This window comes from Schistocerca gregaria, chromosome 2 (genome assembly GCF_023897955.1).
Source record: "Schistocerca gregaria isolate iqSchGreg1 chromosome 2, iqSchGreg1.2, whole genome shotgun sequence".
NCBI classification, from domain to species: Eukaryota; Metazoa; Arthropoda; class Insecta; order Orthoptera; family Acrididae; genus Schistocerca; species Schistocerca gregaria.
Window position 1 is genome coordinate 1,040,156,103 of NC_064921.1, and position 144,179 is coordinate 1,040,300,281.

Below are 144,179 nucleotides of genomic sequence, written 5' to 3' on the forward strand. Positions count from 1 at the left end.
GTTGCACTTTCTGAGTGTTTTGCCAACAAACCGCAGTCTTTCCTTTACTCACAATATTACCTATGTCATCGTTCCAATTTAAGTTGTTCATAATCGCAATGCATAAGTATTTAGCTGAATTTACAGCCCTTAGAGTTGTGTGATCTGTCGTGCAACCGAAATTTAGTGGAATTCTTTTAGTGCTAATGCGAATGGCTTCATACTTTTATTACTTAGAGTCAACTGCCACTTATTGTACCGTACAGATGTCTACATCATTTTGAATTTGATTTTGATCATCTTATAACTTCACAAGACCGTAAATGACAGCACCATCTGCATAGAATCTACGAGGGCTGCGCAGATTATCTCCTATGTCGTTTATGTAGATCAGGAACACCAAAGGGCCTACAACACTTCCTTAGGTAATGCCAGATATTACTGTTGTTTCACTTGATGGCTTTCCGTCGGTTACCTTTCTGACAGGAAATCACGAATGCAGTCACACAATGTGGCGATCCACAGTCATACAATTTGATTAGAAATCGCTTGAGAGATTCCAAAAGACTTCTAGAAATCTTTCTATAGCACTCATTACCTCGTGATAACAAAGAGCTAGTTGTTTCTCGCAAGAACGATATTTTCTGTATCCGTATTGGCTATTTCTCAGTAGATCGTTTTCTTCGAGGTGTTCCAAAACCGTATTTCTTCTTCAGAGGATGAAGACGAAAATGCTCCTGCAATGGCGGCAAAATGTTGCATTATTGTTGAAGGTGAAGGTCCTCTAAAAGATTTAAATGTCAAATATTAATTCTGGCATTCTGAAAAAAAGTGTGAATTTTTTGCTACCTTCTGCCATTTGAAATAGTTAAAATTCCTTCACAACATAAAATACATAGGTCTATATCTTCTGTTGACTTCCCGGACCAGTAAACACATATCCGCTTAGTGTAGCTATTACTAATTAGAAAAAAAATATTTTGAGGGCGAGTTAAGGACACAAGTCATTAAATATGATTTCATCATCAAGTGGAGACGTTACATTTTACGTTATTCTTGTCAATTTTATCGGTTAATACAGTAACTTTTGCTACACGTCGCTTACCGAACGATTATTGAATTATGTTTTGGATTACTAATACAATGAAGCACTGAAACAGCGTCATCGTATTTCATTAGCGTGGTAACAATCCGCGTAATAAGAAATTTGTGTTATCGACTTTACGGTTTACACAAAATTCCATGCGGCAATTGTAGTTACTTCCAGTAAATTCGTTATCACTGTCGGAATTGTAAATCCGATACAAAAGTGTTCCTTTCGCTTACTTTTAAGGTCAACAGATATTTCACGTCCACTGCTAGGTTACACATCTCTCACACTGCTGCAAGACTTTGGTGTCCATGAGCAATACACATACATTTTATTTCTGCTTGTTTCGGAAAGTCATCTATTCAAATCCAATAGGGTAGAGTTCCCAGTCTTTTCCTACATCTGGAATTCTGAAAAGAGCTTACTTGATGCATCGACCATTGATGGAACTGATATTTGATGTACTTGACATCATTTTAGTCTTTCTGAAACTGATTATCGGTCCTACTTGGAAACGAGGTGTACTAACTTTTTTTCAGTGCTTGCTAGACCTCTGCGCAAAAAGGAAACAGTACAGCATCAGGAAAAAATTAAGGAGGTTGATAAAGGGTCCTTTAACACGTTTTTATGCTTCGTTTTCTCAATTTAAGATCCTAAAATCTTCCCCTGGGACCATTAAACATAGTTTATCAACGCCTAGCCTCTCTGTTTTTGATATTTGCGTGATTGATCCCGGTTTATTTCTATCATTTCATTTGCATGTGTTATGGTGTTCTCTTCAACAAAATGTGGAACGACATTATTTTTTTTTTATTTTTAACCATTCAAGCGTAGTACGTCATTCATTGCGATTTCTCCATGCATAGCCAGTAAAAAATTACAAACGACAGTGTTCACCTTTAAAGGTTTCTCTGAGTTTCATAGAAAACGGCGACCCTGTAAGGACTGCCACAATGTTTTCCGAGCAGAGGGGAGGAACAAATCGCGCGGCACCTGTATCTGGGATTGCTGGGAGGTCCGGACTGCAGGCGCTGCAGAAAGACGCAGGGGGGAGCAGATGTTCCGGCGCGGTTCCAATCTCGCTCTGATGGATGCCCAAAATTACCTGCAGCGCTTGTTACCGCCGCTGATCTCAGAGGCTGTTTGTAAGGATTCGCAGGCGCTGTCCGCCCTCACGCTGCTGTAAATCTTGTGTCTGGCAGGAAGCAGGGCTTGCATTGGCCCAAAGGCCACCGTAGCATACACACTCGCTAGAGCGTAGTCCGAGTATACAGTAGATACTACTTGTCTCACAGGCAAACCAGAAACTTCTACGACGCAAGGGCAATCAACGCAAATTCTATAGTCTCTTTCTACACGTCAATTAAGGTCAAAATGTAAAGTGGGATTAAAACTGTCAACTGAAAAGAACACAAGTCAGACTGAAATTGATTTTTCGGCACTCGAATGCAAATATCTCTTTCCCACATGCTATACAGAGTGGTCAGAAATAGTCTGCAGAGCTTGTAACTGTGTTTCAGGGCATGTTTTGCTGAGAAATAATTATTAAGAAAAAAATCGATACGTTGCACCGTTTCGGAATTCATTAGCATTGAGTTTAGCCAATCAGACCGTTGCGTGTGCAGATTCAAGCAGCCCGTCGGATATAGCTGGAGTCAGTTGTTCTCATAGTGTATATGATAGCGCACGATACTGCTCAACCTTTGGCTCGGGTGCGACCCCTCATGAAATCTTTGTGTCCCTGTCTTTTTCTGTTTTAGGAACCCAAACGAAGAACAGGTTTGACGACACCGTCGCTGGGGGTCGTTTGAATTTGCACTCGCAACGGCCTGATTGGCTGACTTCAATACTAATTATCACAGAAACGGCGCAACGTATCAAACTGTTTTCTTAAGAGTTATTTCACAGCACAATCTCCCTGCAACTCCTTTACAAGTTTTCCAAATTGTTTCTGACCACGCTGTATATAAAATGTAGCTTCGAACAGCTTTTTTACATAATTTTATGAAGTTCCAATAATGCAAAAGCAATAGCCTGATTCACACATTCAGATTTTGTTAAATAACTGAAGGTATCGGCTATCTCTCACACAGAAAAGAGTAAGAGTATTATGAAAAGGATGGTTGCTACTCACCGTACAGCGGAGATGCTGTGTCGCATATAGGCATAATAAAAAGACTGTCAGAAAGTGAGCTGTGGGTGGTTCGTCATACAATTACCGCCTGGGTTTTGGAGGAGTTGCTTTTGGGAAGTCTTACACCAACAGGTATACTGACTGAAGTGAATTTTGAAGGATCGTTGTGATTTCTGGAGTGTAGACTAGAGGACGAGGAAAGCGCTGTCATAAGCATAGTGAAGGAGGAAGGCTGGTGGGGGTGGTTTAAGCATATCAGCAGTGTAGAGGAGATGAAGACAACAAGGCGGCAAACGCGACGCTACGTACTCCACCACGGCGCTACTTGGCACGCGGATCACAGATGAAGATCGGCGGCGAAGAGGTACACTTACACGCGGGCCACTAATGGTGAAAGCGTTCAGATATTCGATTCGCTTATATATGTATATTCGGCGGCGGTAACGCTTTGACGACTTCTCTGCAATTTAATTACACCAAGAGCCAGATTCCATGCATCATTACAAATTAAAATCGTTACCTTTATTTATTAAGTTGTCGGTTAATCTATCTTCTATGGCTTCCTTGAAAATAGAATGCCAAAAGGATTAGGTGGATCTTAAAATTAAAACATGACTGTAGTTCACCGAAGGACCGATATTCATACAACGTTCTCCCACAGCTGACTTGTCTGGATGTAGTAAACGTGTGTATCTTCGGTGTTCCACACATCTCTCACGAACGATGCTAATTTTCTGACCTGTATATCATTTATCACAATTTCCGCGAGGAATCTGAAACAACCCACCTCACGTTGCAACAAATCATCCTTCACAAAATCGAGTTAGGTTTCAATCTTCGCAGGAGGCCGGTTGACCGCCGTAACACGGCGTCGTTCGAGAATGAAGTTTATCTTCGAGAAAAGAACAAACACATTGCCTTTCATCTCAAGATATTACATTCTTCTTCCAGATCACATATTTGCATTCTAGGATCCACAGTTCTAGGATTCTGCCGGTTTGTTGCTGGGAAAATGTATTCGTCTTAAAAATGGTCTTGAATTGTACGTGCTCTTCTTGCAAATTATCATTATCGGATATACACTCTCCTCTGCGCACTAACGTCTTACGGACATCGACAATTTGTGAAGATTGGCGGCAGCTACTGGGATGCATGTAAACATAAGTTAGAGTTCATTGATTTATGAATCACAGCATGTTCTATTACGACGATCGAAACGTCGAAAAAAGAGAGGGACAGCTATCTTTTCCTATTTCCGGAGAAAATTTATTACTAGCGTGGACAGAATTCAGATTCTCAGGAAACTGATGTAATTTATCCTCCCTTTGAGGCCAAAATATAGGTGAGTCGGTCACGTACCTCCATAAGATTGTCTGCTTGAAATTTGCCAATAGCAAGGCCTTGTTCTCGAAATCTTCCATAAATAAATTAGCTATTAGAGGGGAGAAGGAGCTTGCCACAAGAACTTAATCAGTATGCTCATACGTTGCACCATCAAAATGAAAATAATATGACAGGAGTACAAATAAGGTTGTGATGTTTTTGTTGGGTTGGGTTGTTTTGGGGGAAGAGACCAAACTGCGAGGTCATCGTTCTCATCGTATTTGGGAAGGACGTTGAAGGACGGGCTAGGAACTCGGCCGTGCCCTTTCAAAGGAACCATCCCGGCATTTGCCAGGAGCGATTTGGGGAAATCGCGGAAAACCTAAATCAGGTTGAACCGACGTCCTCCCGAATGGGCTTCCAGTGTGCTAACCACTGCGCCGCCTCACTCAGTGATGTTTTTGTCTTAGAGAAGTCGTCAAGGTGTTACCGCTGCGAATTATACATCGATAAGACAGTCGAATGTCTGAACGCTTTCACCGAAGATGGTGTGTGTGTGTAAGTGTGTACCTTCGCCGTCACCCAGCATCAGTGACCCGCGTGGAGAGTACCGTTGCAGTGGAGTATATGAGGCCGCGCTTGTCACCTTGTCGTCAGTCTTGCGACTCACTGAGGATGGCCGTACGAAACGCTGCCGAAACATCTGTTGAAAAAGAAGCATATGCGCGGCTGCGAGCTCGAAATTTAGTTGATTAAATAAGCCCAATTTGGATGACATTTTGCTCACCGCACACTCGTTCGAAATTGCGTAGCTGGCTAATGAACGACAGGTTTCGAGTTGCGACAGTCAACGCACCTCCGCGGGCAACACTCTGGTGCCACAGGCGCGGTACAGCTGCCAGGCAGCATGGTCGTGATCGTCGGTTCAAAATGGTTCAAATGGCTCTGAGCACTGTGGGACTTCAGGTCAACAGTCCCCTAGAACTTAGAACTACTTAAACCTGACTAACCTAAGAGCATCACACACATCCATGCCCGAGGCAGGATTCTAGCCTGCGACCGTAGCGGAAGCGTGGTTCCAGTCTGAAGATCCTGGAACCGCTCGGCCACACCGGGCGGCGATTCGTCCATCTGTGACGACTCTATAGCATCTGAGCCCTCAGTCAGGGCTCGTCGCAGATCACGAGGGCCGCTTTCTTCGTGCCCACGGTGCTTTTCCACTCACTAACGAGTGGACTGGCCAAATCGGTGGGGGTCCTGCGCTCTTTGTAGCAAAGATCTTCGGTCGGTGCGTCGCTCTCGTCCTGCCCTAAAGAACATCAGGACACTGTACATGCCCTGGCATCTTTAGTTCTGTGGACGACACTTTCATGCGGAAGTTGCTTCTCATACTCAGCATTTACGACAAGGATGTCCGTGGGATCCGCACCAGATTGGGTTGATACGAGAGATAGAGAAGATGCAACGGAGAGCAGCGCGCTTCGTTACAGGATCATTTAGTAATCGCGAAAGCGTTACGGAGATGATAAATAAACTCCAGTGGAAGACTCTGCAAGAGAGACACTCAGTAGCTCAGTACATACCTTCACCGAAGAGTCAAGCAGTATATTGCTCCCTCGTAAGTATATCTCGTGAAGAGACCATGAGGATAAAATTGAGATTGGAGCCCACACAGAAGCATCCCGACAATCCTTCTTTCCACGAACAATAAGAGACTGGAATAGAAGGGAGAACCGATAGAGATACTCAGGGTACCCTCCTCCACACACCGTCAGGTGGCTTGCGGAGTATGGATGTAGATATCGAGGCCACCGTCTCTCCGAAGATTCTGCGAATGTATGTAAGACTGGGCTCGCCTAAGTTGTGTCCTCCCTATTCTCCTCTAAAACGGCATTTGGTAGCGTACAGGGGTAGTTCTGTCCCCTCTCGCGGCCAGGTTTTGTTTACAGCGGCCTACAAACATATCCACGGCCCTTTACGCTATTCGTCGTCTACCATCCATCGGCTACTAACACTTTTGGCCTCGACACCTTTACACTGGATGTCCCATCTCCGACGAAGTCAGGGTTGTTCCCGCTGCAGTCTCTTTCCAGAAACTGGGTAGTCTCTTTCCAGGAACTGGGAGATCTTTGCTCGACCTTTACATTGCTATTTAAGCCGCATCTGGGGTGCACCTTGGGTTTTCAGGCACACAGCACTTGTAAGTCTGTTTATGTTGGTAACGCCACGGAGCGCTTTGTATGAAAATCACTGATTGTGCTGTGTCCAGTCTGTGGCTGGTTGGCATTGTTGGAATATTCAGTATTGCAGTGTTGGGCAGTTGGATGTGATCAGCGCGTAGCGTTGCAGAGTTTGAGGTGAGCCGCCAGCAGTGGTGGATGTGGGGAGAGAGATGGCGGAGTTTTGAGAGGTTCATAGAAGCGAACGACCTGGACGTGTGTCCACCAGGAAAAGGAAATTTGTAAAGATGGATGTCATGAATTGATACATATATATGTATGATGACTTTTGAACAGTATTAAGGTAAATAGTTTGTTCTCTATAAAAATATTTCATTTACTAACTATGCCTATCAGTAGTTAGTGACTTCAGTAGTTTGAATCATTTATTTAGCTGGCAGTATTGGCGCTCGCTGTATTGCAGTAGTTCGTGTAACGAAGATTTTTGTGAGGTAAGTGATTTGTGAAAGGTATAGGTTAATGTTAGTCAGGGCCATCCTTTTGCAGGGATGATTGAAAGTCAGATTGCGTTGCGCTAAAATATTCTGTGTTAGTTTAGTGATGATCAGAATAAGCAAAGAGATAAATGTCTGAGTACGTTCAGTTTTGCTTAGCTCTTTGAAAATCAAAGAACGTAGAAGTTAACCAGCACATTCATTCATAATTTTCCAAAGGGGACGTTTCAGACGCTACGACCGGACGTCACGCTCCGTTTTTACTGTGACAGGCCCATTCCAGTGGCTTTATAAAATGCTGTGAAGCAGAAGCTGGATCGTCTCCAGACTGCTGCTTTTTTCTTACCTATGAAATCTAGCGCATGCCCCCCCCCCCTTTCTCCCTTTCCCCTTCTTCCCTTCATATTCATGAAGTCCAATGGTTCTCTTCGATTGTTTTGGATTTTAAACGTTATCATCAAAATTTAGTCACTAGTTGAAACTTATCTTATATCCCTTACAGGAGACCCCCTTACCAAACGTACTGGTGGGTAATACTACTCAAAAATCGACCTTACTGATGCTTACCTTCAGTAGCCTTTGAAGGTGAAGAATCTCAGAACACGCCCTTTGGACTATATAACGACAAGAAACTGCCATTTGGTGTTGCCTCGGCGTTTTACAGAGGTATTTGGCACAGCTGATGCAGCGCATTCCAGCTGGTGCGTGTAATCTGGTTGATCTCATTGACACGGGGCCCTTCCGTTAGGAGCATTTGCAAAATCTCCGCACCACCTTTACCACTCTGCAGGATGCCGGTCTGCGTTGTTCTTCGGAAAAGTGTCCAATGTTTTCAGCTGGAAGTAATTTGGGGCGTTCGCATATAGAAGACGGAATCGGGCCTGCTGGCCTAAACGTCGCCGCCATCGATTCTCCTCCCCTCTCGAAGAACCTATTGAAACGCAGATTTAACTATTACTCGGAGTTCCACACGCAGGCAGCCCACGTTTTGCAACCCCTAAGTCATTTGCATAAGAAAGAAGACCCTTCCCTGATGTCGGGCTTCTAACCAATTAAAACCATGCTGAAATCCACCTCTTGTATCACACCTTTTTCTCCCGGACGTCCACTGATTGTGGCAGCCAATGCACTTGCGTATGGCATCAGAGCAGTTCTGGAGCACAGGAATGAGGATGGCTCCAAACAGCCAACAGCAGATGCGTCCAGGACGTTGTCTACTGCACAGCACAACTACACACAGATCTAAAACGAATCATTGGCGACAGTATTTGCCTTTAAAAGATTTCGTTTCTCCGGTTTGGGGGCCAGATTATTTCTTGTTACAGATCACAAGCAATTGGCTACCTTATTCGGGACTGAGTGCTTACAATCATACCGTGTGGTTTAAGCCCACTGCACAACATTCTAATGCTGATGCCTCGTCGACCGAATGCTGATTTAGACCAACAGGATGTCTTCTGCTTCCACATTCATGTCCGCGGGTGAAGACTACATATTGTTCTTACTGCTCGCTTTTGTGCAATCAGTACTTTTTTTGTAGGTGAGAAGTTTCCCCAAAAAATTATTGCGTACATTACTGAGTAGAAGCATGCTAAATATGTCAAGATTCTAATAGGTTTGTTTCCAAGATTTGCAATCGTGCGAAGATCAAAAGTAGCTTAACTGTTTGAGAAGCTCAGTAATATGCTTATTCCAGTTCGAGTTTTCATCAGTATATACACCCAAAAATTTGAGGCATTCTACCCTGTTTACTGAATCCAGCTCATTTACTGCATCAGTTGATGGTATGACTTAACTACTGCGTCAGACGAAATAATACTCGTCGGCACGATGGAGGAGACCGACTGGATACTACAGCAGACACAAAATATTAGATCACTTTCTCCTAACTTGAAAAAGTTGTACTACTTAAGTCTGAAACTATCTGTGGCCACAGGAATGTCATGCCTGTTTTTTACCGTCACTGATAACTTGATACAGCACAAGATAATAAATAGTCTCTTCTCTCAATGTACAATTGCTACGTGTTTCTGTCTAATACTACTCCCGCACTGCTGGCTATAGTGAGACGATGCTGTTGTATTCGGTGATGACTGCAGATTAGGGCTGAGCAGCCTCCGTTCTGACGCAAATCTTCAGCAGTGGTGGCATTAGGAACCCTTGAGGTCGTGCTTACGCCGAAGTGTCTCATTCGTCGTTGCGTCTGGCAGCAACTGTGTCCGGCAGTAACTGAGCTTAATTTGTGACGCGCTACCAACTTTACCATGGGACCTCGTTCTTCGGACGACACCATATTTACCACTTCTGACCTCTTGACTGAAACACTAATGTACAGGGTGGTGCATTCAAAAGTAGTCCGCCTCCCCTTAGAACGCTAATGTAACATGTCAGCTTCTGAATTAAACAGTTACAACAATGGGCGCTTTCATGCAATGATTGATTGTCAGTATTTCAGTGTAATTTATCAGTGGAGTTACACGTTTCTCTTTGCGGTCTGCCGAATGACTCCCTCGACAGAAAAAGATTTCAAATTGTGGAAGCGTATGGGAAAGCAGGTGTGATAAGGAAACTCGCGAAATTTTCGGGGTCAGGTATCCGGACAGTGGACTACCAGCAATATAGACTGTATAAAAAGTGGCGCTCCTACGGTTAGGAGCAAAATATAAAACGACATAGAATTCCTTCAGTTCGCACGACAGAAGTTATTGCCGACATTCGCTGAAGAGTTCTTCAGAGCCCAAAGAAGTCTACACGTGTATTGGCACAACAGACGCACGTAAATAGGAGGAGCTCTCAGCGGATATTGAGAAGACATAATTTCAAGCCATATCGTGTGAATTGTGCAGCAGATACAATAGGATAACAGAAACGTGTAGATTACTGCACGTGGCTTTTGAATAACATCAATGATGCTTTGTTAGACCTTTTCCGTTACGTCATGAGTGATGAAGCATGGTTTCACCTTTCCGGTCATGTGAATTCACAGAACACAAGGTTCTTGGCAACAGAGAACCTAAGACTGGGTGACAGCAACCACTCCACGATGAAAAAATCCGCGTTTGGTGCGGTGTAACAGGAACGCGCATCATTGGACCGATATTTTTTGACACTACCCTCAGCATTTTGCATATATCGAAACTCTGATACATTTCGTTCTCAGATCAATGAATATGAAAGACTACTCCTTGTTCCAGCAAGATGGGGCAACATACCACACATCTGAGGTAACCCTGGAACGAGTCCATGATGCCTTACTGAGGAACGAACAGACAGCAAATATTTACGATCTCCACATTAGAAGGATCTTACAACTTGTGATTTTTCTCCTGTGAGGATACTTGAAGAATAATGTTTATGAAATAAATTCATACACAATACAGGAACTGGAAGACCTAAAAGGCAACATCAGCTGTGAAGTTTCCTTGATCGATACCAGAACTTTATGGCTGATGTATTTGAATATTATTCTCGGCTACAATGGCTCTGTTTGTAAACCGTGACTGTGTTGGATAATTATTTGTTTCTAATTTCTGCTACCAGTCACTTTCTTATTTTTTGTATAATCTAACATAATACAACGCATTTCGAACATGTTTTGTTCATCTTCAGGCGTTTATACATAAAATACATACAGATTAATGTTACCTTAAAATAAACAGTCTTAAACTAGATTAATCTAGAACTCTTTGTCCATTGTTTGATACTGTAGTGGCTGGTGTGGCATTTCGGGGGGGGGGGGGGAGGAGGGGGCCAGTGTACGGCTAGAAAGCGAAATCACTGGTGTCTTCTGCTGGTTTTCTTCCTCCTGGTTGACTATGTATGATATCACAGCCTGCATAGGATGCAGATAATGCAGATAGATTTGCATCAGTTATGTGTTACGAAAATAGTGTGAAAGGCTTTTATATGACAGTTGATCACTTACGATTTCATCATCTTGCTGCTTCACTTGCATCACTGGTGTAATGGCGTATCTGTTAATTCAAATTACACTATTGCACATTGTATTTTGTCACTGATCCCAACGTAATTCACTACACAACTTGCTTCGGCATACATGTAAAGATTATGCACAAGATGGTGGACTGTATCATCTGAGTCTGTATCGATTATCGAGGTTTTGCATCGATTTTCTTGGTATTGACAGATTTGTAATCAGTTATTTACATTGACACATCATGAAACTATTGAGTTAGAACTGGCTTAAGGCTCTTGAAGAATTTTGGGTTTTTGAATCCGGTTATCTCCGTGCAAGGACGAAAACCACCAGAAGACATCACTGATTTCGATTTCTAGCCATCGACGGTTGCCCTCCTCCCCCCAAATGCCACACCAGCCGCTACAGTAACAAAGAATGGACAAAGAGTTCCAGATTAATCTAGTTTAATACTGTTTACTTTTAAGTAACATTTCTCTGTATGTATGTATGTAGAAATGCCTGAAGGTCAACAGAACATGTTCGAAAAGCGTTGTATTATGTTAGATTATACAAAAAATAAAAAAAGGCTGGTAGCAGAAATTAGAAATAAATAAGTATTTGAATATGCTTAGACATGCACAGCTGTGTATTGATGTTGCAGGGGGTCATATTCAGCATCTTCTAGAAAAGTATTTTCCACTGTATTTTTAGTTGTAAGTAAATAGTTAGTCCATTTCTGTTCTTCGTTTCTGTAATTTCAGTGAATTTCCTTTAATATTCGCGACCTATTTTTATCTGCGTTACCCTGTATCATTTTGCTTTTACTTCTTAACGTTGTTGTTCGACAGAAAACTGTGGAGGCAAAAGACTGGGTCGTAATCAGTACATTATTTGTTCAACACGTACGGCACAAAAATGCACTACATTTTGTGCATCTAAGCAATGCCAGGGTCTCGATGATACACAAAAGCTTTTCATTCGGACTTCATAGTTGCTCCAGTTTCTACGATTTATTCCTCTAACAAAACCAAATATTCCACCATATTATTCTTTAAAATATTGCTTTACAAGTGTTTTATCACATTTTAAATATTAGTTATTGTAGCTAGTTTGTAACTAAGCACTTTTGTGCTTTTCATTGCACTCTGAGAGCCTCAATAACCTGTATGCCCTCCGTGAGCGTTTATCGCTGCCTGACAGTCACGTGTCATCCTGTGGTATCCGCTCTCATTGTTCAGTGAGAGCACATGAGAGTTGTTTGAGAATCTGTAGTGGAACCAGATGAACACGAGCACGTCTGTCCATCTGTCCCACATATTGGACGATGGGATTTAGGTCGGGACTCGCTGCCAGTCATCCATTACATCAATATTCAGGCTCCACACGACATCCCTTGTGACGCCAGCCACATAAGCCCATTATTAGAAGGAATTCAGAGCCACCACAGTATGCTGGATCCACCACACGGTCCAACAGAATCTGTTCGATGGACTGCATGGCGGTAATGTGACCATGGACAACGACAAGATCCGTATGGCTGCCGGCACTGAAGCCCGCACACATCCCAGAACCTTGGAAATCTGTAGATTTCCGGGACTGCTTTCAGGAGATACCGTTCACCACGGTTCGCTACATGCGAATACGGTCATCACTTTGCGTCAGGGGATATCTGTCTGCGAATAACACATTTCGCCAGTAATTAATTTGCCAGATGACATGGGAGCGGCTGAACTGAAACCGAACTGCAAGATGATGTATCAAGCTAGGTACTCGAACAGGACGTCTACGTCGTACGGTCCTTTCTCTCAATCTGTTCATTACAGACTGATCGCACACAGCGGTTCCACTGACCCCTCTGGGATAGCGTTTATAACGGTACTTTGCAGGCAGGCGTATCAATTAGCATCATATTAATTAAAATCGGGGAAGAATGAAAAAGGGGAAAGTAATACGAAACTTTAATAACTTGACAGTATTACTAAGAAGCAATATAATGAAAAGTAATGAAAAGTAATAAAAAGCAAAGTAGCAACGACCAAGCGGGACAGAAAGATATAGGGGCGCGTTTGTTTTTTAATACATATAAAAGAACATGTAACACGTTATAGAGTTCTCTACCTTCAGTTATCACGATCGGACTAGTCGATGAAAAAGTGGTACGCGACTGCGAAATTCGTTAAGCAGATTAATTAAAGACTCTTCAAGCACGTTTGCGTGTGATGAAGTGATCAGAGACGTTTATTGTCGGGTGAAATGAAAATGAATCCGACAACATAATTCGAACTTTGTGTTAGCTGGGAAAAATACTCTATTATGTTTGTGGAACCCACGAAAGTTGTGCGCAACGGAAAGCTATAGTTCACGTAATTCTGCATTTTATAAAATGGTGAAACGCGTGTGCGCGGAACAGTAATAGAATCTTATCCTTGGACGGTTGTGGGGTAACTGATACAAACAACACGCCAGCATAAAAATTAGTTCGCTTATTAACTACCAGATATTAATTAACGGGGACCTAAAATACTAAAAAAGGATAGGATCATCACCTCCACTCCCGGTTCATATTTCATATTTAATTAGTGAAAAGAGAAATTTTTAAACAAACTACATTTCAATTTTATCCACGATTTTGGCTTCATTACGTAGTCTTGACTATATGATAAATAATATCTGTGGAAGTTGTATGCAACGTATCGTCGTAATATTTAGCCAACCAATATTGTGCGACACAAGAAATGGAAATGCATCAAATTGTTCTTACAGCGGATGTATAATGTATGAGTGCGACGAACTATATTGAGAAACTGAGCATCCATTACGTACTTACATGTTTATCTACGAAAATGGTCCTTGTCGGTACATCAGCATAGAGTTCGAATAGAACCCCTGGAACATTTCAAACCATTCAGATTAATCGATCATCTAAATACGCATAATGCTGGTACCACCAGGATGTGTTCTTTCTCCTCACCCCCGTGGCAGTAATTTAATTAAGAGTAGGCCGAGAATTACATTTAAATCAATTGACGACCATTCAGCTAGCGTCACGAATGTTCAAACGTCCACTGCCATGTATAAAGGCGAGTGACACCACGAGTGTTAACGTCGATCGAGGGGTGTCGTCGTGATCGTATTGAATGACATTGAGCGGTTACACGTTGCAGTGCTCTGGCGGTATCCGTGCGACGCCGCTAAGCAGAGATGGCCGGATATCGGTCTCCACGTGGGCTGGCAATGCGTCAACGACCTTGTGCAACTCGCCTTGTGTACTGATCTGTCTCCCTGCTGCGGCTTCACAACCTGTGGATAACAAATGGAGAGAGATTTGCATCTGCAGCTACACGACTGTAAGTCCATCCTCTTCGGATCAAACAGACCGTCTTTGCAACTTGCCTTCCACCAAGATATCTCATTGCATGTGCTTGGTTGAATACAAAGTTAAAAATGACAACTGTACATCACTGAAAAAATCCTAGGACACAGGTACTCATTTCTTTCTGAGGGGTCACCGGACCCTGGAGGGTTGTGGTTGGGTTGGGTTGGTTGGGGAAGGAAACCAGACAGCGAGCTCATCGGTCTCATCGGATTAGGGAAGGATGGGGAAGGAAGTCAGCCGTGCCCTTTCAAAGGAACTATCCCGGCATTTGCCTGGAGCGATTTAGGGAAAACACGGAAAACCTAAATCAGGATGGCCGGACGCGGATTGAACCGTCTTCCTGCCGAATGCGAGTCCAGTGTCTAACCACTGCTCCAACTCGCTCGGTCTGGACCCTGGAACGCACGGTACAGCGAATAGATGGCAAATGACTTTAGTTGTTCCATACAATGAAAGCAAAGATCTCAGACCCTGTAATAACACGACAGTTATCACCTGTATCAAAACAGATTCAACATACCGAACATTGGTTCACGTATTCCCCTAATTCTTTTCGACAGGGTATTATTAAACCAGAAGTTTTTACAAGTAATTGAAGTTTTTAACGTTCTAAACAACGACTTTTGAGGTCATCAGTTTCCTAGAACTTAGAACTAATTAAACCTAACTAACCTAAGGACATCACACACATCCATGCCCGAGGCAGGATTCGAGGACAGTTTCCATGTTATTTGGCACACATTGTAAACACACATAATTTCATATGTATGTGCGTGCGTGTGTGTGCGCGCATTGTGTGTATGTGTGTGTGTGTGTGTGTGTGTGTGTGTGTGTGTGTGTGTGTGTGTGTGTGTGTGTGTGTGTGTGGGTTCACGCATGAGCTTGTATATAATACAACACCGGAATAATTGTAATTAATTTTTTACACCGACAGGACAGATCAGTGGAACATACACTGACGTAATCACGGTACACTTCCGTATATTCTATTGTAAGCTTGCAACTTTAAAACACGTGTAATGAATAAGGTCTATTTACATTGTGAAAAGAAGTTGGAGGTCTTGTGCTTTACGTTGTTCTGTAATGGGACTGGATGACAAAGACATTCTGATTTTTCTTTGTGAATATCACTGAAGTCGCCTACATCGACAGATGGAGTCACTTTTATTTCTATTTTTCTTTGCCAACTTTATGTCCCCAGGACTTAATCACACAATGATCGATGTTTCCTGAAAAAGTTCGTCGGACGCTTATAAAATAGAAGGCTGTCCATACTTTTTTACACAGGGACGTTATCAATAAGACCTAGATATTGATTTAAATCTCGGCAGTTGATTTTGTTCGATCTTGGCCTTCTATAAATATTGTACTTAGCACTTAGCAAGCATTCTTTTGATGTCAAAACCCAAACGTCTGCAACAGTCGTATTGTCGGTCTGTTACCATCTTTTGCAAGATGATATCGTAAATTGTTGACTCTACTTATATTGACAGTAAAATAAAGCTTTCACTAGCTTTATGTGAAATGCGTAAAATTGCTTTCTGTCGTAGCTGCCACGCGGGGTAGCCACGCGGTCTAGGGGTTTTGTCACAGTCCGCGCGGCTCTCCTCTGGAGGTTCGAGTCCCCCCTCGGGCATGGGTGTGTGTGTTGTCCTTAGCGTCAGTTAGTTTAAGTTGGGTTAAGTAGTGCGTAAACTTAGGGACGTATGTGTTTGGGGGTGTCCGGTACTTTTGATCACACAGTGTAATATGTGTTGAATAAATAACTGTCTAATTCAGAAATTGCTCCCAGGCTGCCTTTTCCATCACCATATTGCACCGGAAGTTTACATTCAGTCGTACTGAATTCCAAGGAAGGATCTAGCACAAACTGACGATGAGGTGGTGTCAATTTGCCCAAATGTCTATTTTTAAGTGTGTAAGATTTTTATGTGTAGAATACTGTGCAGTACATATGGTACCCCAAGTGTATGTCATGAGAAATGTGATGATGATTGCATGTGAATTCATTATCATGCGAATCAAGGCTATTGTTGTAGATTTGTTTTCCAGCTCAGAGACGTTGATAAGTTATTTTGGATGTTTATAGGGGATGTAAATATACGAAGCAAGCGCTTAGTATTTGTGATTTATACCAAACTATTATTTCACCTGCCAGTGAGGGCGCTTCGATCGCCCCGTGTGTTTAGCAGTGCGCTTGAAACCCATCAGAATGTGTTCAGATATTCTAACTACAAGACAACTTGCTCTTGAAGTTATTCGCATTACCAGAATGTGTACGAAGGTCGAAAAAATGTTTACTGGCTTTGTTTACCTTAACAGCGTGTTTCCAATAATGTTTGTTCCCCAATGGTGGAGCTGTTTTCCAAGACGGCAGGGTCTCTGTGCTCACTGCTCCTGCGCCTAAGACTGCTTTTGTGAGCATGAAGTCGAATTTTCCCGTTTTTCCTGCTCCCACAGTGATTAGATTTCAATATTATTGAGTCTTTGAAGAGAATGGGGGGGGGGGGGGGGACACAGAAGGTCAAGTGATGTAACATCGTGTTTGGTTAGTATTATTTGACCACGATATTACTGTACTTAGCCTCACCGTGGCCATTACCGAAAGCACATAGTGACGTTACAGTAAACAAGTGCAGTGGTAACTAACGAAAACAGATCGCAAAGTGAATGATATGAAGCCAGTTGTGCATACACTATGCAGTGTTTCAGTGTATCCTCGTGAAATATCACAAAAAAGACGAAAAGCTGACCGAAGCCAGCTCACTCGCAGGTGCGACAATACTGTAGTCGTATAACACTATTGTTCAAAGTGTGCGTACAATATTCGCTGCGGAGTGTCGATATTTCCGCAGAGCACTATTTGTTACGCGGGATCGTCTACACGGCAGGCGGCAGATGAGAGGCCGGGAGGATCGCGCGGCTTATTTCAAACCGGTCTGCGGTCTGCGGTTGCGAGGCTCCTGCCACCGAGATATCAGGCCCCGGGGGCTGCGCACATGCGCATGCAAATGGCTGCAGTATCGCAGTCAGCGGTCTACATGTGGTGACCAGTGACTGCAGCCAGCAGAAGCACGAGATTGTTTATCCTGCATATGGCAGACCAACGAGACTCGTAATTTAATTTCTATTGTTATTAACGACGCATCGTTTGCCCACTGACGTATGTCAGCTTCCGCCCCGGTAACTGTGGGGTCAGCGTAGCAGGTAGCTTACTGGGTTAGATTCTCGGCCGGGTCGGAGATTTTCTCCGCTCTTGTACAGATGTTGCGTTAGGCATATTTTCTCATCACCGTAACTGACATGGAAATCGCCTGCGTGGCACAAGTATTATCTTATATACCTTCGTCTCAGGATACTGTTTGGCCGTCAACAGTATTCTGAATTGTCGAACGACATTGTCGTATCGTCTTTCCACTGTTGAGATGGGAGTATGCTCATGTACCGACAGCTATAAAAAATTACATCTGTTAATTCCCCGATGCTGTGGTCACCTTATTTAACATTATTAGGGTGGCAGAGGCTTCTGCAAATATTAAATTGTTGAGTAGGAATCAAAAATAGATTTGTTCCAAATATTGATAAAAACATTATTAATGAATCTTGAAAACGTAAATCAATTACAAAGGAAATGATGCAATTTCAGAGGCTTTTCTAGTCTCATACAGATACAGTTTTATGTATATAGGCCGGTCGGAGTGGCCGAGCGGTTCTAGGCACTACGGTCTGCAACCACGCGACCGCTACAGTCGCAGGTTCGAATCCTGCCTCGGGCATGGATGTGTGTGATGCCCTTAGGTTACTTAGGTTTAATTAGTTCTAATGCCAACTAGCTCTGCAGATCATGAAGAAATTGATGAAATGTATGATGAGATAAAAGAAATTATTCAGGTAGTGAAGGGAGACGAAAATTTAATAGTCATGGGTGACTGGAATTCGTCAGTAGGACAAGGGAGAGAAGGAAACATACTAGGTGATTATGGATTGGGGCTAAGAAATGAAAGAGGAAGCCGTCTGGTAGAATTTTGCACAGAGCATAACTTAATCATAGCTAACACTTGGTTCAAGAATCATCAAAGAAGGTTGTATACATAGAAGAATCCTGGAGATACTAAAAGGTATCAGATAGATTATATAATGGTAAGACAGAGATTTAGGAATCAGGTTTTAAATTGTAGGACATTTCCAGGGGCAGATGTGGACTCTGACCACAATCTATTGGTTATGACCTGTAGGTTGAAACTGAAGAAACTGCAAAAAGGTGGGAATTTAAGGACATGGGATCTGGATAAGGTGAAAGAACCAGAGGTTGTACAGAGTTTCAAGGAGAGCATAAGGGAACAATTGGCAGCAATGGGGGAAAGAAACACAGTTGAAGAAGAATGGATAGTTCTGAGGGATGAAGTAGTGAAGGCAGCAGAGGATAAAGTAGGTAAAAAGACGAGGGCTGCTAGAAATCCTTGGGTAACAGAAGAAATATTGAATTTAATTGATGAAAGGAGAAAATATAAAAATGCAGTAAATGAAGCAGGCAAAAAGGAATACAGACGTCTCAAAAATGAGATAGACAGGAAGTTCTAAAATGGCTAAGCAGGGATGGCTAGAGGACAAATGTAAGGATGTAGAAGCTTATCTCACTAGGGGTAAGATAGATACTGCATACAGGAAAATTAAAGAGACCTTTGGAGAGAAGAGAACCACGTGTATGAATATCAAGAGCACAGATGGCAACCCAGTTCTAAGGAAAGAAGGAAAGGCAGAAAGGTGGAAGGAGTATATAGAAGGTTTATACAAGGGCGATGTACTTGAGGACAATATTATGGAAATGGAAGAGGATGTAGATGAAGACGAAATGGGAGGTAAGATACTGCGTGAAGAGTTTGACAGAGCACTGAAAGACCTGAGTCGAAACAAGGCCCTCGGAGTACACAACATTTCATTAGAACTACTGACGGCCTTGAGAGCCAGTCATGACAAAACTCTACCAGCTGGTGAGCAAGATGTATGAGACAGGTGAAATACCCTCAGACCCAAAGAAGAATATAATAATTCCAATCCCAAAGAAAGTAGGTGCTGACAGATGTGAAAATTACCGAACTATCAGTTTAATAAGTCACAGCTGCAAAATACTAACGCGAATTCTTTACAGACGAATGGAAAAACTGGTAGATGCGGACCTCGGGGAGGATCAGTTTGGATTCCGTAGAAATGTTGGAACACGTGAGGCAATACTGACCCTACGACGTATCTTAGAAGAAAGATTAAGAAAAGGCAAACCTACGTTTCTAGCATTTGGAGACTTAGAGAAAGTTTTGACAATGTTGACTGGAATACTCTCTTTCAAATTCTGAAGGTGGCAGGGGTAAAATACAGGGAGCGAAAAGCTATTTACAATTTGTACAGAAACCAGATGGCAGTCATAAGAGTCGAGGGACATGAAAGGGAAGCAGTGGTTGGGAAAGGAGTGAGACAGGGTTGTAGCCTCTCCCAGATGTTATTCAATCTCTATATTGAGCAAGCAGTAAAGGGAACAAAAGAAAAATTTGGAGTAGGTATTAAAATTCATGGAGAAGAAATAAAAACTTTGAGGTTCGCCGATGACATTGTAATTCTGTCAGAGACGGCAAAGGACTTGGAAGAGCAGTTGAACGGAATGGACAGTGTCTTGAAAAGAGGATATAAGATGAACATCAACAAAAACAAAACGAGGATAATGGAATGTAATCAAATTAAATCGGGTGATGCTGAGGGAATTAGATTAGGAAATGAGACACTTAAAGTAGTAAAGGAGTTTTGCTATTTAGGAAGTAAAATAACTGATGATGGTTGAAGTAGAGAGGATATAAAATGTAGACTGGCAATGGCAAGGAAAGCGTTTCTGAAGAAGAGAAATTTGTTAACATCGAATATAGATTTATGTATCAGGAAGTCGTTTATGAAAGTATTTGTTTGGAGTGTAGCCATGTATGGAAATGAAACATGGACGATAACTAGTTTGAACAAGAAGAGAATAGAAGCTTTCGAAATGTGGTGCTAGAGAAGAATGCTGAAGATTAGATGGGTAGATCACGTAACTAATGAGGAGGTATTGAATAGGATTGGGGAGAAGAGAAGTTTGTGGCACAACTTGACTAGAAGAAGGGATCGGTTGGTAGGACATGTTTTGAGGCATCAAGGGATCACAAATTTAGCATTGGAGGGCAGCGTGGAGGGTAAAAATCGTAGAGGGAGACCAAGAGATTAATACACTAAGCAGATTCAGAAGGATGTAGGTTGCAGTAGGTACTGGGAGATGAAGCAGCTTGCACAGGATAGAGTAGCATGGAGAGCTGCATCAGACCAGTCTCAGGTCTGAAGACAACAACGACAACAAGTTCTAGGGGACTGATGACCTTAGATTTTAAGTCCCATAGTGCTCAGAGCCATTTGAACCATTTTTATAGTTGCTGGTTGTGGGCGTGAACGGAGCAGAACTCCGCTTGAAATTGTCACAATGGTAGACGAAGCTGACGCCGACGAATACGATTTTGGTGGGCGATGGATGGGTAGCAGAGGGAAGATGTGGAAAAAGTTCAGCAATTTATCAGTTAGAGACTTTGTAACCTTAGATTTTTGTCTAATTGTGGGTACTTATAAATATGCGCTTTGCATGTGAAACCAGTTGTTGACTAACGTAAGGTTAACTGCGAAAGTGGGTCTGTATATTACGTTGGTACGAGCCAGTATTCGTCATTAACACGATTTCTGAACCCCACTGGTGGTATCTTCATCCAGAAATCTTCAGATGACTCGGCGTTGTTCAAACCGCATTATGTATAATGATGTATATTAAGAGACTTCAACGTGCTTCTTTTTGGAAAAGCACATTGATGGGTGAAATTCGTCAGGCCCTCATTGGCACCACATCCTTACTGTTTCTTCGGCAGCCTGTTGTACTGTACTAGTAAGGTCATCCGAAGACCAGTATCAGTTGCAAAGCGATTTAGAAAAGATTGCTGTGTGGTGTGTCAGGTGGCAGTTGACGCTAAATAACGAAAAGTGTGAGATGATCCACATGAGTTCCAAAAGAAATCCGTTGGAATTCGATTACTCGATAAATAGTACAATTCTCAAGGCTGTCAATTCAACTAAGTACCTGGGTGCTAAAATTACGAACAACTTCAGTTGGAAGGACCACATAGAGAATATTGTCGGGAAGGGAGCCAAAGGTTGCGTTTCATTGGCAGGACACTTAGAAGATGCAACAAGTCCACTAAAGAGACAGCTTACACTACACTCGTTCGTCCTCTGTTAGAATATTGCTGCGCGGTGTGGGATCCTTACCAGGTGGGATTGACGGAGGACATCGAAAGGGTGCAAAAAAGGGCAGCTCGTTTTGTATTATCACGTTACAGGGGAGAGAGTGTGGCAGATATGATACACGAGTTGGGATGGAAGTCATTACAGCATTGACGTTTTTCGTCGCGGCGAGACCTTTTTACGAAATTTCAGTCACCAACTTTCTCTTCCGAATGCGAAAATATATTGTTGAGCCCAACCTACATAGGTAGGAATGATCATCAAAATAAAATAAGAGAAATCAGAGCTCGAACAGAAAGGTTTAGGTGTTCGTTTTTCCCGCTCGCTGTTCGGGAGTGGAATAGTAGAGAGATAGTATGATTGTGGTTCGATGAACCCTCTGCCAAGCACTTAAATGTGAATTGCAGAGTAGTCATGTAGATGTAGATGTAGATGTAGAAATGGAACTCTTTCCATAGAACTGGAAGCCAAGTATTGCAGTTTTCCTCCTTCGAGTTGTACTCATAGCTACGACAGAAGTTTTGTAAATTGTAAATTTTTGGTATCGTCTTATAGGACCAAACTGCTGAGGTCATCGGTCCCTAAGCTTACGCACTACTTAATCTACCTTAAACTAACTTACGCTAAGTTTCATATTGGGTGCATTGTGGTGCCTCCTACTGCCAGGTACTCCATATCAGCGACCTCAGTAGATATCGTGAGAGAGCAGAATGGGGCACTCCGCGGATCTCACACACTTCGAACATGGTCAGGTGATTGGGTGTCACACGTGTCACACGTCTATACGCGAGATTTCCACAATCCTAAACATCCATAGGTCCACTGTTTCCGATGTGATAGTGAAGTGGAATCGTGAAGGGAAACGTATAGCACAAAAGCGTACAGGCCGACCTCGTCTCTTGACTGACAGAGACCGCAGACAGTTGAAGAGGGTCGTAAAGTGTAATAGGCAGACATTTATCCAGATCATCACACAGGAATTCCGAACTGCATCAGGATCCACTGCAAGTACTATAACAGTTAGGTGGGAAGTGAGAAAATTTGGATTTCATGGTCGAGCGGCTGCTCATAATCCACACACCACGCCGCTAAATGCCAAACGACGCCTCACTTCCTGTAAGAAGCGTTAATATTGGACGATTGAACACTGGAAAAACGTTGTGTGGAGTGACGAATCACTGTAAACAATGTGGCGATCCGATGGCAGGGTGTGGGTATGGCGAATGCCCGCTGAACATCATCTGCCAGCGCGTGTAGTGATGACAGTAAAATTCGGAGGCGGTAGTGTTATGGTATGGTCGTGTGGTGGGTTTTTGCACACCTTGTTGTTTTGGGTGGCACTATCACAGCACAGGCCTAGATTCATGTTTTAAGCACCTTCTTGCTTACACTGTTGAAGAGCAATTTGGGATGGCGATTGCATCGTTCAACACGATCGAGCACCTGTTCATAATGCACGGCCCGTGGCGAAGTGGTTACACGACAATAACATCCCTGTAATGGACTGGCCTGCAGAGAGTCCTGATCTGAATCCTATAGAGCATCTTTGGGATGCTTTGGACTCCGACTTCGTGCCAGGCCTCACCGGCCGACATCGATACCTCTCCTCAGTGCTGCACTCGGTGAAGAATGTGCTGCCATTCCTCAAGAAACCTCCCAGCACCTGACTGAACGTATGCCTGCGAGCTTGCGAGTGGAAGCTGTCATCAAGGCTAATGGTGGGCCAAACCATATCGAGTTCCAGCATTAGCGATGGTGGGTGCCACGAACTTGTAATTAATTTTCAGCCAAATGTCCGGATACTTTTGATCATATAGTGTATTTTTAAACTCATGAGCCGTATGCAGACGGAGATATTTTTTGTTTTCTTTTAAATATTCAGCCTTTCATCATTTCCTGTATTGTGTTCATATTTTCACGTCTGAGTAACTGCTGTTTTAAACATACTCTGCAATCTGTTTCCACATTTTCGTCATTATCTGGACCTACTATACAGGGAGGTGGACACCACAAAGGGACAACACATTGCAGTGGCCAATACAGTATAGGAAACGCGTTGGCATTCGAAGCAGCTTCAAGTCGTCTCAGAATAGATAAACATTAATACGGTTTTCAAGGGCATCCTACACTATTCTCCCTGCAAGGTAATGGAAAGTTGAGGTAACGTTGATTGAGATGAATAGCGAACACGTACCCTTCTATCTAAAGGCTCAATAATATGGAGCTCTGATGACTGATGGCCAGGCGACACGGGACAATTCAACTTTGTGCTCACAAAAGCAGTTCTGGACGGAGCAGTGTGAACAGAGGACCTGCTTCACCATTTAGGAACAAATAGTCTACCTAGGAATCGTCCTGACAGCCATAATCCTTGGCCGTAACGTGACCCTGAGAAGTAACCAAGCGGCCCTGGAGTACCATGATATGGCTGCCCACGTCGCCAACGAATATCATCAGCGAATCACCCCCATGTTTAACTCTTGGAACGCAGACTCGATCAGAACGTGGAAAAAGTGTGAAACAAGACTCATCCCACCTAGTGACTTTATTCCATTCCTACATACTACAGGTTTTCCTTTTAGAGGCATCTGTAACATTTACGAGTGGTTTTGGAATTTCTTGTTTTGGTACTGACAGGATCCGTGAGAGCGACATTCAGTTCTGTAGTGATTTTTGCAGCTCTCTTCCTCTTACTTTTCGTCACAACGCTCTTCAGTAAACATGTGCCGCCATCACTCAACATACCACTTCCGTCCGCGTTGTGACTTAGCTCGTAGTGTTTTTGCTTTCCCCTATATGCTGTATAAATCTTCGGTGGCTCTTGAAATACCACAATGGCTTCCTTTGTCACGGAAGTACTCACCATACAAGCACCAACAATTTGCCGACTTTCGAATTTGTTTATCTCCGAGATAATGCACCTACAACTACACAGAGCACAGAGCACGACTGAGACATTTTAACATATTGAGGACGTTTCACAACTGGCGTTCGTGGTTGGGACAAAAGTGCGAAGTGCTGCCTTGGCTAGCCTCTATATTTATGTTCAGATACGCATTTTTCGTGGCATTGTCATACTTCTGTCCAGCCCCTGCGTTTTACCGTTCCTTGAGTCTATAGCATATATCCTACTAACATACCTCTTTTAACGGTATTCAGTATAGGTCTTTCATCGCCTGTTCTTTTACTTATTCATTTGGAATACTCTTCGATAGCAGCACTTCCAAAATTCTTTTGTTTATTCTTTTTCGAATTTCTATTCACTTCCATACAATGACGTTCTACGCCTTAACACTTTCAAGACCTACTTTCTCGTTTAAGTATAAATAATTAATGTTCGTAATGCTCTTTCTTCAAATTTGTTCATCTGTTTCAATCTATTTTCGGTCATTGTTTGTAATTATGCTTTCTTCGACTAGCGTTGCTTTCCCAGTTTTGATGTTAACTAAATCGTTATTACACTTTCTACTAGTCTTCCTCACGTTTACATTTGTTCATTCTTAATAAGTTACTACGCCAAATATGCTGCCCTTTCTTTTCAACGTGTGGTATAGATCTTTCTCCTTCTTAGTTTTGGGTCATCAGCCTTGTAACTGGTTTAACCCCCCAGGTTAGCTGAGAGCGCTAACGCGCTGCTTTCGGCCTTGGACCGAATCCGCCTGCTGCACTAACGACGAGGGCCCGTATGCCAGCCAGCCTGGATGTGGTTTTTAGGCGGTTTTCCACATCCCAATAGGTGAATACTGGGCTGGTCCCCACGTTCCGCCTACGTTACACGACTCACAGACATTTGAAACATTTTCGCACTCTTCCATGGATTACAATAGTCACCGACAGTTGGGGTACACACATTCCGTCGCGAGGGCGGGGGGAGGGTGGAGGGGGGGGGGATTATGGTGTGGCGACAGGAAGGACATCTGGCCACCCCTCAAAATTAACACGGCAAATCCGGTTAACTATTAAAGCACACCCCGCCAGTCGTGATAAATGCTTGGAAAAAGAGACAGTCTTGTAACTGGTTTGATGCAGTCCTGGCATGACTTCCTCTTCTGCGCCAACCCCTTCATCTCAGAATAGCTCTTGCATCTAACAGGGGGCATCTCAGTCCCTACAGCTCCATTTGGTACCATGGAAGTTATTCCTCGATGTAACACGTGCCCGCCAGCTTATCCTTTTTTCTTGTCAATATCTTCCACAAGTTCTTTTCTTAGACGATTCTGCGGAGAAATACTTCGTTTCCTGTCTTATCGGTCCAGTTAATGTCCAACATCCTCCTATAGTACAATAATTCAAACATTTCACTTTTCTACTCCTCCGCTTTTCCCATAGGCCGATTCACTTACATACAATTCTCTGCCCTTAAGCACATTCTCAGAAATTTCACCCTTAAATCAAGTCCAACGTTTGATAGTAGTAGCTGTCCGCTGTCCAAGAATTCCCTCTTCTCTTATCCTAATCTGCTTTTTATTGCCTCTTTACTTCGTCCGTCATGCGTTATTTTGCTTCCCGGGTAGCAGAATTGCTGAACTTCGTTTACTGCGTGGTCATCAAGTCTGATGTTGGTTTATCATTAATATGATTTCTATTACTTCCCAGTACTGTTGCCTTCCTACGGTTTAGTCTTAGTTCAGATTCATTAGATTATACATTTTACCCAATAATTCTTACGATTCTTCTTCATTTTCACTAAGGACACAATTTCATTAGCGAATTTTAGTATTGACATCCGGTCACCTTGAATTTGAATCACACTTCTAAATCTCTCTTTTATTTCTGTCATTATTTTTTCGAAGAAAAAAAATGGCCAAAGAATGCTTCCCTGCCTTACTTCCCTTGTAATCCTAGCGTTTCATTCGTGGTCTTCCGTTCTTATTGTTTCCCCTTGGTTCTTGTGCATATTGTATATTAGACTTCTTTCTCTGTAGATTGTATCTATTTTTACAAGAATGTACATCTAGCACCATTTTAAATTGTCAAAAAATCCTATAAAAAGTGTCTCGATTTTTCTTAAATTTTGCTTCCATTGTCAAGTGCAATGTCAGAAGAGCGTTTGAGGTGCTTTTACCTTCCCTACAGCCAAACTGATCTTTATCTAAAAGATCCTCAGCATTCCGTTTGTTGTTCTCATTAAAACTTTAAATGTATATAGTAATAAGTTGACTGTACGATGATTTCCTCTCTTATGTGCCCCTGAAGCCTTCGAGATGGTGTGGTTGATATTTTCCCGTAGGTCTGATAGTTTTCCTGCAGTCTCATAGGTTTAGCACACCAGCTTGAGACGTCGTTTGGGTGCCAGTCTCCCAAATGTTATAAGAAATTCGGAAGGAAATTTATCAATGCTTTTCACCTTATTTGCTCTGAAGTCTTCCAAAGTTCTGTTAATCTCTGATACCAGATTACCCACGTCTTCCATGTTACATCTCCCCCCCCCCCCCCACCTCCCCTCCACCCCACCGCAAATTTCTTCTTCTGTCGATCCGTAAGGTTGTTTCGCCCCTTCATAGAGGACTTCAGCATATTCTCTCCACCTATTCACTTTTTCGTCTGTGACCTCTTAAAACTATCACCTTTGCTTATAATTTCTTCCGAAATAATTTGGACTCTTCTACATGCTAAATATGTCCATCCAACGATCTTTCTTTTTGAATTTCGTCACATTTATTCTGTAGCCATATCGCTTTAGCTTCTCCACACGTCTTCACTTATACTGTTATATTTGTATGTCTTTAGCTGAGTATCTTTTGTACTTCTTTCGTTCGTCAATCAATCAAAGTATTTCCGTTACGCAAGGTTTCTTTGCGGTTACCGTCATTGTACCTGTATTTGTATGTCCAACTTCAGTGATTGCCCTTTTCGTAGAGATGTCCATTGCTCTTCAATTGAAATGACCACTGCGTTATTCATTATCGCTCTACTTTCAGCCTTAGATTAATTCAAACGCACGTCATTTCTCAGCCGTTCAGTATCCCACATCTCGCCATGCTGGTTCTTCCGGACTATTCTATTAAAATTCAGCCATTCCTTCATCATTAATAAATTGTGGTCTGAATGTACAACTGCTCCTGGGTAAGCTTTACAATCCACTCTCTGATTTCGGCTTTTCTGTCTCGCATGACGTAAACCAAGAGCGAGCTGTTACAATGTGATCCGTTTGCCTTACCAGATATAAGCAACATCTAGTTCTCAGTTACACCGACCATTCGATTTGTTAAGCTCTCGAGACACACTTAATAAATCAATCGCGATATTTTTGGGCGTACAGTGAAAGAGGTATCTATATCTTATTCATATTAAATTCCCTTTTATTACCTCACTTTGAGGGTATGGATCATCGAGGTTCGGGGAGAAAAATGTGACTATTTTTTATTGACTATAGAATGATACTTTTATTTATAAAGTTTAAATTTTTGTAAAATGTAAAACATAATGTTCTTTTATTTATACCGTCACGTGTATTTATTTTACTGTATGAATACCATTTTTTATTGAATTATGGTAGTCACAATTTGTTGAGAGGAAAACGAACATGTGTTAAAACAAAGAAAGACACACAAAGAAAGTGTGTTATTCGTCAGAACGACTGTTAGCGTGCGTTCTACAGAAAGCATGGTGCCAATTGATAGAAACTGCGGGAGCATCATATAGTTTCAGCAGGTGCTGGTTGCTGAGTATTGCAAGCACGTATGAAAAGGTGAGCGACTACGTGTAATGTAACCACCTGCACGACAGGTGGAATATATACCTGGAATATACACCTGTCTGACATGATTAAGTTTGGCAAGGTGTTCGTGGAACGGCTGAGTCAAACGATTCTCGTCTAACCGGATGGAACATATACGATAGCGGCTTCTATGGACAGTATAAGTTTGAATTTATGACGTGGATATTAGACCGCGATATTAGAAAATACTGTAAAACCAACGTTTAGATCGTCTTTGCAGAGGTTCTGTTCAGAATTGCTGAACCATGAAGACGGCAGCTACAAGATGTTTCGAACTGAAACAGCCGGGTACCAAATAGGATTTTTTTACTTGTATGAAAGGAAACAAAAGTTAAGTTATTTTAAATGTATGTAGAACTGGTTCACAGGATTTTAAACAGCAGCTACGGGAAGTTGTGTATGTTTTCAGTTCTTGAAATCGTATCAAGGTGAACCATCCGTGATGCCTTTTGTAGCTACCTGTATTCATAAAGCTATCTTGTCACTGAGGTGATGGTGGTTCGTTTTTAATGTAGCGTATGACGTGATACTTTAGAAGACATAATAATCGAAATAAGTGCGTGAGAGAATGCGTATCATGCAAAGAGACAAATGACTTAACATTGAGGCGGCCGAGGTGGCCGAGCGGTTCTAGGCGCTACAGTCTGGAGCCTCGCGGCCGCTACGGTCGCAGCTTCGAATCCTGCCTCGGGCGCCGGCCGGGGTGGCCGAGCGGTTCTAGGCACTACAGTCTGGAACCGCGCGGCCGCTATGGTCACAGGTTCGAATCCTGCCTCGGGCATGGATGTGTGATGTCCTTAGGTTAGTTAGGTTTAAGCAGTTCTAAGTTCTAGGAAACTGATGACCTCAGAAGTTAAGTCCCATAGTGCTCAGAGCCATCTGAACCTGCCTCGGGCATGGCTGTGTGTGAGGTCCTTAGGTTAGTTATGTTTAAGTAGTTTTAAGTTCAAGGGGACTGATGACCTCAGAAGTTAAGTCCCATAGCGCTCAGGGCCATCTGAACTATTTGAACCCTAACATTGATACGCCAACCATAGCAAAGTGTGCGAATTCAATTTCCGGAAAAATCATTTTCTTCCAGATAGACCTAAAATTATACACTTGTTGGAAAAGCAATTAATTTTGATATATTTCCGCTTTTGTTTGTTATGGATGCGGTGCACCCTCATTAATGTTAAAGCGAATTAAATATTTTATGTGTGTAATGCTTCAACTCATTAATGCATGTAGTGGAGTTACACTCCTGGAAATTGAAATAAGAACACCGTGAATTCATTGTCCCAGGAAGGGGAAACTGTATTGACACATTCCTGGGGTCAGATACATCACATGATCACACTGACAGAACCACAGGCACATAGACACAGGCAACTGAGCAAGCACAATGCCGGCACTAGTACAGTGTATATCCATCTTTCGCAGCAATACAGGCTGCTATTCTCCCATGGAGACGATCGTAGAGATGCTGGATGTAGTCCTGTGGAACGGCTTGCCATGCCATTTCCACCGGGCGCCTCAGTTGGACCAGCGTTCGTGCTGGACGTGCAGACCGCGTGAGACGACGCTTCATCCAGTCCCAAACATGCTCAATGGGGGACAGATCCGGAGATCTTGCTGGCCAGGGTAGTTGACTTACACCTTCTAGAGCACGTTGGGTGGCACGGGATACATGCGGACGTGCATTGTCCTGTTGGAACAGCAAGTTCCCTTGCCGGTCTAGGAATGGTAGAACGATGGGTTCGATGACGGTTTGGATGTACCGTGCACTATTCAGTGTCCCCTCGACGATCACCAGAGGTGTACGGCCAGTGTAGGAGATCGCTCCCCACACCATGATGCCGGGTGTTGGCCCTGTGTGCCTCGGTCGTATGCAGTCCTGATTGTGGCGCTCACCTGCACGGCGCCAAACACGCATACGACCATCATTGGCACCAAGGCAGAAGCGACTCTCATCGCTGAAGACGACACGTCTCAATTCGTCCCTACATTCACGCCTGTCGCGACACCACTGGAGGCGGGCTGCACGATGTTGGGGCGTGAGCGGAAGACGGCCTAACGGTGTGCGGGACCGTAGCCCAGCTTCATGGGGACGGTTGCGAATGGTCCTCGCCGATACCCCAGGAGCAACAGTTTCCCTAATTTGCTGGGAAGTGGCGGTGCGGTCCCCTACGGCACTGCGTAGGATCCTACGGTCTTGGCGTGCATCCGTGCGTCGCTGCGGTCCGGTCCCAGGTCGACGGGCACGTGCACCTTCCGCCGACCACTGGCGACAACATCGATGTACTGTGGAGACCTCACGCCCCACGTGTTGAGCAATTCGGCGGTACTTCCAACCGGCCTCCCGCATGCCCACTATACGCCCTCGCTCAAAGTACGTCAACTGCACATACGGTTCACGTCCACACTGTCGCGGCATGCTACCAGTGTTAAAGACTGCGATGGAGCTCTGTATGCCACGGCAAACTGGCTGACACTGACGGCGGCGGTGCACAAATGCTGCGCAGCTAGCGCCATTCGACGGCCAACACCGCGGTTCCTGGTGTGTCCGCTGTGCCGTGCGTGTGATCATTGCTTGTACAGCCCTCTCGCAGTGTCCGGAGCAAGTATGGTGGGTCTGACGCACCGGTGTCAATGTGTTCTTTTTTCCATTTCCAGGAGTGTATATTTATCTTCTTCATTATTGGTTTTGTGTCATCACTCTTATGACAGGTTTGATATGGTTTGGGCCAACTTGCTCTGCTGTGCGAAGTTCTTCATTTACAGCCTGAATCCTCAAAGAGTTGTCAGTTGCACATAACGGTACGAAATCGTTACATATAATGTACCTTCGAGAGTATTCCAAGAGACTTTATCTGAGCGCTTTCGTTCACAACATGTTTAACTGAACCGAGGAAAAAAACCAGATTGTCTATGAAGCTGTTAGCAGAAGCTCCTGTTGTATGTAGGAAATCTGCAACACCGGAAGGCTGAAGCCAAATACAGGAAAACTTACAGAGTATCGATGCGTCATGCATCACGCTGAATGTAAATCAGTATAAAATATTACACATAGTAAGTTGAGAGTCTCGCTTCAGTTCTGTTGCGCTATTGGCGACATATCAGCTGGAAACAGGTAGAACCATACAATAAGTGGTCGTAACCATCTCGAACGACTAAAAGTATAACTAAATAAAACTAGTGTAACACTTTTGACACTAAATGTAACTGGGTTTTCTCTTTTGATGCTAGTTAATTGTCAGGATGAACGTTACTACAAAGGGATTTTAATTCTAAAGCATTATGTCAGGATGAAAAACACTAAATAAATTGCTTTTTCTTTCTTAACAACATGTGGGCAGGGTGGGTTCTTCCTTGGCTCGGGTATGAGGTAGAATGAAACATCATTTTTACATAAGATAACATTTATTGAAAGTTTTGTACAATTGTTTCCTTACTCAGTTGTTCCTGCTGAGAGAGCGGCAGTTGTGTCGTTTGCGAAGCCTTCTGCTGCGGCAGCGGCGGCGTTTGTGTATCTCGTGTCGCCGTCTCGCCCAGTTAACTGGAGACTCGCCTCGTGAGGTGGCCCGTTTAATTATTGAGAACGAAGTCGTGAATCGGACGGTGATACCTCGGATGTGACGTCCCAGTGTTTCTCTTCTCTAAGCGGCCGCGTGTGTTGTGCGTCGGCCAGCGGAGCGGCGCGGCGGCGGAAGGCCAGTGTCCCGGACTCGAACAACGGACTCCAGCTTGCCAGTCTTCGGCTGTCAGATCTTCATCCCAGCTCACAGGTGACTGCTGATGTGAGGCTGTCTCCTTCCCGTCCTCACAAGTCACCCGGGTACGTAAAAATCAGTCTTCAAATACCTTTTAACTTCTGTCTTCTGGCGCCGAGGCTGCTGCTTGCTATTACATTACAGCGGCGGACTTGGTGCGTCTGTGTATGGTGTAGTGTCTTCTTGCATGGCGGTCTTCAGCACCGAAACTGACTGAAAACTACTGCTACTCTCTCGTCGGGGCCACTGCGTCTCGCGTATTTATTCACTTCAGTTCACTGGAGGTCGACTTCACGGTCATTGCCTCTTCTGTCACATTGAAAAGCTTCTCGAAAATCTTCATAACGTCGCTCATTAGCGCTTGGAATGTAGGCGAGGGCCTTTGATCACATGTGACAATTGAGAAACACGTAAGCCGGTCGGGCGAAGCCCTGACGGATGAATCGACAGCTTCCGATTATGTGGGGAGGTTCGATGGCCTCTTCTGTCACGTTGAAAAGCTTCTCGAAGAATCTTCTGACGTGAGCCTGTCGGGCGATGCCATGACGGCTGAATCGACAGTTTCCGCTTCTGTCCTGAACGTGCTGACTTCAAGCGCCGGCCGTTGCCACTGCTGCTTCGTCCGCTGTTTGCCAGTGTGTAATTCTTCTAAACTAAAGTAAGTTTTTCATTTATTTTCTAATTTCTACTTCACGTTACATTGATTTCACTAATTTATTTACCTATATTAAGTACCACTCAACACTAGCTTTTGAATAAATAGGAGCCAGGATGCGACCATTGGAGAATCCTACGAAAAGTTAACTCGTTCATGACAGAAGTGATCTAGAGAACACTCGTTCGACGAATTCGTGAGTACCGCTCGTCTGGCAGCCTTTCCAGGTGGTGGTAGAGTCCGCACAGAATAATGAGGCCGGAAAATGTGCAATCGACAGGGCAGGCGTGGGGAGGGATGCAGTGGTGAGGGCTAAGTGCAATCGCTGTAGGGGAAGTGCCAAGCGCTGGAGAGAAAGTGCCATTCTAAACTGAAGCCTATGCATACATTTTTTTGTAAATATTTTGTGAGCCCCTCGACAACCACACTTGAATGGTGATCATAAGAATGATCTGTCACTTCCCCATTGGCTAGTATGTAAAAAGAATTCCGCGAAAATGTAGCAAAAGCAACTATTTATATTTACCGGGCTAGTTAACCATTTATAACTGTCAGAGAAGCTTCATGAGTGGCTAATTTTGAGAGAAAAACCTACATGTTTCTCTTCTTGCCATGTAAAACTTTCTTCTTTTTCCACAACACAGTGTCGCCTCACTAACATGTGCAGTTACAACTGCGAGAGAATTCGGAAACGGTGATTTATTAAATGAGAAACTGAGGGAAAGTAAGGTCAGTAGCTTATGAAGAAGCACATACTCAGTGCAAAAATACACGAGTAATGTCTTCACTTACGTTGTTGCAAAACTCATACCATTTTACATTTCACAGATAGAGACCTCCGCCCGAGTCTGACGAAAAGTTCAATATGTTAGCAAAATTTCATGTGCACTAACATATTATATACTATGCACCAACCGCAAAATCATAGCGACACTTATTTGTTATTGCAAACATTTCGAATTTCGCGCAATGTCTTACTTCCATGCGAATAGGTCAATAACTATGATCATAAACGAAATTATAGGCACATAATCATGACGCTGATATATAAAGCTATAAGTAATGCAAAATGATTTTTTTACCGAATGGTTTCTGTAAAATCGTATCAGAAAGATTGCAAGGCTTGCGCTCTCTCATCACCGACCGGCCGAAAGAGGGCAAACACTGTTGGCCTTCTCTTCCGAACTTTCGAATGAAGTTGCCCAGCACTTTCAACAAAAATTGACCACTGTGCATTGGCCACCTTATCCTTCGAAGACTATAGTGTAGGAGGTTGAGAAGATCTACAGAGGATCGACGTTCTTCGCCACACTTAGGTGGCAGACGCTACAAGGGAGACGTGTTTCAATAGAGAGAGTTTACTGTTGAAGTTCTGTGATCGTACGTCACAAGAGGAGACAGGCAACGCGTGCTCCCTCCTATATACGTCTCGCGAAATGAGCAACGTGAGAAAATCTGGGAAATAGAGCTCACACTGAAAATTACCGACACTCGTTCTTCTGCACACCAATCGTGAGTGGAACAGGAAAGGAGGGAAAAGGGGAAGGGAACCGGAAGTACCACCGACTACGCATCATGAAGTGACTTGCGAAATACAGGGTGTGACAATAAAGTAACGAGACTGATTTTCTTTGCAAGTTGTGGCAACCCTGCAGGCTTGTGTAGGCACAATATCTTTGACCTTAGTCTATAAGCTGCTTCTAGTCCAAGACGCACATCGATGTAACTGCTCAGCTGTGAGTTGTGCTGAAATAAGATAACACGTGTTTGTGTCTCTCGTCACGGAAATGGAACCGCATAATATTGCGCAATGATATGCCACTTCTTTTTGTGCTAAATCGGGTGAAAACGCGACAGCAACTTACGGAAAGCTTCAAGAGGGTTTTGGAGAGGAGGTTATGTCAAGAGCTCAAGTTTTTCGTTGGCATGAAATGTTTAGTGAAGGCAGAACGAATCTTGAAGATGTAGACCGCATTGGACAACCAACAACCTCACGAACGGATGTCAACTCGACCAGGGTGCGTGAACTCGTACGATTTGACCGAAGATTGTCTGTGAAAATGATTGCAGTAGAACTGAACATCAATCGAAAAACGGTTCGTCTAATAATAACTGAAGATCTTGGTATTGACAAATATTTGTGCAAAAATTGTCCCCAAAAATCTCACACCACAACAGCGAGAAACACCGAAAAATGTGGTAGCCGTTCTGTTAGAGCAAATGGAAACTAATCCACGACTGTTGAGCCGTGTTATCACTGGTGATGAAAGTTGGTTTTTTCAGTATGATCCAGAGACAAAGCGGCAAAGTTCACAATGGTGCTCAAAGGGATCACCCATACCAAAAAATGCTTGCATGTCAAAGTCAAAAGTAAATGCATGGTTGTGTGCTTCTTTGATTCCAAGGGAATTGTTCATAAATAGTGGGTGCCTCCTGGACAAACAGTTAACCAATATTACTATAAACAAAATTTTGGAAAGATTTCGTAAAAGAGTTCTTCGTGTCCGTGCCAACATTGCTGATAACTGGATTCTGCATCACGATGATGCACCACCCCATACTGCTGTGTCAGTACAGCAATTTTTAACCTCAAAACAAATTTCAGTACTACCACAGTCACCTTATTCACCAGATATCGCTCCGTGCGACTTTTTTCTATTTCCGAGAATCAAAATGGCGGTCAAGAGACGCCATTTTCATACAAGATGTCCAAAAAGCTGTAACGAGGGTCTTGGAGGATATTACAGAAGATGAGTTCCAGAAATGTTACCATCAATGGCAGAAGCGCTAGGGAAAGTGTGTGCAATCGGAAGGGAACTACTTTGAAGGGGAGAACACTAAAGTTGACTAAAACGGTAAACTACATTTTTTTCACATCAGTCTCATTACTTTATTGTCGCACCTCGTATACATGTAGCTTCAGATTTTGAGAAATCCGTTTTTTACCTTCTCCGTTTATGTCCCACTGATTTTCATATTTAATCCTTGATTACGTGTATCAGCTAGCTCTCGCGATCACGTCAACGAAAAGCGTGCCGTCTCGAACGAGTAGTTTGCCAGTGGAAATGTTTGATGCTTGAGAAGTCAGGTGATAGCAGAAAGACTACTCAGACACGGTGTCTCCATCCCTTAATTTCCGCTCCAGCGCTTCGCCACTGGAGCGATAAGCGCTGGAGCTCCCCTCTGCCGTCCGCTGCCGAGAGCACAACAAACAGCCCGTCCTTCGGCGCGTCTAGCTGACGCGGGCGTATTTCGCGACGGCTGGTCGGAATAGGGAAAAGCCCGCTTTCCACCGCCTTCTAAATGCAAACGCGCCCGTCGTAAAGAAGGCGGTCGCAGGGCGGACGACTCTCCCTTAAATGCAGCCCTCCCCAGACCTCCCGAGGACGCAATCGCGAGCACCAACTGTTCTTCCGCACTCCCACCCCCCCCCTTCCAGACTCTGCCCCCCCCCCCCTTCGACCCCTTGCTTCTACCCATTCCCTCTCTACCCTGCCCAGCGCTGGATAAAAATACTACACAGCATTGCAGTGCTGGCTACGTCCAGAGGAAGCTTCGCCAAGCACTCAATGAGCTGCTTAAAAAGTCTCGTCTCGCTGCTGCTGCTTAAAGTAAATAGAGTTCTCTAATTCTGCTGTCTACTAAATTTTTGTTCCCGTGCACCAGCGAGAGCCATTACCTCAGTGCTCTTGGGCGCTTCCATTTCCCAGTGAGTCTTTCCTCAGTTTACAGCAGCTTCGACGAAGCTTAATATCGATGATATCTAGCAACATCAGAGTACCTAACAATGCAATATTATGAAAGCGAATAATCTGAAATAAAAGACATACAAGGAAATATTCCGAAACTAGATTCAATGAAATTACCTCTAAATGTTTAGCTCAAAAAGCTGAATGTTGCAAACCTTGAAAGTCCGTACAAGCTTATCCAACTGGCGCCAGAATGGATCGCCAGAGAACCGTATGCTAAATGATTGTCTACCTTTTGATCCTACTTCTATGTTTAAGTTTTAATATCCAGATTTATGATAGTTAAATAAGTGAAAATAATCCAAAATGACAGCTAAGAGTCCAGGAATAGAGTTTGGTCTTACTTGTCACACAACAACACAGGTACTACAATTGGAATGTTACTATTTTTTCATATGTTTGATTATAATTCACTTTTGATTGATATAATAATATTGGGAACAATATATAACCTATTTAAACATTTGTGACTGCAGTTTTATGTAACATACGAAAACAACACTGGGTAAAACTACGTTGGTAAACGCACTGGCAATATCAGTGACTTAATATTAATAGTAACTGAATCTTCCATCAGTGCTTGGTAGAACATAACAACATTAAATTAATAATCTCAATTCTGAAGCGGTATATGAAAGCAAAGTATTCGACATAGTAATGAACTCTCTGGAAGAGAAGAGTGGTCGTCGTCAAGGAATTGCGAGCGAGAGAGAGAGAGAGAGAGAGAGAGAGAGAGAGAAAGAGAGATGAAGCAATGGTCGGAAGGCCCTGATGTGGAGGAGTGGGGTGTAGCCGGCTCCTCTTGGTGCAGAATGCGCTGCAAGAGAATATGGCCATCATACATTGGCTGCTAATAGTGATTCTGTAAGGTGTATGGACGGAAGAGTATTAACAAGTAGTTGCAGTAATTTGTCCAGTAGAAGAAAAGTTAGCATCGAAAAGCCACTCTTCATATTGAGAATGGATGGAACATTGTTGCGGCCGAGTTATTACTTTGCGTCTCCAGCAGAAAACTTAAACCATTACAGACCATGAGCTGTATAACAAACTTTCCACTGTGTTCCATTATAATGATCAACAACTTAATTTTATGTGAAACCTAAATGAAGTCATTGTTACCCGTAACAGGAACCTGATCAAGACGTCTTATGTTCTGTCATCCTGTGGTTGACGATTTAAATGATAAATGATCATTTATGTTTTCAGAGAGTAAATTATTCTCCGTATAAAAGTTCAGGCTGTTTTGACGTAATTGATTCATTAAAGAATCTAGAAAAGTAGTGAAAACGACAAAAATTTAAATCTGACGTTTGAAGGTACTGTCGTGAAGAATATAATATGGCAACTGTAAGCAGTTCCCTTTTCACTCTGCTGAAATCGATTAATTTAGTGCTTACGTTAACTATATGTACAGTTGTCTTTTTGGTAGTATTCTAGAACTGCAATAGCACTGTGTTGTGTGTTTTAGTGTACTAATGTCTGAATGAATAAATACTAAACATACTCCGGCTGGGGCCAGTCTGGAACCGCGCGACGGCTACGGTCGCAGGTTCGAATCCTGCCTCGGGCATGGATGTGTGTGATGTCCTTAGGTTAGTTAGGTTTAAGTAGTTCTAAGTTCTAGGGGACTGATAACCTCAAATGTTAAGTCCCATAGTGCTCAGAGCCATTTTTTGAACTAAACGTACTGTTTTGATAATTAGGAAGTTTTAGTCAAAATAAGTGGTAACAGTAACAGCTACAATGAAGTCATGCACCATTATTATTAATACGTCAGGTCCAGCAGTTAACGACTTACTTAATGTTATAGTTACGATCTTATTAACTCATTCTAAATTTATGCTGCTAAGTGCTATCTTAATAGATTTTGTTTTCCCGTGTACAGTGCCGGACTTCATCAATGCATGTATAACAGACTGTTACATGAATTCGATTACAGTCGTAAGAAAACAGGTAACTGCATTTTTTTATAATTTAACTAATGCTTTAGTTAGATACGAATGCTGAAAACTCATATCTCCAGGTAACGGGTTTCAGTGTATCCACACTATATTTACAATATCTATTTAGTGTTTGCTAAGACAGGGGAATAAATTACCACTCTGGTAATTAGTTGTACACTTTCCCATATCGTTTCTGGTGCAGTACTTCGGAATTGGCATTCCTTTTTGACATTGCCAACATTAATGTGTGTTAATGTTATAACAAGCCCACTCAATTCCGTAACATGACGGATTACGTATTATCTACTCCACTGCATTTCACAATTATCTGTCAGCTTTTTCCTTAGAGCTTGTAATTATTTTTGAGTCAACAACGATGTGGGGAAAGTTGTGCTCTATTAGAAGTGTCAGAACACATCTCGTAATATCTCATTTGCATATCGTTCGAAGAAGTTTAAAACGTACAGAATACAACAGTAACTAATTAAATAACGAGTGAGACAAAAAAATCGATCATGTAGTAAGAAGTGTTTGAAAAACCATACCCATCATACAGCTAACGTCCCATAATTGTAAAAGACAATGACGTATATGTTAACGTTTTTAGATATTTAATGGATAAACCCATGAACGATAGAACAACGTTGGAACCACCGTATGTAACAGTGAACACAGAAAAGGCGTTTTCAGTTATATTTCACTGCTGTTAACACTTCTGCGAAAGTTTAGCATGTTGTATGAACAGATAACAGTACAATTTGTATATTGAAAGAAAATGAGACTAGAAACAATGGAGAAAATTGATGGCCGCAATGCAACTCATATTACCACTACAATGACATTTCTTTGAGCGATGTTTATTCCAGAAACTCATCAGGAGACAACTAAATCAACGTTGGAACCGGAAAATAATCACATTTAGGAGAAACCGCCGTTGTCGATTAACAATTTCGCTTGGATGGACGAATGCTCGCACAGAATAGCTGCAGACGGGCTTTCAAACAGCGCCGGCCCGTGCTGAGAGGCCGCTGTTTATTTGATTTATAAACGCGCCCCCATCCGTTTCCGGAAATGGGAATAGACAAAAACAAACTCCGCACGAAACGCGTATCAGTTGATTCTATCGGCGGACGCATACAAATCACGCACTTTTTCTCGCTCTGCGTGTTGCACAGCGCAACGCTGCTAAATGATATATGCGGTAGGAATTTATGAGGCAGAAATCAATTTGCTTAAACACCATCTAGCTGCACGCACAACAGTCCTCCCTCACAGCTGTCGCTACAAGAAGAGCGGCAGAGTCCAGGGAGCGTTCTGGCCGCCTACACTACACTAAATAATATTTCTGGAGTAATATTTTACCCTATATTAATCCACATAATTCTGGTGTTATCAAGCGTGTGTGAATTGTTTCGAAATTCCACTAGAAGGTATGAATCTAATTTTAAGGTACCAAAATACCGTGAACTGAACAACTTAACAAAACATATGGGACAAAGTTCCTGGATACGTGTCGCTAGTGTAGAAACAGAAAGCATGTTATATGGGCATGGTTCCTGAAACGCTTTACAGCCACGTATAGCCGGCCGGAGTGGCCGAGCGGTTCTAGGGGCTATTGTCTGGAACCGCGCGACCGCTACGGTCGCAGGTTCGAATGCTGCCTCGGGCATGGATGTGTGTGATGTCCTTTGGTTAGTTAGACTGAAGTAGTTCTAAGTTCTAGGGGACTGATGACCACAGAAGTTAAGTCCCATTGTGCTCAGAGCTATTTTTTTGCCACGTATAACTGTTTATAAAACTCTTCATAGTGCATTAATCACGGCAAACACGAAGGAAGAGAACATACCAGCACAACACAGAAAAGTGTTTCTTATACGAAATGTTCACAAAATCTTCTGTTATCAATAATACTGGCATAATTTCTGTTTTATTGAAAACTGACATACGACAATGGCTGTGTGAAAATACAGGGTAACTTTTCAATAAAATAAAAACAGCAACCAGCCACTGTTAATAATATTGATTGAGAAAAAATAACACCGTTACCAGTTTCGAACCGACAGATTCTTCATTAGGTGGATGTCCACGATTAAATTTACACATAACTTACGCTGTACAAGTTCTTATCGTAAGGAGTTTTAAATGTGGTCTTAATTGATGGTTAGGTCCTTTTATGACTTCTTTTTCTGATGTACGGCATCACTACCCCAAGCGAACTTCGTTACAACGACAAACGGGCAATATTACAAGTACATTTTAAGCTATATGTAGTATTAAACATGAACAGCTGTTTAATGGAGAACCTGTCACTTCTAAACCGGTAACAGGAGCGAGGTTGAAGGTAGGAAGGCGGTGTTATGGAAGAATTATAAAAATTACTGATGTTACCCTTACTTATTGGCAGATTGGGGCAATCCTGATCACATTATACCGCTAATATGGCTGTATGAGTCATCAGCCTCTTCATTTCAGAGTTTGCACTTGCAGCCTACGTCCTCAGTTATTTGCTGGACGTATTCCAGTCTCTGTCTCCCTCTACGGCTTTTACCCTCTACAGCTCCCTCTAGTACCATGGGAGTTACCTACCGACGTCTTAACACATGTCCTATCATCTTGTCCCTCCTCCTTATCAGTGTTTTCCACAAATTCCTTTTCTGTCCTTTCCATTCCGTAATCTGCAGTACATCTAATTTTCAACATACGTCCGTAGCACCACATCTTAGATGCTTCTATTCTCTTCTGTTCCCGTTTTTCCTTAGTCCATATTTCACTGCCATACAACGCTGTGTTCCAGAAGTAGATTCTTATAAATTTGTTCCTCAAATTAAGATCTATGTTTGATGCTAGTAGACTTCTCTTGGCAAGGAATGCTCTTTCTGCCAGTGCTAGTCTGCTTTTGATGTCCTCCTTGTTTCGTCCATCACGGACTATTTTGCTGCCTAGATACCATAAAATTCCTTAACTTCATCTACTTCGTGATCATCGATCCCGGTATTACGTTACTCGCTGTTCTCCTTTCTTCTACTTCTCATTAGTCTCGCCTTTCTTCGATTTACTCTCAATCCGTATTCTGTACTCATTAGGCTGTTCATTACATTCATCAGATCATGTAATTCTTCTTCATTTTGGCTGAAGAGAGCGTGTCATTAGCGAATCTTATCACTAATACCCTTTCATTTTGAATATTAATTCCGGTCTTAAATATATCTTTTATTCCCATCATTTATTCTTCGACGAACAGACTCAACAGTAGTGGCAAAACCCAGATCCCTTTCTTACACCTTTACTAATGCGAGCACTCCGTTCTCGGGCTTACTATTCCGTCTTGCCTCTTGTACTTCATGTAGGCCTATATTAACCGCCTCTACCCATAACTTACCCCTATGTTCTTCAGAACTTCGAACATCTTGCACCACTTTACGTAGTCGAACGCTTTTTTCAGGAAACAAATCCTATGAACGTGTCTTGATTTTTCTTTAGTCTTGTTTCCATTATCAACCGCAATGTCAGAACTGTCTCTCTGGTGCCCTTACCTTCCCTAAAGCTAAACTGATCGTCAAATAAGAGGTCCTCAGTTCTGTTTCGCATTCTTCTGTATGTCATACTTGTCATCTATCTGGAATAATCAGCTGTTCATCTGACTCTGGTATTATTCTGGCACTTTCCGACAATGATTTCAGCAATTCCGATGGGTTGTTGTCTGTTCCTTCTGCCTAATTGATCTTAAGTCCTTCAAAACTCTCTTAACTTCTGATTCTCATACTGGATCCCCTATTTCTTCTGAATCTATCCCTGTTTCTTCTATTATATCAAACAAATCTTCTCCCTCATAGAGGCTTTCAATGTACTCTTTCGACCTATCCTCTCTCTCCTCTGCATTTAAAAGTGGAATTCCCGTTGCACTCTTACTGTTACCACACTTGCTTTCATTTTCTCCTCAGGTTGTTTTGACTTTGCTATACGCTGTCAGTCCTTCCAAGAATCATTTCTTCACATTTCTCATGCAACCATTTCGTCTTAGCTTCCCTACACTTCCTGTTTATTTCATTCATCAGGGACTTGAATTTACGTATTCATGAATTTGTGAAAATTTTTGTGCTTTGTTCTTTCATCTATCCACTTCAGTATTTCTACTTTTGTCTTCAATTTCTTGTCAGTTGTCTTTGTACCTGTGTGGAAAATAATTGACTATTGTATGTAAACATTTAATAAATAGGTACATAAACTAAGTTTGTTTCTACGAACAGGCGACTATCTACCACTAATATAAATATATCAGTGCACCAGTGGGTAACCAGACGCTTAATGGACGTAGTTCGTTGGCAAGTAGAGTGCGCCGTGGTGCGCCTTTTCTGGCACACCAGGTCTTTGGCGCTACACTATCGATTACCCGGCTGTACTAGGATCTTTGCCCCTGTTGTGATCTCGCGGGTCTTTGGCGCTCGGGACAGTCGGTGTTGTACTCTCTACGAGGTGCAAGGACGTGCTGGCGTTCACGGAAGAGGAAAACACGCGTGCTCGGCCAGCAGCGGCACGGCGGGTGTACCTGTACTTCATAAGGCAGTCCCGAGTTTGTGGTGGACCTGCCTGATGTCAACTCCGGGTGCTGTTCGTCGAATTGCTTTGGTGCCTGTTTTCTCGGAGAGACCCGTCCCTGGAGACCATCTCGAACAACGCTCTCCATTTAACGTGTAAGTCGTTTTGGTGCTTTCGTTTCGTTGAACGATTTGCGTTGCAGCGAGTGTACTTGTTGCTTGGCTGCCCTAAAGTACATGTTGTTGAAGTAAGAGCAACCGGCAGAGTGTGTAACCGCATGGAGACCATCAGTTACTATTTCTTTTTAAAAAACCTTTGATTAGCTCGAAGGTGTGTGTGTGTGTTATATTTTGGTATTTTATGGGGAGAGTATCCAGTAATTTATGTATTGTCTGTATGAGATTTTCAGTGTATTTTGATTGCAATCAAATCGATATTCCTTGTATATTTTTGTAAAATTAGGGTCACTTCTATTGAAAGCACTTATTAGTAAAGGCTCGTATTCTGTAAAAGGCAATCATTTGTACGTAGAGCGTAATACGCGTAAATTTATTTGAACGCACTCATTCTATATTAGTTGTTTATTGATGTCTTTACTGATATTGATTGATGTTTGCTTGATGCTTGCCATGTCTTCTGCAGTCTGTTTCTACATCTACATCTACATCCGTACTCCGCAAGCCACCTGACGGTGTGTGGCGGAGGGTACCCTGAGTACCTCTATCGGTTCTCCCTTCTATTCCAGTCTCGTATTGTACGTGGAAAGAAGGATTGTCGGTATGCTTCTGTGTGGGCTCTAATCTCTCTGATTTTATCCTCATGGTCTCTTCGCGAGATATACGTAGGAGGGAGCAATATACTGCTTGACTCTTCGGTGAAGGTATGTTCTCGAAACTTTAACAAAAGCCCGTACCGAGCTACTGAGCGTCTCTCCTGCAGAGTCTTCCACTGGAGTTTATCTATCATCTCCGTAACGCTTTCGCAATTACTAAATGATCCTGTAACGAAGCGCGCTGCTCTCCGTTGGATCTTCTCTATCTCTTCTATCAACCCTACCTGGTGCGGATCCCACACTGCTGAGCAGTATTCAAGCATTGGGCGAACAAGTGTACTGTAACCTACTTCCTTTGTTGTCGGATTGCATTTCCTTAGGATTCTTCCAATGAATCTCAGTCTGGCATCTGCTTTACCGACGATCAACTTTATATGATCATTCCATTTTAAATCACTCCTAATGCGTACTCCCAGATAATTTATGGAATTAACTGCTTCCAGTTGCTGACCTGCTATTTTGTAGCTAAATGATAAGGGACCTATCTTTCTATGTATTCGCATCACATTACACTTCGCTACATTGAGATTCAATTGCCATTCCGTGCACCATGCGTCAATTCGCTGCAGATCCTCCTGCATTTCAGTACAATTTTCCATTGTTGCAACCTCTCGATACACCACAGCATCATCTGCAAAAAGCCTCAGTGAACTTCCGATGTCATCCACCAGGTCGTTTATGTATATTGTGAACAGCAACGGTCCTATGACACTCCCCTGCGGCACACCTGAAATCACTCTTACTTCGGAAGACTTCTCTCCATTGAGAATGACGTGCTGCGTTCTGTTATCTAGGAACTCCTCAATCCAATCACACAATTGATCTGATAGTCCGTATGCTCTTACTTTGTTCATTAAACGACTGTGGGGAACTGTGTCAAACGCCTTGCGGAAGTCAAGAAACACGGCATCCACTTGTGAACCCGTGTCTAAGGCCCTCTGAGTCTCGTGGACGAATAGCGCGAGCTGGGTTTCACACGATCGTCTTTTTCGAAACCCATGCTGATTCCTACAGAGTAGATTTCTAGTCTCCAGAAAAGACATTATACTCGAATATAATACGTGTTCCAAAATTCTACAACTGATCGACGTTAGAGATATAGGTCTATAGTTCTGCACATCTGTTCGACGTCCCTTCTTGAGAACGGGGATGACCTGTGCCCTTTTCCAATCCTTTGGAACGCTTCGCTCTGTTTGTGTTCCAGTTTTCTGCAAGTTCGGGTGTGTGGGAGCTGTGAAAAGTTGTGCTTTGGTGCAGAGAAGCTGTGACGTGGCGTTTAAAGAAAAGTGACTCCCGGTTGGGCCCCGGCGTTTAGGTGTTGTTTTGGACGACTGTTCTGCTGCTTCCGGCATTTTAAGTTAAGTCACCTTTTGGCCAGGCCAGCCTCGCGTCATTGCCAGAGCACCGACTGAAATGGCGCCAAAAAGATCGCAAGCGGAATGAGCGTCTCATGTCAACGTTAAAAAATGGTTCAAATGGCTCTGAGCACTATGGGACTTAACATCGATGGTCATCAGTCCCCTAGAACTTAGAACTACTTAAACCTAACTAACCTAAGGACGTCACACAACACCCAGTCATCACGAGGCAGAGAAAATCCCTGACCCCGCCAGGAATCGAACCCGGGAACCCGGGCGCGGGAAGCGAGAACACTACCGCACGACCCACATGTCACGTGACCGGGTTCTGCTGCTGACATATGAAACACGCTGAGCGCGGGCTTTCCGAGCCGGTGCAAACTGTAAATCCACAGAACGGTAAACGATGATTCTACATCCACTCAATTAAACGTTATGAAGAGGTAAATAACTGACCAGGGTTTCAAAAATCGGACCGTTACATGGAGGAATTTTTAATACTGCGGAAACGCAGTAAGGAGGAAAATTTAACTTTGTTTCTATGGGCTTTTAGTCGGGACCGAAAAAAACCGGACGTAACATAGAGGAAAACAATACATGGAGGAACGTTATAAAGGGGTTTCACTGGATAGGTTTTTTATTTACTTGGGAATGAATTGTATTAATTGTAACTTTGTGCTGCTTGTGTTATTTGGGTTCTTAACGAACTGGTGTGCGTTTCATAAATCACTTTCATACAGCAAATTATTGTTTTTTTAAATAAATCATCTGTGCCACATTTCTCTAAATCATTTCTGATTGTAATTTATTGTTATTTTGTATTGAAATTGTGGTGTCACTGCCAGACACCACACTTGCTAGGTGGTAGCCTTTAAATCGACCGCGGTCCAGTAGTATACGTCAGACCCGCGTGTCGCCACTATCAGTGATTGCAGACTGAGCGCCGCCACACGGCAGGTCTAGAGAGACTTCCCAGCACTCACCCCAGTTGTACAACCGACTTTGCTAGCGATGGTTCACTGACAAAATACGCTCACATTTGCCGAGACAATAGTTAGCATAGCCTTCAGCTACGTTACTTGCTACGACCTAGCAAGGCGCCATTATCAGTTACTATTGATATTGTGAAATATGTACCGTCAAGAGCGACGTTCATCCTTAATGGATTAAAGTTAAGTATTCCACCAGCTACGTCCGTTTTTCTAAATTCTAATTTCCTTGTCCTGTTCCAGATCTCACGCTAGCCTGCGTGAGTTAAATCGCGTGCCTTTCTGCCTCCTCTAGTAACACGGTGTTGGCTTTCCTGCTCATCTCTTAAGTCAGTTTTGCTAATTGTAATTTGCTGCCATTGGAAGGCTTCGCATTGGGGTAGTGGCCATTATTAAACATGAATAAAATATATTAATGTGACAGTGACGGCTAACTATCACTGCAGCTGAATCAAAAGCGATATTATAAATAAGTTGTATTTATTGTAAATTATCTCACGATAGAAATTAGATCATTTTGAACAAATCATGAATGGAAACAAATTAAACAAATTGTACACTGTTCTTAGAAATACTGTACTGGTAAGATTGGCTCGCAGCTCTCAATGTTAAGTAGATGCGAAGTTAGATTTAATTATGCCCCTAGATTAGCAAATGGTAAATGCGACCTGACTGCGTTCCTATAATCTCTTTTGTGTCTGAAATAATACGTACTTCGGACACCACCACCAAGAAACAAGCCAAACAACATGCAAAAAGACAAATAACCAATAACGAATCGTAAGCAAAACTGCACGGATGCTCAGTGGATGGCAAGGACACGATCCAACAACTATTTCTGAACTTTACTGATGCTGCTGCAAGTTTTACTATACCGTCTACCAGCGTGCTAGCTCCGTCGATACTACTGGGGTGCCGACTGTTTCTGCTAATTCGCTGAATTAACGTAAGTCTCTCAAAATCTTGAGCAGAATAAAGTACTCAGAAACCGCTAATACCAGAAGCCCTATATTTCCTGTAAATGGTATACAGCACTTTCGAGACTCGCTCAACAACCTTTAAGGTGCAGCCCAGTGTGTCTTGTACTAACGTGCAATACCAGTATGATAGCTCTGTGCACTGGTTGACTACGTTCAGTGGTGACTACCAGCCTATAAGTCAATGCAATGTCTATCGTGGACGCTGATGTCCTACTGTGGCTGCAGACTCTAGATCATATTTTATTATTTCGTTCGGCATCAAGGATACATTACTTGAACAGCAGTGATGTTACTGGTAACACAATATGCATATATTACAAATACAATAGATCACATTCATTTATGGTAATAAAAGTCTTCGATTAGATCGATAAATCAATAATATACATATGGATAAAAACACTAGGATGAGTTACATGTAAAAGAGAAAATGTGGTTTGTATAAACAGTAATATTGACAAACAGAGCTTCAAGTTGTAATAAAAACTATACATTAATATCTAAAGTATCCAGCAGGGAGATTGCTTCCTCAGAGACCTCATGTATGCTGGTCAGAGTTCCAGCATATTTCCGTAGGGGACACTATGTGGCGTATAGTTTGTCGTTGGTGTCCGCAGTCACACTTGGCACTTTCAGCTATTCCCCACTTATGCTTCAAGTCCTGGCATCTTCGATGCTTGGTGCGTATGCGATTTAGGGTAGTCCACGACCTCCTAGGTAAGTGGAATCGAGGAGGGACTCGTGTAGGATCAGCAATGAGACCTGCAGAATCGGGATTGGCTGCGAACCATTCTGGTTGGAAACCTTCAGAAGTAAGCCTTTTTCCAAGTCTCCAGGAGGGTTTCCTGGACTTAAGACGTTGCCTTTGAGTGGCATCACAGTCCTGGTACAGCGGTAACTCGGGGTTCTTGGACCATTTCTCCCATTCCCTTTTCAACGCTGCTTGACGTCGTAACTTCGGTGGTGCAATATTAGACAGAGCAGGTAGCCATTCTGTGGGTGTGGATTTTATTGTCCCAGATACGCTTCTCATGGCTACATTCAGCTGCGTGTCTACCATTACTGTATGAGCACTGTTCGGCCATACTGGGCTGCAATACTCCGCAACAGAGTATACAAGTGAGAGGGCAGTTGTTTTGAGTACTGATGCCTTAGCTCCCCAGCTTGTTCCGGAGAGTTTGTGTAATATATTGTTTCTGGTTCTCATTTTTAAAGCTGTTTCAGTTAGGTGTTTTCTATATGTTAGCGAACGATCCAAGGTCACGCAGAGATATTTTGGGAATGGGTTATATAACAGCAACTGATTTCTAAAAGAAATTTGCGGTTTACAGCGAGCATGGCTATTACTCAGATGGAAGGTGGAGGATTCAGTTTTATTTCTGTTTACTTTGAGTCGCCATCCATTAAAAAAATCATCTAGAATTTGCAAATACTGAGTGAGAGTCATTTCTGAAGTTGTAAAATCGTTAGCCTGCGTAACCAAGGCTACGTCATCAGCATAGATAAATGTTCTTGCTTTCGTTTCTGGCAAGTCAGCGACATATAAATTGAAAAGTAGGGGGGGGGGGGGGGGGCAGTACTGATCCTTGTGGTAGTCCGTCATTTAAATTGTATACCTTGCTTACTTCACCTTTTAGGTGAACTTGGACTTTCCTGTTCGACAGCATGTTATTGAGTAGTTGTGCAATTCTTTTACATGGAATTATCCTTAAGAACTTAAGAAGGATGCCTTTCCGCCACACTGTATCATATGCTGATGTTAGGTCAATAAACACCGCCATTGTTTTCTTCAGGTCTTCGAAGCCCTTCTCTACCTGTATGTATGTTGCCAACGCTAGCAGTTGATCGCTACGACTGCGGTCTCGTCTGAAGCCAGCCTGTTCTTCAGGAATGTGTTTCAGGATAGTTGGTGCAATTCTATTACAGAGTACTGTCTCCAGCAGTTTATAGCAGACACTTAGAAGTGCAATGGGTCTATAGTCTTCAGAATTCTTACCAGATTTTGACGGTTTCAGGATGGCAATTATTTTAGTTTTTCTTAAAAAGATTTGGAAATCTTCCTATTGCGAGAATTTCATTAAACAGTGCAGTTAGCCACTGCACTGAACCTTGGCCAGCATGTTTAAGGAACTTCGGGTGTATACCATCACAACCACCCGCTATACCAGATTTCAGAGTATCTAGGGCTGAAAAAACTTCGGCTGCAGAGATTTTCTGTGCAAATACGGAAGGCTGTGCTTGAGACATTTTAGACTTTAGCTCATGTTTTATTTCTTTGGCTTTCTGTTTGTTGTTGTTGCTTGGTGTTCTTGTTATATGAACAATCCTGGCTGCTATTTCGTTAGGATTTATTTTGTCTGATAAGATATTAAATTTTGTGGCACTGCCAAGCTTTCATAATAAATTCCAAGCTTTCTTACTCGTGTGTTGGAAAGACATGTTTTCAGTTAGTTCCATCCATTTCTTTTGCCTAGATGAATCTAGGGCCGAAATCAATGCATCTGCTACCTTGGTGTCTCGAGTCGTTTTAAATTCGTCGTACAATTCTTGACATCTAGGGCTCCATCCAGGAATGTAGTTCTCTCTGTAGCCTCTTGGAATATGTTTTCTGGCAATGGAATGAATTAGTCTAACAAAGCGGTCGTAGTGCCTAACGTTAAGTGGAATAAATTGAATAATATGATCACCAGTAGAGGTCGGTGTTGGCTTCTAGGGAAATCACTGAGCACCTTCCTGCTGCTCTGCAAGGGTAATCATTTGTTGTTAGTGGTAACGACACAGAGATCTGGAGTGTAGTCCTGAGTCCATTTAGCTGAGCGGAATGTCCCTTTGTCCTTCCCGTCAAATAATAAGAAAAGGCGTTCCATTTCAGCCCATTCTGATACTTTCTCACCATCTTCATTCGTGGTTCTGTAGCCCCATTGTGTGTTATGGCTGTTGAAGTCTCCAATTACTATTCCTGGATGTGGAATATTTTGAGCAGCCTCATTTGCCCATGGCTGTGCTGGGGGCTTATAGATGTTCACAATCTCTGTGTTGGCGACTTTCAGCCTCATGGTATGGATGTTATTTTCCGTTTTTGTTTGGACATCTGTTACCTCTTCAACATCATTCTTGATAAATGTTGCAGATCCGTAACCTGCATGGTATGTCGCAGCAGCTAACGTGTAGCCAGGGAGCTTACACCTGGAATGAAGTTGGGTTTCGTCTGAGCAGTGGGTTTCCTGTAGTAGAACAGCGTCCACCTTGTTTTCAATCAATATTTGAGCGAGATACTCACTTTTTGCTCTGCTTGTTCCCTCTATGTTTAGCTGTAAGAGCCGGAGGGTATTCCCTAAGTCCTTTGTCAGGTAGATCTTGGCAGAACTGTTTTGCTTCATTTCTATGTATCCTCTAACAGCTGGGATATCCTAAGGTAATTTGCAACCACCAGAGGTCCAGCAGCCTATATCTGTAGAGTATTTAGCCGTAACTTAGTTACGTTGCCCGGGGTACACCACTTGGAGGCTAGTCTACTTTGTTCCCCTCTAGATCACACACGGCCCAGTATTCAGAATCTAAGTCCCTACCTCAGAGCTACTGAACTTTGCGACTGTCCGCTTTCACAGCACAAGACGCCCTGTTCTCCCTGCCTCGCTCTGCACAATGCTCTTGTGACAATCTTGCCGCCAAACTCTAATCAGCCAATCCCGACGCTGCAAAGGCCTCCCACATCTCCCTCGCGGAGTGATACAATTTCTCCACCTATCCAAAAATTTCGCAGTTCACACAGCGGGCATTGACCCTCAGCGCTTCCTGTACTTTCTTATGAACTGCCCAATCAGTGCTCAGCTAAACAGCGCGCGACCGGGCGGCGCCAGCGCATACGTTGGACGCTCTCTGTCTGCTCGACGTTTCCCCCCTCTCTCTCTCACCTGGCACCCAGCGGTGTTCCTTTCGATGCTTGCCTGTCACTGGCCCCATCCCCTGGGACCCCCGGCCCCTAGACAATGCGCTTCCAGCGCTCGCCGGCCTTTGCCTCCCCGGCTGAGCCCGTCGCCTCCACTGGCAAATTTACTTTGCTTACCCTTACAGCATGCAACTAAATATTATCATTACCAAAGCACGTATTATTTCAGACATGTGTTTAATCATCACCTGTCTCTCTTTCTAATCCACCTAATAACACTAATTAACCTTTATATGGGTGTATGTCCTTCAAAGATGCAAAATAACCTGCGAAATAAACGTCACCCGTGAAAGCCACCTTTCACCGTGTTTGAGAAGCTATCTGTGATGTTTTGGTATTGTCTTCACGATGACCACGTGTTGATTGTCTCTCAGCTGTTTTATAAATATTGTCTTTGAATAAATTAATTTATTGATTTGGCAGTTGTTGTGGTTAAGGAGTGACATTATAGGGGCCTTGACGTTCGGTGCTAAGCGTACCCCTCATCCCGACTTCGTCAGTCACAGAGAGGAAATCGTGGTATCTGACAGTGGGAAGATTTCTCGGTCTACGTCAACCGTCTCCATCCGGCATCAGGCGCAAGTCGCCCGCGGCTTCCCGGTTCGGCTCGCCGGCGCTCCCGCGACTCGGCTGGGAGTGATTGGGCCCCGGCACTCAGCACTGCTGAGCCGTGGCCGCAGGCGGCCGTCCGCCCGAGCAGCCGCGAAGCCTGGAACGCGGGCGGCGCGACGCGCGCCAGCCAACTTCCCCGCCGATCTACATACAAATGTTTACGGCTCTGCGCCGCGGAGCCCCGGCGTTAACTTGGCCTTCCGGCGAAGTTGGTGCAACTTGTGATGGAAGGCGGCGACCGAGGAGCGGCGGAAATTTTGTGGACAAAATATGGGCCGGTGGAGGGGGGGAGGGGGGGGGAAGGGGGCGCTCTCATCACGAATGCCTCCTTAGGCTCAGCCTCGTCCCTCCCTCTCGCTTCCGACCTCTGCCCGTGACCCCTGTGTTACCTAGAGGCCACCGGTAATGCAAACGATGCTTGGCGTTTTATATGGCAAACATTTTACACGCGCACACTCTATGCTGATGTGTCTATTGCACTGATAGGAACGCCTCCGTGATCTAGTACCTAGCTTTACCGAATATTTTCATATATATGCCTGGTTCGATACCCGGCGAATGTGGCGCAATTTTCATTTGGGAAACCAGGAGTGAGTTCCATTTGTTCTGATGCAAAGCTGTGAAGTATACATTTGCCACATGTTAACCTCATTCTTGAGAAACAACAGGTTCAAACTATGCAAAAATTCTCAAGAACATGCAGGTTCTTTTTTTTAACACGATAGTTTAGTGCCTGTGTTGTTCTGATTACGATGCAGACGTGTCCAAAAGAACTTTGCGCCGGATCGGAATAAAATAGGCGCCACAATATCGTACACTACTGGGCATTAAAATTGCCACACCAAGAAGAAATGCAGATGATAAACTGGTCTTCATTGGACACATATATTATACTAGAACTGACATGTGATTACATTTTCACGAAATTTGGGTGCATAGATCCTGAGAAATCAGTACCCAGAACAACCACCTCTGGCCTTAATAACGGCCTTCATACGCCTGGGCATTGAGCCAAACAGAGCTTGGATGACGTGTACAGGTACAGCTGCCCATGCAGCTTCAACACGATACCACAGTTCATCAAGAATAGTGACTGGCGTATTGTGACGAACGAGTTGATCGGCCACCACTGACCAGACGTTTTCAGTTGGTGAGAGATCTGGAGAATGTCCTGGCCAGGGCAGTAGTCGAACATTTTCTGTATCCAGAAAGACCCGTACAGGACCTGCAACATGCGGTCGTGCATTATCCTGCTGAAATGTAGGGTTTCGCAGGGATGGAATGAAGGGTAGAGTCACGGGTCCTAACACATCTGAAATGTTACGTCCACTGTTCAAAGTGTCGTCAATGCGAACAAGAGGTGACCGAGACGTGCAACCAATGGCACCCCCTACCATACACCGAGTGATACGCCAGTATGGTGACGACGAATACACGCTTCCAATGCGCTGTCTGTGATGCAGCCTCAAGGGTAACCGCAACCATAATCTCCGAGTTGATAGTCCGTGCTGCTGCAAACGTAGTCGAACTGTTCGTGCAGATGGTTATTGTCTTGCAAACGTCCCCATCTGTTGACTCAGGGATCGTGACGTGGCTGCACGATCCGTTGCATCCATGTGGATAAGATGCCTGTCATCTCGACTGTTAGGCCGGCCACGGTGGTCTCGCGGTTATAGGCGCGCAGCCCGGAACCGTGCGACTGCTACGGTCGCAGGTTCGAATCCTGCCTCGGGCATGGATGTGTGTGAAGTCCTTAGGTTAGTTAGGTTTAAGTAGTTCTAAGTTCTAGGGGACTGCTAGTGATACGAGGCCGCTGGGATCCAGCACGGCGTTCCGTATTACCCTCCTGAACCCACCGATTCCATATTCTGCTAACAGTCATTGAATGTCGACCAACTTCAGCAGCAATGTTGTGGTACGATAAACCGCAATCGCGATAGGCTACAATCCAACCTTTGTCAAAGTCGAAAACGTGATGGTACGCATTTCTCCTCCTTACACGACGCATCACAACAATGTTTCACCAGGTAACGCGGTCAACTGCTTTTTGTGTATGAGAAATCGGTTGGAAACTTTCCTCATGTCAGCGTATTGTAGGTGTCACCATCACCGCCAACCTTGTGTGAATGCTCTGAAAATCTGATCATTTGCATATAACAGCATCTTCTACCTGTCGGGTAAATTTCGCGTCTGTAGCACGTCATCTTCGTGGTGTAGCAATTGTAATGGCCATTAGTGTAATTATCTGCCGATATCGGGCTAGCGACTTTAAAGTACAACGACTGACCTGTAAGGGAGTATACATAAGGGATGTACGAGTACAGGTCGTAGACACATGGTTGACGACATATGAAAGTCTTAGGGTGGCCGCGAGTCGCCGGCACGGTATCTCAGCGGGTTCGGCCAGAGGGTTAGTCTCCCTCTGTGACAAAAAACTGAGTTAATGGATCAACGATGGATTTGAATGGGTGTCATATGACGCCCCCCCCCCCCCCCCCCAGCCCCCATAGATTTGGAACGAACAATAACGTACGAAACGAGATAAAAAATAAAATGCTAAGGTAACTGCTCGCGATAAACAGAAATTCCGGTTCGAGGCTCGGTCCGGCACAGATTTCCACTGCTGTCATTTCATCCTACAGCTGATGGGAGTCTTTATTCCCAACTGCGAATTCGTTTGATGTCTTTGTTTTAAATTGAGGTAGCTAAATATCTCGAAAGCTACTCGTCGTACGAAAAGAACGTTCGCGATGAAAAGTTAATATTAGTAAAGGAGACATGTATCTGTGCTACAAATCGCCACCGCCTACCAACCCCTTCTGCGTGGGCGAGATCACGCATGCTGGGACTCTACACAAAAAAAAAACGTGTGGTTTACAGAAACCATTGCCGTAAATGATAACAGCCAAACAGTTGCAGGATAATGATTTATTGAAATCCTTGACCACGGCTTCGGTATATCTAAATATACCTTCATCAGAAGCAGAAATACACTAAAATCACATCCTGCAATGGAGATGCAATGGAGAAAGGCCTTTGGCGCGTTTGTTTTATGTACCTCCATTGCAGGATGTGATTTAAGTGTATTTTTGCTTCTGATGAAGGTATACTTAGAAATACCGAAGCCGGCCGGAGTGGCCGTGCGGTTCTTGGCGCTATGGTCTGGAACCGAGCGACCGCTACGGTCGCAGGTTCGAATCCTGCTTCGGGCATGGATGTGTGTGATGTTCTTAGGTTAGTTAGAACTAATTAAACCTAAGTTCTAGGCGACTTATGGCCTCAGAAGTTAAGTCCCATAGTGCTCAGAGCCATTTAAATCACTTGTATACTTAGATATACCGAAACAGTGGTCAAGGATTTCAATAAATCTTTATCCTGCAACTGTTTGGTTGTTATCATTTACCGTGAAGATTTTCAAGAGTTATGTCTAAAATTTTGAAACTATTGTTTTCCATCCGCAATAGATGACGCTGTAATCCACAAATATCGCGTGTGCCTTTTCCTGCAAGGAAGAACCGACGCATTAGATTCTACATTTGATTTACGATGTAATTATAAACATTTGTGTTCTACCGCTTGATATGTGTATTTAAAATTTTCTTGAATGTTGCAAATGTGATGTTGCAGTACAAATACGAATTTCTGGCAGATAAGCTGCTTGTATCGTAATGTAGTTTCTTGTTCCATACGCGGTTGATCATAGCGAATACCTAAACCATCGAAGGGTTTGATTCCGTTGTCCGCCCTCGCTCCCATCGGGGTGACTGATTTCGGTGAGCGTTTACATCCAGCCGCCGTAACGCTCGAGCTGGCTGCTAAGCGGCTACAGGGAATACACACCGCAATCATTGCAATAAGGTCAAGTGTCCATGAAGTGATTGTGGCAGGCGCATGTGGCATAGATGCTCACCGAAATCAAGAACCCCAGTGGTGTGAGGCAAGGGGACTCACCGGAATCAAGCACCCCGATGGGATCAGAAAACTATTAGGTCCATGTCCTTGTTCCTGGAGCACGCCAAACGTAGTTTCTAACCATTCAAGCTAACCATATTATACTGTAGAATTAAATTTGCGACACTAAAGTAAATTTTGAAAATACATATTAACCGTTAGAACACAAATGTTTACATTTGTCGGCTGCGGTGTTCTCGCGGTTCTAGGCGCGCAGTCCAACACCGTGAGACTGCTACGGTCTCAGGTTCGAATCTTGCCACGGGCATGGATGTGTGTGATGTCCTTAGGTTAGTTAGGTTTAAGTAGTTCTAAGTTCTAGGGGACTGATGACCACAGCAGTTGAGTCCCATAGTGTTCAGAGCCATTTGAACCATTTGTTGGTTTACATTTACATCGCATTTGAAATGTAGAATCAAATGCATCGGTTCATACTTGCAAAAAAAAAAGTCCACTTTGATGTTTTTCCATTGCAGCGACATCTAACATGGGTGGAAAAGAACGGTTTGAGTAAACCGTACGTATTTTTGGCGTAGAATCCTAATATGCAATAAAATAAGGGGTAACAGTTCGAAAATACAAAATGACCCTAACCACGCAAGGGAGGGGAGGGGGGCGTTGGATAGGACGTCGCTATTTGTAGCACAGATGCATGTCCCCTTTATTAATATTAACTTTTCACTCAGAATATTTTTTCCTACGATGCGTCGTTTTCGTGATATTTAGTTATCTTAAAACAAACACTCAGCATGTATCATACATCCATTACACTTAATCAGGAAAGTGATTAATACAGAGGTGAAAAATCAGTCAGATGTCGAGATTCCATGTTTCCATAGCTACTCTCAAAAGACTTAAAGGTAGTTTTCAGGTCTTTAAAATGGGAAAATGAAGAAGTGGTATATGTTAACGGAGTTATTTGAACCTCCTCCGCTTTTATGAGGAAACTGTACTGTTTGCCTCTAATGCAGATAGACTTTAGTAACAAAAGAGAGAAATTAATATAGTGAGTTGGCAAGTAGGGCTGAATCTCATTTGTAATGCATTATCACCACATCGAATAAAATAGTATAAGTTAATGATGAAGTGCGCAGTGGTTGTTTTGCTCCATAATGCTGAAGAAATAGTGAAATTCGGCTATATCCTCCGGTTGCTCGCTGTCTATTCTTATGACACTCTAATTATCACCTCCTTTCTTCTCTATAACCATCACCTTCTGTTTCATGGTACGTATTAATTTTAGATTTGTTATCTCTTGATATAACAGAAATTTCTGAGAATTAGAGAATGGAACGCCCAATCTGCTTTTGCTTTGATGATACTTCTAACAGCTAAGATTTAATTTAGTACTATTTATTTCTGATGACCGGTACCACCAGTTAAGACTTATCTTCTGATCCGTTTCCATTACGCCTCTATCGTACACACCACTACACTGACGAACCAAAACGTTATTAATTAACTTTTCATTAACTTTTCATAACTGGGATTCACAGTCATGTAATATTTTTTTAAAGACATTATGGTTACGCCAGTGACAAACTTTTTATTTCCACTATTGCAATTTCGGCCTTAGGCCATTATCAAGGGCAGATGTTTTGGCTTTAAGCCATGTCAACTTTATACAGGCTGACACATTTACATGTCGTTGTCATTTGCTTAATAACTTGTTGGTCCATCTTTGGAAAGTGTCACCGATTCTGCGTGTCAAGAATTCGACAGTTTGTTGGTACATTTATCGAGGTGTGTCGATCCAGATGTCCACGCACGAGTCATGTAAGTTCCTCAAACAGTACGCGGTGATGGTGCCTGATAGCACTCAGATCGGTTCCACTGGATTCACATCAATCGAATTTAGTGGCCAATAAATCAACGTGAGTACACTATCACGCTCCTCAAATCACAGTAACACGGTTCTGGCTTTGCGACACGGACAATTATCCTGCTGGATGATTACATCGCCGGAGGGAAAGACATAAAGCATTATGGCATTCAAGTGTTACACAGCTGTCAGTGTCTTCGGATACTGCCACGGGTCGCATGAGAGTCCATCAGAGTTTCTCCCATAGCGTAATACTGCTCCCACCTGACTGTGTCCTTGGCGCGGTGGCTATTTCGAACAGCCGTTCACGTGGATGACACGCGGGCACCACACTGTGCTCTTTCGCCAGAGATTCCACTGCTCACCACCTGTCCCGCTTTACACACCAGGTAAGTCTCCCAACAAGAATGAATATTTACCTTGTCATTACATATGTAGTTAAACAAGGAAAATGCGTTATGTTGTTTAGTGACAGAGGAAATATACTAATAGCTCAATTTCTGCGTGATTTATGTATAGATTCTAAGGATGTGGGATGAGTGTCTAATTGCAAGTGTGTACTAATGCAATGCTGATTATTTATTCGACGAAGGGGATGGAAGCCGGCCGGAGTGGCCGAGCGGTTCTAGGCGCTACAGTCTGGAACCGCGCGACCGCTACGGTCGCAGGTTCGAATCCTGCCGCGGGCATGGATGTGTGTGATGTCTTTAGGTTTAAGTAGTTCTAAGTTCTACGGGACTGATGACCTCAGAAGTTAAGTCCCATAGTGCTCAGACACATTTGAACCATTTGAACTTATCGTCCAATGGTGGTATTGCTGTCGATCTATCACTTTTCATAGATGCTTACAAGAGCGGCACGTGAACATTCGTTGTACGCCCGTCGTGTGTTATTTCCTTCCAAGGTAGCGGAATTCAGAAACATAGTCTAATTTTTGATATTAAGTTTGCTCCTCATCACTTTCTTCTTTCTTACCACTTATAATGTGCAATCCATTCCCAAGATGAATAAAAAGTAGTTTATTTGCTTGTTCTATCTGGGGGTAGGCAGAACGTAATTTCGTTGTAAGCAAAAATTACATTCGATCTCGAAAATTGTCACGAAGTTCCAGGTTCGATTACATGTCATGTGAAAGGTGAGTGTATAGAACTCAATTAATAACTAGGTCAGATAGAAGCTTAAGTACATTACACAATGTGGTATTCTAGTGTTCCTGAAATTCGCTCTGTATAATGAAACTTATTACTTAAATTTTCAGATGAAAATTAGTGACCAAAGGTTCAGTTTGAATGGCGAACACATTCCTATAAATTTTAACTAAGTATTTTATTTATCGCCTTAAGCAGGATACAATAGCAGTACCTTCTCATAATTACCAGTAAAAACGAAGACTAAAGACAAAAGGGAGTTCTAAAATAGTAGTTGTTTGGTATTATTACTTATTTTACGAACTACACTGGTGTCCAAAATTAAAGCAACAAATGGTTATTTCTCTGTTCTGTGTCTAATTCACAATATAATCGTACAAACTGTCAACAGACGTCAGTATGATTGTGTTCTGTACGGAAGATGGCATTCCGGTCAACGGACAATCATACCAACGATGACATCTGGGTACCTAAAACGGGGTACTGTTTGCCGAATAGTCCCCAATCCGTAATCGCTGCGTATACAGTCACAGACGGTGCAGTATGGAACAGAGAAGACGCCTAGCAGACTGTCTCTGCGGTGAGGGTCATAGGAAGAATGCAAACAGGACAGCAGCAAACTGATGTGACCCAATGGCTTAAAGTGGATCGTTCTGTTTTTATTTTTTCTAGGATGTGGCGACGTTTTATAAACGGAAGCTGTATCCCGAAGACCAGGGCAGAGTGGATCACGTGTAACACCAGAAAGAGAGGACCGTTCTTTGGCCGTAATGGCACGGCGGTACCGCCTTAGTACTGCAAGGATACTGGCATTTGACCGCAACATCCAATGGACGAGTTGTATCGATGTAAGTGGTGACAGAAGGCTTCAGCGGAGTGGCCTTTGCTGTCGGAGACCTGCAGTATGTGTACCTCTCACGCGCTCCCACATAAGGGAGTGTCACAGAAGGGAGTGTCTAGAGTGGAGTGGAGTCGTCGACCTGGACAGTCGAACAGTGAGCCAATGTCCTTTTCGTAGATGAGTCCCGATTTCGTCCGGAGAGTGTTTCTCGACGGATTCACATTTGAAGCAATAAGATTTCGTGGCCGAGATGTTGTGGAAAGAGACCGTTATGAGGAGGATCCCTAATGATGTGGGCAGGAATAATGCTGACATCTCGAACGCCTCTTCGTGAAACTGTACGGGTGAATTGGCAAGATTTAACTGCTGTCAGGTATGGTGACTAGATCTTCGTACGTCATGTGCGGTTGTCGCAAGGTGCTGTGGGCCCAGGCTTCCTACTGATGGACGATAATGCTCGACCTCATAGACCACGGGTGGTTGATGTTTCCTTGGAAACGAAAGATGCTGCACGCATGGCGTGGCCTGATCACTCTCCCAATTTGAATCCATAGGGCTTGTCTGGGATGGATTAGGGAGACGGGTTCCTTCATGCGATCATTCATCAATCATTCTCTAAGACTTGCGAGCAGTTCTGCAGGAAGTATGGGCGTTATCGTCTCAACAGGGGATTGATGACATCATTCACAGTACGCCCCGTCGTTGTCAAGAATGTATTGCTGCCAGAGATGGTCATAATCCATACTGAGCAATTAACCACTTGTCAGAATTTGTGTACAGATCTGTTAAGCTGGAGAAAAATGAAGAACGTTTTTGTCTACCGTTATGCATGTTGCTGTTGCTTATATTCTGTATTCTTTACATAGCACTTACCTTACTATCACATGTTGATACTGTTTTGTGGTCAAATAAACGCAGCCTTGCAAAATTTCCGATTATTGTTTTAATATTGAACACCAGTGTTGTAGAACAGAAAAACTGCAGAAAGTTTCAACGTTCCTTCGTGCATCGCGCCTCTAAATTCTTACGTGAGCATCAGCAGAGATAGAAACATAGGAAAATATGCGACTTCGGTATCATACATTATGCGTTTCCCTTCCTCAATCAGTATTCTTTATTCATCAAACTGTTCATTCCATGCAACACTTCCTACAATTGTTCTTCACTTCCATTGAGGAGAAAAATGACACCAGTGAATCACGTTCCTGATATCCTTCCATCCTCAACTATCCTTTGACATCTGTCTTTGTTTCTTCAGTGTGTACATTGAACAAGAGATGTGAAAGACTATATCCACATGTAACACTGTTTTCAATCCAAGCATTTCGCTCTTGGTCTTCCATTCCTGTTGTTCCCTCTTGTCATTTATTAATCGTATTTCCTCGTAACTTACAATCACTTTACTGATGTTTTCGAACATCTTCTAACACTTTACTTTGTCGAACATTATTTCTAGGTGTGACAAATCCCTTGATTGTATCATGATTTTTCTTAAGTCTAACTTCCATTATCAACTGCAACGTCACAGCAGTCTCCATGGCGCCTTTACCTTTCCGAAAACCAAACTGATCGTCTTTAAGAACCTTCAACATCGCACGGCGTCAGCAATCGTTGGTTAATATATAAAAAAATTAAAAACCAGTCTCGATTGCGAAAAAAGCACCTAGTGTTAAGTGTTAACCCAGATTTGGCGTAGATAACTACACCTTCTTCAGAACAACAATAAAACCCATAAGTGCCTAAGAAGACCTTTGTCAGTGATTAAAAAAACACCATAGCTATACATGTATAAACGGAAAAGAAAAGGAAAACACAAACAGTACATATGTACAAAGTCTAAACCACTACTTAACTTAATGGTGTAACCTCCACCTCACACCGGCCTATGTTCGATGGGCCACGACCCGCCATAAACTGCAGCTACAAACGGTCGCTCACTTACAAGCCTGACCCGCTACCTATGCACATGCGCAAGACAAGGGAAGTTACTTGAATGCCCATAAGCATACGAGGAAGTTTATACATGGTTCGGGGCTAAATAGGCCATATATTCCCAACCGTGGGTCAACGTATATCAAAACATGAAATGGATAGAACAAGAGACGAGCTAAATAGGAGATGAAACCTAAAAATAACCGGACACGGTTGCTTATGCTAGTTCTTCATACTTGTAAATTTGATATCTGGGGATTTTCACAAGCGCGCGCTGATTGGCGAGGGCGGTTGGTCAAACTGTTCATCTTCTTTATTTTTATCCTCATTTTCCTTTTACGATGAAGGTGATTGCAGCACGTTGAACACCTCACGTCTTATCCCTATATCTTTATTACCACGACGTCTTTAGCATACGTCTCCTCATCCCCCCCCCCCCCCCCCCCCCCCCGGCTAACTACTGGCTTTAGGTATACTTTTTAAGAGTTCCTCCTGTTGCCAAAGGTAGCTTCATATATAAGTTTCTTTACTAGCATAAGCAACCGTGTGCGGTTATTTTTAGGTTTCATCTCCTATTTAGCTCGTCTCTTGTTTTATCCATTTAATTTTTTGATATACGTTGATCCACGGTTGGGAATATATGGGCTATTTAGCCCCGACCCATGTATAAACTTTCTCGTATTCGTACGCGCATTCAAGTAACTTGTCTTGTCTTGCGCATGTGCGTAGGTAGCGGGTGAGACTTGTAAGTAAGCGACCGTTTGTAGCTGCAGTTTATGGCGGGTAGTGGCCCATCGAACATAGGCCAGTGTGAGGTGGAGCGTACACCATTAAGTTAAGTAGTGGTTTTGACTTTGTACATATGTACTGTTTGTGTTTTCCTTTTCTTTTCCGTTTATACATGTATAGCTATGGTGTTCTTTTAATCATTGACAAAGGTCTTCTTAGACACTTATGGGTTTCATTGTTGTTCTGAAGAAGGTGTAGTTATTTTCGTCGAAACCTGGGTTAACACTTAACACTAGGTGCTTTTTTCGCAATCGAGGCGAATTTTTAGTTCTTTAATAAACTGCTCGTCATCTAACAGATCCTCAACTTTCTGTCCCACTCTTCTGTATGTTATTCTTGTTGGAACCTTAGGGACATATTATAAGGTGATGGTGCTGTAGTTCTTCACTTATCAGTTCTCGCTGCCTTCGGATTTGTGTGGATGTCCGATCGTACGTCGTCAGGCTCTTAGAGTTTATACACCAACTTGAGTATTCTGGTCGAGAATTTCCACAACCATTTTAGAATCTCTACTGACTTGTTTGATCTTAAGTCTTCCAAAGCTCTTTTGAATTCTGACTCTAACCTGTGTCTTCCGTATCGACTTCCATTCCTTGCGCCATGTAAGGCAAATCCACCCCTTGTAGAGCCCGTCTGTATACTCTTGTCTTCTACAAATATTCCTGTATAGTAAATGGTTTTCTGTTGCGGCGGTATAGGGGTTCAAAATTTTTCTCAGTCCATTTTAGAGCAGTCTGAAATGCTTTTCAGAATTTTCTCTCATGTACGAGGCGTGTCCAGAAAGTAAGATCCGATTGGTCACGAAATGAGAACCACAGTGAAAACCCAATGACGCTTTGCACAGATTCGGTGCCCGTTGATCTCGTCACATTCCAGTTTGCTGTTGTGAGCGTAGGGTGACCACGCAATGATACCTAGGAAATAGTGTCTCTCGCCAAGTATGGGCCCCTGCCGAGAGTTTTCACTCGATTTCATGTAAGTCTATGTAACGTAACTATTAAGCATTTCCTTCCTCATGACAATTCCTGGCTATACACTGTAGGGGCAATGACCGATGGGAAGTACTTAATAATCCACCACGTGGCTTCATCTGATTGTCATGTCTGCTCACATGAACCGCTGGCTATGAAGACAACATTTTGACACAGACAACGAGATATAGACCAGGGTAGAAAATTGGCAGAAAGTACAGGCAGATCCCTTCTAAGACGAGGCTATTGGGAAGTTGGTACAAATGTACGACTAGAGTCTAAGTCTGAGCGGCAACTATGTAGAGAAGTAGCGGGAAGATGTAGATAGCTGTTGCAAATAAAACATTTCTGATTTTCATTGTGTGTGTGTGTGTGTGTGTGTGTGTGTGTGTGTCTGTCTGTCTGTCGGATGACTTATTTTTGCATCGATATTGATGATGGAAGAAATACTTCCAGCTCTTTACACAATCAATCAACATGACAAGAGAAAACATGCACATGTTTGTAATATAATAGTTTCGTGGAGTGGTATTTAGAATGTAAGTAACCGTGTTAGATGATATAGCGACATACACACGAAGTCTGATGGAAAAACGTAAACGATAGTAGTTAGTGGAGGCACGAAAATTTCTTGGAAGTGTCGGCCTAGGGTGTTTTACAGCCTTTGCTCAAGTGAACTACCTTCGGGAAAATTTTTATTTGTTTATATCAACTGAAAAAAGTAAGTAGAATATCGGTTGAAGTTAAAAACAATACACGAATGTTCTAAACTCTGGAAATAAGGTTTTACATAACCATAGATAGACGAAAAATGTCAATACTTCCATTGGAAATTATCATTTTAAGGAAATAGGAATCACATTGAGAGAAAACACATTCTACAGGGTGCTTCAAAAATGACCGGTATATTTGAAACGGCAATACAAACTAAACGACCAGCGATAGAAATACACCGTTTGTTGCAATATGCTTGGGACAACAGTACATTTTCAGGCAGACAAACTTTCGAAATTACAGTAGTTTTAATTGCCAACAACAGATGGCGCTGCGGTCTGGGAAACTCTATAGTACGATATTTTCCACATATCCACCATGCGTAGCAATAATATGGCGTAGTCTCTGAATGAAATTACCCGAAACCTTTGACAACGTGTCTGGCGGAATGGCTTCACATGCAGATGAGATGTACTGCTTCAGCTGTTCAATTGTTTCTGGATTCTGGCGGTACACCTGGTCTTTCAAGTGTCCCCACAGAAAGAAGTCACAGGGGTTCATGTCTGGCGAATAGGGAGGCCAATCCACGCCGCCTCCTGTATGTTTCGGATAGCCCAAAGCAATCATACGATCATCGAAATATTCATTCAGGAAATTAAAGACATCGGCCGTGCGATGTGGCCGGGCACCATCTTGCATAAACGACGAGGTGTTCGCAGTGTCGTCTAAGGCAGTTTGTACCGCCACAAATTCACGAAGAATGTCCATATAGCGTGATGCAGTAATCGTTTCGGATCTGAAAAATGGGCCAATGATTCCACTGGAAGAAATGGCGGCCTAGACCAGTACTTTTTGAGGATGCAGGGACGATGGGACTGCAACATGGGGCTTTTCGGTTCCCCATATGCGCCAGTTCTGTTTATTGACGAAGCCGTCCAGCTAAAAATAAGCTTCGTCAGTAAACCAAATGCTGCCCACATGCATATCGCCGTCATCAATCCTGTGCACTATATCGTTAGCGAATGTCTCTCGTGCAGCAATGGTAGCGGCACTGAGGGGTTGCCGGATTTGAATTTTGTATGGATAGAGGTGTAAACTCTGGAGCATGAGACGATACCTGGCCGTTGGCGTCATTTGGACCGCAGCTGCAACACGGCGAACGGAAACCCAAGGCCGCTGTTGGATCACCTGCTGCACTAGCTGCGCGTTTCCCTCTGTGGTTGCCGTACGCAGTCGCCCTACCTTTCCAGCACGTTCATCCGTCACGTTCTCAGTCCGTTGAAATTATTCAAACAGATCCTTTATTGCATCGCTTTTCGGTCCTTTGGTTACATTAAACCTCCGTTGAGAACTTCGTCTTGTTGCAACAACACTGTGTTCTAGGCGGTGGAATTCGAACACCAGAAAAATCCTCTGTTCTAAGGAATAAACCATGTTGTCCACAGCACACTTGCACGTTGTGAACAGCACACGCTTACAGCAGAAAGACGACGTACAGAATGGCGCACCCACAGACTGCGTTGTTTTCTATATCTTTCACATCACTTGCAGCGCCATCTGTTGTTGAAAATTGTAACTACTGTAATTTCGAAAGTTTGTCCTCCTGAAAATGTACTGTTGTCAGAAACATATTGCAACAAATAGTGTATTTCTATCGCTGCTCGTTTAGTTTTTATTGCCGTTTCAAATATACCGGTCATTTTTGAAACACCCTGTTCATTGCAGTGCGCACTAAATATTTTGTTCATTACGGAGGACGGATTTTTCAAGGAGGTCATAGGAGAAGTTATAATAAACGTTTTTGGCATTTACGAGCTACCCGGTGTTTTTCCACGTTTTTTTCCATTATATTTGAGAAAGATACCAAATTGCAGCAAAATTAGAACAAGGAAATACATGTGTAATATTAGTCCACGATGAAGTAATCGATGCTGTTGCGTCTACTGGGAAAAAGTTATGAATTGTAGCCACAACTAACGTACGGAAAACATTGTTAAAGTCTACTAGTGAATGATGCGTTGAATATAACACACTAGCAAACGTAATGGTACTCATTAAATCAATGAAGAGTACTTTTCCGTGTCGGAAAGGGGATTAAACTGCATACAGAAAAGAGATTCATGTAAATTTATTTGTTTATGTAATAATTATACTTTTCGCTGAAGAAATTGTAGATTTCTTTGCACTGTTAAAAGTTGAACAAGAACTTCTCTGTATCTAAGAAAATTACCAACATGGGTAATAGAGAATTTCGAGTGTTGGCGGTACTGTATACAGCGTCACGTACTCAGATAACCTTTTCATGGCTTCCTTACTTGTCACCACTTTAACAGCTCTTTATGCACTCATTAAGGCCTTTACTCGCGGTTACTACGAGAATTTTATCCGACGAATTTCGTCTTTATCGCGGACAGCTCAGCCGGCGCAAACAAGCAAATAACCGGAGTTAAGCGAGGGGGAAAGGAGTCTGGCTACAAAAGCAGCGAGGCGGTGCGGCGCTGCGGCGAGCAGGGAGCACGAGCAGAACAATGGGGGAGAAGACGCGCCCGCGCAAATTAGCCAACCCAACCGGCAGGGTAGGCGAGCGGGCTGCCTGCTTGCCAGGCGGCCGCACGACACTTTGCCGTGATGGTGCGGCCGGCGCGGAGTACGCCCAGCAACTTGTTAACAGAGTTCCACTCGGCGTTCGGTAGCTAACAGCGTAAGTGGAAACGTTGCGCCTTCTGGGCACTTTGGCAGAGTGGAGTGTACGACGACCAGATGAAAGAACAATGAAGTTCGTTCCACTGATGCCATTCTCTTTGTACGTATTAGTTCTGTGAGTAAGTGATCAAAACTTGGAAGTAGTCCTGTGACAAGGCACATTAATTTGCACAGATATTGCCTTTGTTTCTCAATTACAGATAGTGACGTTCTTCTCATATAGTCTTAAAAAGAATATAAAAGACGGTATTAAGGTAATTAAATTTAAAATCGACCAGTTTTTCATCTTATACAAACCAAACCGACAACTTCATGACTGAATGAGAAAGAAAGTGTATGGGATGACCGACACGCACGGCCACACACGCACTGATTTTACAGCTGATCCAACCCAGTGTGGCGCGAGCTCCAACGTGGGCAAGCATAGCTCATAGGGAGAGAGCGTATGAAACTGTCTGACCTACAGACGACACATCGACCTTGGCTTTGTCAGAAATGAGGGCGTCGAAAGAAACTGACTGTCATAAGGGTAGCTGCTAGTCTGAAGGGTTTCTCACGGCTCGCACCTGTTTCTGGGTCTCGCATATATGTATACACTCCTAGAAATTGAAATAAGAACACCGTGAATTCATTGTCCCAGGAAGGGGAAACTTTATTGACACATTCCTGGGGTCAGATACATCACTTGATCACACTGACAGAACCACAGGCACATTGACACAGGCAACAGAGCATGCACAATGTCGGCACTAGTACAGTGTATATCCACCTTTCGCAGCAATGGAGGCTGCTATTCTCCCATGGAGACATTCGTAGAGATGCTGGATGTAGTCCTGTGGAACGGCTTGCCATGCCATTTCCACCTGGCGCCTCAGTTGGACCAGCGTTCGTGCTGGACGTGCAGACCGCATGAGACGACGCTTCATCCAGACCCAAACATGCTCAATGGGGGACAGATCGGGAGATCTTGCTGGCGAGGGTAGTTGACTTACACCTTCTAGAGCACGTTGGGTGGCACGGGATACATGCGGACGTGCATTGTCCTGTTGGAACAGCAAGTTCCCTTGCCGGTCGAGGAATGGTAGAACGATGGGTTCGATGACGGTTTGGATGTACCGTGCACTATTCAGTGTCCCCTCGACGATCACCAGAGGTGTACGGCCAGTGTAGGAGATCGCTCCCCACACTATGATGCCGGGTGTTGGCCCTGTGTGCCTCGGTCGTATGCAGTCCTGATTATGGCGCTCACCTGCACGGCGCCAAACACGCATACGACCATCATTGGCACCAAGGCAGAAGCGACTCTCATCGCTGAAGACGACACGTCTCCATTCGTCCCTCCATTCACGACTGTCGCGACACCACTGGAGGCGGGCTGCACGATGTTGGGGCGTGAGCGGAAGACGGCCTAACGGTGTGCGGGACCGTAGCCCAGCTTCATGGAGACAGTTGCGAATGGTCCTCGCCGATACCCCAGGAGCAACAGTGTCCCTAATTTGCTGGGAAGTGGCGGTGCGGTCCCCTACGGCACTGCGTAGGATCCTATGGTCTTGGGGTGCATCCGTGCGTCGCTGCGGTCCGGTCCCAGGTCGACGGGCATGTGCGCCTTCCGCCGACCACTGGCGACAACATCGACGTACTGTGGAGACCTCACGCCCCACGTGTTGAGCAATTCGGCGGTACGTCCACCCGGCCTCCCGCATGCCCACTATACGCCCTCGCTCAAAGTCCGTCAACTGCACATACGGTTCACGTCCACGCTGTCGCGGCATGCTACCAGTGTTAAAGACTGCGATGGAGGTCCGTATGCCACGGCAAACTGGCCGACACTGACGGCGGCGGTGCACAAATGCTGCGCAGCTAGCGCCATTAGACGGCCAACACCGCGGTTCCTGGTGTGTCCGCTGTGCCGTGCGTGTGATCATTGCTTGTACAGCCCTCTCTCAGTGTCCGGAGCAAGTATGGTGGGTCTGACACACCGGTGTCAATGTGTTCTTTTTTCCATTTCCAGGAGTATATATATATATATATATATATATATATATCAAGAAAAGATTTAAGTAATAATTTTTCCCAAGTGTCGGAAGAGTACGACGGCCGGGAAGTAGCCAGAAAGTGGTTATATCGATAACTTGACAACACTGCGGACACTTACAAATATACATAGGGGTTATTTATTCAGTATATTTAGATTAAGAAGTAGAATTTCGTAATCTACGGTGATGAGCCAAAACATGACCACTGCTCATTCTGAGATTAACTTCGGAAAGGTGGCATAAGGGCACTTTCGCCGACCACGGACGAATGGGTAATCATTCTACGTAGTACTAATACGGACCGAAAAAGAATAAATCTAGTGACATATGAGTCTGAAAACAGACGGATTGCTATGGCACCTAAGAACAAGCATCTTGGAAACGGGGAAGGTGGTCGGATGTAAGGGTTTGAATGACGGTGAAACTACGAACAGACGACAACGTGTTGGTGCCTTATCAAAGAACGTGGAAGACAGAGAGCCTTGCACGCTGTGTAGAGCAGGACAGGCGGCGACCTGTGGCAGGTGTGACGGCAGCGTACAGTTCTGGGGTGTAGGCACAAGTGTTTCGGAACACACCATTCAGTGCACATGGGCCTCCGCAGCAGATGACTCCTATATGTTCCCATGTTGAACCAACGACAGTGTTAGTTCCAATTGCAGTGGGCACGGGATCATCGTAGTGGACCATAGTCTATGGGAACTTGTCGCCTGGTCGGACGAATGACGTGTCTTGCTACACCGAGTCCATGGTCTTGTCCACACACCCCAAAACACCGGCGAACTGCTGCCCGAAACAGGCACCCCGCCATGGACGCCAGCCGCTGGTGGCAGTATTACGCTATGTGCGACATTATCTCGGCTACTATAGGGTACGTGGCAGTAGTGAAAGGCAGCCGCGAATATTACGAAACACTTGCATCCCATCATGCTTGACGTCTCACCTGACGACTATGTCACCTAGCGGCAAGATAAATAAATGGTTCAAATTGCTCTGAGAACTATGGGACTTAACTTCTGAGGTCATCAGTCCCCTACAACTTAGAACTACGTAAGCCTAACTAACCTAAGGACATCACACACATCCATGTCCGAGGCAGGATTCGAACCTGCCGCCATCCCGGCCGGCTGGCAAGATAACTGTCCGTGCTATAAAACCAGTGGTTTGAGAAGCAAGTCTTGGCCACAAGATTCTCCTGGTCTGAACTCCATGAGACACATCTGGGACGCTGTCGGGCACCAGTTCCGCCCCCAAAAACAACTTGTACGTAATTTTTGAGAATTGTGTGGCTTGAGAGTAGGCGTGTGTTCCACATGAACATTCCAAGGATTTGCCGAACCCATGCTACGCAGAACGCCGCTGTATAGTTTTCCAAACGAGCTTAAATTAACGAAGGGAGGCCCCCAGTCAAGATGGTAGGGTAGCTACGTTCCTTTCAGAATATGCTCACACAATAGCCCCATACGTAACAATAATATACAACCTCTCACTCGACGAGAGATCCATACCTAAAGATTAGGTGGTCGTTACATTTCGGCCCATCAATTGCACACTGCCTTATCTCTTAAGCTTTTACCCGTGATTGCGTATCATCTCGTGTCTCCAGTAGTAAATGAGATTTTCGTCTGCTGAAGTCGGCCCTTGTAATTTACAGCGTAAAAAACGTGGCAGACGATCCTGATCACATTGTAATGCAACATAACGTCTCGCATTCTCAATGTACTCTGTAGGTTAGTTTTCTGTTGCAATTACTGAAGCCAATTTTTTAATTTCTCTGAAATATTCAGAACTCAAATGAAGTCGTCACTAACTACCGCCATATATTGCATAGTGCAAATGATTGTAATATAGTTCGTTTACAAATATAACTAAATTCATCATGGTATATAATCTTATCAACATGCTACCTCTCTCAATCTAATAAACGTTGAAATGCTTACTTTTAAGAGAAATGTTGAGAGATTCACTGATTTTATACTGTACGTTATTTGTCAACGTGAAACACAAACAAAAATGAGAAAATGTAGAGAAATTTCGAAACGGTTTAGTGTTCTAGAATAGCCTTCATGTCACTTTGTTGGCAGCTTTTGGTAACTGCATAACTCGCAGCTGTTAATGCAAACGAAACAAGATAGATAGACTTACTGCATAACTGGTAGGACGGAAAGAGCATGTACTATCATTCTCAAAAGTGCCCGAACGACCAGAATTGGGTTTTGTCTGATTTTTATGCAACTCACTTGACGTAACTGTCTTGCAGATCTCCTGCTATCCTTTCGGTACAGTCGTTTGACTATTCAAAGTAGTTACTTCAACATCACAAGATACAACTCCTCTTCAGGTATATCAATCCACATGCAAATTAATATCACGATATTGGAAATATCACAGAACACGTTATTTTAGGGATGACACAAGCATTACCGTTGTAAACTCAAATTGTTACAGTAAACGGTATTTCAAAAAGCAAGTTTCAATGTGTAATTACACTACGAAAATGTTTACACTGGACTGGGACACCGCATTCCAATCCAGTAACTCACGTTACTGTTAAACGAAAGATCTTAAATAACGTATCGATCACGAGTAACAATGTGCGTGCATGTTTAAACTTGAAATAACAAGGCATAAATTTTGGGTTGGACGGGGATTCGAACACAGCACATAATCGGATTGTTAACGAACCACAATTAAATGTTGTTTTTGTTGTTGTTGTTGTTGTTGTGGTCTTCAGTCCTGAGACTGGTTTGATGCAGCTCTCCATGCTACTCCATCCTGTGCAAGCTTCTTCATCTCCCAGTACTTACTGCAACCTACATCCTTCTGAATCTGCTTAGTGTATTCATCTCTTGGTCTCCCTCTACGATTTTTACCCACCATGCTGCCCTCCAATACTAAATTGGTGATCCCTTGATGCCTCAGAACATGTCCTACCAACCGATCCCTTCTTCTAGTCAGATTGTGGCACAAATTTCTCCTATACCCAATACTATTCAGTACCTCCTCATTAGTTACGTTATCTACCCATCTAATCCTCAGCATTCTTCTGTAGCACCACATTTCGAAAGCTTCAATTCTCTTCTTGACCAAACTATTTATCGTCCACGTTTCACTTCCAAACATGGCTACACTACATACAAATACTTTCAGAAACGACTTCCTGAAACTCAAATCTATACTCGATGTTCACAAATTCCTCTTCTTCAGAAACGCTTTCCTTGATATTGCCAGTCTACATTTTATATCCTCTCTTCTTCGACCTTCATCAGTTATTTTGCTCCCCAAATAGCAAAACTCCTTTGCTACTTTAAGTGTCTCATTTCCTAATCTAATTCCCTCAACATCAGCAGACTTAATTCGACTACATTCCGTTATTCTCATTTTGCTTTTGTTGATGTTCCTCTTATATCCTATATATATTCGAAGACACTATCCATTCCGTTCGACTGCTCTTCCAAGTCCTTTGCTTTCTCTGACGGAATTACAATGTAATCGGCGAACGTCAAAGTTTTTATTTCTTCTCCATGGATTTTAATATCTACTCCGAATTTTTCTTTTGTTTCCTTTACTGCTTGCTCAATATACAGATTGAATAACATCGGGGAGAGGCTACAACCTTGTCTCACTCCTTTGCCAACCACTGCTTGCCTTTCATGTCCCTCGACTCTTATAACTGCCATCTAGTTTCCGTACAAATTGTAAATAGCCCTTTGCTCCCTGTATATTACCCCTGCCACCTTCAGAATTTGAAAGAGAGTATTCCAGTGAACATTGTCAAAATCATTCTCTAAGTCTACAAATGCTAGAAACGTAGGTTTGCCTTTCCTTAGTCTTTCTTCTAAGGTGAGTCACAAGGTCAGGAAAAAATGTTAGAAATCGTAATTTTTGACCAATAGCGAGGTGACAAAGTGAAAAGACGTGACTAAAAAGTTTCCACATGCTGGGATTCAAACTCAGTAGGTACGTATCGTCGTTTAGTTCTAGTTAGGAATAGACATAAAGAATCGATTTATGTCACCAGTAGCGAAGTGTGCACGTGTCTGTACTGGAAATAAGATGACGTCCAGTTCTGTACAGGAAGAGACGTTGACTGTCGAGTGGCGTGTTTGAACCTGAAATGAGATGACGAAACGTTCTGTGACTGACTTGGAATAGAAACCAGTACCAGTCATTATTATTGAAATCACACGGAGAGGTGTTAAGAATCATAATCATTTGTCACCTGTAGTTTGGCGTGCCCATGCTACAAGTTGAAATAACACGATGTAAACTTTTGTGCCAAATCTGGATTCGAATCGATACACGCGCTTCATGGAGACCTCAAGGAGTTCGGAATTTAGGGGAAACAATGAAACGATGGAATTGCATCATCTCAAAGGCATCAAGACCAACGCAAGGAGAGATATGAATTTGAATCCCAGTCCAGTACAGTTCAGCATCAATATTTTCAATATCTCATGTTCAGATACAATAAGAAATAAGCACTCGTTGACCTTCCATGATGATTCGCTCAATAACAAAAAAAAAAAAAAAATAAATAAATAAATAAATAAAAAAATAAAAAAATAAAAAAAATAAATAAAAAATAAAAAAATCGTGTAAGAACGCAAACCCGTGACATAGTTTGTAAATGCTGTAACCACTGCCTCTGTCCCGCCCCCAGCTTTTCCGACTCTTCTAAAGTAAGTAGCGAAGGGACATGTTTTATGTGGCTTCAGAAACACGGTGGAAGACTCTGCAGGAGAGACGCTCAGTAGCTCGGTACGGGCTTTTCGGTGAAGGTATGTTCTCGAAACTTCAACAACAGTCAAGCAGTATATTGCTCCCTCCTACGTATATCTCGCGAAGAGACCATGAGGATAAAATCAGAGAGATTAAAGCCCACACAGAAGCATACCGACAATCCTTCTTTCCACGAACAATACGAGACTGGAATAGAAGGGAGAACCGATATAGGGACTCAGGGTACCCTCCGCCACACACCGTCAGGTGGCTTGCGGAGTATGGATGTAGATGTAGAAGTAGACGGTGCAGCCTCTCATTTTTTCAATCTACGCTACTAGAGGTGAAGAGGATCTGTGTTTGCTTGTTCAAAATAGTTGTTTGATGTGTGAATCGAAGCCATTCCTTAAGCATATGTAGCTGGAATTATTCCAACAGCTGGGCAACATCGTGATGGGAGACGAAAACTTAATAGTCATGGGTGACTGGAATTCGGTAGTAGGAAAAGGGAGAGAAGGAAACATAGTAGGTGAATATGGATTGGGGGTAAGAAATGAGAGAGGAAGCCACCTGGTAGAATTTTGCACGGAACATAACTTAATCATAGCTAACACTTGGTTTAAGAATCATCAAAGAAGGTTGTATAAATGGAAGAATCCTGGAGATGCTAGAAGGTATCAGATAGATTATATAATGGTAAGACAGAGATTTAGGAACCAGGTATTAAATTGTAAGGCATTTCCAGGGGCAGATGTTGGCTCTGAGCACAATCTATTGGTTATGACCTGTAAATTAAAACTGAAGAAACTGCAAAAAGGTTGGAATTTAAGGAGATGGGGCCTGGATAAACTGAAAGAACCAGAGGTTGTACAGAGTTTCAGGTAGAGCATAAGGGAACAATTGACGGGAATGAAGGAAATAAATACAGTAGAAGAAGAATGGGTAGCTTTGAGGGATGAAGTAGTGACGGCAGCAGAGGATCAAGTAGGTAAAAAGACGAGGGCTAGTAGAAATCCTTGGGTAACAGAAGAAATATTGAATTTAATTTATGAAAGGAGAAAATATAAAAATGCAGTAAATGAAGCAGGCAAAAAGGAATACAAACGTCCCAAAAATGAGATCGACAGGAAGTGCAAAATGGCTAATCAGGCAGATGGCTAGAGGACAAATGTAAGGATGTAGAGGCTTATCTCACTAGGGGTAAGATAGATACTGCCTACAGGAAAATTAAAGAGACCTTTGGAGATAAGAGAACCACGTGTATGAATATCAAGAGCTCTGATGGAAACCCAGTTCTAAGCAAAGAAGGAAAAGCAGAAAGGTGGAAGGAGTGTATAGAGGGTATACACAAGGGCGATGTACTTGAGGACAATATTATGGAAATGGAAGAGGATGTAGATGAAGATGAGATGGGAGATACGACACTGCGTGAAGAGTTTGACAAAGCACTGAAAGACTTGAATCAAAACAAGGCCCCCGGAGTAGACAACTTTCCATTGGAATTACTGACGGCCTTGGGAGAGCCAGTCCTGACAAAACTCTACCATCTGGTGAGCAAGATGTATGAGACAGGCGAAATACCCTCAGAATTCAAGAAGAATATAGTAATTCCAATCCCAAAAAAAGCAGGTGTTGACAGATGTGAAAATTACCGAACAATTAGTTTAATAAACCACAGCTGCAAAATTCTAACACAAATTCTTTCCAGACGAACGGAAAAACTAGTAGAAGCCGACCTCGAGGAAGATCAGTTTGGATTCCATAGAAATACTGGAACACTTGAGGCAATACCGACCTTACGACTTATCTTAGAAGAAAGATTAAGGAAAGGCAAACCTACATTTCTGGCATTTGTAGACTTAGAGAAAGATTTGACAATGTTGACTGGGATACTCTCTTTCAAATTCTGAATGTGGCAGGGGTAAAATACAGTGAGCGAAAGTCTATTTATGATTTTAACAGAAACCAGATGGGGGCAGTTATAAGAGCCGAGGGACATGAAAGGGAAGCTGTAGTTGGGAAATGAGTAAGACAGGGTTGTAGCCCCTCCCCGATGTTATTCAATCTGTATATTGAGCAAGCAGTAAAGGAAACAAAAGAAAAATTCGGAGTAGGTATTAAAATTCATGGAGACGAAGTAAAAACTTTGAGGTTCGCCGATGACATTGTAATTCTGTCAAAGACAGCAAAGGACTTGGAAGAGCAGTTGAATGGAATGGACAGTGTCATGAAAGGAGGATATAAGATGAACATTAACAAAAGCAAAACGAGGATAATGGAATGTAGTCGAATTAAGTCGGGTGATGCTGAGGGATTTAGATTAGGAAATGAGACATTTAAAGTAGTGAAGGAGTTTTGCTATTGGGGAGCAAAATAACTGAAGATCGTCGAAGTAGAGAGGATATAAAATGTAGACTGGCAATGGCAAGGAAAGCGTTTCTGAAGAAGAGTATTTGTTAACATCGAGTGTAGATTTAAGTGCCAGGAAGTCATTTTTGAAAGTATTTGTGTGGAGTGTAGCCATGTATGGAAGTGAATCATGGACAATAAATAGCGTGGACAAGAAGAGAATAGAAGCTTTCGAAATGTGGTGCTACAGAAGAATGCTGAAGATTAGATGGGTAGATCACCTAACTAATTAGGAGGTATTGAATAGGATTGGGAAGAAGAGAAGTTTGTTGCACAACTTGACCAGTAGAAGGGATAGGTTGGTAGGACAAGTTCTGAGGCATCAAGGGATCACAAATTTAGCGTTGTAGGGCAACGTGGAGGGTAAAAATCGTAGAGGGAGACCAAGAGATGAATACACTAAGCAGATTCAGAAGAATGTAGGTTGCGGTAGGTACTGGGAGATGAAGAAGCTTGCACAGGATGGAGTAACATGGAGAGCTGCATCAAACCAGTCTCAGTATTGAAGACCACAACAACAACATATCGATATTCACTAGCTGTCTCTCCATTACGTGTTTTACTTGGTTTTTCAATCACTGAAATAGTGATGTAACAGCCAGCTGCACGAACTGGCAACGCAGTAGGATGGGAAATCTCTTACTGGAAAGCCGCGAGGGGTTAGCCGAGGGACTGTGCTGCTGGTCCCGGCGGAGGTTCGAGGCCGCCCTCGGGATGCGTTTTTGTGTTTGTCCTTAGGATAGTTTAGGTTAAGTAGTGTGTAAGCTTAGGGACTGATGACCTTAGCAGTTAAGTCCCATAAGATTTCACGCACATGTCTTGCTGGAAGTGAGGCTTTCCACTTGTGATTGTGTGGTGATGTATGTATTTAAGGTCTAGTTATAAATATGGAGCACTGAAATTCAAATGCAAAATATCGATTGCAGCCTCATCTTTACCTTTTTTAAACCGCATTTGGTCTATTGTAATTCCATAGGCAAGGGCGTAGTGACTTTTTCTCATGCAGCATATTATGGGAACAGTGATGTACGTAATCCGCCAGGACAAAGTTAACCTATAAACGTGAACATGTGCAAGCAGGTCTCGCGTTCTGAGGATTCCTTTCGAACCTGATTATGTTTATAGATAAAAATTATACCATCAATAATAATAGTAATAATAATAATAATAAAAATAATAATATAATTATTATTGTTTCATGTGTCTCTGTGTCTCGGTGAAATTCTTTCTATTGGACTCGACTTCAGTGACTTGCGTTTCCTTAAGATACCGCAGCCGAGCAAAGGACTCCTTACATCGTTGAGAGCTGAAGGCTAGGTTAAAACGAAGTCTCAAAAACGGGCATGAAATTTAGATTTCCCTAATGGTTTTCGATCTGAGAACTTATAGCTCGGCAAGAGGAGAAGTAACAGACGAAGTATTTAACGCAGCGTTGCCTTTTACAGGCGCCAGTTACACCGATCTGGAGACCCAGTACTGTCACATTCTATCTCACTGTGGTATTGTTGATTAATAGTTACAACTAGTCATGTTAAATGTAAGATAAGTTATTGATTCTCCTCGGAATGGCCCTCCAGAAGTGAAATAGTAAAGTTGACAGCCCAATGTCTCACAATAATTCAGAATATTTATCGGAAATAACAACGAAATATCAAGTGAATTTAGTAGTAGAGTTCCGAAACACACTAGGAAGTAAGCCGACGGTCACGTATTCCCAAACGTATTCTACAATGTTGCCAATTCTCCATTAGACTAGCGACACGAGAAATACGTTTGCTCAGCCGACGTACAAAGCTGGTTAGCAGTTGTGAAGCTCGCCTTTCGAAGACACGATGACACTGATTGTTTTATCGTTTGCTCACAGACGAAATTCTTAATCAAAGCCCAATGATTTTGATCTAGTGCGTAGTTACGAATAACATCCAGACTCATCGACTGTAGCTCAAACACCACAAATAAAGAGCAGTGAGAATTATTTAGATGACTGTCCTCTTCAGTATCTGTCGTAATTATTTTTTCTGCCGAACTGAGAAACTCATTCGCCAGACACGATTCACTCTCTTTCTAATTTTCCAGCATCAGCCGTGGTTATCCTCCAAAGATTATGAGGAAACGAGACTTTCCTTTCTTCTTATTATTATTATGAAGTTACAAACAGTCGTCTGAAGAAGACTTTTATTGACATGACATGAAAGGAAGCGAACTGGGCTCAAAACTTCTCAAAGAAATTGGCCCTGTGAGAGTGTTCGGAGCAAATACGATTTGTGATTCTGGTAACACGAAAGGAGAAGCAGCTGTCATCAACACATTTAAAAAGGAGTATAAAACGCTGACAGTATTGTGAAATATGCCTTCATTAAGCGAGTACTGCCATTGTCTCTGCAGTAATCCAAATAACGAATAGTATCATGTACTTTTGTCAATAACAGAATAATCGCTGACACTGCATTGTCAGTTAGAGTGAAGTGTGACTGAATAATGGCCGTGTCAACATGCTGTGCACTTCAGACGGAGGGAAACCAAAATGTCAGTATGGGGTCCATCAGTCTGAGTTTGGGGCGAAGTTTCTAATCAGTGCTTCGCAGTTGCCGATGTTTGCTTTACCATTAGTTCCTAATTTTTCATACTGGCGAAGCCTGTAGAGTATCAGAGACTTCATATGGGAATTAACAAACTGTAATTGTTAAAAAAGACTACTGCGTTAAATAGCACCCTACTTGTGGCTGAATATGACTCAGTTGGTGACCCTAATTTCAGTTTCATTTTATCGTATGATGGCATGCAGAATGAGTCCGAACTGCTCTGAAAGCAGTGTTGCTTGCCTTTTGGAAGCTCATAGACCGTGTTATATCAGCTGACAATCAGAACTGGTTGCAGTCTGCGCCAAATTCTTCACTGTTGTACGGAACCATCTCTTGTAAGCAACTTGTTGCTTACTGCCGTAATTCGTTGCGAGTCTGTGAGACTTCCACTGAGTGACACTTGTGCCACGAGGGATTGTGTTGAATTTTGCCAACAGCTCAGGACACCTTAGCAGAAGTTGGATACACTGGTCTGTCAGCCGCTACCTGCTGCAAATTCCAGGAAAGGCCAAAGCCTTCCTGCACAAAGTTGCCTGTTCCAGAATCTCGTCGTAGTGTGCGTGGCTTTCTCCCTCAGTTCAGTAGTGCAGCTGACCACTGACAGGCAAGCAGTGATCCGTATTTTAGTGGTGATATAATGGAGTTCAATCATGGACTGTGCGGCTGGTCCGGCGGGGTTTGAGTCCTCCCTCGGGCATGGGTGTGTGTGTTTGTTCTAAGGATAATTTAGGATAAGTAGTGTGTAAGCTTAGGGACTGATGACCTTAGCAGTTAAGTCCCATAAGATTTCACACACATTTGAACATTTTTTTGAACAATAAACGCAAAGAAAGACTATCCACAAAAAATAACACTTTTTTATGGGAAGGTAGCCATGTTTTTATTCCTGATGAAGCTGTACATGAAGTTTGATAACATTTTGCTAGCGCAAACAAAAGAAACAGACGCTACAGTTTCATCAATTTACGCTAAACAAGTAGGACAGCTCTTCAATCTGGGCCACGACTTAGTAACATCGTTACCATCACACGGAAGTGCGAAGCAATCGTTAAATCACTTTAGAAGAAAAATATATAGGAACTACACATCACACCGATTCTGGAGGAATATTCTTCCAAGAAAAAAATTTACTGATGAATGATGGAAGCAATTTTTTACTTGCACATGATAACAGGGGACCGAATCACAGAATACTGATGTTTGGCAGCGAAAAAAGGAAAGCGTATTTATGAAACTGCGGATCATTCTTTGTGAAGAGAACGTTCAGGAATTAGAGCCAGCAGCTTCATAATACTTGGAAGGAGACAAGCCATTCCAGTTGTTTACGCTTTGCTGCCAAATGAAAACCGAGAAGCATATGAACGTTTTCTAAACCTATTGAAAGTAACGTGTTTGGCTGGACCTCTGCATCTTTGATGATGAACTTCGAAACTTCAATCGTCCAACTGGCTAACCGTTTGTTTCCTGGGACACAGATTACTGGTTGCAATTATCATTTAATCAATGTCAGTGAAAACAAGTTCAGTGTTGTGGCCTCAAAAATGGTTCAAATGGCTGTGAGCACTATGGGACTCAACTTCTGAGGTCATTAGTCCTCTAGAACTTAGAACTAGTTAAACCTAACTAACCGAAGGACATCACACACTTCCATGCCCGAGGCAGGATTCGAACCTTCGACCGTAGCGGTCTCGCGGTTCCAGATTGCAGCGCCTAGAACCGCTCGGCCACTCCGGCCGGCAACTGGTAGTGCAGGAGAGATGCAAATCACGTGCTGCCTTCAGAGGGATGACCAAAATTAGGTTCGCCGTAGCCTTAGACACGAACATGCAATTTTGACGGCGCAATGCTTAAGAGAAGTCTCTACCCAAAATTGTAACTTTCCTTCTACTTTGTCGATAACAACCAAATGTTGAAATCGTCTCTATAATGTAAGGTTTTGAAGTCTTCATTGGTTTTGGTGAGTTTTGAAGTTTTAATATGATATTAATGTTATTCTTGAAAACCAACTTTTGGTAATTACACCACAATTTTCTGTTCCAGGTTTTGTAGTACACGCAAGATATAGTTCAACGAATCTTTATATTCCTTTTATGAGAAATATTCACAATCTATTTTCAGTGTTTATTAAAAATTTCAGAATCAAAATTTTCTTTAATTATCAGTACATAAATGTGATAATAAAATTAAATTTTCGATACTATTAATGCATAGAAGTACGCAAACACATGAAGAATATTTCCTGCAAAAATTTCACTCAGGCTAGTTAATATTTATTATAAAGTTGGCACTGAGCTTAGAAAAACAAACTTATGGCAAAACAGTTTTCAACATTATATCAAAATATTAATGTTACTGAAAGACACATGGCCATTGAAATTCAGCGACACCATAACGTTTTCTCTTGCTGCTTATATGAGGCATCTTCTTTTAATTTCGAGATCAGGGTGACCTTTTTCTTGAATTTTATGATTAAAGATGCTCTCACAGTCTTCTTGAGGAGGGACAGTGTTTGGGGTATCTGATTGTAAGCCAATGCCTATTTTCTTGGAGCTTGTTGACTCTACTGAACAGTACTTTAGTACATTCCTTAAATTTATATTTATATCTATATAGTCAACAGGCAAAGTAATTAATTTCCAGCGACTAACAGCCACTTGTTTCGCTTTAGTTTTCCGAGAAATCTTGCAACTTGTTTTCCCCAGTTTAAGTTTATGCCAAGTTCGGAGTACAGATGGTTCTCTTTGATGGTGACAGAAATCAAAAATTATCTTTGGCATCTTTCGATGTGGCACAGCCCCTTACGCAGTCCGTATTTCAAACATTTCTTATACTTGGGGTCTACATGTAATTCGAATACAGCCAAATAGGGTCAAATGGTTATAAGCACTATGGGTCATCATTCTCCTAGAATTAGAACTACTTAAACCTAACTAACCTAAGGACATCACATACATCTATGCCCGAGGCAGGATTCGAACCTGTGACCGTAGCAGCAGCGTGGTTCCTTGACTGAAACGCCTAGAACCGCTGGGCCCCCCCAAATAGTTTACAGATCTAAGGGTTTGTTGTTGTTGTCTTCAGTCCTGAGACTGGTTTGATGCAGCTCTCCATGCTACTCTATCCTGTGCAGGCTGCTTCATCTCCCAGTACCTACTGCAACCTACATCCTTCTGAATCTGCTTAGTGTACTCATCTCTCGGTCTCCCTCCACGCTGCCCTCCAGTGCTAAATTTGTGATCCCTTGATGCCTCAAAACATGTCCTACCAACCGATCCCTTCTTCTAGTCAAGTTGTGCCACAAACTTCTCTTCTCCCCAATCCTTTTCAATACCTCCTCATTAGTGACGTGATCAATCCACCTTATCTTCAGTATTCTTCTGTAGCACCACATTTCGAAAGCTTCTATTCTCTTCTTGTCCAAACTAGTTATCGTCCATGTTTCACTTCCATACATGGCTACACTCCAAACAAATACTTTCAGAAACGACTTCCTGATACATAAATCTATATTCGATGTTAACAAATTTCTCTTCTTCAGAAACGCTTTCCTTGCCATTGCCAGTCTACATTTTATATCCTCTCTACTTCGACCATCATCAGTTATTTTACTTCCTAAATAGCAAAACTCCTTTACTACTTTAAGTGTCTCATTTCCTAATCTAATTCCCTCAGCATCACCCGATTTAATTTGACTACATTCCATTATCCTCGTTTTGCTTTTGTTGATGTTCATCTTATATCCTCCTTTCAAGACACTGTCCATTCCGTTCAACTGCTCTTCCAAGTCCTTTGCCGTCTCTGACAGAATTACAATGTCATCGGCGAACCTCAAAGTTTTTACTTCGTCTCCATGAATTTTAATACCTACTCCAAATTTTTCTTTTGTTTCCTTTACTGCTTGCTCAATATACAGATTGAATAACATCGGGGAGAGGCTACAACCCTGTCTCACTCCTTTCCCAACCACTGCTTCCCTTTCATGCCCCTCGACTCTTATGATTGCCATCTGGTTTCTGTAAAAATTATAAATAGCCTTTCGCTCCCTGTATTTCACCCCTGCCACCTTTAGAATTTGAAAAAGAGTATTCCAGTCAACATTGTCAAAAGCTTTCTCTAAGTCTACAAATGCTAGAAACGTAGGTTTGCCTTTTCTTAATCTTTCTTCTAAGATAAGTCGTAAGGTCAGTATTGCCTCACGTGTTCCAACATTTCGACGGAATCCAAACTGATCCTCCCCGAGGTCTGCATCTACCAGTTTTTCCATTCGTCTGTAAAGAATTCGTGTTAGTATTTTGCAGCCGAGGCTTATTAAACTGATAGTTTGGTAATTTTCACATCTGTCAACACCTGCTTTCTTTGGGATTGGAATTATTATATTCTTCTTGAAGTCTGAGGGTATTTCACCTGTCTCATACATCTTGCTCACCAGCTGGTAGAGTTTTGACAGGACTGGTTGTCCCAAGGCCGTCAGTAGTTCTAATGGAATGTTGTCTACTCCGGGGGCCTTGTTTCGACTCAGGTCTTTCAGTGCTCTGTCAAACTCTTCACGCTGTATCGTATCTCCCATTTCGTCTTCATCTACATCCTCTTCCATTTCCATAATATTGTCCTCAAGTACCTCGCCCTTGTATAAACCTTCTATATACTCCTTCCACCTTTCTGCCTTCCCTTCTTTGCTTAGAACTGGGCTGCCATCTGAGCTCTTGATATTCATACACGTGGTTCTCTTCTCTCCAAAGGTCTCTTTAATTTTCCTGTAGGCAGTATCTATCTTACCCCTAGTGAGATAAGCTTCTACTACCTTACATTTGTCCTCTAGCCATCCCTGCTTAGCCGTTTTGCACTTTCTGTCGATCTCGTTTTTGAGACGTTTGTATTCCTTTTTGCCTGCTTCATTTACTGCGTTTTTATATTTTCTCCTTTCATCAATTAAATTCAATATTTCTTCTGTTACCCAAGGATTTCTAGCAGCCCTCGTCTTTGTACCTACTTTATCCTCTGCTGCCTTCACTACTACATCCCTCAGAGCTACCCATTCTTCTTCTACTGTATTTCTTTCCCCTATTCCTGTCAATTGTTCCCTTATGCTCTCCCGGATACTCTCTACAACCTCTGGTTCTTTCAGTTTATCCAGGTCCCATCTCCTTAATTTCCCACATTTTTGCAGTTTCTTCAGTTTTAATCTACAGGTCATAACCAATAGATTGTGGTCAGAGTCCACATCTGCCCCTGGAAATGTCTTACAACTTAAAACCTGGTTCCTAAATCTCTGTCTTACCATTATATAATCTATCTGATACCTTTTAGTATCTCCAGGGTTCTTCCACGTATACAACCTTCTTTCATGATTCTTAAACCAAGTGTTAGCTATGATTAAGTTGTGCTCTGTGCAAAATTCTACTAGGCGGCTTCCTCTTTCATTTCTTAGCCCCAATCCATATTCACCTACTATGTTTCCTTCTCTCCCTTTTCCTACACTCGAATTCCAGTCACCCATTACTATTAAATTTTCGTCTCCCTTCACTATCTGAATAATTTCTTTTATTTCATCGTACATTTCTTCAATTTCTTCGTCATCTGCAGAGCTAGTTGGCATATAAACTTGTACTACTGTAGTAGGTGTGGGCTTCGTATCTATCTTGGCCACAATAATGCGTTCACTATGCTGTTTGTAGTAGCTTACCCGCATTCCTATTTTCCTATTCATTATTAATCCTACTCCTGCATTACCCCTATTTGATTTTGTGTTTATAACCCTGTGTTCACCTGACCAGAAGTCTTGTTCCTCCTCCCACCGAACTTCACTAATTCCCACGATATCTAACTTTAACCTATCCATTTCCCTTTTTAAATTTTCTAACCTACCTGCCCGATTAAGGGATCTGACATTCCACGCTCCGATCCGTAGAACGCCAGTTTTCTTTCTCCTGGTAACGACATCCTCCTGAGTAGTCCCCGCCCGGAGATCCGAATGGGGGACTATTTTACCTCCGGAATATTTTACCCAAGAGGACGCCATCATCATTTAACCATACAGTAAAGCTGCATGTCCTCGGGAAAAATTACGGCTGTAGTTTCCCCTTGCTTTCAGCCGTTCGCAGTACCAGCACAGCAATGCCGTTTTGGTTAATGTTGCAAGGCCAGATCAGTCAATCATCCAGACTGTTGCCCCTGCAACTACTGAAAAGGCCGCTGCCCCTCTTCAGGAACCACACGTTTGTCCGGCCTCTCAACAGATACCCCTCCGTTGTGGTTGCACCTACGGTACGGCCATCTGTATCGCTGCGGCACGCAAGCCTCCCCACCAACGGCAAGGTCCATGGTTCATGGGGGGGGGGGGGGGGGGGTAATAAATCTAAAGATTTGAAATAGCCATTAATTTAAAAAAAATAGGTTTGTGTCTCCCCTTGTAATGGAGAGCAGCCGTTTTTAAAGAGATGAAAAGTAGCACGATGGTCGGATAAGGAACTTTAAGGCTGTCAGATACATCAGCATCAACATATCACTGCAGGAAGCCCAGTCTATATGCTTGTTGTATGCGATGGTTTATTGTTACAGTTAGTGTTGTATTCATGTGCTTCAAAACTTTGAACACAACAAAAAAAATTCAGTTTGCAAGAACATTACAGTAGATTTCATACGAAAGATTATGGGCAGCTGGAAGATGAACAATAAGAAGCCCATATGAAAAAAAAAAAAAGAGAAAGAACTTTTAAGCGACATTCATAGTATCGGAGCACAGAAATTTTCGCAAAACCTTCACTATGAAAACACATTTTTATTTTCTGGAGGAAGCGAAATATAAATTTTACGTATGTCGGCCTGAATCTGCCAGTAGAGGTATGCGACCATTATTGTTAATATAATAGCTGGATTTTAGAAATGCTGAGCAGTCGCAAAAAGCTACTAGTGTGTGTTTGTTTGCAACTACTCAGTATTTGTAAAAACCAGGTAATTAGTGAAATATAAATTTGTCAAGTTTAATTTCGTTCTAAATCGACAGTCATCGTAAGATTGAAACTGTCGTAAAAAATACCATGTTTCGTACTTAGCTGCCCATCGTTCTTTGCAACAACAAAATATTAGAAGTTGAATTTCATTGTCAGCTCTCATTTTGTTGAATTTCACTCTAACTTCATATTAATACAATTTTAAATATAAATTTGCCACGAAACGCGTTAATGAGCCTCCCTGAAGCGATACACGGTTGCTCAATGCTGTGATGTGAGCATGAGCTAGCTTGCACGGGCAGCTGTGCTGAACTGCTACACTTCTTAGTGTGGCTGTACCTGTGAAAAGCCGATTAGTCCGACAAGAGTCCCAGGCCCTGTGAAAGTATCACTCCGTGCAAGTATACCAATCCCACTTGTTGATTGCTATAGTTATTGCGTTAGTTCCCAGGGCAGGCTCGAGAAAACTTTTCCACGCAAGCGACATTCCATAAGGTGCGCCCCTTCACCCTCTCCACAATTTTCCCTCATACATTCTCATTAGTGCCAATTTTCGTTACTAATTCCGATAAGCACAAATATACAAATTCTGCATTTTGGATACAGCGGAGCAACAAACGGCCGCTACTGATTGTGATAGTCCTGTATACAGATCTCACGGTTGTTGGACCTGTTGCACCCAGAGCGGTGGCTTGTGTCACTTTTGCCTGAAACCGCCCCTGTTAATTCCGTAGGTAATTTGTATAAGAAATATTATCGTCTAACATACAAGCGAAATGATGGTCACTGCACATGTTCTGTGTGCTACAATTTTATAACTAATCAGTTCACTGCCACCTGTCTTTCGATGTTCAATACTTTACAGAAAGTTGGCACGTCCTGAAAGAACACTGCCAAGAATGTGATATGTTTTTTAGACACATTTCCATCTACACCTGGCGCACTATCCCCATCTCGACTTCACAAGTTAGCGTCTCTTTACAATAGCTCAAAACAACTACCGAAACCGAGATACTGGCTGCCCCTCAGTGTTTCATCGTGTAAGTAGGCTGTTTAGGTATTTTTATTGGTAACGCCACGTAGCGCTCTGTATGAAAATCACTGGCTGCGCTGTGTGCAGTCTGTGGCTTGTTGGCGTTGTTGTAATACTCGCTATTGTAGCGTTGGGCAGTTGGCTGTTAGCGGCGCGTAACGTTGCGCAGTGGGAGGTGAGCCGCCAGCAGTGGTGGATGTGGGGAGAGAGATGGCGGAGTTTTGAAATTTGTAAGAATGGAGGTCATGAACTGCTATTTATATTATGACTATTAAGATCCGTTAAATAATAATTTTATGATCCACATTCTTCAAAAAAGGAGCACTTGGAAAGGAAAGAACAATACGAAAAGACTAGTAACAGTAACTGCATACATAATTTTCTTTTCAAGAACTTGGTAATTTATTTCATAGAATAAGTTTTTGTGGGGCACCACTTTAATTATATAGACATTAAGATGCGAATATACATTTCCCTTATCTGCATTGTTGTCTTTAGTGTACTATTTTTTCTGCTTGAGCTTTGTCATGTTTAGATATAAATTATAGCATTTGATGCTGCTGTTTGCCAGGCATAGTGCTACAAAATTTCACTTTGTATTACTCTGTTAAGCAAGTTTTACTACTGATTTATTTTTCTTGTTGCTGCAGATTGGCTCATATTAGTATAATGTTTTTTTTTTTGCTAACCTATATATATGTATATATAGCTGTGTGCTTCGGCAATTTGAATTTTTTTATTGCTGTTTGTATTAACTGTTTTGTGCTGCTGCATTGCCTTGTCTCTTAGTTAAGCATCTGAGCTCAGTAGATTTAAGTTAGCTTAAGAGGGGGTAGACTATATAAGAGCATGAGTTGCGATGAATTGGAAGGAATGCAATGAGAAGCTATCAGAAAATGGTTCGGCCAAGAAAAGTATTTTGAAAGAGGATAGGAACAAAAAAAGTAGGGTTTAAGGACAACAGGTTTAGGTAGGATTTTCTTAGGAAATAAATGATGAGGTAAGATAATGTAAAATAAATAATGAGGTAAGGAATATGTGAACATATAAATACAAAAAGCATGCTAGGATAGGTTTTTTTTTTTTTTTTTGTGGAAACAAATGTTGAAATAAGACAAAAGATCTATGGAATGAAGTTTTGGGTTGGACTGCAGTACCAAATGTTACACTGAAAACAAACCCTGTCCTTTCCATGTGTTATCCCACTATGTGTTTGTGTACCCTTGTGTATTTATGATCTTCCGGTCTTTATATGTTTATCTGCTAAGACTTATGTTGCAGAATTTTTCTAATACTCAGCTACATGAACTATGATGAAGAATACTGTTATCCTCAAATATAATTTGTATTAGTAATCTGTTATTTACTTTGTAAAGATGTTAGACATTATTAATTCTGTTCTGTTTTAATGCTCATGTGTGAGGTTTATGTTTCAAAAGTTATTCTGATATTTATGTATGTACTTACGTCATAATTTTTGTAACACTGATGTGCATGTTTATTTCTATTCTTTTGTAAAGACTGTATTACTGCAAATGTTATCTGTACTATTCTGTTCTTTAATTATGTATTTTGTACCTTTGTTATTGTATTCTTATGTTATAAAATTGTAATTGACACCAGTTCATCAAATTAAGCAACTTGTAAGTTGCATTTCACTGCACACGTTTCTGTTGATCATAGTATATGGACAATATGTGAGAAGTAGGGACTGATAGTGTTTGCACATGTGTTGACAATTCAGCAAGGGACTGGTTAACAATATTGCTGGTTCTAGGGATAATTCCAAAACTTTGTGAATGCACAAGTGGTGGTTTATGGACTTGCTATATTCTCCGCAAGACTCTTCGATGGTGATTGTGCACCTGCACAGTCGCAACAGATGGCTGCTGGCCGTATCTACAAGGACTGAAGTGGGTCTGCACCTTCGATGTCCCACCAATACCATTATTTCTACAAGGACTGCAGTGGGTCTGCACCTCTGGTGGCCCACCAATACCGTAATCTCTACCAGGACTACAGTGGGTCTGTTCTGTGATGACCTACCTACCAATATTCTTCAAGACGTCGACTGACTCTGCTGTGGGTTTGCTCTGTTGTCGCCCATAACATGTCTGCATGTCGAGAGTAAGCACTGTCTTTCCGTTGGAAGGACAACACTACTTCTTGAAGACTGCTTAAAAATCCACTACTTCCCAGTGCAATTTCTTTTATTGCTCAGACTTTGAGAAAAACACTGCAATTTTACTGTGATGAACGATCAGGACTGTCTTTATGGACTGTGAGAAAATTTTAGCTTTTGACCAACATTGTATCAATAAGTGTGTGCATTTGCTATCTTTGTTATTGTAATTGTGAAAAAATTTTTCAAATCTGTATTGACCACTGCCCAAAACAATTTGTAAATTTTTTGTGGGAGCATGGGGGCTATATAAGTAGGCTGTTTAGGTTTTTTTATTGGTAACGCAGCCGTCACGTAGCGCTCTGTATGAAAATCACTGGCTGTGCCGTGTGCAGTCTGTGGCTGGTTTGCATTGTTGTTTGCCATTGTGGTGTTGGGCAGCGGCAGCTGGATGCTAACAGCGCGTAGCGTTGCGCAGTTGGAGGTGGGCCGCCAGCAGTGGTGGATGTGGGGAGAGAGATGGCGGAGTTTTGAAATTTGTAAGACTGGATGTCATGAACTGCTATATATATTATGACTATTAAGGTAAATACATTGTTTGTTCTCTATTAAAATCTTTCATTTGCTAACTATCCCTATCAGTAGTTAGAAACTTCCGTAGTTTGAATCTTTTAGTTAGCTGGCAGTAGTGGCGCTCGCTGTATTGCAGTAGTTCGAGTAACGAAGATTTTGGGTGAGGTAAGTGATTTGTGAAAAGTATAGGTTAATGTTAGTCAGGGGCATTTTTTTGTAGGGATTATTGAAAGTCAGATTGCGTTGCGCTAAAAATATTGTGTGTCGATTTAAGCACAGTCTTGTATAATTTTTCTAAGGGGACGTTTCAATCGTACTAGAACATGTCTAATGAATTGAAACTATTGGAATGGCTCGCTCTAAAATTTTTACCTACGAGTTTTCAGCTTTGGCATATTCTTTGACAATTATATTTTTTTCGAAAACCAGAAAAGAAGAGAGTCGATTCATCTGAGGTGTAGTTTTAGACAAGAATGATGAAAACTGTCTGACTAGATAAGAAATGGGGAGCTTACCTCAGAAACGACGAGAAAAAGAATATGTGGAAAATATTAACTATAACAGGGTGACAGAACAAGTGTTAACACAATAGGAGAAAACATCCATAGCACTAGAGGGAGTAGTGAGGTCAAAAGCTGTAGGGGAACACAGATATTAAAATACATGCTTCATATAACTGTACATGCATCATATAGCCGAAAACGTTTAGTGCAAATGGAGAGGTTAGTGCAGGAGAGGATGTAATGGCAAGTTGCATCAAAACGTTCGTAAGATTGGAGGAAACAAAACACTCAATTAGACAATTCCCTATATGTTGTTCCTGTTGTTGCAGTTGTGGTCTTCAGTCCGAAGACTGGTTTGATTCAGTTCTCTACGCGAATACAACAAGTCCATTGTCTCTACATAGCTGCTGCCACTTGGATCTCCTTACCATATTTAAATCGTGTTCTTCCTCAACTGTTTTTCTCTCTCCTTCTCCATTATCAAAGCACTATTCCTTGACACCTCAGGACGTACCCTATCAAACGATTCCTACCTTTAGTCAAGTTGTAAAGTCTCCTTTGTTTCACAAATCGAATCAGCACCTTCCCATTGTCTGATCTACCATTCTAATCTTCAGCATTCTCCTGAAGCATTACATTCAAAATGTTTCTATTTTCTTCATTTATGACCACGTTTCATTTCCGTTCAGGGTTACACTTCAGACAAATACCTCCCAAAAAGATGTTCCAACACTTAAATTTATGAAACTTAAATTTATATTGGATGTAAGCTAGTTTCTGATTTTCAGAAATGTTTTTCTTGCCGCTGCACCCTACTTTTACTATCCTCTCCACTTCAGAAACTTTTCTTATTTTGCGGCCAAAATAACAAAGCTCATCTACTTCTTTTAGCGCCCTACTTCCTAATCTAATTCCCTCATCTTCATCTGGCTTAATTGGACTACATTTCATTGTTCTTGTTCTACTTCTACTGATATTTATCACATCACCTCCTTTCACGACGCTATCGTGCCATTCAGCTGCAAAAAAATGTTCAAATGTGTGTGAAATCTTATGGGACTTAACTGCGAAGGTCATCAGTCCCTAAGCTTACACACTACGTAACCTAAATTATCCCAAGGACGAACACATACATCCATGCCCGAGGGAGGTCTCGAACCTCTGCCGGGACCAGCCGCACAGTCCATGACCGCAGCGCCTGAGACCGCTCGGCTAATCCCGTGCGGCATTCAGCTGCACCTCTAAGTCTTTTTCCGTTAGCGACAGAATTACAATGTCATCGAAAGAACTCAAAGTTTATATATTTTTTTCTCTGAACTTTAATTTATCTTATAAATTTCCCCTTGGTATCCTTGACTGGTTTCTCAATGCGCAGATAGAATAAGTCTTGAATAGACTACAACACTTTCTCACTGCCTTCTCAACAACTGAAACCATTCATGTCCTTCAACCATAGTCTAGTTTTTATGCAACTTATAAATAACCTTAGGCTCCCTGTATTTTATCCCCGCTGCCTTCAGAATGCCAGTGTGTCTTTCAGTCAGCATTGTCAAATGTTTTCTTAAAATTCGAAGAATCTCAGAAACGTAATTTTACATTTCTTCAACGTACTTTCCAGGATAGGGACAGTATTACTTCACGTGTTCCTACATGTTTCCTGAATCCAAACTGATTTTCCCTAAGCCCTGCCGTGCCCTTTCAAAGGAAGCATCCCAGCATTTGCCTGAAGCGATTTAGGGAGATCACGGAAAACTTAAATAAGGGTGGCCGAACGGGGGTTTGAACTGTCGTTCTCCCGAATGCGAGTCGACGGTGCTAACCACTGCGCCAACCGTTCGTCTGTATTTTACGTCTTCTCTTACCGAGCAGTAAGCTTTCAGATCGAAAATCATTAAAAAAATATTAGCTTTACCATTTTAAGTGTTATCGGAATTTCCATTTACTACCCAATAGATCTAAAAATGGAAAATTAAAGAAATTATGACCCTCCATCCGCGTTAAAACTTATATTTTCTTTTGCTTTTTCCGACACATATCTTAGCTTTTGTGTATACACATTTCTGTAGATTACGTGTACCACTGAATAATTTGTTCAGTTGGTTTCTTTTTGGGTCTGCTCTCATTGTGAAGTTTTTACATTTTTGTGGTAGAAACAGACGCCATCAGGCTCAAAAGTGCGTTATATATTGCTAATGCCTGATGATTTGGGTTGGCTTGTTTTACAGATAATTTTCGTCTGTTAAACTAGACTTTTGTCGTAGGGGTGTCCTGGTAAATCGTCATTAATGTGTATTAGAACGGATCATTTGATAGCGTTTCTCGTTGATTTACTGAATATAACACAGAAACATAAGAGAAATTCATCATCAATAATATGTCTCCACTCTTCTATTAACTAAGATGGTTTGTAACGGTGAGGCAGTTGTTGGATTCCACGCACATCGAAAGATGTAGGTTTGGAGATAAAGATGTCGTCAATGCAAGTTTAAAGTGCATAAATGACAATTTTCTTGTCAGTTATTCGGTAAGGAGCGAAAAGGATAAACTTTTGAGTGCTCTAGATCAGAAGAAGAAGTGCAGTAGGGACTACTTTCCAGCCAAGCTCATGGATATGTCGTTTTCTGAAATTAGCAGAGTGTAGACGGGCGCACTCGTATAATATCAACACTAAATGGCGCTTCCTAGGTCGCTTTTCATTTGCTGAGACTTCATTGAGGCCTCAGATGAAACAGATTCCAACTCCAATGTACACACCTCTAGGAGGCAGTGAATATCACAAAACATCTTGAATCAGATTTTCACTCTGCAGTGTAGTGTGCGCTGATATGAAACTTCCTGCTATGAAACTTCCTGATATGAAACTACCTTAAGCACTTGTCCGCGGAAGGCGAAGGTCCGGAGTTAGAGTCTCGGTCCGGCACACAGTTTTAATCCGCCAGGAAGTTACAAAACATCTTGTTTATTCCACTAGATGCACAGAGCTATATTATGAGAAATCACACTTCAGTGGTTATTATTATTATTGTTATTATTACTTTGAAAAGTTCTAATTCAGCGCAATCAAACGATTCGGCTGTCTGCAAAAACCCCTGTTTCTCAAAAGCGGGAGGAGGTATCAATTTAACATTTATGTCAAATACTAAGGTCCACGTTCCCTTGGGGCTTAAATAATTTAATTTTAAGTCAATGTAATCAAAAAGGACGAACATATATGTCATATATTCTGATACTCGCAAACTCAAGCCTCTAATACGACAGGTGAAGCACACACGGGTATGTCGGTCATTGTGGTCTGGCGGTAAAGCGTGTGTGTGGAAATAGAGAGGTTGTGGAACTCATTTTCTTTCGGAACACCAGTTTTGACTATTTTACCCTAGCCATCACCTATCAATGATGTGATGGGTCAAAGGTAGCTGGAGGTTTTCTTTGCCTGGGTAGACAACTGGAGTCAAAGTGAAGTTGAGAAAGCGCAGTTGTCTACGTTTCCAAGAAATATTTTTTTTTTATTTTTTATTTTACGAAGTTTGCCCTGTACGTAACGCACCGCATTTTTTCCTTGAACAACTCTTAATTGAACATAATGAGAATTAAACACATGAAAGAATGGTGTTTTATCTATACACCCTATTTTTCCATGTAATATGCATCCGATTCTGTCGCCTTCCTCCAGCGCGAAACAAGGGCGTTTATGCCCTGTCGGTAGCAACCCTTGTCCTGGTGGCGGAAACAGCGCTCCACTGTGTGAACTTCCTTTGCTGATTGACAGATGCAGCGCCAACTGCCGAGTCGTAATGCGTCTGTCCTCGCAAATGACATCGCCTCGCTGCAACATGTCAGGTGTGACAGCCGTGGATGATCTCCCCGACAACTCCAAATAGTGAAGCTCCAGCCAACCGCCTTCTGATGACCTCACCGTCCGTGCTCAGCGACTAGCTGTACTTCTCTCGACGGTAGATGCTCCGTAGACTTTGCAAGAACCTTTGTGAATATTCCCCGCGGTTTCTTTCTCAGCAGCGAGAAATTCAATGACAACTCGTTGGTTGTAACGTACATCACGTAAAAACGCCATTTTGAGACTGTCCTGCAGCTACGGAAGTGACGTAAACTTGGCGAGCTCACTCAGGAGACTTCAAATAATACATACGTAACGTTTCGCATTCGTAGCATTGTTTTCGGCAGAGAAAAAAAGGCGATGTATTATTTTCTGGGTAACCCTGGTATGAAGAACTCCGTCTTTTAGTTCCAAACAATATAGATTTTTATTTGCTTTATCATTACCTGCAACATTTTCCTCATGCAAAAGACGCTTATTATTTGTTCTCTTCAAGGAAGACTTTATTTTTTATTTCAAGAAAAGAGCATTTATTTGCTACATTCAATATACCTCTGTTACGGAAACAGGAATAATAATGGCGTCGAAGCCACCGCGGAAAGGCGCTTACGGCGAGCGTAAGGAAGCGCTTAAGAGGAGGAAAGAGGCATTTTAGCAAACAAAAAAACGGGAAAAAAGTAATGAAAGAACAAAAAACGAAGCCCAATAGAAATTCTCGCACCAGGGCATTGACCTACGCGAAATTATTATTATTATTATTATTAGTAGTATTGTTATCTACAAAGATTTAAGCTTTAAACATGGCTGCGTGGTCAGCGACCGTTTACAAAGCAAAATCAAACCAACAGCCCTCGAACTCGAAATTAAAATCCTTTGACCTAGTTTCGGCACTACTATGAATGTCTTCATCAGAAGTAAAACATTCAAACTGGCCTACATCACACGTACAAAAATTATGGGCAAATTTTTTTATGTAAGTGTAGGTATTGACTGACAGTAGCAGAAAGAAACAGTACATGCATGTCACGCATAAACTAAACATCAAGCGATAAAGCTTTAGTCACAAAATTTAAAAAACAATACATGGAAGGCAAGCCGCTATGGGCTGTTAACACATGCCAAGCCGCAGGTAGCAACAGACTGAGGCGCCCACGTTAGCAATGGGGGCAGGTGAACGTTACACCAAGAGTGCCATCTAGTAGCCGCATAGGTTGCTTATCATTCAAAATATAAACAAGTGAATGTTACGATGAACAATATTTAGTACATGAAGTAAAAGACAATTTTTTATTTGACTAGAGCAGATTTTGTCAACATTAGGGCTCAGAAGTACAGTTTAAAGGCTGCAAACTAATAACAGTACAGAAAGGAACAGTACTTACATGCCACGTATAAAATAAATGCCAAATGATAGGGCTTTAATCACGAAATTTTTAAAAAGAATACATGGAAGACAAGCCACTATGGGCTGCTCACGCATGTCAAGCCACAGATATGAAGTGTGAATGGAATCCTAAGACCGCGAGCCTGCTTGCACTTGTTCAGTTTTTAAGTGAAATTAGCCCTGGTGGATTGCGTGCATCAATACTGTTCACATACTATGCTGCATGACAATAGGTCACTGCCCCTTATCTACGGAATTATATCAGACCAAATGCGGTTTAAAAACGTAGAGGTGAGGCTGTAGTCGATATTTTTCCTTTGCGTTTTCAGTGCGCCATATATATAATTAGACCGTAAATAAATACATCAGCACACAATCACAATTGGAAAGCCACACTTCCAGCAAATATTTTCGCATCCTCTTTACCGAGAGAATCAGAATTCTCTTACCGTGTAGAGCATTCTGCTTCACTACGTAATCAGGGACCCGCCCTCTGTGTAGGTTGGCGGTCTGCTGGAATGATTCCAGCTACATATGATTAAGGGTCGGGTTAGATTCGTACATCAGACAACCATTTTGAACGAGCACGAACAGACCCTCTTCACCTCTCGTAGCACAGGTTAAAAAATGTGGGGTTGCACCGTGTTTCTGAAGCCACATGAAACATATCCCTTCGCTTTAGGAGGGTAATAATGGCTTGTAATAATGGCTGGTTCTGGTTTCGACTCAAAGTCAGACACACAACGTTTCCTCAAAATCATTTCAAATTCAAACACACCGCTCGACAATCAACGACTCTTCCTGTGTAATCAACGACGATGGTAAGTCCAGGGTTCAACTCCCAGGCAGCACAGAACCATACGCCATCTTATTTCCAGTACAGACACCTGCGCACTTCGCTACTGGTGAAATAAACCGAGTGTTAATGTCTATTCGTAACTATAAATCAACGACGACAAGTACTGAGTTCGAATCCCAGTAGGTAAAAAATTTCAGTTTCAATCAGATTGCTATTAGGGAAAAATTACGATTTCTGACATTTGATTGTGCTTAGTTAACGAACCGATTAGGTGCTGAGGTCAAATTCCCGTACAACATAAAATTTTGTTTTCTCTACAGTTCTCCACAGCTGTAGATACAGTAACAGGGAACAAGTCTGTGGGCAGTACAGTCGATGTGGAATGGAAATCTCTAAAAAGGGCAACCCAGAAGTTGGAGAGATAAACATAGCTACAAAGAAGGTAACCGCGAGGAAACCATAGGTAACAGCAGAATTATTTCAGTTGATCAATAAAAGAAGGAAGAACAAACATATTCAGGTAGAAATAAGCCGTTGAGGAATGAAATAAATAGGAAGTATAGGGAAGCTAAGATGCAATGGCTGTATGAAAAATGTGAAGAAACCGAAAAATGAATGATTGTCAGAAGGACTGGCTCAGCATATACGCAAGTCAATAAAACCTCCGGTGAAATTAAAAGCAAGGGTGGTAACATTAAGAGTGCAACTGCAATTCCACTGTTAAATACAGAGGAGAGAGCGGTATTGAAGGCTTCTATGAAAAGGAGGATTTGTCTAAAACAGGAGTCGATTTAGAAGAGATGGGGGATCCAGTATCAAAATCGGAATTTAACAGAGCTTTGGAGGTCTTAAGATCAAATAAGGCAAAAGGGATAGATAACACTCCATCAGAATTTTTAAAATCATTGGAGGAAGCTGCAACAAAACGACTGTTTAAGTTGGTGTGTAGAATTTACTGTGTGAGTCTGGCGACAAAGCGTCTGACTTTCGGAAAATATCATCCACGCAATTCCAAAGACTACCAGACCTGACAGGTTCGATAACTATCTCACAATAAGCTTAATAGCTCATGTATGCAAGTTGCTGACAAGAATAATATACAGAAGAAAGCAAACGAAAACTGAGGATGTATTACATGACGATCAGTTTGGCTTTAGGCGTCAGAGAGGCAATTCTGAGGTTAAGGTTGATAACGAAAGCAAACTTTCATAGGATTTGTCGACCTGGGTAAAGCCTTCCACTATATAAAATGGTGCAAGATGTTCTGAAATCTGAGAAAAATAGGGGTAAGCTACAGGGAAAGAGAAGTAGCAGAAGTTAGAACAGCGAGAAACTTAACCTCAGGATTGATGGTCACGAAGTAGGTGAAGTTAAGGAATTCTGCAACCTATGCAGCAAAACAACAAGTGACGGACGGAATGTGGACATCAAAAGCAGACTAAAACTAGAGAAAGGGTATTACTGGCCAAGAGAAGTCTACTGATATGAAACATAGGCCCTGATTTGATGAAGAAATTTCTGAGAATGTACGTTTGGAGCACAGCGCTGTATGGTAATGACACATGGACTTTGGTAAAACCGGAAGAGGAGAGAATCAAAGCACTTGAGATGTAGTGCTAAACACAAATGTTGAAAATTAGGTGGAATGATAAGGTAAGGAATGAATAGTTCTGCGCTGAATCGGAGAGGAAAGGAATATGTGAAAAACACTGACAAGAAGAAGGGACAAGGTGATATGACATCTGTTCAGACACCAGAGAATTACTTCACTTCCATGTTCCATGGTACTAGAGGGGGCCGTATATGTCAAAAACTGTAGAGAAAGACAGAGACTGAAATACATCGAGCAAATAATTGAGGAAGTAGACTGCAAGTGCTGTTCTGGGAAGAAGAGGTTGGTAAGGAGAGAAATTCGTGGCGTGTCGCATCAAACCATTCAGTAGATCGACGACTCATATTACTGTGCGGGCAAGAAAAATGGATGGAATGCCATGACCTTGTAGAAGTCTACAAGGCTCTTATCTTCTCGAAGACACTGCGCACTCCAGCCAATACAGAGCCATTCTGGCAGGAATGGTTACTATCACTGACTTAGAGAACTATTTATTATTACTATCATTCGTATGTAGTTCAAATGGACGAAAATTTTAACACTGGCTCTCCTGCTCAACCTTGACTACAAATTAATTCATGACTGATAAGGAAGGATCAAAATCCAGGATGAAGAAGCAAAAACATTGACTTTTCCGATGACGTAATTTTGTCACAGACAGCAAAGGACTGGGACGAACAGTTGAATAAAATGGACTGTGTCATGAAAGGAGGATATAAAGAAAACATCAACAAAAGCAAAGTAGTGTAATAGAATGTTGCATACATTTAGGTGTTGCTGAGGGAATTAGATCAGAAAAGAGGCAAAGAAGGAGAATAGATCTGATATTTGGCTAATAAAATAACTGATAATAGCCGAACCAGAGAAGATATAAAATGTAGACTGGGAAGGCAAGGAAAGAGTTTCTGAAGAAAACAAATTTGTCAACATGGAGTATAGAAACAAGTGTTATGAAGGCTTTTCTAAAGACATCTGTCTGGAGTACGGGCATCTATGGAAATGAAACATAGACAATAAACGTTTTAGACGACAAGAGAGCAGAAAATTTTGAAATGTGGTGCTACAGAAGAGTGCTAAAAATTAGATGGCTAATAAGGAGGTAATGAATAAAACTCAGAAGACAAGAAATTTGGGGCACAACTTGACCAACAGATCGGGTCGGTTAATAGGACACATTCTGAAACATCATAATTCAGTACTGGAGGGGAATTAGAGGGTGAAAATCTCAGGGGGAGACCAAGAGTTGAAAACAGTAAGCAGATTCAAAATAATGCAGTAGTTTTTCGGAGATGAAGAGGCTAGAGTGGCATTTAGAGCTGCATCAAACCAGCCTTCGGACTGAGGACCACATCAACAAGAAGAGATACAGCCGTATAAATTATATTTTCCTGTAAAAGAGGAGCACGATTGGAAAACAAAATTTATACAACTGTTACTAATGTTATCAATCATGTATTATATACAGGTTGGTCCACTGAGCGTGACCAGGACAAATATCTCACGAAATAAGGGTCAAACGAAAAAACTACAAAGAACGAAACCTGTCTAACTTGAATGGGGAAACCAGATGGCGCTATGGTTCGCCAGCTGGATGACACTGCCATAGGTCAAACGGATATCGACAGCGTTTGTTTTTTTTTTTTTAATAGGAACCCCCATTTTTATTACATATACGTGTAGTACGTAAAGAAATATAAATGTTTTAGTTGGACCACTTTTTTCGCTTTGCGATAGACGGCGCTGTAATAGTCTCAAACATATAGCTCACAATTTTAGACGAACAGTTGGTAACAGGTAGGTTTTTTAAATTAAGATACGGAACGTAGGTACGTTTGAACATTTTATTTTGGTTGTTCCAATGTGATACATGTACCTTTGTGAACTTATCATTTCTGAGAACGCATGCTGTTACAACGTGATTACCTGTAAATACCACATTAATGCAATAAATGTTCAAAATGATATCCGTCAACCTCAATGCATTTGACAATACGTGTAACGAGATTCCTCTCAACAGCGAGTAGTTCGCCTTCCGTAAAGTTTGCACATGCATTGAAAATGCGCTGACGCATGTTGTCAGGAGTTGTCGATGGATCACGATAGCAAATATCCTTCAGCTTTCCACGCGGAAAGAAATCCGGGGACGTCAGATCCGGTGACCGTGGGGGCCATGGTGTGGTGCTTCGACGACCAATCCACCTGTCATGAAATATGCTACTCAATACCGCTTCAACAGCACGCGAGCTATGTGCCTGACATCCATCATGTTGGAAGTACATCGCCATTCTGTGATGCAGTGAAATATCTTATAGTAATATTTGTAGAACATTACGTAGGAAATCAGCATACACTGCACCATTTAGATTGCCATCGATATATGGGGGCCAATTATCCTTCCTCCCATAATGCCGCACCATACATTATCCCGCAAAGGTCGCTGATGTTCCACTTGTCGCAGCCATCGTGGATTTTCCGTTGCCCAATAGTGCATATTATGCCGGTTTACGTTACCGCTGTTGGTGAATGACACTTCGTCCCTAAATAGAACTAGTGCTAAAGATCTGTCATCGTCCCGTATTTTTTCTTGTGCCCAGTGGCAGAACTGTACACGACGTTCAAAGTCATCGCCATGCAATTCCTGATGCATAGACATATGGTACGGGTTCAATCGATGTTGATGTAGCATTCTCAGCGCCGACGTTTTTGAGATTCCCGATTCTCGCACAGTTTGTCTGCTACTGATGTGAGAATTAGCCGCGACAGGTAAAACACCTACTTGGGCATCATCATTTGTTGCAAGTCGTGGTTGACGTTTCACGTGTGGCTGAACACTTCCTGTTTCCTTAAATAACGGAACTATCCAGCGAAGGGTCCGGACTCATGGATGATGTCGTCCAGGATACCGAGCAGCATACATAGCACACTCCCGTTGTGCAATTTGATTACAATAGCCATACATCAACACGATATCGACCTTTTCCGCAATTGGTAAACGGTCCATTTTAACACGGGTAATGTAAAAAATGGTTCAAATGGCTAGGACTTAACATCTGTGGTCATCAGTCCCCTAGAACGTAGAACTACTTAAACCTAACTAACCTAAGGACATCACACAACACCCAGTCATCACGAGGCAAAGAAAATCCCTGACCACGCTGGGAATCGAACCCGGGAACTCGCGCGCGGGAAGCGAGAACGCTACCGCACGACCACGAGCTGCGTGCGTGAGCAACGTATCACGAAGCAAATACCGCTCGCACTGGCAGAGCGTTACGTGATACCACGTAGTTATACGTTTGTGACTATTACAGCGCCAACTGTCACAAAGCGAAAGAAGTGGTCCAACTAAAACATTTAAATTTATTTACGTACTACACGAATATGTAATGGGGGTTCCTATTTTAAAAAATGCAGTTTATAATTGTTTGACCTATGGCAGTGCCATCTAGTGGGCCAACCAAAGCGCCATTTGGTTTCCCCCTTCAAGCTAGACGAGTTTTGTTCTTTGTAGTTTTTTTCGTTTGATGCTTATTTCGTGAGATATTTGGCCCGGTCACTATCAATGGACCACCCTGTATGCAGGAGTTATGGATCTCCCATCAAGAGAAACGTATGGCTAAGTACTTATTATGGCGAATATCCGCAGATGTACCAAAGAGTATTCGCGTCGGGGTGGGCTTTTAACTGCGAATATCTGCAAAAATACCGGCGGATATTCACATACTCACAGACAGGAGCAGAGAAGTGTTAGAAAATAAAGGTAATCTTGCTTCGGACCTAGCTCCATAGCAGTGGAGATTCAGTGGTGTACCATTATTCCATAACATTAATTTTGTCCGAGAATCCCACATAATGAAATTTTTTGACAAGTTTTACGATACTACATGATCGTGATTACCTGAAGACGAGTGTGGGATGGTTATTTAAAGCCGGACAGCTGGCGGCAGTCATGCAACTCGTCCAGTATTGAAATTCGCTATCAGTTGCCGCGGTTGGAGAAGGCGGCTTAGGCATGAAGCTGAGCGGTGCGCCGCTTAGGTAGGCAATACGCCGCGCACCGGCCCGTCCAGGTAATGCGATTTGCACGCCAGCGGCGCAGGCGGCCGCCACTGAGACCCGGAAGGGGCGGTCGCTGAAGAATCCATTAAGCCCCGCTGTAATCCCACCCGCTACCGGGGCTCGCACCGTACCCGCTGCAGAAAGAGAATTGAGCGCAAGCCGATTTCGGCGTGGTCTTCGAAATTCAATACCAGATTTTCGATACTACTTTCCCTACCAAATATTGAAGTCTAACGTCGGCAGATACTCTAAAACCCATCCACACTGACAGATTGCAAGCTATCTCTCGTAGCTAGAAAAGCTATAAGACCCCAAGTCTTTAAGGTCGTTCACCCCGATTTTGGAAGATTAATAACCGTAATACCAGTTCTCATCAATAGATTTTAAATAATCTTCATGGTTCTTTAGTGTACTCCTACGACTGCCAGGTACCACTTTGTTGCCTGTGGACTGCATCTGCACTTGCATGTCACCTGTCTCGCTTCCAGTGTATGTCCAGCTTTAAGGTATTTTTTACTAGTTTTCATTTCGACAATACTTACTCTCACAATTAATATGTTCTAAACCTTCTTAACTTTATATTTTCGATTTATGAATTACCGGTTTAGTACTTGGATCACTACGTAACGTTCAGTTCCAACTATCAGAGTGAAGATATACGAGCGACCACGGCTACCATCGGATTTTGAAAATCGACTGGTCACTTGTCTACTGATTAACTCATCGAATTCCAGCATAAGGTCATACTTGTGGCGTGATGGCTTTGAAACTTGGGGCAATCTCACCGATGTGGGAAGTTGGTGTCCTGCCAACCTCCACCCTCTTCAGAACTTCAGCGAATGGACTGCAGACTGCCTACGATCAGCTGAGAGAGGCGCTCTCTAGCGGCCTCCTAGCCACCTAGAAGACATTTCCCACCGTCCCGGTCTATCCCGGAAGGTGACTTGACCATTGCTGCTCCACATCGACATCTATTGTCTGTTATTTCACCCAACCGCACGACAAGGGAACAACAAGTACGTGCGGGGGTGACCAGCTGGAACCACGACAGATGCTGCTCGTGTCTTAGGACAATGGACATCAGCGTATTCTGTAATCGGCTTTGTCTGCATACACCAGGGTGGCAGTGAGGCAGCCAGAGAGCCGGAGTGCTGTATAAGATACTACCAGCGTTTAATTACACGCTCCAGCGTGAATCTGCCTCTCCCTCAACATTTCTCTTATCCTTCATGACTTGTAGTATCCTGGAGTAGGTCGGGTCGTTATAGTTGGTGTCAGTAAGTGGTCTTTACACTTCGCGACATGACATGTTGTGTAGAGAAGAGTTCATTTAAACGTATAAGGTTTGGTGAGAGAACTGATTCGGTATAATTATGTATGAACAGTGGCGTTTGGCATATCTCCAGGTAAGCGGCATCGACTCAGCACAATAGGATGCGGTGAGTCTCACTTTGTTTATGTTTGTTGCAGTGTCTATAATCAGGTATTAGATTTAATTTGGGAGTGTGTAACGCCGGAAATGGGTATCCTCCTATTTCCATCTAGTGCACTATAAACTTTCTCCTCATTTTGTTACCTAAAGATATGACATTTCGGTGTCTTTATATGTTGTAATTGTTATGCATTTATGTCGATGTATAATTGGTTTGTTTTGTAAATATTATTAGTATTTTTACGCTGGGTCTTGCCTAGGGAAAACTATGCCATCGAACGATTACATCGATAGGTCGTGTGGAGAACCAAAGTGTTTAGGATCTTGGGTACTGTTAACTCTGCCGCATGGAGCGCGAGCAGAGCAGAGTCTGGCTGGAGTAGGGCGGTGGAGCAGGTGTGTTGTGTGACGCTCCCGCCGCGCTTTCGGGTTTTGGCAACATGTAATTGCGCTCGACTTGCTATGATAGTTTCTGACACGGTGTCGCGGACAGGAAGCATTAGCTGGCGCACATCAAGAGTCCGTTTCGCCTGGTGACCATGTCGAGAAGAAGGCGCGCAACATCCAGCTTCTGCAAGAGCGACGGCCGACAATGAGTGACTGTCGCCACCTCCTCGATCGACGACTTCAAACCTTCAATCAACTAACAAGGAAGACTGGAAGCACGTAAAGGTTTAGAACTGTATGGCAGACCTCAGCTTTTCAAACTGTTCCATTTGCATCTCTAAAATACAGCAACTTAGCATGAAACTGTGTTGCTCATTGTCCCAATTGCATTACCAAGCGGGGTCCCTTCCTTTTCCGGAATGAACCACAGTGTCGTTTAAATTCAAACGCCAGCATTAAAGTAATATCACTCCATTTCACTGCTTTAATTTCAAAGTTCAGTTAAAGTATTCACAGCTGCCTACAATAAACAAACAGAACTAAATTTAGATGACATAAGCACAAAGTAAGAGTGCGAGTTTTGTTACCATATTTTAGCTTACCTGTGACTGCAGTTCCGCTTGGTACATACTAAATTTTACTATTGCTAATTGTTGAAAATCATTTAATTCTAGTTCAAAGTTAAATCTCTTATTTCTAAATTGCGTAGATTCAAGTTGCTTTTGAGATAATTGTTGAGGTAGCCCAAGACTAACCTTATTTTATTGAATTTCGTAGTGCTTCAGCAACAAATTTCACTATCACTTTCAGTCACTAAATTAACTTTCAGTTTTTCGGTTTTATTAATTCTTTTGCTAAATTAAGTCAGAGTGTAGCGAAATTTATTACTTCTGACAAACATTCAGTTTTCACACAACACGTATCAACCTTCAGCTGCCACGCTTTTAGTGCTAATTATATGTGCATTAACCTTTCTTTTTCAGTTATTATAGTAGTTGTCCATAGGACTGGCTACCGTAATTTTCCCCAAATCTCAAATATCTAATTAACGCCAGTTAATTGTTAACGTAACGACCACACATTTACTTTCTTTATTAACTTTACACTTCTTCAAAATCAATTTCCACCAGTTTCATTGCTTTTTCATTTGCATTTTTCCTTTTATTTAAATGTAACCCTTCCTCCCTCTTTACGGACAGATTGCTTTTCCCCAATTTCCATTAGGTACACGCGGTTTAATTTTTCACTGTCATTAAGCTCGATAAGAGAGGGGAGGTTACAAATGTTGGATAAATTACACTCCTGGAAATTGAAATAAGAACACCGTGAATTCATTGTCCCACGAAGGGGAAACTTTATTGACACATTCCTGGGGTCAGATACATCACATGATCACACTGACAGAACCACAGGCACATAGACACAGGCAACAGAGCATGCACAATGTCGGCACTAGTACAGTGTATATCCACCTTTCGCAGCAATGCAGGCTGCTATTCTCCCATGGAGACGATCGTAGAGATGCTGGATGTAGTTCTGTGGAACGGCTTGCCATGCCATTTCCACCTGGCGCCTCATCTGGACCAGCGTTCGTGCTGGACGTGCAGACCGCGTGAGACGACGCTTCATCCAGTCGTAAATATGCTCAATGGGGGACAGATCCGGAGATCTTGCTGGCCAGGGTAGTTGACTTACACCTTCTAAAGCACGTTGGGTGGCACGGGATACATGCGGACGTGCATTGTCCTGTTGGAACAGCAAGTTCCCTTGCCGGTCTAGGAATGGTAAAACGATGGGTTCGATGACGGTTTTGATGTACCGTGCACTATTCAGTGTCCTCTCGACGATCACCAGAGGTGTACGGCCAGTGTAGGAGATCGCGCCTCACACCATGATGCCGGGTGTTGGCCCTGTGTGCCGCGGTCGTATGCAGTCCTGATTGTGGCGCTCACCTGCACGGCGCCAAACACGCATACGACCATCATTGGCACCAAGGCAGAAGCGACTTTCATCGCTGAAGACGACACGTCTCCATTCGTCCCTCCATTCACGCCTGTCGCGACACCACTGGAGGCGGGCTTCACGATGTTGGGGCGTGAGCGGAAGACAGCCTAACGGTGTGCGGGACTGTAGCCCAGCTTCATGGAGACGGTTGCGAATGGTCCTCGCCGATACCCCAGGAGCAACAGTGTCCCTAATTTGCTGGGAAGTGGCGGTGCGGTCCCCTACGGCACTGCGTAGGATCCTACGGTCTTGGCGTGCATCCGTGCGTCGCTGCGGTCCGGTCCCAGGTCGACGGGCACGTGCACCTTCCGCCGACCACTGGCGACAACATAGATGTACTGTGGAGACCTCACTGCCCCACGTGTTGAGCAATTCGGCGGTACGTCCACCCGGCCTCCCGCATGCTCACTATACGCCCTCGCTCAACGTCCGTCAACTGCACATACGGTTCACGTCCACGCTGTCGCGGCATGCTACCAGTGTTAAAGACTGCGATGGAGTTCCGTATGCCACGGGAAACTGGCTGACACTGACGGCGGCGGTGCACAAATGCTGCGCAGCTAGCGCCATTCGACGGCCAACAACGCGGTTCCTGGTGTGTCCGCTGTGCCGAGCGTGTGATCATTGCTTGTACAGCCCTCTCGCAGTGTCCGGTGCAAGTATGGTGGGTCTGACACACCGGTGTCAATGTGTTCTTTTTTCCATTTCCAGGAGTGTATTTTTACGTTTGCGAAGCCACATGCGTCCATGGATTTATATTATTGTTTAAGGGCAATGGTAGACCCGATAATTTAGTACCAGTAAGGTATCAGTTTTCCAATCTTGCTGGACCCGAATTGATCGTGCAAGAATGCTATAGAAGCCACGTGTTTCACTTGTAAACGTGTTTGCCATTTAGACGGCCTTTGGTCAGAGTGTAGGTTGCCGATGATACGCTGGAAAAAGTAAGTACTAAGTGCATTAGGTAGTTATTTATATTTCAGGCATTCTTTATGGTAAAAGGTAAAGTATGCAAAATGGTAGAAAGACATGGTGCAACTGGTACAGAGTCTGTTGCTGCTCCAACAGTTGAAGTTTTTGTTTTAACAAATGGAATTTCTCTCCAAGAGCAGGATGAAAAGGATTTACATAGTAGATTTGAGGTACTAAAAGCTTGGCACTGGTGAAGGTGGCTCCTTCTTCATGATATCCGGCTGTAGCCGCACCACTCAGTGACTTATAGGGTAAAACAACTGAGGATGTGTCAATATGTTAAAACAACAGCTGTAGTGAGTGGTTGGTCAGGCGAAGTAACCCTTCATGTGGCGAACTTGTATTTGACGGGGAAAGCCAAGACATATGTGTTGTATCATGATGTGTGTATGTATTCAAGAAAGCACAGCCGTCTCAGCAGTTGGCTTTTGGACTATGGCAGCGTTATCAAAACCTGAATATCACACAGTGCTTCCGCCAGGATCTCAGTACTTTCGCTTTGAAACGTCATGACTAAATTTTCAGGCAGGATTCGCAATGTCATTGCATCGACGTATGTACCTCCCCAGAATGCAGAGGGCAATAGGGTGTTCAGGAAAGAGAAAACATAGTATCTGACGTTTTCATCCGTGGAATACTCACAGAAATGTCACGAAGAGTGAGAATCCTAGTGATTTAACAGCAGTTTTTGGAACTGCAGCGCTATTGGAGGAGAAAGATGGATAGATCAACATGTATTCGCTTCAGAAGGCAAATATTATAGGTGTGAATGTAAAATCCATAATTTATACAGAAACAGTGTAGGCAACCCAGTGCTACTCATGTGAGGAAGTGCCCATGGAGCATTGGACTGTCGGAACAGGAAGAATGGGAAGCAGTGTCGGGAGAGGCGGACATTAAACTCAAATTGGAATGGTTTGACCGTCGGAAGGCAGCCCCGACAGACTGAAAAACTGCTCAGGTCAGCGCATGGAGGGAATGCTGCTTAATGGACTTGGTGCCTGGCGTGGAACAGAGGTTTGTTGTGGATGCTGGGGCATACACGTTCATTATGAGCCACCTTGTGTGTCTTTAATACACTGGTTTCCATTGCCTTTTGCATCCTCATGCCGTTGATCATTCCTGATTCTTCCGCCTTAGGGGCAGTTTACCACTCCAAGGACAAGAGAGTGCCCTGAACCTTTGTCGCTCTTCCGCCCTCTTTGACAAGCCATTGGCAGAATGAGGGTGACTTCTTATGCCAGAAGTCTTCGGCCGCCAATGCCGATTATTAATAAAAACCTATGCGGTGGCGGGTATCGAACCCAGGACGTTTGCATTACTAATCAAAGACGCTATGCCCTTTTTCCTTTTTTTTCTTATGATGGAAAATGGACCAGGTCGTGAGGTGGCGGAGCCAAGGTGGGCAGGAGTCGCAAACCCAGGCCTAGCCACAATGTCTCCTCCCTTCCATTCCTGGGGTGTGGTAGAAGGGATACAATGGTTTTATTGTTTTGAATGCTTTTCTGTTTATTCCCATTTATTTTTATTTGTTTCCTTTGTTATTAAATTTAATTAAGCTGTTTTGTTTTTAACTACATTGGTAGTTACGATGTTGCATAAAACTCGCCCGAGCGACTGGAAAAAAGCGCAGGTGACGCCTGTATATAAGTAGGGCAGAAGGACGGATCCTCAAAATTACACACCAATATCCTTAACATCGGTTTGTTGCAGGATTCTCGAACATATTCTAAGTTCGAATATAATGAATTTCCTTGAGACAGGGAAGTTGCTGTCCATGCATCAACACGGTTTTAGAAAGCATCGCTCCTGCGAAACGCAACTCGCCATTTTTTCACATGATATCTTGCGAACCATGGATGAAGGGTAGCAGACGGATGCCATATTCCTTGACTTCCGGAAAGCGTTTGACTCGATGTCCCATCGCAGACTGCTAACTAAGGTACGAGCATATGGGATTGATTCACAAATATGTGAGTGGCTCGAAGACTTCTTAAGTAATAGAACCCAGTACGTTGTCCTTGATGGTGAGTGTTCATCGGAGATGAGGGTATCATCTGGAGTGCCCCATGGAAGTGTGGTAGGTCCGCTGTTGTTTTCTATTTACGTAAATGATCTTTAGGATAGGGTGGATAGCAATGTGCGGCTGTTTGCTGATGATGCTGTGGTGTACGGGAAGGTGTCGTTGTTCAGTGACTGTAGGAGGATACAAGATGACTTGGACAGGATTTGTGATTGGTGCAAAGAATGGCAGCTAACTCTAAATATAGATAAATATAAATTAATGCAGATGAATAGGAAAAATAATCCCGTAATGCTTGAATACTACATTAGTAGTGTAGCGCCTGACACAGTCACGTCGATTAAATATTTGGGCGTAACGTTTCAGAGCGATATGAAGTGGGACAAGCATGTAATGGAAGTTGTGGGGATGGCGGATAGTCGTCTTTGGTTCATTGGTAGCATTTTGGGAAGATGTGGTTCATCTGTAAAGGAGACCGCTTATAAAACACTGATACGACCTATTCTTGAGTACTGCTCGAGCGTTTGGGATCCATATCATGTCGGATTGAGGGAGGACATAGAAGCAATTCAGAGGCGGGCTGCTAGATTTGTTACTGGTAGGTTTGATCAGCACGTGAGCGTTACGGAAATGCTTCAGGAACTCGGGTGGGAGTCTCTGGAGGAAAGGAGACGTTCTTTTCGTGAATCGCTACTGAGGAAATTTAGAGAACCAGCATTTGAGGCTGACGGTAGTACTGTTTTACTGCCGCCAACTTACATTGCGCGGAAAGACCACAAAGATAAGATAAGAGAGATAAGGGCTCGTACAGAGGCATATAGGCAGTCATTTTTCCGTCGTTCTGTTTGGGAGTGGAACAGGGAGAGAAGGTGCTAATTGTAGTACGAGGTACCCTCCTCCACGCACCGTATGGTGGATTGGGGAATATGTATGTAGATGTAGAGTGTCAATTTCCTGTTTGCGAACTCTGCCTATCACCTGACGCCACTTCACCAGTAGAGAGTCAGACTGACACTCTATAAGAGGCACTCATCGAACCCGGCATTCGTGATGTGATGAAAACGGTAACAGTCCTCGATAGCTCGTTTCCACTCAAATGACACACAAGTTCAACAGAACTTTCTCTCTTAAGTAAGCCTCCGTGAAAAGCTTTTGTACTGCGCTATTATTCTGCTGAATTGCATCGTTATGGGACAAACCACGCACTTATCCAACCACTTGCGCACCCATACAACTATCCTGTGTACAATTCATCGCTTGTCACAGGAAAAGAAGGTTGGTCATGGTTACGTCACCAAGTGCACTCGGCTGCAAACATTTGGAGGACTTTGTTCTTCCTGAGTCGTCTCAGCTTACTTTACCAAATGATGGAAGAAGGCATAAACTGTAGGGGAGCACAGCTATTGGGATACACTTCTACTCTGTAAAGAGGAAGTTGTGGCTCGTCGCACCAAACCAGTCACAAGAGTCATGCCATCTCTCCTTCAACCCACCCTCCCCACCAGCTCTGCATACTGAGAATTTATTACATACAGAGAATTTATTACCAACGTTTCTCTCCTTAGGAATGGACAAGTTCCACACATCACACATGATGTATCAACAGTCTCAACACAACTTCACAGGCTCTCACTTACCTAGTAAGTTACGTTGTACCCATAGACAAACTGAAGCACTTGTTTTTGTCACCCTCATAATTTTTATCTAAAAATAAGCTGTAGCATGTACAAGTACTGCTCTCTGCCAAACGACGAAACTGTAACTTCCTTCTCATACAGTACAAATGAAAAACTATCGCACTTTATCATCTGTAACTAACACTGATTTCACTAATTCTCTATCAAAATTTTTCTTGACTATTAGGTCTCATACGGAATTTTAAACCACTCACAACACAAATGATATATTTAACGAATCATAAAATGTAAAATGCTCACCTGGATGAAAGAGAGGGCATCACGTTACAAAGTGCACAGGATACATAAATTAATGAATAATATAATAATATTTTAAAGGAAATACTTGGCCCAGTACATTAATGTGTCCACCGCCTATCTACGAAGTCAAAGTGCAATAACCAATCGCAGATAACCATTCACGGACCGCAGGTGGCTGCGTTAGCAGTGGAGGGTATAAAGCGTGCCGGGGGACGAGAAAAACAGTGTCCTCTTGTCGTGATGCGGGAACTAAGCGATTTTTCTGATGTCCGAAAGAACATGATGATTATTTTTCGGGCCAACGGTGGAAGAATTTCCGGAATGGCTAAGTTTGTATTGTTCGTCAGCCGCCGTGCTTAAAGTATACAGTGCATGGCAAAATGGCGCTATCCGAAACCGGCGTCAAAGCAACAGTGGTGCACCTCGAGGCATACATGACACGGGTGAACGACGGTTGCGGAGATGCGTACGGGCGAAAAGACACGTAAATGTTGGGGTTAAAAAAATGGTTCAAATGGCTCTGAGCACTATGGGACTTAACATCTGTGGTCATCAGTCCCCTAGAACTTAGAACTACTTAAACCTAACTAACCTACGGACATCACACACATCCATGCCCGAGGCAGGATTCGAACCTGCGACCGTAGCAGTCACGCGGTTCCGGACTGAGCGCCTTAACCGCGAGACCACCGCGGCCGCCAAATGTTGGGGAACTGATAGCTTCTCAACGACCGTTCAGCGGACGTTGCTGCGTATGGACCTCCGCAGCAGACGCCTGTTTGATGTACTCATGCTGACTGCTGCTCATTGGCGAAGAAAGCTGCAGTTGTCACGCCAATAACACAACTTGACTTCCCTCGTGTGGCGACAGGTGACCTTTTCTGATGAATGACGTTGTATGCTACATAGGACAGACGGCCGTCGTATTGTTGGAAGGGTACGGGCTGAAGGAGGAAGTGTTGTGATCTGGGAAATGTTTTAGTGTCATTCCCTGGGTGGTCTGGTCAATCTTGAAGACCAATTTATCAACACAAATAATCATCTACCCTTGGGGACCACGTTCACCGCTACAGAAAGTCTGTTTTCCTCACCACGATACCATGTTTCAGCAGGACAGTGCAATGGGTCACACAGTGCTCAGCGTACGTTCATGGCTCGAAGAGCGCCAGGATAAGCTTACCGTCATCCCCTGGGCACCAATCTCCACGGATTGAAATCCAGTCGATAATCTGTGGGACCATCTCGCTCGGGTTGTTTCCACCATGGATCCCCAACCGCGAAAAATAGTGCAGCTGGTCATGGCATTAGGTGGTTACTTAGACTACAAGGGTGGTTAATATGAGTCGATTAAAAATGAAATGAGCGTTTGGCGCCATTGGCAGGGAGGCCCTTTGAGGGCCAGGTCCGGCCTCCTAGGTGGAGGTGTTATTACATTCGAAGCCACAATGGGCGACCTGCGCGTCGGATGGGGATAAAATGATGATGAACACACAACACCCAGTCCCTGAGTAGAGAAAATCCCCGACCGAGCGGGGAATCGAACCCGGGCCCGTAGGACGGCAATCCGTCACGCTGAATACTTTTTTTTTTAAATTTCATTTTGTTCGTTTTCGTTTCTGCTCGGGGCGGACATCGTAAGACATCCGTTTAAGTTCGTTGTTGATTGATTAATTTATTTTTTTTATTACAGAGGGCAGCTAACCCTCTGACCGAACACGCTGAGCTGCCGTGCCAGCACCAATCAGCTATAGGGGCGGACAATATGTTTGGCTAATGTAATATAGCATAAACGACGATAGCTATATGCGAATATGAGGGATTTTATTATGTAGTTGATCACACCACTCGTCACTGTCAGGAAGTCTTTGAAAGGAGTCTTGTAGGCAAGTATGGAACAAAACAATATAACTAAAAAACTGTCTGTAGTTCCGTACCTCTGTCACTACATCACGATGAAGACTTGTGAGCCGGCCGGAGTGGTCGAGCGGTTCTGGGCACTACAGTCGGGAACCGAGCGACCGCTAGGGTGACAGGTTCGAATCCTGCCTCGGGCATGGATGTAGGTGTTGTCCTTAGGTTAGTTACTTTTAAGTAGTTCAAAGTTCTAGGGGATTGGGGATTGATGACCTCAGCTCAGAGCCATTTGAACGCTTTTTTTTTTAAGTTGTGTGCTACTTGTGTAGAGTGTCTTCCATGCCCCATTCGGATGCGATTCCGGGTAGTCCAGACTACCTGAGGCTTGTGAAATATATGGTATTTCTCCTGGCAGGGCAGTTTCAGGCATTGTGGTGGAAAGTTTTGTTGGAAACTGTGTTTCCATTCATTTTAGTGAGGTTCGTGCCTGTAATAAGATTGGGATGGCTTGATCTCAATCTTTTTCGTTCCATAGGCAATAACCGTTCAGTCTTGGAAGGTTGGACTTTATTAACAGTCTTCTGATATTCAAGTAGCAGAGTACTCTTTCGTGTGATATCAGGAGTTGGAATTTGGCTCAAGATAGGTAAGCAGAGTCGGAGGATGATCGTTCTGATGCACTAACAACGCGCATGGATTCATTAAGTTCTACATCTATGTTGTTCACATGTGGACTAATAAACCAGACAGACGCACAGTACTGTGCCACTGAGTATACCAGTCCGAATGCTGCCACTTGAAGAGGACTAGTGATGATCCCTAACTAATGCCACAGAGCTTATACAGACTGTTATTTCTTTCTTTTCGGCTTTGCAAATGTTCGGGTCAAGCGCTTCTTAACACTTTGCCGTCCGCACGCCTCGTACAAATTTATTCGTTTGGTGCCGGCAGTGTTAAGTCGGATTAGGATTACTTGGCTTGCAGCCGGCCGCTTGTCACCTTTCCGTTGATGACAGATTCAAACACATTGACTTTTGAGCGCTTTACTTTTCCGGAAATCCTCCATTTTGCCGTATCGTTCCACAAACTCGAATTTTCTTTTCAAGTAACTTCTCTGCAAGTTCTACACAGCTATAATAATTACCCATGCGGAGATAATGCCATTTTGCATCACTGTTTCGGCTAAAGACTGTCCAGCGCCGGAATATATCTTGAATGACGAACTCTATCCCGTTCTCGAATCACACAGCATCCGAGTGAGTATGCAGTATTTCATAATTTTCGACGGATTGTAAACATTAAAATTTAACTGTCCACGCCACGGTATCGTTCGTTCATCAATTGAGATGTTTTGACATAGATTAAACGTTTCTTTAAACGTTTTGGAAAAATAATCAGTTACGAATCGCACTTTGACAAGCCGGTCGGCATTATCCAGTTTATTGTTGCTGTCGGAAAAATGTAAAAATGATAATATTTTTCTGAATCGGTTGCGGGACATCGTTTTGGGTAACATCGGTGTGTCTATCAACTGATTCTTTGACCAATAATCATTTATCCTTGTTTTTCTTGCAATTCCCATAAGGATAGCAAGCCCAAACCATTTTCTAAGCTCAGGTCCCGTAACGTGGACAAATTTGGCACTTCTTAATCCAGTTTCCTTCCATTGAAATTGTGACTGTAGTACTTTTTGGTTTCGTTGCTAATATATTCAAATAGATCGTTCCCAATATATAACTGTACGATATCCTCGACGCTCTGTGTATCTTTGGGAAATATGTTTGGACCCGGGGATTCTTCAAATTTATTATTGGTTCTCTGTAAATAACTGTGCATTGTCTTCTGCGTCTGATTCAACCGAATCAGTTGGCAACCGTAGCTTTCGCCGAATTCTTCTTGGACGTATTTCACTATCTTCCTACGATTCTGCTTCACTTTCATTTTTGTTATATCAAATGCCTTTTTCCCTATCGGCGAAGTCGTCTGGGACGTCAGACAAGACGTCCGCGCATTCATCGTAAATAGTCCTACTGTCTCTTTCGTCCGCCATGATGAAAGGGCACAAGTACTTATAAAAACAAAACACTTGTTGACATGTGTAAGTTATTGTTACGTAAGCAAAACACTAGCAGAATGCAAAAGACACTAACGTGCTGTCGCTGGCGACTGAGCGATACTATGCTCACAACACCACTGTGGTGTCGCCGGCCACTGAGTGATACTATGCAGACGACACCACTGTGGTGTCGCCGGCCGTTGACCGCTATTTCGCGCACGACACCACTTGGTGTCGCCGCACGGCGTAGTGTTAAGAGAAAGTGTGCTGTACAAAGTGGTCCTACGGTATTTTGGATGCATGTTATGACGAAGTCTCTCTACACAAAATAGACGTATCCTCTGAATGGTGCTAAAGAACGTCCAGTTCGAGGCAAGTATCGAAACCTGAGAAGCAGAGGCAGACAGATAATCTCAGAGTCTCCAGGCTACAATGAGTTTGGCACGACACATAGACCCACGCGATTCTTTTCAGTATCTTCCAGCTATAAACGTTAGCCGTGTTACCGAAATCTGTCAGTTCAGTATCGAAGACATAAGTAAGTCATATATCAGAACCAGAAATCAATTTAACACTACAGTGGATGGATCTCTAACTAAATTGTGTAACAGCTTCAGGCGCGTTTCCCTCATCTAGAATCACCAAGTTGGTGTCTCTCGTGCTAATGCAGCTCACATTTTCCGTCGAGGGCACCGCAGAGGTATAAATGTCGATGCGGCGCCGCGAGGAGTTAATGTACCCTTAATGGATCGTACGTCTGAGGAACTGCTAGCGCCCTTTGTGTGGTGGCTTTCAGCCCAGCTGATGACGGCTGACAGAGCCGGTCGTAAGGCTTTAGATAACGCCGCGGCAGGGGAGCGGCTGGGGCAGCCCGCATAAAGTGTCTGAGCGGGGATTCCCCTGACCCCGGACGGTTTCCGTTTCCGGCAATCAGCTGGTCGTTAGCGGACGCGGCGCTGCCAGTGATGGATCACCGGCCGCCATTGGCCAGGTGGCCGCCACGCAGCCTGTCCGCTCTCTGATTGATGGTGCCATCACACACACATACACACACATTCCTACCTTTGTTTTCAACTGGCGAGCACTGACATTTCTACTCTGTCCTCCATTGGTGGGCGTTGAGTGACAAATTACCAATGCTCGGCAACTGGAGCCACCCAGTTAAAATCAGACAGTTGTAACCAGAAGTATGTGAAGTCACCTCCAGTGTTGCAATGCAGCATCTCCTGCCTCCTGGCTCTATCGTTAAGGTCTGCTCGGGTATGGCTGCAGAGCCGAATTTGCATGAAATTTTAATATGTTTTCTTCAAAACAGCGGTGAGCGCAGACTCACGAATGCCTATGCAACAGAACATTCTATATTAGGTGAGAATGTTGCTTCTTGAAACACTCTTTGGACTTTCATCTCTGGGCAAAGGTGTGATAGAAGTTTAATGTATTTTCTTACTCCATTTAGAAATCATAGCATTCACCCTGTGCCGCAGGAAAAGTATTTTTCCAATTGTGAAAAATGGTTCCAATGTGCAATAAAGTCATGTATCCAGGAACAAATGTTGTTTTCAAATTGAAAAGTTTTGCAGTCGCGAAAATCGTATCACTATTGTATTTAATAGTCTGTGTTACATTATTACTCTGTAAAACATCAGTAACCAGTAACTGAAATAAAATCAAGAACAAATATTGTCTAAAACCAGTTAAAAGCTAAAAAAAGGAAGCTATTATCAGGTAACATGAATTTCTATTTTCAAGTCAGTAAAAATTGTTACTTCATTTGCAAATATCATATGGTCCATGGTTTTAGAAGTTCTCCTGCTGGAAGATGCTGCATAACCAAAAGAGTATGGCTTATTTGTCCACAAGCTGTTCAACTATTTTTAAAATTATACAGAATTTTACTCATCAGAAAACTCTAACTGGGAATTCTCACTTACTTCATGACTTCCATACAGTTCTTTAATATTATGTCTCAGGAACCATCCATGGTTGATAGGTAGCAGGTGAGCTATGCTGAGACGGTGATGGCCGGTGTTATGCGACCATTTTTTTCCAAAATCTCCCATAACTGATGTAAAACCCCCGAAGAAAAAGTCAAATAAAAATACAGTACATTGATCTCCACTAGAAAATGCAAAATGAATCAGTGCCAACGACTCCCAATACTTAACTACTCACATTACAATGTTAAATTTGGAACTGCATGTTCACCTAAATGAAGAGCCAGTAAAAAAGTTTGGACTTGCCTCCTAGTGAAGGAACGCGCTGCAGGTGTCACAAAACTGGCAAGGAACCAGTCCCTATCAGAATTCACGGAAGTGCCCCTCGCACACGTGCATAGGATCATGTCAAAAAATCAGGCTGGGCAGTGTTTTGAAACAAAGCCGCATTGCTTCCCCAGGCTGTGCAGGGACAACGGTGACTTTCTAGCATGCTGCGTGTACCGCTTTCGACAGATTCCCTGAGGAACTACTATTGTGGAAAGAACTGCAGACAAGAAAAATTCATCGAAAAACACGTGGTGTTAAGCTAACATCTTAAAAGTGAAGTGGGAACACAAAGTTTAGAGCTTCCTTGAAGACTGTGTGACACCGACTCTTGTCTCAGATCCCTCCAAGAACAAATATTTAGGGAAATGTAAAAACGTCTACCATTGGTCTAAATAATTTAGATGTGGAAGTACGGAATATTGAAGTACTTACTGATGTGCAGCCTTATTGGCCAGCACATGAACCTAGACAAAGAGACGGAGAAAGTAAGACAGTTTCGGAGCACCAACTATAATAAATTTTGTACCTGGTTTAACCACATGAACCAGAGTATCGGAAGGAGTCCAGCGCCTTATACGACAGCTTCTTATTGGCTGGCATTCACAACATTTGTCATTCAGCCATTCAAAAAAACGAGACGCAGAAAAACGTAGAGAACAGGGCCTACCTTGCAAGAAGCGCACTGCAGAAACTTACTTCTTACTTCGTCATCCTAATTAATAGTTTTTACTTCGAGGCGACTCCTCCAGGTTCCTCTTCAATGAGAGAAGTCTCATCCGGAAGAGGTCAACTGAGACAGAAGTTTTTGATACAGAGTCAGTTACTGATTCTGCAGTCACTTCAGCACCACTTGCCGATTATGAGTATGATGAGATCCAACAGCAATAGCAAGCTGTTGAAAATTGAGGTCGAATGATTTTTAACCACGTGCAGTAATTTCAATCTTCACTTCGAAGAGTTGTTTTTGCAGTAAGAGGGGCAACATGCTTTCAGCTCCGACAACAGATGCACACCCACATTCTTCTGTAGTATTTTATGTATCTACATACTTATCTTCGGCAGTCGGGGAATGATGGCAGAATGACGGTTTTCCGATCGGATCGCATTGGAAGTTGTAAACTTTTCGGGGTATGAGGTCGTAGTCCAAGACAATCTTCTGTTCCTGACGTTTCGTCCAGAACTGCGCTAGACATCATCTGAGGCGTTGCTCCCCCGTTAAGTCTTGCCAACTGACGGGTTGGCTGTCTCAGAGCGACACATACTGCAGGAAAATGGACGTGGCCGGATTTACACCTGATAAACAGAGATGACGTTTGCGAAAGACAAAACTTAACTGTTGATTGTCGTCTTGTCAAAAGAAAAAACAAAACAAAAAATAATTCTGTAGGGCTTCTGTCCATATGTTGCTAAGTCTACTTTCCTACTAATTGTTCCTATGTTCACTTATTTCAATGGCTTCTCTATATAGCCGTGGATAATAGTTCGTCGTTGTAAATAAAATTTTTGTTTCAGAATACATTACTGCGTGACTTTCTGACCTAAGAGCATGCCCTGTTACAGCTGGTTTATCTATTTTCCCTGACGGCAGAGACTTTTACCTTACTTTAGCCATGCATTCACGCTTCTATTGGTTGTTCCAATATATACTTTACCACGCATACATGGAACTTTATGTACACCACTTCCTGACAGAGGAGAGCGTTTATCCTTTACAGATCTGAGTGCTTAACCTAATTTATTTTTTGGTTTAGAAACCGGTGTAAAGTCATGTTTCTGTTAAGTCTATCCGATCTGAAGCGTTACTTTATTAATAAAAAGGAGAGAAACTGTATTCTTCCAACCTTGTTTTTCATGGTTGTCCTTCGACCTTCCGTTACGTGATGGTAGATTTCTGTTTACTTCTTTCCACGAATAGCCATTTTTCTCGATAGCTTGCCCTAGATGTTTTGCTTCGGCAACGAGTTGGCTCTATCGACAAGGCTTTTAAAGACACCTCTCTGTTGTTGTGGATGGTGCGTGGAGTTCTTATATAGATATCTGCTCGTGTGCTTTTGTGCGTTACTTTTCAAAAACTTTTATGTTCCTAGTTTCCATAGACCTGTCTCATAACTAAAACATACAGGAGAGCTATTTTGTTGCCATTTTCTATTTCTGTGGTGAATCCAGAAATCTAGTTCACTACGGAAATAGAATTTGAGAACAAAATATCTTTCTTGGATTTTTGGTTGTGAGACAGACCTATGGTTTCTTTATGTCAGATACGCAGGGACACATTAAAATGTTCAGTTAAAGATTCAACTAATGCACGCCACTGTAGTCTCTCACATTTGTCAGCGACTTTCACTGGTTGCTGGCAACTGCCTTGCTGAAGCAAGATACCATGTCAAATTAGTGGTGCAAGGCTTAGCCAGGTAGCCAGGAGGCAGTGAATGCTGCCAGCACTCTGAGACCCTGGTGGGAAACGTTAGCACTATATTCAACCCAGGAGACTCAGAGACTGACTGGAGTGTCAAATGGCAGCACACATTCGATGCCCTTACCTCGGCAGATACAGTTCAAAGCATCAGGGCTCAGTGATGGCTCATAGACCAGTGGTCTTATCTAGCTACTTGTTCTAGAGATCAAATTCACGGTAGATATTATGATGTGGAACATATTAACACGACAGACATGAAACATGTACTAGGAAATAAAAAATAACATTTATATCTCTGCATGATGCCTAATTACAGTTTTTTTGTTTTTATTTTTAAATGTCTTTCTCTACTCACTAATTCCTCTGTGGTCTAGAATGAATTGTTACGGAGGAACCTGGCATGAATTTTAATCTGCATCGGAGTGTGTGCTGCTATGGAACATCCTGACTGATCAGGGCTGTGTACCAGACCAAGACTCGAACATGGTACCTTTTCTTGTCATGGGCAAGTGCTCTACCAACAGACTACCCAACCACAGGTGACAGCTGTGAGGAGGAATCGTGACTCGACCTTCGGCAGCTCAGTTGGCTGTTCCTCTCCAGAGGCAGAGAGGCATGGCCAAGCATTTCCATGTGAGGCTGTTTACCTCTCACGTTACTTGCAAGTATCTACTGTAGACACAACATGGCTCACTCTTGTGGAAAGAGATCAGCTTCGCTACTGGATTCGTGTGATCCAAAACTGAACGATTCGTATGGAAAGAGATTCAGATCCACAGAACCTGACAGGAATCCACCTGCCTGTTACGAGTAGTGTGGTTTACCATAAACTAACCGACAACGTAGTATGTGATGAAATTGTACGTGGCCATAAGAATGGGCTATATCTCAAACCATCTGATGACAATGTGAGGACAGCGTCAATCGATCATGAGGGCCTCGGACTCTGCACCGTTTTGGAACTTCCCATGAAGGTTCCGGAAGGTGTTGTCATCAACGTTTTGCAACCGTGTGGACGCGTATTCAGCCATGTCGCTGAAAAATGGACCACTTGTACGACATGCCCGATTGTCAATGAGTTGAGCAAGTTTGGATCAAGATTACATGGCATGTGCCGTCTTACCTCATTATTGATGGGTATAAAGTAATAATTATTTACGACAAGCAGACCAAGAATTGCTCTGGTTGTGCCAAGGAGAGCCACATACGCTAAGCTTACGTCCGAAAAAGGATAATTCAAATACAGTCGGACGTAGTTGTACCTCCACCGATGACAGCATTCTTATCTCTTACGTATGCTGCCACCTTCTGGGCGGTGTCCCCCTTGCACGTTTCCCAACCGATTGAAGATTCCATGGCACAGCCACAACACTTGGATGACAATGCACCCAAGATGTCAAGCGAGAAGCCCTCCAACGAGCAGCTGAAACAGAAATCCAATGTCACGGGAACAGGGACGAATGTGGAAATTAGCCGGCTTTTGTCCCAAATAGTCAAGACGACGGGGCTTCCTAACAGCACTTGCATACGGAGACCAAAGTATGAGAGAGCAAACAGAGATCACCAAAACGGTGAATGGAAAGACGTTGCACACCATCGGATGGTTTCATTCATCGTAGAACGAAGATGAACGCGAATAGGCAGAACATGGCGATGTCTCTGTAGAGAGTTCTGGGGTCTCCGACGACGACCTACGTTACACTGCCTTTTAGCAGATCCGCACGATGTCCCAGACTCGGCACAGTAAAGGCAGACTTCGTCATAACAAATGGTTCAAATGGCTCTGAGCACTATGGGACTTAACATCTGAGGTCACCAGTCCCCTAGAACTTGGAACTACTTTAATCTAACTAACCCAAGGACATCACACACATCCATGCCTGAGGCAGGATTCGAACCTGCGACCGTAGCGATCGAGCGGTTCCAGACTGAAGCGCCTAGTACCGCTTGGCCACAGCGGCCGGCTTGGTCATAACAGCAAAAGGCGAGAAAGTCAGCCCACAGGATTCGCCTTGTCAGAACTGGGCCGATGACAGTGAGGAAATCCTGCCGCCTGCAGCCACAGGTATCACAGTTGAGGCGGCACCCCTCACCCCATAGAACCCACCTTATAACTGAGGATGGCCGATGCAATGACGCCACCGCTGGAGATCCCACTGTCAGAAACAATGTATGCCTAACATGCAGCCCCACAACACGTAGGATGTTTACAGGTGTTCGGTATAGCATTTATCAATACTAATAACTTACGATCACAGATCACGACGGCATTACTGAAGTATACGTCGACGAACTCCCAGCCCTCTATGGTTACGACAAGTTGATGTCAGCAGCTTCAGAAACCATTTCTGGCATAGTGATACCCGTTAAGAAAGGCATCATAGCGGATCTTGTCAGCTACCGACAGCCATCATGGCTGTAACTGTATCTAGAGTGTGCCTTATCAATATCAACACACCGTCAGGCATGGAAAAATGAAGAGAGGGATGACGGTTCTTCGTGGAAGAAATAGCCCCGCTCTTTCTCGGACGGCACGCTAATTACATCCTCGGCGGCGACTTCAATCGTGTGCTTTCGTCGAAGGATCAGTTCCCTCGTTATAACCCGTTCCTTGAACTGAGAACATTGGTATGGGATCTGCAGTTGGTAGATTCGAAGGAAAATGACCATGCAGGCCGAACCAGATATACGCAATGAACTAGCCACTCCGCCAACCACTTCGACCGTGTCTACGTCAGGCGTCATCTCCAATCTGACATCACTAATGCAGAACAACGGCCAGCGGACTTGATGCACAGCAGATGGTTCGAATCTTAGTGATGGAAGAAATTTTCGATGCCGATATTTCTCTGGCAAGGAGGAGAAATATAGTGGGACAGAGCCCGTGACCATTGTCTTTTGCGCCAGTGTCCTCCATCAAATTCCAAATCTCTTCGATGTGTTTCACACAGGACGGCATGTGACACTGTTCATAGTGATCTGTCAAATGTGATTCGTCAAATGTCGACCCAGTAGCCCCTTCGTGCCATTCTCAGGGATTTCCGGAAGGCTTTTGACACTGTAGCACATAAGCGGCACGTAGTGAAATTGTGTGCTTATTGAATATCATCTCAGTCCTGTGAATGGATTTATGATTTACTGTCAGAGAGGTCAGAGGTCGTAGTAATTGAAGGAAAGCCATCGTGTAAAACAGAAGTGATTTCTGGCGTTCCACAAGGTAGTGTTGTAGGACCTTTGCTGTTTCTTATCTATATAAACGATTTGGGAGACAATGTGTTGTTTGCACATGACGCTGTCGTCTATCGACTAATAAAGTCATCAGATGATCAAAACAAACTGCAAAAAGATTTAGAAGAACTATCGGAATGGTGCTAAAAGTGGCAAATGACCATAAATAACGAAATGTGTTAGGTCATCCACATGAGAACTAAAAGGATCTCGTTAAACTTCGGTTACACGATAAATCAGTCTAATCTAAAAGCTGCAAATTCAACTAAATACCTAGCTATTACAATTACGAACAACTTAAATTGGAAGGAACACAGGAAATGTTGTGGGTAAGGCTAACCAAAGACGTTTTATTGGTAGGTAAGAGACCTACTAAGGAGACTGCCTACACTACGCTTGTCCGTCCTATTTTAGAATACTGCTGCGGGGTGTGGGATCCTTACCAGATAGGACTGACGGAGTACTTCGAAAAAGTTCAAAGAAAGGTAGCACGTTTTCTATTATCGCGAAATATGGGAAGAGTGTCACAGAAATTATACAGGATTTGGGCTGGACATCGTTAAAAGAAAGGCGTTTTTTGTTGAGTCGGAATCTTCTCACAAAATTCCAATCACCAACTTTCTCCTCCAAATGCGAAAATATTTCGTTGATACCGATCTACATAGGGAGGAACGATCACCAAGATAAAATAAGGGAAATCAGAGCTTGTACGGAAAGATATAGGTGCTGGTTCTTTCCACGCGCTATACGAGAATGGAATAATAGACAATTGTGAAGGTGTTCGATAAACCCTCTGCCAGGCACTTAAATGTGATTTACAGAGTATCCATGTAGATGTAGATTGGTTGCGTGCTGGCACCAAGTTTGATCCAGTCCCGTTTTCCTTCGTCATACAAGACAAGCATGACACCACACAATACACCAACAAGCACACACACACACACACACACACACACACACACACACACACACACACACACACACTATTACTCTCATCGACATTCAACAGCTACAATAAACGCCCTAACCATCCCCCACCACCCCTCCCACACACACAAACAGACTCACGCTCACAGACAGACAGAAACAGGTGTTGCAGCCAGTGACATTCAACAGATAAACTTAACATACAACTCTCACGCTTTCCCGAACTAGAAGTGCCACTGCGTACGAAGGAACAAAGAATTTCCAAATTATCTGGTTGAACCAACTCCTCATGTTGTCCCAGACAACCATGGTGTGCTAAAAATCTAAACTCCGACCGAACACTGTCTGAAAGGCCCAACGGTATCGATCGACCGCCGTGTCATCTTTACCTGATAGGCGCCACTGGATGGAGTTATGGAGGGGCATGTGTTCAGCACACCACTCTCCCGGCCGCTGTTAGTTCTCGTGACTGGAGCCGCTACTTCGGGCTCAGGTAGCTTCTCAAATGGTCCCACAGGGCTGAGCACACCCTGTAGACCAACAGTGCTCGCCACATCCTGATGGTCATCCATCCAAGTGTTGGCCAAGCCCGTTAGCACAGGAACCAGTGCTACCACTGGGGCGAGGTCTTGACATGTGTGACAGCAAAACACCAGCAAATTAAATTACGAATCACCATTACTATATTCACTTGAACATGTTACATAGTAACCCATGTACTGAAAAGGCCTAAAAAGGCTTACAATGTAAGCATATCTACGGTCTTATTGACGGAATTGAAGGCCACAGTTAAGTCGCAAGTGGTTAGTCGTGAATCTTGACATAATTTCTATGTTTAATGCTTGAGCTCGTGTGTACGTTACGGAAATGAGACCGCCCGTCTTCCCCCCCTCCCCCCCCCAAATCTATCATGATACGTAATGTAAAAAGCATTGCGGAGTAGATAATACAGAGAGACCTTCGTAAATGAACCGTAGGTATCAGTCTTGCACAAATTATTAAGTTATAGCAAGCAGGGATGGTCCTATTATGGAACTGTGTCAAGGGGTCCAGATTGTCCAGGTTTATTTTCTCACTTGAGCACGTAAATGAAAAACGACTATGCACTCCCACACACAAGTCACAGAACCTGTGACCACATCGCCGAATTGTGATGGACATCATTGCCTCATCAACCCTGTAGTCCAGACCTGGAGCCCTCGGAGTTCATTCTGTCTGGCCTACACATTTCGAAAACGATGAGAGCATGATTTATGCAGTGGAAATATAGCGCCGAACAAAGAACAAGAGTGATGTTTAAAGCTTTCTCGGCGTACTGATTGTTCCATAAAAACACAGGAGAACTGCCGGATATCAGTAACGTACTGCCACGATATTTCGGCGCAGAGTCTTCTGTCCATCTTCAGGTGAGTACCACTGTAGTAGTACTGGCAAGTACGCTTTTTTTTTATTGTAATTTTAAAACCTGTACAACTGGCAGGCTGTCAGCAGCGTTCTATGCTGCTCTTCAGCCAGAGGATACAAGATGAGAAAAAACAGAAAGATTACACATAGGTTACAGAACGGTGGGCAAGAAAACAGCTGACACAGAAAGGCAAACACGGAGCCGTTCACACTCGACGATAGTCCACACTTGAAACTGTTGACACGACGCACAAACACGGAATACGGCGATGGCAAAGGTGAACAATGGAGTGCGACGGTGAACACTGAACACTAAACACGATGGCACACACGAGACACTGATGGCGAAGATCTCCGGCTCGCGAAAGTCCATGTAGCGTGTGAAAGTCCTCCGGGGACCTGCCAAGAGGGGAAGAAGGGCGGGCGGGGGGGGGGGGTGGAGAGGGGAGAACAAAGACGCCAATGCCTGAGGAGGTGGGAGGAGGAGTAGAGGGACAGGGGAGGGGAAGCCCAGGGGAGGAGTGGGGAGAAAGGGATGAGGGAGGGAGGATGCCCAAAGGAACAGAGACAGGAAGAGGGAAGGAGGATCAAAGTTGGTAGGAGGGGTATATGGAGGGAAGGAGGAGATCATCAGGGAGGGGGAGCTGGCGGAAGCCACCTTGGGAGAGGGTAAGGTGGGTAGAGAGATGGAGACCGCGTGGGACATGGGAATACAGGTGCAGCAGCGGGCGGGGGCGGGAGAGGATGGGCGAGACAAGCGGGTGAGGAGGACCGAGTTTGCGTGAGGTGTACTGGATCCTTAGCCTCTCAAGGAAAAGGAGGAGGTGGGGGAATGGAATGAGATCGTACAGGATCCGCGTGGGGGAGGGGAGAAGGTGCGATAGGCGAGGTGGAGAGAATGGCGTTCAAGGATTTGGAGGGATTTGTAAAAGGTAGCGGGGGCGGAGATCCAGGCCAGATGAGCGTTAACAAAGGATAGGGCGGATGAGGGACTTATAGGTGTGGAGTATGGTGGAGGGGTCCAGACCCCACGTACGACCGGAAAGGAGCTTGAGGAGATGGAGACGGGAGCGTGCCTTGGCTTGAATTGTCCGGAGATGTGGGGTCCAGGAGAGACGACGGTCGAAGGTGACGCCAAGGTACTTGAGGGTGGGAGTGAGGGCGATAGGACGGCCATAGACGTTGAGAGAGAATTCAAGAAGGCAGAAGGAAGGGGTGGTTTTGCCTACAATGATCGCCTGGGTTTTGGACGGATTGACCTTGAGCAACCACTGGTTGCACCAAGCGGTGAACCAGTCAAGATAGGATTGGAGAAGGTGTTGGGAGCGCTGCAGGGTGGGGGCAAAGGCAAGGAAGGCGGTGTCATCGGCAAACTGGAGAAGGTGGATGGGGGGTGACGGCGGCGGCATGTCGCCGTATACAAAAGGTACAGAAGGAGCCTTGGGGCACACCGGCGGAGGGAAAAAAGGTGTAGGAATCTGTGTTATGGATGGTGACGTAGGAAGGACGGCGGGAGAGAAAGGAGCCGATCAGACGGACGTAATTAATGGGAAGGGCGAAGGTTTGGAGCTTGAAGAGGAGACCGGAATGCCATACGCGGTCATAAGCACGTTCGAGGTGCAGGGAGAGGAAGATTGCAGAGCGACAGGACTTAAGCTATTCAGAAAGGAGATGAGTGAGGTGAAAGAGAAGGTCGTCGGAAGAGAAGGATGGCCGAAAGCCACACTGGGTGATGGAAAGAGGCGGTGCTGACGGAGATGCTGGTGGATGTGGCGCGTGAGGATAGATTCCAGGACCTTGCTGAAGACCGAGGTAAGGCTGATGTGACGGTAGGAGGAGACGGCGGATGGCGGTTTACCAAGTTTAAGGAACATCAGGATACGGGAGGTTTTCCACAGGTCGGGTAGTAACCGGTGGACAGGACTACATTGTAGAGCCTGGCCAGGGTGGAGAGGAAACAGACAGGAGCTTCACGAAGGTAACGGTAGGTGACACGATCATGACCAGGAGCGGTGTTGCGTTTTGTGCGGAGTGTAGCAATGAGATCCTGTGTAGTGATAGGGGCATTGAGTTCTGTGTGTGCAATGTTGTCCAAGTACTGGAAACCAGGCGCTAGGGGAAGGACAGAGGTGTCAGTTCGATCGCGGACATCCGGGAAGAGGGAGTAATCGAACTGGGGATCGTCGGGGATGGAAAATACATCGGAGAGGTAGGAGGCAAAGTGATTGGCCTTACTAAGGGTGTCAGGGAATGGGTGATCATTATGGAGGAGAGGATAGTAGGGGGAGGGTTTAGTTCCAGTAAGGCGACGGAAGGCTGACCAGAACTTGGACGATTTGATAGGTAGGGTAGCATACGAGTACGCGCTGAGCTCCGCTATTTAAAGCCTTCTGAGGTGAGACTACGCATGCGCTGCTCAGCGTGCGCGTTCGTAACGGCTCCGTGCGCTGCGCCTCGCGCCCTCCACTGTGGAAGCCTGGCGTTAGGTATCAGGTCGATTTCTAACCTTTTGAAGATAACTTCGTCGACTATGAAGTTTCCCTATAACAGGATTCCAAGCAGATTGTTCGTAAAATTCATTGTTAAATATGTACAGGACAGAGTGTGCTCAAACAACGCTGTAATGTCTGCACCAAACATATTGCCAATGAGGTGTCGTGAGTCCACCACTGGTGGGATCCGTTAAAGACGACCAGGGCCTGCGTAAATCAGGTGTTTACAAAATGCGGCAAGTCATATATAGGGCAAACATCATTTTCCTGTAGCAACACATTTCAAAAGTTGCTACGGACTTCATCTGCGCACTGATCATCCTTCACATTTGGCTTTCGTATAAGACTAAATTTTAAACAAATATTCATAGAAAAGAAGTGAAAATGTATCTTTTTTGAAAACTTTTTCTTGTTTTTGTCGCTTTTCGTTTTATATCATCTCTATTACGGCCATCATCATCTGTTTTGCTGTTCAAAAAGAAAAATTCATCTAATCCTTGTTGTATCTCATTTAGAAACCTAATTCCCACAGCATAATTCATCTTTTCTCAATGAAAGCAATTTCATATTCATTTTACGTCACAGCTGTGTGTAAATACCTTCATTTTTAGAATTAAGCCGTGAACAATGACATGTTTAAGTTGTCTTAAAACAATGAACTAATAATAGAGTGACAGCTACAGTGAAGCAGGACATATAATGTACGAACTGTGAGTGAACGCAATAGAGTTGCCAAACTACTGCCGTTGCTGTCACAGCGGTAGTGCCAAGAATGGTTTCCAATTTTTCAGCAGAATGGGTCAGTGAAAGGAAAGGAAGCAGCTGCTTTGAAACAAAGTATGTAGAAGTTTAACTAATGTAATAGGCAAACAGTGAAGAAGGCCTCTACATGAATATTAACAGCACACGATCCTAGGCAGTAACATGGAACCTGTAAGGAGAATACGCCATGTAATTAAGAAAATAGATCTTAGCCAAGTGCGTCTTCGCCAGTAAAGGATTACATTTTTCAACTTACTTTACATTCACAATCTACTGGACTTGTGTAGGTGGTGCGACTTTATGAAATTAATTATGCCCAGTGAAGACATTAAAACCGACTATAAGCGCAACGGATAATCTCAAGGAGGCGCTAGCCAGAGACCCTCTACTACCTACAATAAACTACACTACTCCCAGCATGGATGCATCGGTTTGAACAATCAAACCGACCCATCTATGATGGGAGTAGTGGCTCTGCTGCTCCAGGATTATTTGTTGGAGCAGATGGCCATTCTGACTTGCTTCGAGAGGACTATTTCTATCAGACAAAAAATCTATTTGGTTTATGAGTTGGTGGCTTTGGTAGTTTTGTTCGTGTTGGAGAAATACAAGTTCTACCAGGAGCAGAAGAACATTCAATTCAAGAGCGGCAGTCACTTTGGTATTGAGGCACCCTAGGTCCATATGCAGAACAACTAGCTGGCCTGCCTGAATTTTGGCCTTTCAGTTCCTACTTAATTATGTCATGGGGACTGATTGTCATTGCTGACGGTTTGAAGGGGATTCTTTTTACAAAAGAACTAGTTCTGACAAAAAAATTGATTTCTTGTTAACCGCCAAACATTTCTAGTGACACTTGCTTTTGTGTGCTAAAATATATATTGTTAAACAAATACTATTGTCTATCTTTTGGAATTTTGTTCCTCGGAAACAGCAATCAAAAATCAGGAAAAAGGTTTATCAATACAAACAGTCTAGGATCGCATGTTAGTTGTAAAAAGTTTTAAAGTAATTAAACAGGTGACCAGTTTTGATTGTGGTACGATCATGATCAAAACATAAAAACCCAATGAGCACCGCTTGAGAGATGGGCGAGAAGAACCTTACTACGTAACGACGATAAAAAGTATTGCGTGTTTATCGTCGCTACATAGCAACTGTCAAGGTTTTCCCGCTGCTCCACTCACGTATGGAGCACGGGAAGAATGGCTGGTTGAATATAGGGTCGGACAAAAATAGGAAAACACCACGAGGAATGCATGCATGAACACGAGTGCTGTTGCTAGACATGCCTGCAGGATGCGCTGCTGTATGTGACCACGAACGGCATCAGAAGAGCGTTCTGTTTACGTATAGTGCATTGCGTCGGAGCTGAGTGAATGCGAACGAGGCCAAATTGTTCACGTTCATATGGTGGATGCTTCTGTAGCCAAGTTAGCCGAAGCGTTTGATGTTTCAAGAGGCACTGTATCGAAGGTTTATATTACATACAAGGAAATCAGAAAAACGTCAGCCTGTAATAAGAGTAAACTCCCAGGAGTCAGTAAACGAACTTGATAAAACTTGGTGAGTATGCAAAGGAGTGAAAATAATCCAATAAGTAGTAATTTGTTTTTGTCCTGTTTCATATTTTTTATGGAATAAAGTACACTTTGAGAGCTAATTCCGCGTATTAAGTTTACGGAGGTATCTTCGAAACAATGGTGCATTAAGGACTACGCTTCATGTAAAAAATTTAATGTGATTAACGTCCTTGTAAATTTTAAAATCAACTTTTATTATAAAACGAAGCTTTATACAACTGTAAATTTTAAAATAGACTCTTGTTATAAAACGAAACTGTATAAAACGAAGCTATGGTAAAACCATGTCTCCACAATACCTTTCTTCCAAGAGTGCTACTTGTGCAAGTTTCGGAGGAGAGCTTCCGTGAAGTTTGGAAGGTATGAGACAAGGTACTGGCGGAAGTAAAGCTGTGATGACGGGGCGTGAGTCGTGCTTTTGTTGCTGAGATGGTAGAACACTTGCTCACGAAAGACAAAGGTTCCGATTTCGAATCTAGGTCTGGCACACACTTCTAATCTGCCATGAAGTTTCACATCAGCGCAGAGTGAAAATTGCATTCTGAACTTTTGTTATAATTTGTGGTTTTGCAAAATACCAGACAACCATTAAATACTTCTGAAAAATGAAAACCTTTGTTGCGACATAAATTAAAGGAACGTTCACGCCACATCCATCCGTGTGTAACAAAGCTGTTATCTGAAATTCTATTTTTTGAAAATAAGCTGTACACTGTGTGTTCATGTTAGTATATTTATTTGTTTTACTTACTTGTTTTACATTTTACATTTTAAATTGTAATTTTACATTTTAAATTCGTGTTTATTTTGTTTTTTAGTTTACTACTTCACATATGTGTATTTTGTTAACTGAAAATAGTAAGTCGTTATTATGATGTTGAACAATTACAATAGTGATTATCTGTAAGCAAGTCCTTAAATTATACATTTTAACGTTGATTTAACTGCATTACGTTACTAAATTAATAGTATACACACATATTAGTGTTCCATATAACTTTAGTGGCTTTTGTGATCTGTAGTAAATAGAATATTATTGTTATTGCCTAGATAAATTTCGTAATAAATATTGTAAACAACCATGAGCGAGAAGTGTTTGAGCTGCCGTAGGAAAGTCATTTCTGGGGTTCTGTGCAACTGTTGTAGCAGATGGTTACGTTTGGGTGAATGTAGTGGCATGGGAATCTGGGTAGTAAATAGGTCTCTTCCATGGTATTGCATACTGTGTTCAAAGGATAGGAAAATAGCGGAACAGGAAGGGAGGATTACAGCCCTTCAGGATGAACTGGATAGTGCTAGGGAAAAACTGATGAGGTAAGGGGGGGGGGGGGGGGACGGTGAAGACAGGGGGGATGTGGTAGCAAGGAACACGGGCCACAGAAAGAGGACAGTATCAGACAGTTTCATCATTGCCACAAACAAGAGATTTGTTTTGCTACCTCAGTCGGCTAAGGAAGAGGCTCAAGTAGATGTATGTGTAGTCAGCACTCAACTGACTTTCACTAGGAAACTAACTGTTGCAAAAAAAAAGTAGAAAGTAGGAGGCAAGTTCCGTTTTAGGTTGTAGCCATGAAAGAGGTGTGGGCTAGATTTTGCAGCAAAAATTAGGTGACATGTGGCAGGTCACAAGCATTTTCAAGCCCAGTGCATGTCTTAGTCAAGTAATAGAGGATGTAGGATCATTGTGCAAAGGTTTCACAAAGCAGGATCATGTTGTGGTAGTGTTACTATATTGCATCAGAATATTAGGGGGTTAAAAAACAATGTAGATGAGCTTCTTGTTTGTATAGGAGATTTAGAAACTGAGGGTGGAACAGATGTAGTATGCCTGCTCGAACATCATATAGTCACAGGTATGGAAATGGTAAAAGTAGGTAGATATAAGTTTTAAGCAGATGTAAGTAGAGACACTATGGAGAGAGGAGTTGCCATATATGGTAAAATCAGTCATAGTGTGAAAAACTTGTAAACTAAAAAATTTTGCATACAGCAACACATAGAAGCATGTGCATGTGAGCGTAAAGTAATTTTAGCCATGTATAGGTCACCATTGGGAAATTTTCAAGTATTTCTAAAAAACTTGAATTCTTTGTTGTGCTACCTGTCAGACAAAGGAAAGCAAATTATTGTTTGTGGGGATTTCAATGTAGATTTTCGGAAAGAGTCAGACAGAAAACTTGACCTGGAAGTATTACTTGGTTCTTTCAATTTGACATCAGTTGTTGATTTTCCTACTAGGGTGGTACAGGAAAGCAGAACATTGATACATAACGTTTTCATAGACCATGAAGAATTCAATCAAATAAAAACTTTTCCTGTTAAGAATGGTCTGTCTGATCACGATGCACAGATAGTTACAGTAAATATAGCTCCATACAGTAATGCAAAACAGTCCTCCAAAGTAGTGCATTCCATTAACGATTTAATACTTCAAAATTTTAGGGAAACCTTCCAAGAGTTAGACTGGGATGAGATGAACAGGGAACATGATACTAGTTTAAAATTTAACCTATTTTGGGCGTCATTAAGAGAGAAAGTATTCATTGCACAAAAGCGTGTGATCAGAATAATAGCTGGAGCCTACCAAAGATCACCTTGCAGACATTAATTTAAGGAACTTGGGATATTCACAGTTCCTTCGCAATACATATATTTACTTATGAAATTTGTCATTAATAACGCATCTCAATTCAAAAATAACAGCGAAGTGCATAGCTACAACACTAGAAGAAAGGATGATATTCACTATTATGCTTTAAATCTAACTTTGGCACAGAAAGGGGTGAATTATGCTGCCACAAAAATCTTTGGCCATTTTTCAAATAGTATTAAAAGTCTGACAGATAGCCAACCAACAGTTAAGAGCAAATTAAAAGAATTTCTGAATGACAACTCCTTCTGCTTAATAGATGAATTCTTCGATATGAAAAGTAACTGTAAAAACATAATTAGTTAATTAATTTGTGTAAAGAAAACTTATGTGAAAGTGACACGTTCCACATCATAACGAAATGTCGTATTCATGATCTATGGAACAAGAATTAATGTACGTATGTATGTATGTATGTATGTATGTACACATCGCACATAAAATGAATGAAATTTCTTCACACCTGAAACACGGCGGACAATACAATATAAAACAAAATTCAGCAGTTTTCGCAAATTGTGGTGGGCGACTCTATGTATATGGCATTCGATGTTGGAAGATGTTTGCGAGAAGATTTTCAGATGCAGTTCTGCTAAATGATTGAGATGTCAATCTCCACTTGAGAAACACGATAATCAAGCTGTATTCAGTAGTAAATAACAGTTCTCTTTGCCAAGCTTTCACATTGTACTCATATATGCCTATACACATCGGGATGTTTAGAGCATCAACCAACGCAACCAGTGTACAACGCGAACGGTAAGGGTCCCAACACGCATCTGCCATATTAGAAATAAAGACGAGTATAGTATTCTTCACTTCAATCTACAGCGATAATTCCACAACAATAATTACATTAAATGAAATATAACACAATGCTTTGTGACTAAAACAAAGGCAAAGATACTTCGAAGAAATCATTGAGAAACAATGTGTTATCAGTATTTCACCACAGTAACAATTAAATATCAGGTTGCGTGCTATTCTTGGTATGGGTCGATGCCGAAATATGTCCTGTTAAAATTGAAATCTGGTTTCACACATGACGGACAACGTTGGCGAATGTAATTTTTCGCGCAAATCAAGCGTAAAAAATGGATATCAGAGCTCATCTGCTGCAAATACGAGTTCTGTGCGCCCTAGGCTGAATTTTAAATAAATGTGATTCTACACGTCTTATTTTCTCGTATCCGTATGCGTTTGCGTGTGTGCCTGCGTGTGTGTGTTTCGCAGTTTCTCTACAGTCACAGCACTCATTGGGATGTGTGTGTTACAAACGAAAGAGAATATTATTTAATTATATGAAAAATTCTTTCGTCTAACTTACAGTAATCATTTCAAATATACAGTTAGAGCGTGAAAAATGCTTTGTTTAGTGTATAATTTTGCAGCGGAAACGTTGTAAATGTTTTTTGCTTGTTACGGAAACGTTTTTAACTGTTGAGTAACGTGAATTATTTCCCTTTAGAAACTGAACTGTAGAATGAAGTAAGAATAGGCCAGAAACAATAGCGACTCTTTTTATCTTTTATAATTAATTAGTTGTTATCAGTGTTATCGTGCATGATTGGACGTTAGAAATTTTAACAAACTGAAAAAAATATGAAAACTATGTTTAGAAAAGTGTTGGAAAAAAGAGATTCTACTTCCAATTTTTGTTGCAAATTCAAAGAACTCTGCTTTTTCTTGTATCTTACATTTATAATTCAAATTTCTGATTTTACAAAGCAAATCCAATATGAGAATGGACACATTGTAAGCAGCCGTGCTTGTCAGATATTTACACGCTAATGTAGATGAGTCAGACAGAAACACCTACTGAAGGACGACCCGATGGACGTATATGACTCATCTAGGAATGTGGGTATCCTCCGAGGCCTGCACACGTTTTAAAGCACAATAGGCGCCACTTATCACGGTATAAGGGTATATGTGGATGTGTGTCGGTGCACTTAATAACGGGATAATTATATATTTTTATTTTTATAATTATATTTTATGATTTTGGTTGGAGTGGCTTTAAATATTGTGGGCTAGCGTGAGACTTTTAATTAACTTATACCGCGACAACACTCGTACGGACATCAGCTGCCCCGAAGTACGTACGATATAATATTTTTCAAACACAACGAGCAACTCACCATCGTCTAATAAATAGCTTGCGTGTGCGCTGCTATTTAGAAAAGAAAATATGTGTATTAGTATGGGTCTCAGGGGCTACTGGTTATTTATGTACCAAATTGCATAAAGATTGACTGAGATATTGCGGAATGTAATGATTTTCAGGATTTCTTGTTCATTATTTGCAAGGCAAAACTGGAGAGAATCTCGTCTGCCGTTAGGCTGCCAAAATGAAACATACTGAGCTCATTCAGTGCTGTGAATTTTGGTAACTGAAATTAATTTTAACTCTGAAATTATGAAAGATTGAAAGTGAGGAATCTCTCGCATTTACTCGTACATTTAATATCATGAATCGTCAGCGTAATGGCCGACTAAATCCTGCTACGGGAGATGAGCTCCTTGCACTACGAAGTTATGTAAAAACTTTGTTAATTATAATTAATGGTTGGGATCATAAAAGGTGATAACTAAGTCAATAATACCCACATTCTAATAACAATTTCTATTATATTTCTCAAAAATACAGATAAAACTTACTCGTACTTTAATTATCAGACAGCACTACAATGGCGGCCTACCGCTAGACGAAACAAACACAGGAGAGTTAGTTCAATCAAAGCATTATCTCTGATCATCATGGCCTATGTTACACAGATATTATACCAAAAAACTGTGTTTTGTTAATTACATCGATATTTGTGTTTTGAGAATAATAACTTACGTTGTTTATTATTTGTTATACATCGCACACACGTACACAGTCTTGAAATAATTTGTAATTCACACGTCTCATAACAAAAACTTCCTTTCCCTTTGTCCAAATGTCCATTTATATGACGTACCGTCACATACAGGTGATCTGTATGTGTCCCCTTTATGCCACCAACAGCACTGTTCTGTGCAAGGTGAATAGCGTAATTAACACTGTAACGGAAATAGTAATTTCACGTGGCACAACGTCGTGGTTCAAGGTTTTCAATTGGACTCCACTTCGGTAACTTGAGTGTCCCAAATATACCCCAGTACCCCTACCAGCAAAAGGGAACCTAAAGTTTGACGTGGAACTCGCCTGTTCCTTGAAGCTACTCTTACTGTATTATTTATTTAAACTAAAGTTCTTCTTTATATCAAGTTAAATGCTAAGGAAAATTTCTCATTTCATGGAAAAGAAAAATGAACGATAATAAAATAATACAGTTCATTGTGATGACCATTTACTCCTTCACTCTCAAAAATTTTCTCTGGAAATCCTCTACGTCTCTCTCACTCTTTTTTCTATAAATGAAGTTTATCCTTTTTAGAAATGCGAAGAAATCTGATGATGTGTCGAAATCGAAACAGTTGGCGACAAACGTTCACTATACCGCTATTTTATTCAAGTGCATAAGTTGCGTATTTAAGGTTCAAATTCATAAATGAATGGTTCATCATCTTTCAAATATGAATTACTTCCTTTCAACTCTGATATCTGTACCTTTTGCTCGTGATCTTGAAATAGATATGGATTTGGGATTGAGATTATGTTTTGTGTCACTTATTTTATTGGGTTGGTGCACAACTTTGTAGCATTTTGCCATACAACTGGTACACGTAACGGAGAATTTAGTCACGAATAATATAGGCTTCCTCATTATTTACAAGAGTCGGCCAACGCTGGGGTACATTTTCAATTTCGAGATTGCAGAAAGCACGTGTTTTTGATGCGGAGAATTCGTCGGGCCACGTTCGGAGTGCATTTTCATCCGGAAAGGAAGTTCCTTCAAGGTTGTTCGGTAGAGGGCGAAAAAGATGAAAACCTAAGGGCGCAAGATTAGGTGAATAAGATGGGTGCGGAATGACCCAACTCATGTAAACTGTTTTTAATCAGTCAAACAGAATGCGGGAGGGCGTTACCGTGGAGTAGCGTCGCTTCACGCAGTCTTGCTGGTCGTTGTTCTTGGGTTGCGTCTGCAATACGTTTCAGTTGTTGACAATAAATGTCAGCAGTGATAGTTACACCTTGGTGAAGCATTTCTTAGTTCAGCACATCGTCGCTGTTTTAGCTGCTGCATGACATCATCTTTTGCGAATGCGTGCAGGACTGTGTACGGGGAATGGCTGCTTTGTTGGGGCATAGTCATTCCTTTTCTTTCCTTGTGTTACAATAAAGACATCTTTCCTCATTACCAGTAACGATGGCAGATAGGACTGGTAGGTGGTGTTCACGAGCCAATTGATGACGAGCCAGGAGAGATGCGCATATGGCCACCTGCAGAATATTCTTTTTCTTTTTTTTTCTTTTTTTTAGAGCGTGAGGAACCTACACACTCGACTTTTTAAACTTCCCCTCTACATGAAAAAGTCGAACGACAGTGGAATGATCGTAGTTCACCACATTTGGCAGTTCTCGAGTACACTGACGTAGACCTTTATGGATAAATTTGTTCGAGCGATCTTCATCCAACGCTGAAGGCGTTCCTGATCGCGGAGAGTCACTAATGATAAAACGAACCTCCTTAAAAGGAGAAAGCTCTTTCCTTGCAGCGCTCTGTCCAGCGGCATTATCGTCATGCACTGCGCGAATTTTTCTGGCTGCGTCCGCTGCAGTCGTCTTTCTATTGGATCTATTGAACCCATACAGTGAAACTTCTGAATAAAAATTTTACTTAATAATAATAATAGTTTTATTCAACATCGAATGCTACACTGCACATGTACATAGAAACAGTAATGATTAAAGTTATTTGTACAATACACAAGACACATTCTTCTGAATGCGTCATTAATTCACAACAAAATTACAATAAGATGCATACTGATTTCTATTCACATAATTTCACAAAGCATTTGTTGTTCTTAATATAAGTATGGTACTCTTCTACTGTGTAGAAAGGGTGTTTTACTAGAAATTTCTTAAGCTGATGTTTCGGTTTAATTGTAGGAAGAGCCATGACTGCACTAGGGAGTGCATTAACTAATTTTGTACCTGCGTACTGAGACCCCTTTTCGTAAAGTGCTGTTCTGCGGCTGCCAGTGTAAAATCTTCCTTTATTTCTAGTATTGTACTGGTGGAAATTTCAATAAGTGTTTGGGTGCAGTCTTTTCAAGAGCAATATGGCTTCTGGCTTCTAGTGCTACAGAAGAATACTGAAGATAAGGTGGATAGATCACGTAACTAATGAGGAGGTATTGAATAGGATTGGGGAGAAGTTTGTAGCACAACTTGACTAGAAGAAGGGATCAGTTGGTAGGACATGTTTTGAGGCATCAAGGGATCACAAATTTAGCATTGGAGGGCAGTGTGGAGGGTAAAAATCGTAGAGGGAGACCGAGGGATGAGTACACTAAGCAGATTCAGAAGGATGTAGGTTGCAGTAGGTACTGGGAGATGAAGAAGCTTGCACAGGATAGAGTAGCATGGAGAGCTGCATCAATCCAGTCTCAGGACTGAAGACCACAACAACAACAACATGGCTTCTAGAATGTATGTGTTTATAACAGTTAACACCTCTGCTTATGGAAACAAGTTGCGACAAGATTCCCTATATTTTCGTCCGCAGATTATTTTCACACCCCATTTTTGAAGAATGAGTACCTTATCTAGATTAGCTTTGATTGTTGCTCCCCAATTTTCAGTACTGTAGTTCAAGTGAGAGGAATATTGAAATTTAAGAACTGCTGAGTGAAACCGAACGTACTGAGTCTACTTTCTCTTTACTTATTCTTATAATTTCAACACTAACCCACAATATTCTAGCGCAACGCGATCTGACAGCTGAAAAAATAGTAAGCTGACTTAAAACAATTACTACAAAAGAATGGCCCTCAATTAGAAGAAATCCTAACAATAACCCATACATAGATGTAGATAAGTCACTTACCTCACAGAAAATCTTCATGACACGAGCTATAGCGATGCAGAAAACAACAATAAAGGCAACTAAATAAAAGATTATAACTGCTGTAGGCTCTAACTACTAATACGGAGATTTTGTTGCAGAGGAAACAATGTATTTATCAGATTTTACCTTCATCACGTGGCAACCAGTTCAACAAAATTGTATAATCATCAGTAATAAATCTCCATAACGGATAAACATTCAGACCCTACGCTCACGCTAATACTGGAACCTCCAACACTAATTATTAACCTCTAACCACCATCACTGCTGACTACTCACTCCCAAGTTCCATCACTGCTGGCTGTTCACCTCCAACTGCTAGTCCAACCAGCCACAGAGTCTCTTACAGAGTGTGCACAGTGCTGTCAGAGTTATTAATGCATAGCGCTGCCAACATACAAACACATAAACAGCCTACTTACATAGCCCCCTTATTACCCTCAAAAAATTTTAGAAAGTAGTTTGGGCAGTGGCTAAGACTAATTGGTTAAAATGTTTTTCATATTAACAATATCAAATAGATCAAATGCTCACATTTAGTAGTATACTGTTGGTCAAAAGAATAGATTGTCCTCACAGTCCCTAAAGACAGTGCTAATCATTCATCAGAAGAGCAGTCTATGACAGTTTCATACACAAAGTCTGAGCACTAAAGGAAAATGTATATGTAAGTAGTGGACCTGCACACAGTCTTGAAGAAGTAGTGTTGTCCACCCAATGGAAACACAGTGTTGACTCTTAACGTGAAGACTGGTAATGGGCCACAACAGAGCAAACCCAAAATAGAGTCAGTCGAAGTCTTGTAGAATATTGGTAGGTCACCACAGAGCAGACCCACAGTATTTCTTCTAGAGATTATTGTAGCAGTGTGCCACCAAAGGTGGAGACCTTTCTGTAGTTCTTGTAGAGATGGCCAGTAGCCATCCGTTGGGACTGTGTGGGTGCGCAATCACAGTTGAATAGTCTTCAGGATAATATAGCAAATCCATAAACCACCACTTGTGCACTCACAATTTTTTTGCAGTCTCTTTAGAACCAGCAATGCTGTTAACCAGTCCCTTGCTGAATTATCAACACACGTCTAAGCACTAACACAGTCATATAAAGACATTTTATACATATAGGAGTGTGCAGTAAAATGATTCCCCACTATTTACTTAACTTGAAGAACTGGTGTCTAAACAATTACAATTTTATAGGATAGAAATACAATTACAAAGGTACAGAAAATATCATTACAGTCAAGAACATGATAATACAGATAATATTTGTAGTAATACAGGTTTTACAAAAGAAAAAAAAGCATATACGTCAGAATTACAGGAATTATAACATAAGTAAAATTAGAATACTCTTTGAAACATTGACACATGAGCATTAAAAGAAAACAGAACAGAATAAATAATGTTTGAACATCTTTTCAAAGTAGAAAATAGGTTAGGTTTGAGGATTACAGTATTCATTATCATACTTAATGCAGCTTAGTATTAGATGAAAAAAATTCTACCAAATTTATCTCATCAGGTAAACACACAGAGACAGAAATAACACAGATACACAAGGGTACACAAACACATAGCAGAATAACACAAAAGGAAAGGACAGTTTCTGTTTTCAGTGTAACATTTAGTACTGCAGTACTCCATTTCCAATCAAAACTTTGTATTCCCACAAAAGTTTCTTCTTATTTCAACATTTGTTCCCACAAAAAAATCCTATTTATCTGGATTTATGCTTTCATATATTTCTTATCTCGTCATTTGTTTCCAAGAAAATCCTACCTAAACCCTTTTTCACTATATCCTACTTAGATCTGTTCATTTCCTCTTTCAAAATAATTGTTCCTCATTACATAATACTCTTTGACCAAACCTTTTTCGTGTAGCTTCTCAATGTATTTCTTCCCAACTCACCATAACTCATTATATAGCATAACTGCTTTTAAACTAAGTTGAATCTGCTGAGCTGAGATTCATAATTAGAGAAAGAGGCAATGCAGCAACACAAAACAATTGACACAAATAGCAATGACAAAAAATGCAAATTGGCAAAGCGAGCAGCAGCGTATTTAAATTACCAAAGCAAATCCAGTATTACAACTAATGTAAGACAATATGCTGCAAACAAGAAAATTAATCATTGGTAAAACAGACTTAATACAGTAATACGAAGTAAAATTCACTAGAACAATGTCTGACAAATAACAGCAGCAAATGCAATAACCTAGGCCTAAAGATGGCAGAGCATAATCAGAAGGAATGTTACAGTAAAGATAGCAATGCAGATAAGGGAAATGTCTATTCACATCTTGATGTCTATGTCACATCTTAACAGTAGAGTGGTGCACAACAATAACTTATTCTACCAAAAAATTACCAAGTCCTTGAAAAGAAAATTATATATGCAGTTCTTGTTATAGTCCTTTCACATACACTTTCTTATTGATCTTTTCTTTCCAAGAGCTCTTTTTTTAAGACTATGGATCATATAATTGTTATTTAATGAATATGTTGAGAGAATGTGTTCACATTAGCATATGTATTGAATTTTTATTTTATAAAACCAACGCTGCAGCGCAGCTAGAAACCAGATATCAGATAACATAAGCAGTAAATGGCCTCTCTTTTATACAGCTATGTGAGCGTTTATAGAAGTGCAGCAAGCTTCAAAGCGGCTTATGTGGCACCAATAATCTTGGAAGTCCACACAACAATAGGTATTTTCAAAGTGGCTAGCATGCAGCTGGGTGCAGCAGAGCATTACGTCAAGGTCACATAAATTCTTTACCAACATATTATAACATCCCAGCTTCCTCAACCAAATTATAACGTCCCAGCTCCGGCGCCTCCACCAAATTATAACGTCCCAGGACTTTCTGCACCAAATTATAACATTTCAGCTCCTCAACACCAAATTAAAACGTTGCATTAGGAGGTGTCTGCTTCGTGCAAAAGGTCTTGAGTTCATATTGACGACAACAAGTAATTCTTCATTACAGACGTTTATTTACAAACAGAACTGACAGACTTCACAGACTCAACAACTGACTCTCCGAGCTAACCGCACTGCATATCCGAACTGGCAACTGACAACTCCTAGGTGTATTAATATCTTTCCAAACAATGAGAGTCTTTAACAATGTTTTGTTTACAATACGATAGCAATTCACGACCCAAAACTAAATTAGACATTACAGAATTTTAGTACAGATTAAAGTAAGTAAAAGGATCAGTACATATAAATTCTTACAAGCATAATTTCCAAATAGATTTTATAACATTTTTCTACCAGCTTCTGGATAACCTTCACCAGACTTGCACCGACGTTTCCAGAAATATCTTGACATTTGATTCTGGATATTTCTTGAGTGATTTAGAACAACTATTTATATGTAAAATGATTTAAATCGTGTTTCAAAACATAAATAAATCTTTTTACCAATATTTCTTGATACAAATCGTCTTTCGAAATTAGGTTATGAAACAGTTTTCACAAGTTTTCGTATTTTTGCGATCATAATATAGAATTTCTCCATAGAAAGTTCCAGAAGTGTGCATTAAACGTTCATTTACAGATTTTCTCCTTAGCTGGTGAGTTTTTAAAAGTATCTTGTCCATATTATACGAAATAATTTAGCTCAAAACTGATAATTTATGCAATTAATCAGAACTACAGCAAACAGTGAGTCTTTCTTTTACAAAATGAAATATAATTACAAAATTGAATGAAAATAGGTTACTAACACTAATATATATTTACATTAATTCTATTTTTGTTCTTTCTGTGCAAAATGTCCCAATATTGACACAGTACAATATTTAAACATCACCAAAATTTCCCTTTACATTTTGCATATCTGTATCGACATCCCCTAAAAGTCTACAGTATCGAATACTTCAATATGTCCTGTAATGTTACAATATTGATAACAGCAGTTTCAGCTGCAATGACAGTTTGATACAGAATAAAAAAAATTGCAGGTTGCAAATTTACAGGAGAAGTGTTTAGACACGAAATCTCATCAATAAGTGTCCAAAAATTTCTGTCAGCATTGTGGTACTCACATTCACCCATATACTCACATCTGATAACTCTTAAGGTATGATTCTTTCTTTCCAACATTTTTTCCACAAACTAGAGTCACTAATCACTTCTCATTATGCATTGTCTCATTACACATATACATATTTATCGACACTTCTTCAATATTTCATCATGGTAAACATGTAGCATACATATATTTCTCATATAGAAACATGTTATTGATCATAAACATATTCCAGCATCATAATACACAATGTTGTTATAATATCATCATAATAGATCAATACAAATCTGAAAATCATCGTTGCATCCTGCAATAATCTCCAAATCTTAAAAAAGAAATGCTCTCTGCTCGTCTCAATAGCGTCATCTACCTCAAATGTACTTCAAAAACCATGTTCCCATACAAAATACATCACTTAAATCTCTCATAGTGTCACAATGGTTCAAAAAGCAAATGTGAACAGTTCCCAAAATGTAGACAAAGCACAATTTTATAAGTGCACTGTAACCGAACTGTGTAATTACGTAAGCATGTGTCACTGATGTAGTAAATATTCGTTTCTCTCATCAAAATGACCAGATAGCTGTGTAATTCTACGTTAGAGAAATATGGTACAGACGTGTATAACTGTATAAGCAAATACCATATTAGCTACGGCTGCTTGCACGTGCCACACGCAAGGTACACAAAGTAGGCGTGCACCACGAGGGATAATGTAATTATACCCTCAGATGTAATAGATTAAACCTGCGAAATGAAATTTATCTCCGAAAACCTTCTCTATATCATAGTAATTCAAAAATATTTCTTAAAAAATGTTCCAAGTACGAAAGGTAATCACTTAAATGTGTGTCATGTAGCGTTAAACTATAGTTCTTACTGTAAGATAATTTCTGTCGTTGCTTAAGGGTACGAATGTGCTAAGTGTCGTAATTATCGTCATCCAGAAGCAAAGTTCTCCAAAAATTAGTTTATTTACCTCTGTCATAACAAAAGTAAAGAGCTATGCATATAAATGTCGTAGTTATTACGTTAATTGCCGTGACCTTGAAAGTACTTTAGTGTAATGTATTGCTGCGTTACATAAAAAGTTGTCTCATTGTTTCTAAGCCAAAAAATTCGTGTTGAAGCTGCATGGGCAGCTGTACCTGTACACGCAATACAAGCTCTATTTGACCCAATGTCCAGGCGTATCAAGGCCGTTATTACAGCCAGAGGTGGTTGTTCTGGGTACTGATTTCTCACGATCTATGCACCTGAATTGCGTGAAAAATTAATCACATGTCAGTTATAGTATAATATATTTGTCCAATGAATACCCGTTTATCATCTGCATTTCTTCTTGGTGTAGCAATTTTAATGGCCAGTAATGTATATATACCGGGTGATCAAAAATTCAGTATAAATTTTAAAACCTAATAAACCACGGAATAATGTAGATAGAGAGCTAAAAATTGACACACATGCTTGGAATGACATGAGGTTTTATTAGAACCACCCCGTATAACTAGACGCGTGAAAGATATCTTGCGCGCGTCGTTTGGTGATGATCGTGTGCTCAGCTGCTACTTTTGTAATGCTTGGCCTCCCAGGTCCCTAGACCTCAGTCCGTGCAATTATTGGCTTTGGGGTTACCTGAAGTGACAAGTGTATCGTGATCGACCGACATCTCTAGGGATGCTGAAATACTACATCCGACGCCAATGCCTCACTGTAACTCCGGACATGCTTTACAGTGCTGTTCACAACATTATTCCTCGGCTACAGCTGTTGTTGAGGAATGATGGTGGACATATTGAGCATTTCCTGTAAAGAACATCATCTTTGCTTTGTCTTACTTTGTTATACTAATTATTGCTATTCTGATCAACTTGAACTTGTGTGTTCTTTTGGTTCTAATAAAACCCATGTCATTCCAAGCATGTATGTCAATTTGAACCTCTCTATCTACATTATTCCGTGATTTATTCAGTTTTCAAATTTAGAGTAACTTTTTGATCACCTGGTATATATAAGTAGAGGGCGAGTCACCCAACGTTACCGCTGGATATATTTCGTAAACCACATCAAATACTGACGAACCGATTCCATAGACCGAACGTTAGGAGAGGGGCTGGTGTAATTGTTTAATACAAACCATAAAAAAATGCACGGAAGTATCTTTTTTTAACACAAACCTACGTTTTTTTAAATGGAACCCCGTCAGTTTTGTTCGCACATCTGAACATGTAAACAAATACGTAGTCTCCGGATGTAATTAACATTTTACAGTGCAACAAACGGCACTGATTACGTATTTGTTTATATGTTCAGATGTGCTAACAAAACTAACGGGGTTCCATTAAAAAAACGTAGGTTTGTGTTAAAAAACATACTTC